At 44.8% G+C, this 144,179-nt stretch overlaps 1 protein-coding gene and 1 long non-coding RNA gene across 2 annotated transcripts; one reads left to right on the top strand and one right to left on the bottom strand.

Moving 5' to 3' along the window:
* Nucleotides 1-9,199: 9,199 nt before the first annotated feature.
* ptger4c (prostaglandin E receptor 4 (subtype EP4) c) lies at nucleotides 9,200-17,475 on the bottom strand. Its single transcript, XM_078560892.1, has 2 exons — nucleotides 16,424-17,475; nucleotides 9,200-10,620 (listed from the first exon to the last, which is right to left on the bottom strand). Exons 1-2 carry the CDS (start codon nucleotides 17,264-17,266, stop codon nucleotides 9,997-9,999), a joined length of 1,467 nt encoding a protein of 488 aa, XP_078417018.1. The 5' UTR covers nucleotides 17,267-17,475; the 3' UTR covers nucleotides 9,200-9,996.
* LOC144692270 (uncharacterized) lies at nucleotides 17,321-78,771 on the top strand. The gene is made up of 5 exons (XR_013579294.1): nucleotides 17,321-17,369; nucleotides 17,498-17,758; nucleotides 18,108-18,171; nucleotides 57,112-57,265; nucleotides 76,860-78,771. It is a non-coding gene; the product is annotated as an uncharacterized LOC144692270 (long non-coding RNA).
* The last annotated feature ends 65,408 nt before the right edge of the window (nucleotides 78,772-144,179 follow it).

Below are 144,179 nucleotides of genomic sequence, written 5' to 3' on the forward strand. Positions count from 1 at the left end.
TGCCAGAGACTCGCATTACGCTGGGCGGGCCTTAATTGGCCCATTCGTGTAAAATAGCCGTGTTGACCCGATCGCAGGAGGGGGTTGGGTTCCTAACCGCCTCCGTCCGGTCCTGCCGAGCCCGCCCGACACTGGAAAAATTCAGGCCTTAGAATCAGACAGTACAATAAGAAGCCATTTGGCCCATCATAACTGTGCTGTTTTTTTGAAAGACTTAACCAATTAGTCATGCCCCCTACGGTTTCCCCATAGCCCTGCAGCTTTTCCCTCTTGGGGTTTTAATCTAAATTTTTTAGGAATAATACTATCGAACCTGCTTTCGCTACACTTTCGGATGGTGCAGTGCAGATCAAATAGCTCATTGCAGGAATCCTGTGATTCCCCAAAGCCTGTCCACCATCCACAAGGCACAAGTCAGGAGTATGTGGAATACTCGCCACTTGCCTGGATGAGTGCAGCTCCCACAACACTCAAGACGCTTGACACCAATCAGGACAAAGCAGCCCGCTTGATTGGCACCCCATCCACAAACATTCACTCCCTCCATCACCAACGCACAGTGGCAGGAGTGTGTGCCATTTACAAGGTACACTGCAGAAACTCACCAAGGATCCTTAGACTGCACTGTGCAAACCCATGACTGCTACCACCTAGAAGGACAAGGGCTGCAGATACATGGGAACACCACCACCTGGAAACTCCCCTCCAAGCCACTCACCATCCTAACTTGGAAATATATCACCGTTCCTTCACTGTTGCTGGATCAAAATCCTGGATCTCCCTCTCTAACAGCACTGTGGGTGAACCTACACCGCAGGGACTGCAGTGGTTCAAGAAGGCAGCTTGCCACCACCTTCTCAAGGGCAATTAGGGATGGGCAATAAATGCTGGCCTAGCCAGCAATGCCCTCATCCTGTAAACGAATTTTTAAAAATCCCTAGGTATCTCTGTTTCTGCTGTCATGAAGAGATATTGATGTTATAATGTTGTTGGAAATTATTTTTAAAATGGGGTTGTAGTGGGGTCTGTGTCTATGTGTTTGACTGTGTGTGTCTTAATTGGATTAAAACCAGTTAGTCTGGGTGCTTTGATGTATAGTAGTTTGAGATGTTAATTGGGTAAACAGTAAGGAAGTTAAAAGGTAGAATGTACATTTGCACTTGTTGAATAAAGCACTCAAGAGCGGGAGTAAAATATTGCACCTAGCTGGGAGATGCCAAGCAATGTGTTTATATTACTAATAAAATTAACGAGATGAAAATGTTATTGTTAAAAGATGTGCAGTTAAAAGCCTAGTGATACCTTGGAAAATTTACATTCAAAAGGGAAGCTAGGTATAAAGAGGGAAAAGAGATTGTGTGTAAGGTAGAGGCATTTAAGATCTAACCAGCCTGTAAGCCTCCAACTGTGTCTGCAAAGGAACTAAATTGCAAGGAAACTCATTTTGAATTTGTAAGTTCAAATGTGCTTTGCCTGGTGTCTGTTTAAAGTCTATGGGTTATTGTTGCCTTGGTGGAGATTTACCTGGGAGTAATTAATTTGGGGATTTGTTTAAAAGTTATTATGGTAGTAATTTATAGACATGTGTATGTGTTTAATTTGTTGTAAATTAATAAATATTTAATTTAGTTTTATGTAGAAAACCTCTTGAGGCTTGGTGGTCTTATTCCTGAATTCAGAGCTGCATCGCAAACGTACCAATTGAAAATATAGGTTATGACAGTTGTTTCAAGTTTCCCTCTGGGAATTAAACAGCTTCGCCTTTACCAACTGCTGTGTCATAACACAGTACTCCCTTTAAAATTGTACCATTTGGTTTCACATTGCCTCTCCTCATTCTTCCTACTAAAAGGCATCACTGTCTTCTGCCATTTTTTCCATTTCACCAGCTTATGTCCTTTAGAAGACTTCTATTATCCACATCACTATTTACTCCATTTCTGAGTTTTGTGTCATCTGCAAACTTTGAAATTACACCCTGCATATGCAAGTCCAGGTCATCAGTATATATCGAAAGAACAGTGGTCCTAACACTGACTTCTGAGGGACACCCCTGTATACTTCCCATCAATCTGATAAACAACTATTCATCACTACTCTCTGCTTTCTGTCTCACCCAATTTCGTATCCACACTGTCACTACCCTTTTAATCCCATGGCTTCCATTCTGGAAATGTCCTAAGTACCAATTTTAAGTTGCCTTGTTTTATGTTGTTCCGCTTTAATTTTGTGCAGTTAATAGGTCAGCATTCGCATTTAGCATTGGGAGTCTTGTTTTAATGCTGTTTTATGCCTGGTCTGCCATAGAATCGCAGCACCTGATTGGCACCATTTTGGAGTGGCCTCTCCTCCTCCCCAACTGTCCCTCTTGTTGAAACTCCCGCCTGCCACCCATCGTGCTCCCTGAGAATCTCACTTGTCCACCCTTCCCCTCGCCAGCTCTCCAGCTTGTGGCTTACCTCCGGTACCCTGCAACTCGAAGCTGGCCTCACTCCAAAGCTGCTCATCCTACCTCTTGTCACCCATCTCCTGAGCCCTCGCCCACAGCAAGGGTTTGGGAGAGGGAAGTGGCAAGTAGGAAAGGTGGAGGTGGGAGGATCAGTGAGATGGAGGGTTGGCAGCAATCGGGAGCATCGACAAGAGGAAGGGTCAGGGAGCTAGATGTGTGGTGAGCAGTTTGGCAAGCTCAGTTGGTGAGAGAGGTGTGAGCTGGAGGGTCAGCGATGGGAGATGTGGCAAGCCGGAGGATCCTGTGAGCAGGAGAGGGAGCAAGCTGGAGGTTTGCTGAGCTGGAGGGTCAGTGAGATGTAGTGGCAGTAAGAAGGAGGGTTGGTGGGGCAGGAGAGGTGATGAGCTAGAGGGTTGGTGAGTGGGAGAAGCCATGAGCTGGAGGGTCGGTGAGCTGGAGGGTTGGCGAGCAGGAGAGATAGCGCAAGCGTGGGAGACGCAAGTGGGAGAGACAGCGAGCAGGAGAGGCGGCGAGTGGAAGAGACGCATGCGGGAGAGCCATGAGCGGGAGAGACGGCGAGCAGGAGAGGCGTCAGTGGGAGAGACATCAGTGGGAGAGAAGTGAGTGGGAGAGAAGTGAGCGGGAGAGACAGCAAACAGGTCAGATGCTGAGTGGCAGGTAAATAAAGAGTTAACAGATTTCTTTCCAATTTTTAAATTGATTTTGTTTTGAGGGTTATTTCATTTATGAATATAGGAATTTAGTAATGTAAAGTAATTCAACTTATAGTGTATAATGTTTCAATGTTTTTTTGACAGTAAAGGTCCTACAGAACCTAACTGCTGCTTTTATATTGGTTGTAATGGGAAAATGTGATTGGCTTAATATTTCATTGAAAGTTGCCTTTTCCAGGAATGCAGCACAACATTAAATGAGGACTTAATTTACTCCTCCAGACAACATCAACTGTACTACCTTTATCAATCCATTTATTAACTCACGGTTTTCCATGTACCAATTAATCTTGTCCTGGATTTTTGTCTTGAAATACATGACCCCCACCATCCACTGAGGTTAAGCTTACTGGCCTATAATTATTGGCTATTCACTGATTTGTTGCAATTTCAAGATTGATGTTGACATATTTTGATTAGTTATGTGTATCAAGGGATAACGATAAAATGCAAATAAATGGTGTTGAGGTATAGATCAATCATGATCTCACTGAACTGCAGACCAGGTTTGAAGGGTTGAATGCCCTCCTCCTGTTCCTATGCCACTAGGGGCAGAATTTTATGGCCCCCTGTTGGTGGATTTGCAGGCGAGGCCTGGGTGGCCTTCCTATCACCCTCCCGCCTGCTGCTGACCTGTCCTCAATTTTAAGTGAAGAGGCTGAGACCTAGAGCGGCCTCTCTATCTGTCACCTCTATCTGCGACATGAATGGCCCTGAGATAGCCTCAAATTGTGTAGGTGGCCGCCTAGTGCCAGTGGCTCTGAAGGTGACAGTAGCCCTGAATTTTTATGCCTCAGGGTCGTACCAGGGATCAGTGGGAGATCTCTGCAGAGTGTCACAATCTGCTGCGCACAGCTGCATCAAGGTTGCTCACAGAAGCACTGTTCCGAAGGGTTATCACCTTCATTCAGTTCGAGACAGATGATGCCAGCCAGGCAGAATGAGCCAGAGGTTTTGCAGCAATAACAGGATTTCCAAGAGTTCAGGGAGCCATTGACTGCACATGTGCCCATCAAGGCACCAGTGGGGGAGCCGGACACCTTTGTGAATAGAAAGGGTTTTCACTCTCTAAAAAGTGCAGATAGTGTGTGACCACAAGAGTGAGATACTGCAGGTTTGTGCCAGGTATCCAGGAAGTTGCCATAATGCCAACATCCTGCGTCACCCCCAGCTGCCAAGACTGTTCATTGCACTAGCAAGGTTGGATGGCTGGCTACTGGGGACCAAAGGCTATTCACTAAAAAGGTGGTTGGTGACACCGTTAAGACACCCAAGAACACCAGCTGAGGAGAGCTACAACCGCAGCCACACCTCCACGAGGGCAATCATTGAGAGGACACTAGCCCTCCTCAAAATGAGGTTTTGTTGCCTGGATTGCTCAGGGGGATCAGTGCAATATCCTTCAGAATGCGTCTCCCTTATTGTCGTAATCTGCTGTGCCTTACACAATCTGGTTCTCTCAAGGGGGGGCCCTTCGGAGGGCGAGGACAGCAATGCTGTTCCAGAGGCTGCAGAGGATGAATCCAGTGCTGAGTCTGAGGAGGAGCCTGATCGGCCCCAGGGTGAGGAGCAACATCCAGCATTGAGAATGCGTATGGGAGCCAGGGAGACCAGGGAGGCCTTGATTCAGAGGACTTTCCAGTAAGACTCCAAAGCCAGGCGTCCAAATGATTGCAAGGAGACTACCACCTTACTGATCTGTGTGGATGAGGCCCTCCTGTCACCCTTCACTCATGTCCCTCCTTCTGAAATAAGCTTTGCAGCCCAGTCGATGCATTACACATGAATCACAGGCCTCCTCCCGATTGCATGAAGCACACGAAGGCCATTGGACATGACCTCACATTTTAATAGTGAAGTGTGAGATGTACAAACACCATTACACAAGTGTCAATGAGAAATGATTCACCCGTGAAACCCCTTCTGTTATTGGATTTAAATTTCTGCTTACAAGTGCTGCGTCTGAGTGCTTCTCCTTCGCTGGCAGCTGGGTTGGAGGCAGGCTGCTGACTCTAATGCCCCATCGGACTTCATGGGCAGGATTTTACCCCTGTCGTGGAGGCGAAGTTGAATTGCGGGCGCACACAGGCGCGCTTCCGATCGGCACCCCCGATCCGGGGCATGGCCCCTTTTTACGTGGGTGGGCCAATTAAGGCCTGCCCAGCGTGACATCCGCATGGAAGTGCTATGCACTCCCTCTGCGGGCAGGGGGCAATCCCAAAATCGACAGTGCGCTCTTCAGCTATGAAGCTTGCCATTTTGTTGTTTAAAAACCCAATTTAGTATCCTAGCCTGGCCTACCTGTGACTTGAATCCTATACTGTTGCTGACTCTTACTGTCCCTGAAATGGACTGACCACCCGATCCTTTATAAAAACAATCACTAACTAGAACCTGGACAATAAATGAGGCCATACATGCTATCAATTAGCCTGTACAACTTAAATTGTCTACTACTTTTACAAAATAACATATCACAGATTCACCAAAATGATTCTGGGGCTAAATTATTGGAACAGGCTGCATATACGAGGGCCAGGATTTTCCGATCTCATCCTCTGCTGGACCCGAAATTCCTGGCCAAGGTTAATGGGCCTACGACTGGTCCGTCAAATTCTCCGTCCTGCCGTGAAGATTCCTGCCACTGGGGGGACTGGAAAATCCCGCCTAGTATTCCCTTGAAAATAGAAGACTAAAGAGGCATCTAATTGAGGTTTTTAAAATGAACAGAAGAGTTGATAGGCGCTTACGAAAAAACTATTTCCTTTGGTGGGGGAGCCCACAGGGGGGAATAACTTTAAAATTAAATCTAGGCTGTTCAGGGTGATGTCAGGAAGCCTCTTTTTTCACAATGGGTGGGGGAAAATCTGGAACACTCTCCCCAAATTCAGTTGAAATTGAAAATTTCAAAACTGAGATCGATAGTTTTTTGTTAAACATGGATGCTAAGGATTGCGGAATGAAAATGGATAGAGTTAAGATTCAGATCAGCCATGATCTAACTGAATGGCAGAATGGGTTCAAGGGGCTGAATGGGCTTCCCCTGTAGCTATATCCCCAACAAATCTAACAGACTTCACAGGTTCGCTTGAGGGGAACCAAAGGGAAGTTCTGCATGATGAAACGCCAATCAACACACAAATTGATTTCTTTATTTGTAAATCTTTTTATTGAACATAAAAATATTTTACATAATTGATTCATTTGAGAGAAAAGTCTTTTGACAAAGAAACCAATTCAGTGAAACATATGTTCTAAGTGACCCAGCATGCAATGCAGTTGTAAGCAGAAATTCAGAATATTTGACACAAGAATCGCCTTTACAATTGAATTGATTGATCATGGGGGAAATGACTGCAGTTTGTTCATAAATTACAGGTAAACAATAGACACTTAATTCACTATCAGAAATCAAGAATTGCAGTAGTTATGCTCACATTCTGCAATGCCCACACACTGTGTTAGAACTTGGACATGCTATGTCGGGCATGGCAGGCTCCACCAACAAATCCCCACAAGCCAACTTCCTGATCACAGTCCAGTCATCAGAAAAAGGAGGATTTTAGATCTTCCGACAAAGAAATGGAAGTTAAATTCCTGACCGCGCAGTGTCTGGATGGTACATACAAATTCAAATTTTCCAGATGGTGAGCTAGCTGAGCTTAGTAGGGATGTTACAACTGGCCACAGTGGCATCGAGTTAGACAGAGAATAATCTGCTGGTGTCCTGATTCATGATGGCTGTCCAGTAGTCCCTGCTGAACCTGCATTGCATGTGTGGCTGTATGATGAGGACAGAATTGAACTCAACTCTGTTGATCTCTGTGGCAAAATAGATTGCCAACCTACCTATTTGACTCTTTACGGGCAGGAAGAACCAGACAGCAACTGATGACTGCAGAACTACGCGAGCAGTCAACACTGTCAGGAGTGCTGGGGAGAAAATTTAGAGGGTTTTTAAAAAAGAATTCAGTTGAATATACACATTGGGCATGTCTGCTGCCTGTCTCTAAATTTTTTCTCTCAGTGTTGTGCGACTTTTGAACTCTCTGCCTCAGAAGGTGGTGGAGGCGGGGTCATTGAATATTTTTAAGCCAGAGGTAGATAGATTCTTGTTAGGCAAGGGAATCAAAGGTTATCAGGGGTAAATGGGAATGTGGAAATCGTAGCACAAGAAGGTCAGCCATGATCTTATTGAATGGCGGAGGAGTCTTGAAGGGCTGAATGGTCTACTCCTGTTCCTAATTCATATGTTCTTATGTCTCATTGATCATTTATAGAGAAACAGTGACAGAGGCTTGGTAGTGGGTCATTCTTCTGCCTTCTCAATTATAGGCTGCCTAGGCTGAAGTTGGGTTTTGAGGTGCAGTGGGTAGTGTCACTGCCTCTAAGCCAGAAGCTCTGGGTTGAGTTCCACCCCAGGACTTGATGGCCTTGGAAAGTACACTTTTAATGGGGCCAAGCAGGTTGATTATCAACATGTAAATCCTTCCAGCAGGCCAATGGCAGGTGGTAAGAGTCTACCTCCTGTGTCTCTAGGCTGAGCAAGAGAACCAAGAAGAAGTCCGGAGAGGGAAGGAAGCAAATTATTGCAAGTAGCTTCCACAAAAATAATTGGTTTTGATTCAGACTGCTGTGGGCCAGGATCTGCTAAATATTTTCTGCATTTCCATAATGACTACATCTTCACACTGGTCTTGTGCCAGTCTCTGGTATGGACTGGATAGTATTGACATAACAACAGTGATTACATTTCAGAAGTAATCAAGAAAAGTATAAATACTGGAGATGCTAGGAATCTGAAACAAAAATAGAAAATGCTAATAACACACAGCAGGTCAATCATGTGTGGAGAGAACAGGCATTGGGTACAGACCCTTAACTAGAATTTGTCATGTTAACATTTATGTTCTCCTGAGAGGTGCTAGATGACCTGGGGTGTGTTTTCAGCTTTCTGTTCTTATTCCAAAGATATTTTCTTAGTTGTCATTGCTTTGCAATGTCTTGATAATACAATAAGGTCTTTATTTACATACTGGCCCCCCCGGCCATTCTCCGGTAAATCCTGGATAGAATTTACAAATTGATGTCATTGCCAGTTTCTGATAAGGTCAGTCTCTGATGAGGCATTTATATTCCACTCTACTGCTAGTGATTGGTAAGGGCTGCTTAGTTAGAAATGCTAACTTCTAATGCTTAAGACCTGGATCGTTGTCAATCAAGGTGTATTTAAGTATCTCCATAACAAGGTTACAAAACAACCCCCTTCGACTTTGCTTTGTGTGTTGCATTTGTGATTTAATGTGTGGCTGGATATTAATGTTGATTAATTTTAAAAACTGGACCATTTTACTTTCACCTTTTCTAAGAGTGGAATTTAATGTAGGTGATGGGGTTCTCACCCACTGGCTGGACAGCTCCACGTTGCCTCTTTTTAGGAAGGACTGCCGCATTAAAGGCAATGATGGCCTTTCCTGGGATCAAGGATCCTGGGAGTTGGGGTCCCTCCCACAGAGAGCTGCTGGCCAGTCAGAGGTCCTCATTGCTTGGCAGCGCAATAGGAGGCGGTCACTGCTGCTGGTAATGCCTGAGACCCAGGATTGCTGAGGGGCCCAGGCCACAGGTGAGTGATGGCGGGAGGGAAATCACAGGGGCGTGGTGGGGGAGGCAGGGATCGGCAGCTAGGGCAGGGGGGGTGTCTCTCAGCGGGAACCTCTTCCCGATACTGGGTCCCTCAATCAGGCACTGGGTGCCTTCGAAGAAGGGAACCGCCCTGTGGAAACACGCAAACAACCCTGACAGGGTTTGCTTTCTGGGCTTCCCGCATGGCGAGTTCCCTACCTCAGCAGCAGCAGGTTGAAACTCTTAAGTGGGCATTAATTAGTGGACTTAATTGGGGCAGATGCAGGATGGCGTGAAGGCAGCCTGCCACCCTTCCACCCAATTAAATGCAACCTACCCCACCCCTCCCCCCCAACCATCAACACCACCCCCCCACCCCCACCCACAGGGGAGGACATTGAATTCTGCCCCTAAATTCTAAGTTTTCAAAACGGAAACATTATGGGGCCAGTTTTGAATTTTGGGTGGTCGCAAACCATGGACACATCACTGACTCAGAGCCTCATTAAGGCTGGGCTGGTGAACTGCATGGAAGTCAAGCAGGACCTACCAAAACTGGGTCTCCCAGCCGGCGAAAAGGTAAATGCTTGAGGGAGGGGAGGCACAACCACAGACTGGGAGTCTTAGAGCGACTGTAGCCCTTATTCTTGTGGAATCCAGGGGAGTCCTCCTGGCCCCACAAAAATAATATCAAACTTACTCTGGCTGGATCTCTTCTCCATTTTAGCCCATGGGAAATTACCCAAGCCTGCCATTTCCAAACCAAAGTGACTATCATAAGACCCCAATTAATATACCAAAACAGGTGGGCACTAGAAGTGTTCAATCGGTAGGTCTCTTACAAATCAGCAGCTTCTTTCTCAGGGCTAATGTGGAATTGAGGCTAGTAACCCCGTTTTGAGGCCATTATCACCCTGTTAATGTTAAGCAATACAAGTTAAAACCAATCACTATCAGTCTCAGTTATACACAACTAGTCACCTGAATGACTTGGTTGGATTGTGGAATAGAGCCTTAAAATTAATTCAGATGCCTTAACGTTGCTTATACATCCAGATAACTTTGCCTCGGTGTTCAACACTCCATTTAAAATTGTGACAATAGTTTATTTGCCATAAACGATATTGACGCTTGCTATTTTCAAAATGTATATAAGAATGTCCAATACTTTCTAAAAAAATAAATTTCCTTTTAAATACTTTTTTCTGAAACGCACGATGAAGGTGTACTTAAAGTGCAATTCAAAATGTCAAACGTTCTCCTCTCCTGGCTCAGGGCAGTGTTGTTTTGTGCGCTGACATCTGATATTGTAGTTTCCTGTAGCATTGTGCATAAGATGGCTTTAGTCTGTGGGGGAGTTTCGGAGTGAGTCTTAGTGAGGCCAATGTGACTCTTATGAGGGATACTGAAAGGGTGAGCTGCATCCTCCCACACTTGCTGATTTGTGAAGTCTGTGAACGAATGAGTCATGGCACCAGCTCTGTTACCGGCTGCCCCATGCAACACTTTGCCTTCGTCTTTTCCTTGTAGTGAGGCATAGCTGGTGGTAATACTGTTGGCATATGAGAGTGGCGTATGCTGGCCACTTGCCCAACCCACCCTGCGTGTCTGGCCATCCCTGGCAGCATCCACCGTTCGTTTCAGCCGCTCGCACCCCATTGTAAGAAGCTTTTTCCGGCAGAGGATATACACCCAGGGGTCCAGGATTGGATTGAATGAGGCAAAACGGATGGCCAGGAGGTCGCCACGGTAGTCCAGTTTCTCACCCACTTGGATCTGTGCAGGGCCATACAGCTGATTCACAAAAATGCGTATCTGATTTAAAAAAAAATTAATTTAATATACTAAATCTCACAATCTATTTGAGTATTACACAAATCAGTAAATGTGGTTTCCCTTCCAATTAACCAGGTTCTGTTCTTTTTAATTGCTGTTTATCTTCAGAATCTTTCCATCCTGATAGAAAGTCTCGGACCTCAAATGTTGACTGATTGACTTCTCCACAGATGCTGCTTAAGCTGCTGGGTATTTTCAATTGCTGGATCCCCCACTATCATTGATCAGAAACTGGACTGGACCAGCCATGTAAGTACTACATGGCTACAAGAGCAGGCCAGAGGCTGGGAATTCTGCAGCGAGCACCTCACCTTCTGTCTCCCCAAAGCCTGTCCACCATCTACAAGGCACAAGTCAGGAGTGTGATGGAATACTCTCCACTTGCCTGGATGAGTGCAGCTCCAACAACTCAACAAAATCAAAACCATTCAGGAGCAAGCAGCCTGCTTGGTCAACACTCTATCCACCACCATAAACATTTACTCACTCCACCACTCACGCAGAGTAGCAGCAGTGTGTACCATATACAAGATGCACTGTGGTAACTTGCCAAGTCTCCTTAGACAGCAGCTTTCAAACCCACAACCTCTACCACCTTTTTTTTTTCACCATGCTTGTCCCAATCTGTTGTCTCTAAAAGTTTCTCTACCACCGGCGTTAGGCTGACTGGCCTGTGGTTACCTGATTGATCCCTTTTCCTATTTTGAACAGGAGTCTAACATCTCTAGCACCACTCCCAAATCTAAGGACAAGGGCAGCATGGGGGCACCACCACCTGCAAGTTCCCCTCAAAGCCACACTCCACCCTGACTTGAAACTACATTGCCGTTCCTTCGCTGTCGCTGGATCAAAATCCTGGGCCAGAATTTTTCCCTCGTCGGGTGGGCTCGGCAGGGGCGGTCGGGAAGCCAACCGCGATTGGCTCTGCACCGTGTTTTCACGCGGACGGACCAATTAAGGCCCGCCCTGCGTGGATTGCGAGCGGCAGCGCTGAGCGCTACCTGTGCGGGCGCGCGCCTGCCGTGAAAGGTAAAATTCTGGCCCTGGAACTTCCTTCCTAATAGCACTGGTGTACCTGCACCAGATGGACTGCAGCAGTTCAAGAAGGCGGCTTACCATCACCAAGGGCAATTATGGTTGGGCAATAAATGTTGGCCTAGCCAGCGACGCCAACATCACATGAAAGAATTAAAAAAAAAATTTTTTTGGTGATTTTATTTTAAAGGACTAAATTGTTTAATTAAGATGCAATTCACAATTGCAGCATAAACCTGAAATGTTAATTTTGTTACTGATAATAGGGATAGAACTTTACATGAAAACAGAAAATGCTAAAAACATACAATAGTTTCACCATCACCTATAAAGAGAAAAAAAAATAATGTTTCAATGACCCTGTTAAGGTAAATTTTGCAAGCAGTTAGTATATATCAGAAAATTGTGACAGCACACACATTATTTCCCAATGTGCACTGGCTAAGCGCAAGGTCCTATTAGTAGCAAGCAGCCTTGCAAAATTTACTCTTTTGTCCGCTGCCAATTAACACTTCTTTGCAAATGCTGACAGATTGCTGTGCATTTACAGCATTTTCTGTTTTATTTCATTTGCAGTTTCCTTGCTTTTATTTGTGATGGAGCTTTTGGCATTTTGCAAGCAGTTCAAAGTGTGTTTAATACAAATAACTGCTTATTCATTTCGCAGTACCATTATTTTATAGTTATAATTTATTATTACAATAGGGCTTGAGTAGTTCCGGAAAAGGACAGGAAACAATCAAACATAAAAATACTCAACTGGAAGAGAGCTGATTTCAGTGAGTTGATAAGGAATTTGGTCCAGGTGGATTGGAATCAAAATTGCGCAGGTCAAAGGGTAAGTGGGCAGTGGGAGGCCTTCAGAGAGGTGATAGTTTGGGTACAAGTTGGATACATGAGGGGGAAAGGAACGGTATCCAAAAGCTAGAGGTTCCAAAATGACGAACGATATAGAAACAATGAAACTGATAAAGGAACTTATGATCAATGTCCGGTTCATCATACAGGAAAGAACCAAGCTTAATTTGAAAAGTGCCAGGAGAATGGAAAATGGAAATAAGATGAGCAAAGAGACTGTGTGATAATAGAATATTTTCTACTGGCAGAAAACCAGTAAACAGAGGACAAAGAATGATCATAATTTGCAAAGTAACCAGGGATGAGGAAACCAAGTTTATGCAGTGAGTTATTATGATCTAGAATGCACTGCCTTAAAGGGTGATGGAAGCAGATACAATGAAAAATTTCAAAAGGAAATTGGAGTGGAGAATGTTGCAGCTCTATGGGGAAAGCAAGAGACTGGGAGTAATTGGATAGCGCTTTCAAAGAGCTTGCACACGCATGATGGACTGAATGGCTTCCGTCTGTGCTGTATAATTCTATGATTCTCTGACTTGTGAGTAGCATAAAAAAGAACACAAAAGTCTTTTACAAAGGAAGAGTAAGGCTGATTAGGGACCAAAAAGAGATTTTCCTGTGGAGGCAGAGCGCATGGCTAAGATACCGAATGAATATTTTGCATTGGTCTTCAGAAAAAAAAGGATGCTACCAATGTCACAGTAAAGGAGAAGGTAGTAGACATGTTGGATAGGATAAAAATAAAGAGGAAGTACTTAAAAGGTTGGCAGCACTCATCCGGTCTGGACGGAATGCATCCTAGATTGCCGAGGGAACCAGGAGTAAAATAGCAGATCTCGCCACAATCTTCCACTCCTCCTTAGATTTGGAAGTGGTGCTAAGGGGTTGAAGGATTATAAATGTTAGACTCCTGTTCAAAATAGGGATAGGGATCAATCAGATAACCGCAGGCCAGTCAGCCTAACGCTGGTGGTAGAGAAACTTTTAGAGACAACAGATTGGGACAAGCATGGCAGTCCCTTGGAAAAATATGGGTTAATCAATGACAGCCAGCTTGGATTTGTTAAAGGCAAATTGTGTTAGTTACTTCATTAAAGGATGCAGTCAAGTTAGTCAGAGAGAGCTGATGAGGGTGCTGCAGTTGATAAAAGCAAAATACTGCGAATGCTGGAAATCTGAAATAAAAACAGAAAATGCTGGAAAAACTCAGCAGGTTTGGCAGCATATGTGGAGAAACAGAGTTAACATTTCGAGTCCGTATGACTCTTCTTCAGAGCAGTGATATGGTGCAGTTGATGTTGTGTACATGGATGGCCTTTGATAGAGTGCCTCATAGTAGACTCGTTAGCAAAATTGAAGCCCAAGGAGAGTGACAATGCAGACAAAAATGCTTAAGAGACAAAAGGCAGGGAGTAATGAACAGTTGTTAATCAGACTGATAGGAAGTACACAGGGGTGTCCCTGCTATTTTTAATATATATTAATGATATGGACTTGTGAATGCTGGGCATAATTTCAAAGTTTTCAGACCATGCACACCTTGGAAATGTAGTAAACAGTGAAGAAGGTAGGAGTAGGCTTCTGGAGGACATAGACAGGCTGGTGAAATGGAAAGGCAAGGGACAGATGAAATTCAACTTAGGGAACTGTGAAGTGATGCATTTTGCAAGGTAGAATGAGGAGACATATAAACTAAATGATACAATTGTGAAAAGGGTACATGGACAGAGAGACCTGGGAGTTTATGTCCAGAGATCATCAAAGGTGGCTGGACAAATTGATAAGGCTGTTTAAAAATACAAATCGTTGGCTTTATAAATAGACCACAGAAGCAAAGAAATTATACTATTCTAGATCATCGGTTTGGCCTTGGCTGGAGGATTGTGACAATTCTGGATGTGACGCTTCAGGAAAGATGTCTAGGCCTTTGGAGGGGGTGCGGAGAAGAATTACAAGAATGGTGTTAGGGATGAGGGACATTTCCATAAGCACAGTCAGAATCGGCTGTGCACTTCTACACAATCACTCAATCACAACTAGAACCGACTGTGACTTTCTACACAATCACAATCAGAACTGATTGTAACTTTGATATAATTGCAATCAGAATGTGGCGCTGTAAACAGCCTATAGACAACTGAAAAGTTTCCATTTTTGTCAGTGGCACATGTATAAGTCGTACCTGCACCATATAATTATATGAACTATAATTATAAGACTGTAAAAATGCTTTTCACCAATATGTTTTCCAAAATTTTCATCCTAAAATAGCTGCGACAGCTACTTTAATCTAATAGGTACATATGTAATATGATATAACTATTCATCCTGAAATGGCTGTGACATCTACTTTAAATCTAATAGATTTCATGCCAGAAATTCAGTTTCTACATGTGTTATAATCTGACAGCTGATGGTTCTATTTAAGCACAGATGTATTTCAGTAGTAATATCAAAATCATGTTTTGGCCTCTTTTTGGTTGGAATATTGTAAATTAAGCTATGCCCAGTGGTAGAGATGGATCTTTCACTTTTTACTTTTGAACATTCAAAATTGAGAATAACAGTTTTAAAAAAGAAACGCAAACTGGAGGAACAGCACCTCATCTTCCGACTAGGCACCTTACAGCCTTCCGGACTGAATATTGAGTTCAACAATTTTAGATCATGAACTCTCTCCTCCATCCCCATCCCCTTTCCGATCCCCCCCTTTTTTTTTCCAATAATTTATATAGATTTTTCTTTTCCCACCTATTTCCATTATTTTTAAATGTATTTCCATCCATTGTTTTATCTCTACCTTTTAGCCTTTTTCGATTCCTTCACCCCACCCCACCCCCACTAGGGCTATTTGTACTTTGCTTGTCCTGCTTTCTACCCTTAATTAGCACATTCTTTAGCTAATATCACCACCTTCAACATCTCTTTGTCCTTTTGTCTGTGACACTTTTTGGTTATCTCCACCTATCACTGGCCCTCTATCCAGCTCTACTTGTCCCACCCTCCCCTTAAACCAGCTTATATTTCACCTCTCTTCTATTTTTACTTAGTTCTGTTGAAGGGTCACTCGGACTTGAAACGTTAACTGTGTCCCTCTCCGCAGATGCTGCCAGACCTGCTGAGTTTTTCCAGGGATTTTTGTTTTTGTTTTAAAAAAGTTTATGTTAGCTGAAATGTGAGTTGGCATTCAAATGGTTAAAATATAAAACAGAGAATTTTAAGTCATGAAACTAAAAATACTCAATAAAAATTGGGGGAGTTGGTGATATAGTGGTAACGTTACTGGGCTAGTAATCCAGAAGCCCAGAATAATACTCTGGGGATATGAGTTCCAGTCCCACCATGGCAGCTGCTAGAATTTGAATTCCACTAATAAAATATGGAATTGAAAACTAATCTCAGTAATAGTGACCATGAAACTATCATCACTTGGTGTAAAAACCCGTCTGATTCACTAATGCCCTTAAGGGAAGAAAATCTACTGTCCTCACCTGGTCTGGCCTCCATGTGACTCCAGACCCACAGCAATGTGGTTGACTCTTAAGTGGCCTAGCAAGCCACTCAGCTCAAGGGCAGTTAGGGATGGGCACCATAGCTGGCCTTGCCAGTGGCATCTACATTCCATGAAAGAATGAATTTGTAAAAAAATGGAAACTTTAATTACATGTGGCTACTGTCTGTGTCCAGGGGGCGGAGCAAGGTTGCATTACTCATTGGCGTGGTAAATGAAATTATGGATCCTCTCCAGTATGTCTGGAAACAGCCCCATTTGTCAACTGCAAACATTTCCATTAAATTGCTGATTAATTGCAGTCAGATTGGTGACCAAAAATTCTCTTTTTTAAAAAAATAAAAATGTGTTTTACTTTCTTTCTCTCTTCTCACTTACCACCAGTGGGATTGAGCAGACCAGGAAGACAATGGTCATAAGGACCAACAGCCAGAACATCTGCATCTCAGCGGCGGAGGTTGTCAGGTTGGGGAAGCGGCGACCTCTGGAGCTCCCTGTGGCCGTAGCCTCCCCCCTCCCCACGGCCCGCTTCCTCATGCTGACCAGGGTGACACAGACGGACAGGTTGCAGAGGACGGTCACCAGGATCAGGAAAGCGCTGACGCCCCCGTAGATGTAGGTGTAGGAGGCGGACAGCGTGCTGTTGGCTCGCCAATCCAGGAAGCACCAGGTCCCGGGGAAATGCCGAACGTTGCTGCCCAACCCGAAGAAGGGCAGGATGCATAAGACCAGGTTGAGCAGGTAGGCGCCCATCAGGGTCAGTCTGGCCAGAGCCCTGTCGATGTACTGGCTGTAGAGGAAAGCGTGGTTGATGGCCAGGTAGCGCTCGATGGACATGGTGCACAGGATGGTCATGCCGGCCGAGCCGAAGAAGAGCATGGAGAAAGAGAAGAAGTGGCAGAGCGGCTGTCCCCCCGGCCACTGCTGGGTCAGGTAGGTGGCTATCACCACCGGGCTGGTGCAGCAGGTCCCCAACAGGTCAGTCACCGCCAGCCCGCACACCAGCGTGTAGAAGGTGGTCTCCTTCTGCTCTTTCTTGGAGACGCAGAGCACCACGATGGCAATGAGGTTGCCCACCACCCCCACGGCGAACATGCTGGCCGAAGTGACCACATGGCTGGACTTGATGTTTAAAGACACGGCCGAGCCGTTCGTCAGGGTGTCGTTAACTTCCTCCCAGCTGGATTGGTTCAGAGACTCAGCCATCATGCCGCTCAGCATCCTCCCCAGCAAGGTTTTAACAAGACCACCTTCATCAGGGATGCACAGGGAGGAAAAGTTAGTTGCTAGAGCGGGTCACTCGTCTGGGCGCAGACACTGAAGGGTAAACCTTTGCCTGCACTCGTCTTCCCCCCCACCCATCTCTCTCTCTCTCTCTCCTACATCGCTGTCTTGCTCTGCTCGCTGATGTTCTGACTCTCTCACAACGCGCTCTCTTTTTTAAATCCGAAGCTGCCTCCTGCAGGTGACACAAGTGGGGATCACAGACGTCACCGCCTCTCCATGAAGTCGTGAATGTTACAACAGCAGGATGACAGTGTTGCCCGGGCGGGGGTCTACTGGGACCTTCCTCCACCTGGAAAGATTGCATTTTCATGTTCCAGTGAGGAATTCCGGAGGAATTTCCTTATCCAGAGAGTGGTTAGAATGTGGAACCCGCACGACAAGGAGTGCCTGAGGCAAATAGCATCGACACATTTGAAGGGAGGCTTAGTAAGTACGCGAAAGAGAAAATAATCAAAGGTTTCGCCGATGAGGTTAAATGAAGATGGGTGGGAGGAGGCTGCAGGGATGTGCAGCACGGGCCAGTTTGGCTGAATGTCCAGTTTTGAGTTAAAAATCTATATAATTCTAGGACTTCGTATTTATAAATAACGTTGTCTATATTATTTTGTGTCGGTTAATGTGGTAAAATTATATTTTAATATTTCTTGCTTAAAGTAAATGACTTTTAATACTCAATTTTGATCACCTTCTCAATGTGTTTGTAAAGCCCATCAGGTATTGTTCTGAAATTCCTATTTCTTTCCTTTTAATGTTGGCCTCCTTTCTTTGGCTGCAGAACTGACTCCTTTCACCTTTTCAGTGACTGAAGAAAGGTTCAGGTAATTCGGAGCTGGAAGAATGTAAGTGTGCAGAGTACATTATTCAGTTTGTATCTAAAGGGGCAGAATTAGGAGTGGACACTAGTGCCTCTGAGCTGAAGTTAATATGCCAAGCTCAGTTTCGGAGATATCAGATTTATAATAAATTACAGTACATGTTCCTATTAACAGTCGAGAGTACAGTAAACATACATTGTTCCTCTCCCATTCTTCATCGTTTGCTGTTTAGATACTTTCTCGTTTTCTGATTCTGCCTGTAAATTCTGTTTTAATGCATCTTTCCCTTTGCCCTGCTTTTAAATATATTTTTCACAAATATGTGACCTCATTGATCTGTGACATCACTGTAATACACAAAGGAATATGCACCTGCTTGTGCACATTGAATCAAAGTGCTGTATGCAAGTTACCTTGTGCTCATTTCTATATATTATACTTCTTGATAGAAAGGGTTTTCTAGCATTAATCAGGGATTGCATCACTGCATACAACTTTAATAAAAACAAAAAGCTAAAAGCTACTGCGGATGCTGAAAATCCAAAACAAAAACAGAATTACCTGGAAAAACTCAGCAGGTCTGGCAGCATCGGCGGAGAAGAAATCAGTTAACGTTTCGAGCCTTCATGGCCCTTCGGCAGAACTGAAGCATAGTTAGAAGAAGGGAGAAATATAAATTGGTTTAAGGTGGGTGGGGGGGTGGGGGGGTGGTTGTGGGGGGAGAGAGAGACATTGAGGGTGTGGTGACCACACCCTCAATGTCTCTCTCTCCCCCCACCACTCCCCCACCCACCCACCTTAAACCAATTTATATTTCTCCCTTCTTCTAACTATGCTTCAGTTCTGCCGAAGGGCCATGAAGGCTCGAAACGTTAACTGATTTCTTCTCCGCCGATGCTGCCAGACCTGCTGAGTTTTTCCAGGTAATACTGCATACAACTTCCTTGCTAGCTGAGGAGGCCAACCATTGCTTGAGGCCCTTCCTGGGAAGCTCTGGGCTGTTGTTCAAGGGAAACGTCTGATTGGAAACAGCTTTCAGGAAGACAGCAAGCTATAATTTGCTGTCAAATTAACAGTGGGGCTGATGGTACTCACCATTATTTATGTGCAAATGCTGCAGCAAATCCATGGGCTATGCCCTTGGGGATAACCAAAAGTTGCTGTCCGAGATGTGCTGCTCCATCATTAGCTTCCCAAAAACAGCATCTTTCTTCTGGATCACCATTGAAATGTATTGAATAGCATGAAGTTGCTGTATTTGCATGGTAGATTACAACAGAGAGTTAAGTCTTATTCATTCAAGTCCAAGGACCCTTTTAATGACATGATAAGTGTTGAAGTGTCAATTACTGCCAACAACCCCTCTGCCACTGAAAAAATACTTATTGCAAGCATGGACTCTCCCTCCTTCAGCTTTGAATTGTTGGAGATATTAAAAATGTAATTTTTCTTCATTTATCTGCTCTATGCCTTTTTTCTCTCTCTTAATCCAATTTTTCCTTCCTTCTCTTCACTTTGCTTTCTGTACCTCATTCAACATTGAATTAATCTATTGTACTCAAATTTACACTTCCTTCTCAGTCCTTGCACCATTAATTTAACAATCCTTCAATCTGATTGTTTAAGAAGGTATACAGTTGCTTGCCATGTTCACTCAGGTCACAGATGCTCTGTTTCCCTCAATGTGACATTATTAACTCACGCTTTCAGCAACTTGTTGCACAAAAAAAATTAAAACCTAAACGTTCATGGGCAAATCTAATAAATGGCAGGTGCCATTAGGTGACCTGCTGCAGCAAATTATGGCCCAATGTCCCATGAATGCCTTAGCCAGAAGATTAAGGACAGTAAAAGAGCTGCCTTCTTATTAATGTGGTTCCTTGTATTTCCTAAAATTAAAAGAGTTATTCTGCTACAGACAAGCAAAACTGGCTGGAACACACTTGGCACAATCAGCAGCATTGCTGTGGTTTACTTAAGGTCAGGCTGACCAGTGAACCCTAACTGAGTTATCAGTGGTGGAGTAAGAAGCTGGGACTTCTTTGATACCCTTCCATTTACAATTTCCTTATTGGCAAACATTGCAGGTCAGATTGAAAGTGCTTCTCTGGCCACTGAGAGCTAAATGTTTTTCTCTTTGTGTTCTGTGAATGTGGACAGATTCTTCCAGACAGCTGAGTTTTTTTTTTGGAATGTCAGGCGAATACAATTGCTACTCTTCTGCAAATACTGGGACTGAAATTGAAAATGGGAGGTTATGGCCTTTCCTTCACCGTCGCTGGGTCAAAATCCTGGAACTTCCTCCCTAACAGCACTGTGGGTGTACCTACGCCACATGGACTGCAGCAGTTCAAGAAGGCAGCTCACCACCACTGCCTTCTCTAGGGCAATTAGGGGATGGGCAATAAATACTGGCCTGGCCAGCAATGCCCACATCCCATGAATGAAATGAACAAATTTAAAAGAAACTTGAGGTTCATCACTGTCCTTCTCACATTTCACAACACTTCCACGTTTTGTGTGATCTTCAAATTTTGAAACTGTATACCCAAGTCTAGGTCATTAATATAAATCAAGAAAAGCAGTGGTCCTAATACCAATCCCTGGGAACACGAGAGTATACCTCCCTCCAGTCCAGGAGAAAAATGTTCACCACTACTCTCTGTTTCCTGTCAATCAGCCAGTTTACTGTCGTTTTTGTTCCATCGACTTCAACTTGCTGACAAGTCTGTTGTGTGGCATTTTATTAAGTGCCTCTTGAAAGTCCATGTAGACCACATCAACTGCATTACCCTTTCTGTTACCGCATTGAAAAACTCCATCAGATTAGTTAAACACGATTCTCAGTCAAATTAGTTAAACATGATTTGCCTTTAACAAACTCGTGCTGGCTTTACTTAATTAATCCACATTTGTCCTGGTGACTTAATTTTGCCCCAGATTATCATTTTGAAAAGTTTTCCCACCACTGAGGTTAAACTGACTGGCCTGTAGTTGCTGGGCTATTAGTACATCCTTTTTTGAACAAGGGTGTAACATTTGCAATTCTCCAGTCCTCTGGCACCACCAGGGTATCAAGGAGGATTGGAGGATTACAGGTAGTGCCACTGCAATTTCCACCCTTACTTCCTTCAGTATCCTTGGATACATCTAATCTGGTCCTGGTGACTTACCAACTTTAAGTACAGCCAGCCCCTCTAATACCTCCCTTTGTTAATTTTTTGCACTGTTTCAACTGCCTTCTATTCCACTACAATGTTGGCAGCAACTTTTTCCTTGGTAAGGACTGATTCAAAGTAGTCATTTAGTACCTCAGCTATGTCGCCTGTCTCCTTGAGTAAATCCCCATTTTCGTCGCTAATTGGCCCTACTCCCCCTTTTACTACCGTTTTACTATTTATATGCTTATAGAAAACTTTGGATTCCCTTTAATTTCGGCTGTCAACATTCTAACTACTCTGGGTAAAGAACTTTCTCCTGAATTCTCTATTGAATTCATTAAATCAGAGGCTAAGGAGACCAAAACATGTAAATGGAGACTTTGTAGGAATTTGATTTTGTTTTAGTGGCTGTATATTCCCATCAGTTTGTTCTAAGTATTGCAGTCACAAGGTTTATTTTACTATTTATAATGTTTATTAAAAAGTAAAGCACTCCCAGGCTGATAGTACGCTAGATTGTATTGATTTGTATCTCAATAGTACAAATTTCATCAAGGTCTGTTTATCTTTTAATTGTGTAGAGAAGCGTGCAAACAGGGAAAATTGATTGTGCTTTGTCTTGCAAGGAATGTTTCATAGTGGCAAGAAACCTTAAGCTCAAAAGTAGAATTCAAGGAGAAGCAGAGAATATCAAACAATCTCTGAACCATGATCTCCAACACCCCTGTGCCCTGGTGTAGTATAAGGGTATTGCAAGCGTTAATGTGGGACTGGGAAACAGTACCGCCCACAGTGTGATGTAAAGGGACACATGACCTGAGACAAGGTCAGTTGTGGACAGGACAGAGACCTGTGTAGAAGCAAGCATGGAGTTATCTCATAGCTTGGGCTATACTCTGTATATATGTACGTAGTTATGCATTATCAATAAACACTTAGGCCTGAATTTTACCTTTGGTGGGTGCACCCGATCGGCGGGCCTGGGAGGGGTTGGGGAGCGGACCGCTGACCGCGATCAGCTCCCGACTGTGATTTCATGCTGGCTGGCCAATTAATGGCCAGTCAGTGTGAAACACGTGCTGAAATGCTCAGTGTTGCCGGGATGGGGGTGGGAAGAAGGCGGGCAATGACATCACTGTGGACATGGCTGAGGGCTGCGAGAAAGCTCCCTGAAGACAGACAGCTGCCTCCGGGAGCTGCAGACCTGAAAATCATCACATAAAGGTTTTAAAAGCTGAAAAAAATGTCCATGCATCACAATCAATCAGCTGAAAATATAGCTGATAAAAATGCTGCCCGCATATTTACTTTTATTTTATTTCATAACAGAAATTTCATCCCGCCCTTGGATGAGGTTTGATTAAAAACGCAAAGCCCGCCTGGCTGATTCACCCATCCGCCAACCTAAGGCTGGACGAGCAATGAAAAATCGGAGACAATTGTGCCGTTAATGGGCTTAATTGTCCTCTTAATTGTCGGCGGGCGCGCTTCCTACTCTTGCACGTGCCCGCCAAGCAAAATATCGTGCGAGTGCTTGGTGACATTGGGATGCTCGCCCGACATTTTCTCACGTGATTTAATGCCCCATTAGGTCAGGCATGCGCCTGCCCATGGGAAGTAAAATTCAGCCCTTAATGTTTAACCATGCAAGACTCAGAACCTCTCTGTGAGACCTATTGAACATACAACATGCAACATGGTGGCAGCGAATGGAAGAACCCTCTGGGAAGCTGGAGCAGAAATTCAAAGCTAGAAAACTAAAGGAGCAGCATTCTGACCTGACTGAAAGCACCTGAAGTGAAGACACAGAGGTAGATCGCCTGAAAGAAGCTCCATTGCAGAATTGGAAGTAGAAAGGCAGAAGAAAAAAAACTGTGCAGCGGAGGACTCCACAAGATCTTGCGGAGGTCCATTGTGAATGCTCACAGAGTGCAGAGTCTAAGGACTTAGCAGGGGTGAGCAAAAAAAAAAACTCGGCTTTAAACCAGGCCTAGTTTAAAAAGCTTCAGTGCCGTAAAAACGCCAGAGCAGCCCATTTCTGAAAGTACCGTGGTTAGTCCGGGTTCAGAATCGACGCCTTACCACATGGTGGCCAACCTCGTGGTAGAAAAAATGAAAATGAATTGGAAGGTTTAAAAACCTTAGCCAAAGCCGAGCATCTATTGTAAGATGCCCAAAAATTCTCTGACCTCACAGGGAAGGCCCCAAATCACCGATTTAACAAATCACTGCATAAAACAAAACCCCAAGGAGGTTGAGACCACCATTGCTGCGGGAGCCCACCAAAACGCAACAAGTGCAAGAAGACTCTTTCAAAAAAATGGTTACTATGGCACCATATTTAAAACCCGCACAGCATTTAAAGCAGTACTCACTTGAACTTTAAAGCAACCATGGACAACAAATCAACATTGCCAGACCAAACACAAAACTGGGGACTTTGGAGGAAAGTATTCTTAGATACATGATAGCTTCAGGATTAAATAAAAAGACAAGCTGAACAAGTGAACACACTACTTTGTTCAGTAAATTAGATGGCCCATGATATTATTGTGAGGCAAGGAATACATGAACCTTCAGATAAATTTGATGAAGCTCTAAAATCAATTGATACATATTTTAATCTAAGAAGGAACAAAATTTTAGAGAGTGAAATTCAATATATGTGCCTAACAGCCTGGAGAACCGGTTGACTCTTTTATAAATGAATTATACAGATTGGCTGAAGGCAGTGGTTATGGTGACCTCAAGTCAGAATTCATAAGGGATAGAATTGTTGTCGGAGTGGCTGACGATGCCCTTTGAGAAATAGTACAGACCATGGACGATCTGACTCTAGAAAAGGCCACCCAAATAGTCAGACAATCTGAAATCCACCAACAGCTCTGATCCATTTTACCTGGTGAAAGCAAGCCATGGTACAAAGCGATGCCGACTGTCCAGCTAGTAAAACAACAAAGTGGCAGAGAGACTCCAGGCCAACGAAGGCATTACCTAAACAGACCACAAGAGAGTGGGTGACCATGTCAGAGTTGTGGAGCCAAATGGTCCCACAGACAAGAGCTGTGTCCAGCAATCTCTGCACAGTGGTCCGACTGCAGCCAGCTGGGACACTTTGGAAAGCTATGCAAAATTAAGATACCCAGACAGAGGATCTCAAGAGAATTCATGAGATTGAGGTACCACACCAGGAAGGGACCCAACCGTGCTTCTTCGGTGATGTCAAGGATCCTGGATTCTCTTTTTGAAATGTGGACATCTCAGTAAATGGTCACCTCACAAACTTCAAATTGGACTTGGGAGCCATTTTTAAGGTCATCTCAGATAAGAACCACAGCTGAGAGACCTTTGGCTACTCTACGGGCCTGCAGAAATCCGGCTTCTGGTCATAGGCATGATCCTCGAGCCACTAAGGTATGGCAAGAAGCGATTATTCAAAGTTGTGTGCGGTATCCAAAATCAATCTTTTTCTCTCTTGAACAGAGATGCTTGTGTTGCCTTTAACCTTCTTAAAATGGCAGAAGATGTCGACCTAGGCACCGGAAATGACAATGGCAATCACAGCCCTATCGGCCCTGCAAAGTCCTCCTTACTAACAGCTGGGGGCTAGTGCCAAAATTGGGAGAGCTGTCTCACAGACTAGTTAAGCAACAGTCTGACATAGTCAGGGGAGAGAGAGAGTGTGTGGAAAGGAGAGATAGCGTCTCTGAGAGGGGAGAGAGAGTGTCTGAGAGGGGGGAGAGAGAGTGTGTCTGAGAGAGGAGAGAGAGAGGGAGTGTGTGAAAGGGGAGAGAGAAAGCGAGAGAGTGTGTGAAAGGGGAGAGAGTGCAAGGGGAGAGAGAGTGTGAAAAGGGAGAGAGAGAGTGTGTGAAAGGGGAGAGAGAGTGTGTGAAAGGAGATAGAGAGAGAGTGTGTGAAAGGAGAGAGAGTGTGTGAGAGGGGAGAGAGAGAGTGTGTGAGAGGGGAGGGAGAGAGTGTGTGAGAGGGAATCATACCTTACAGATAATGTCCCAGACACCACCATCATCATCCCTGGGTATGTCCTGTCCCACCGGCAGGACAGACCCTGCAGAAGTGGTGGCACAGTCAGGAGGGAGTTGCCCTGGGGGTCCTCAGCATCGACTCCGGACCCCGCGAAGTCGCATGGCATCAGGTCAAACATGGGCAAGGAAATCTCATGCTGATTATCACGTACTGCCCTCCCTCAGCTGATGAATCAATGCTCCTCCATGTTGAACACCACTTGGAGGAAGCACTGAGGGTGGCAAGAGTGCAGAATGTACTCTGGGTGGGGGACTTCAATGTCCACCACCAAGAGTGGCTTGCTAGCATCACTACTGACCGAGCTGGCTGAGTCCTGAATGACAGCTGCTAGACTGGGTCTGCGGCAGGTAGTGAGGGAACCAACAAGAGGGAAAAGCATACTTGACCTCATCTTCACCAACCTGCTTGAAGCAGATGCATCTGTTCATGACAATATCGGTAGGAGTGACTACCGCACAATTGTCGTGGAGATGAAGTCCTGCCTTCACATTGAGGATACCCTCCATTGTGTTGTGTGGACTACCAGCGTGCTAAATGGGATAGATTTCGGGCAGACCTAGCAACTCAAGACTGGGCATCCATGAGGCACTGTGGGTCATCAGTAGCAGCAGAATTGTACTAGAATATTAATCTGTAACCTCATAGCCTGGCATATCCCCGACTCTATCATTACCATCAAGCCAAGGGATCAACCCTGGTTCAATGAAAAGTCCAGGAGTGCATGCCAGGAGCAGCACCAGGCATACCAAAAAATGAGGTGTCAACCTGGTGGAGCTATAACACAGGATTACATGTGCGCCAAACAGTATAAGTAGAAAGTGATAGGCAGAGCTAAGCAATCCCACAATCAACGGATCCGATCTAAGCTCTCAAGTCCTGCCACATCCAATCGTGAATGGTGGTGGACAATTAAACAACTCACTGGAGGAGGAACCTCCACAAATATCCCCATCCTGAATGATGGGGGAGCCGAGCACATCAGTGCAAATGATAAGGCTGAAGCATTCACGACAATCTTCAGCCAGAAACGCCGAGTGGATGATCCATTTCGGCTTCCTCTGGAGGTCCCCAGCATCACAGATGCCAGTCTTCAGCCAATTTGATTCACTCTATGTGATATCAAGAAATGGTAGAAGGCACAGGATAGTGCAAAGGCTATGGGCCCTGAAAATATTCCAGCAATAATACTGAAGACTTGTGCTCTAGAACTTGCCGTACACCTAGCCAAGCTGTTCCAGTACAGCTACAACACTGGCATCTACCCGGCCATGTGGAAATTTGCCCAGGTATGTCCTGTACACAAAAAGCAGGACAAATCCAACTCAGCCATTTACAGCCCCTACAAGTTGCACTACAGAAATTCACCAAGGCTTCTTTGACAGCGCCTTCTAAACCAGTCTACTCTCGATCATCAGTAAAGTAATGGAAGGGGTCATCAACAGTGCTGTCAAGCGGCAGTTGAATATCAATAACCTGCTCACTGAGGCCCAGTTTGGGTTCTGCCAGGGCCACTCTGCTCCTGACCTCATTACAACCCTGGTTCAAACATGGACAAAAGAGCTGAACTCTCGAGGTGAGGTGAGAGTGACTGCCCTTGACATCAAGGCAGCATTCGACCAAGTGTGGCATCAAGGAGCCCTAGCAAAACTGGAATCAATGGGAATCAGAGGGAAATCTCTCTGCTGGTTGGAGTGAAACACAAAGGAAGATGGTTGTGGTGGAGGTCAGTCATCTCAGCTCCTGGACATCACTGCAGGAGTTCCTCGGGGTAGCGTCCTTGGCCCAACCACCTTCAGCTGCTTCATCAATGACCTTCCTTCCATCGTAAGGTCAGAAGTGGGGATGTTCGCTGACGATTGCACAATGTTCAGCACCATTTGTGACTCCTCAGGTTCTGAAGCAGTCCATGTCCAAATGCAGCAAGACCTGGACAATATCCAGGCTTGGGCTGACAAGTGGCAAGTAACATTCGTGCCACACAAGTGTCAGGCAATGACCATCTCCAATGAGAGAATCCAACCATCGCCCCTGATGTTCGATGGCATTACCATCACTGAATTCCCCCACTATCAACGTTGACCAGAAACTGAACTGGACTAGCCATATAAATACTGTGGCTACAAGAGCAGGTCAGAGGCTAGAAATCATGTGATGAGTAACTCACCTCCTGACTCCCCAAAGCCTGTCCATCATCTACAAGGTACAAGTCAGGAGTGTGATGGAACATACCCCACTTGCCTGGCTGAGTGCAGCTCCCACAGCACTCAAGAAGCTTGATACTGTCCAGGTCAAAGCAGCCCACTTGATTGGCACCACATCCACAAACATTCACTCCCTCTACCACTGATGCACAGCAGCAGCAGTGTGTACCACCTACAAGTTGCACTACAGAAATTCACCAAGGCTTCTTTGACAGCGCCTTCTAAACCCGCGACCACTACCATTTGGAAGGGCAAGGGCAGCAGGTAGATGGGAACACCACCACCTGGAAGTTCCCTTCTAAGTTACTCACTATCCTGATTGGAAATATATTGCTGTTCCTTCACTGTCGCAAGGTCAAAATCCCGGAACTCCCTTCCTAATAGCACAGTGGGTGTACCTACACCACAGGTTCTGCAGCGGTTCAAGAAGGCACTCACCACCACATTCTTAAGGGCAACTAAAGATGGGCAAAAATGCTGCGAAGCCCACATCCCATGAATGAATAAAAAAAAATCATCTGTTAAATACACGGAACTGCAAGTTCCCGAGGGGCCCATCAGTCCAGAGACTTTCGACTGGGACTTCAGTTTTGAATTGTCTTCGCTCCAATTTGTCCAGTATGTTTGCAGGTGGCAGAAGCTTCTCTTTGGTTGGGCCAGCCAAACTTTCAGGTAATTAGAAAATGCACAAGAAAAATGACCAGAAGAATGAGACCCACTCCAGGCTCCAGTGGTTGCTGTCACACTACCTGTAAACACCATGGCACAGACACTGCAACCTCTAGCCGATGCACAAAGCTGCAAGACGATGCTGGAGCAAGGAACGAGCGACCATAAACTTGCCAGTGCACATCTCAGTGAGGCATGGAGACACATAGAAGAACACAGTGTTGCAATAAAAGCCAAGCTGCAAGGTGAGCCCACTGATGAGGAACATCCAAACGACAGGGAGCGACACCTTCAACTCCCACAAAGGTCACAGTGGGCCACACGGAAAAAGAAAAACTGGGTTCGCACCATGAATGAACAGAGTGAACACTCTCCGGAAAGAATGGGACAAGCCGGTGGTCCCTGAGCAGAGCAGATGGGGAGTTGACAAAGGGAAGTTCAACTCCAAGGAATGGAAAAAGTGTATCAGAAGACAACCTAGTGCCAGAAACACAGACTATAACTCAAACTCCGAATCAACAAAGATTATGCAAATCAACAGAGCCTACCACTCCTCCAAATGTGACCAGAATGAGATCTGGAAGAATCATCAAGCCTCCAGGGCACTGAATTTATAAAGTCAGAGACTTGAGGGGTGGAGAAAGGGTAGCATGATTGTAATGTAAATACATTGGGTAAAGACTTGGAGGGAGGTGTAGTATAAGGGTATCTGACATAGCAAGGGTTAATGTGGGACTGGGAAACAGTACAGCCCACAATGTGATGTAGAGAGACACATGACCTAAGACTAGGGCCAGTTGTGGACTTGTGTAGAAGCAAGCATGGAGTTAGCTCATAGCTTGGACTATACCCTATAGTTTATGTGTTATCTATAAACAGTTAATGTTCAACTATACAAGACTCAGAACCTCTCTGTGAACATGCAACATACAACACTTGGGGTGGAATTTAGTGTTGGGATGGGATCCCACTCACCAGTTGGACAACCAGTGGGAACCCCATGTCCTTACTGTCTGAGAAGCCTGATGCAATTATAAGGTAAGCAGGCACATACCTGGACAGTGTTGGGCCTCCTGAAGGATTAAGCCTCCAGTAGGATGGAAATCCTGCCCTTGAGAGTTGCCAGCCAGTCAGAGAACAGTACCTCTCTATTACCGCAGTGCTATTGGGAGGACTGGCCACTGCCTGTAACACACTGGGCCTTCAGGAATCTGTGGTAGAGCCCTGGAGAGAGGTAAGTGGAGGGGGATGTGGGTTGTGGGGAGGGGGCCGCTAGTGAGCGGGAGTTGGGAGTTTTGGATGCAAGGGCTGGAGTGTGGCTCTCAGTGGGCTCCCCCTTTTCCGATGCAGGCTCCCTTGATTTTGCAACGAGTGCCTGTGAACGAGAGACCCTCTGGTAGGCTGCTGACAAACCTGACAGGATTTGCTAGGAAGCTTTCTGGAAGGATGGGAGATCTGTGCAAATCTCATGTGGTTCCTGAGCCACCATTAAATCCTGGGGTTTGGTTTTAAGTGGCTCATTAGTGAACATAATTGCCTTCCTGCCACTGGCTAAATGCCCAACAGTTTACTGCTGCTGGGAGTCAGGTATGCTTCCCATACCTGCTCCAGTGGACTGCACTTAATTCTGACTTTGATCTCTTTCTGTATCCCGCTGACTTTATTTGTTCAGCTGCCTTGTTTAGCAGTGATGAAATATGCATCAGCAGAAAGGTGTTTGCGTTCAATTGAACCTAAAATTATGTTTTGGCATCTGGATTTGAATTTTTCTGTTGTCACCTTTAAATCTACGGATAGACTGATAGATTGGAGTGCTAATGAATGGCATGGTAGAGGCATGATTTATACTCATGAATCTATCAAATAGGAGTTTTCTAATCTGATCTGGGGCTATCTGAAGCAGGTGTAGGGTGGATCGGGCCTTAACTTCTGAGCTCCAGGGTGTCATATTGGGGGGGTACCCCAAAGATGCACTGGGGAATCCCATTTGGAAGCTCACCGGTAAGATTTGCACGGCAATTGCTCAGAAATACAAACTTCCCCTGGGCAATTGCCTTGCACTTGAAACCATCGGAAAATGCGATTTAAACCGCAAACTTCGGATGGTTCAATGAGATTACACCAATAGTGACCCAGAAAAGGTTAGAAGAATTAAAACCCCTTCTAACTTCTGGGTAACTATTGTACAGTCCCACTCCAACCATCACCCCCACGCCATGGGACTCCCCCCAACACCCCCGAACTCCCAGGGAACTCCTCCCAACACCGCCCAGCCCCTGCCAATGACCTAGCTTATACATTTACCTTCTCCCTGGCCTGTCACGGACGTTTAAACTTGGCTGGATCTTTAATTTACCTGCTTTACGGCAGCTGGTGCCATTAAAAAGGGGGTGTGGCCTCCTTCACTTCAACTGAGTGCCCTTTGACGCTAGTCCCCGGGGATGCGTTGCAATGCCCAGATCTTGCCCAGCCTGAGTTGGAAGGCCAGGCGAGATAGGATCCAAAAAATTTCATGTAAACAACTAGAAGCAGAGTGGCAATCCAACTCTGGCACTCTAGGGAGTTCAGGTTCAATAATTCTTTAGACTTGCCCTCCAGCATTGTATGGAAGATGTGTTGCACGGTTGGAGATACTGTCTTTCTGGATGAGACAGTAGACCACGTAGGTGGATGTAAAAGATCCTCTTGCCTATTTCTAGGATGTGCAGAGGAGTTCTCCCCTGTGCCTTGTCCATTATTTATACTTCAACCAACATTGTTAAAATAAATGATCTGTTCATTATCACATTGCTGTTTGTAGGACCTTGCTGTGTGTAAATTAACTGCGTGTCCTATACTTTGTACGTTTCATTGTTTCACACACTGATCACAATTCAAAAGTACCTCATTGGCCGTGCAACGCTTTGCAATGTCCTGAGGTCATGGACAGCACATAATAAATATAATTTCTTTCTTTTGTTTTTACATTGCAACATTTCCCTTCCAGGTTGCTGTTGCATCCTTTGCTAAATAGTTTAATGGATGCCTTCAAAAAATCCTGGGAGTAAATTGGCTGAGGAACGATGGAAAGGATAGAGAGTCCAAAAAAAGGGGAGAAGTACATTAAAATCAGGGAAAATACTTGTTCAAAACTTTGTTGATCATTCTTTGTGTGGAGATCTTTCTGGTATCAAATTTAAATTTTCCTTCAGCTTGTTTGAGCCAGCGCACCCTCATTTTAGTGTCATGGATGAATTGAAGTAATATTTAGGATATACCTTTTCCGTTTGTCTACCATACCCCTCTGCCCTCCCATCTGAGTCCCCTCACTTCAAATTGAAGGGACCAAATTTTCCCTCTTTTTTGCCATAAAACAGTCCCACAATACATGATGCATACAATGTGCTCCCACAATCAGTCACATGACTCTTTCCTGCACTGCTTCCCAGCTGGAATGTCTCCTTCTGCCTTCGCGATCAAAACGTGACATAGTCAAGGTGGGCTCTGACTGCAGCATTGTACATTTTTTGTATAACATCTTCAGGCATCTGTTGTACAGATATATTTAAAAATATGACTGAACATTCCTGTTTGCTTTATTGATTACTGTTGCAGCAACTGAACATGTTAATTGCAAAGTTTAGTAACATCCTAAGATCTTTTAAATTCCCCCAGTTATTTTGGCATCATTCATAGAATACACATGTTCACCATATGACAGTGTGCAATATCTTATATTAATCTATATTGAACTCCATCTGCCTCTGTTCCACCCACTTACAGATTTTATGTAAGTCACTTTAACAGCTCTTGGATGCTTCATCAGGTTTGATTCCTCCTCCTCTTTGCCACCCTTAAGTTCAGTACCAAGTATAATCAATTTGTATTGAGTTGTTGAGTCAAAGTTGTTCCTATAAATTAGAAATAATAATGGGTCCCAACATAAGCCCCTGGGCAATGTACTCATAACTTTTCCACTCCCAACAAATAACTTTGTGTTTCCTATCATTCCTATTCCATTAATTCCTCACATGTTTTCTGTGGCACATTTCCTATTCTTTCTGAGGGTAAATCTATAGGGCTTATACTATTAGTTGAGCTCTTTCAGTTCCATTATAGATGGTATGATTGCCCTGTTACCTTCACTGCTCAATCTCTGCAAAGTGGCTGTTATCGATCCAGAGGAAGAAGGAAAAGTGCTTTAAATGGCATTTTTAAGGCTAAGCAGAACAACATGCAGAAAGAAATAGAAAATAAAAGTAAGGGTTCAGTGCAAAATAATTTGTGAAACCAGCAGCCTAACCATGAATAAGCATCAGAACCTGAATCTGTGTAAGAAACCTCCACAGGATAATCCTCAGACCAAAGTGACACATCAGCCACAGTGATGAAAATCAGAAAACCAAAATGATCACATCCTGACTTGATATTTAGATTTAGTGAGTCCAGGCTAACAGTTGTCACCTAGGTATCACAACAAGGAACATTTTAGATGTCAACCACAGTGAAGGGTGTCATCTCAATCCTGTAAAGTGGGACATCACAGGATTCAGACAAGCAATACCTTGGCAGTTAGTTGTAAACCAGTAAAGCAAGCAGACTGACTTTGGCTGCTTTGGGTCATCTGATTCCTGACTGTTGCATCATTGTCTAGCTGTTTTGAGGAACATTCTGAGTCCTTGGTTATTCCCTGTCCACTTGTATCTGCTGTAGGGAAGTCCATGTTTAACAATTATTTTTTGTTAAGTTATGTGTATATTAACCAATTAACCTAATATTATATACTGCTTAATTGTTATCAATATAGGACACTAGTATCACATGACTAGCTCTTTGTTTGCAGTCACACCCTCACTTGACAAGTGAGAAACACCACATGGCTCAAAGCCATGTGAAGTTATACTTTCATGGTTTACAGGACAAACGCTGTGAAACACACTGCTTTATCTTTACGGTTGTATCACAGAGCAAGTGTTGTGTAGTCAATCAAGGATGAGCACTCCAAGTCTGGAACCATCATACTCCCTGGCAATTAAAACTTATCAGTAGTACTCATGCTTATGACTCAGGGGTGAGTTAGAAAGGCCTATTGTAAGGAAAACAATGGTGAAATGTTAAACATTCAATCTTATGTCCTAAATCAGTGGTTTTTTTTAAACTTGAATTGCTTTGAAAGAGCAGTTACTTTCCTTCACAATATGTAGCGATCTTTGCTGCTCTAAGCTTAGAATTAAGTTCTGTAATCAGCTTTTGTAACTATTTAGTTTCCTTGACTTTTATTACTTGGGAATATGTATTAATTGAATATGTCATGCTATATATTATAAGCATATCTTGCTACCTCAACTTTAACACACCAATCAACTCTATGCACTGATTTTATTTGTACTTTATATACATCTTATGTATGTAGTAACTTTGTAATTTCTGTATTGGTTGAGGCTGTGTGCCATTTGTGCTCTTTTACTATTTTTAATTAACTTGTCCCAAGCACTGGCAGATGCTACAAAAACATATAATAGAAAAGCCATTCCTGTAACCAAAACATAGCGTTAGGCGCTTGCCCTAATGAGAATTCTACAGGATATCTATACATCAATTTGGAACGATGAGTCCAGATGTTACATTACTAGAGCTTGACATTACATGCTGTCTTACCTCAAATAGGCAGACAAAGGAAATAACTTAAGGCACCCACTATCTCAGTAGAAAGCCACAGAACTTTAATTAAATAACAGAAAAGCTATAATGAGGGGGATGGTCCCACAAATAACTGGCACATTAGAGGGCCAGTCAGGTGACAACAGAAAGGACATCAATACATGTCACCCTCAATTGACCGTTACCCTCGAGAAACCAATCAGAAACTAATCATGCACAACCTAAACCAATCAGAGACCGATTATGTGCTGCCTGAACCAAATAGAGTCCAGGGACATCACTGATCATACACATGGGTTGTGGCTTGGAAAGAGTTAAATGAGCTGCCAGGATTTGAAAACTGAAGAGAAGAGACTGCTTTCCAGCTGGGAGCAGAAGACCAGGGAACTGAAAGATGATCAAGGGTGAGAGAGAAGACCACACGTTGCCTCCTGCCTTAGTCTGAATCGGGAAACAAGAACCACGTTGGGCCAGTAAAGCTGCTTAGCTTGTTAAGTATTAATTTTGTTACTTAATAAACGTTTCCTGAGTTACATCACTGAATTGTTTCCTATTGCCTAAATTGCTAAAATCTCAAAAGAACAAATTAATATTGAGTGATGCAGACTTGTGGATTTGGAGGTTAAACGCCCCCAAAAAGCTAACACTGGAAATGGAGAGAATGGATGTTAAGGGAAAATCACAGAATCACACAGTGCAGAAGAGGCCCTTCAGCCCATTGAGTCTGCACCGACACGTGAGAAACACCTGACCTACCTACCTAATCCCATTTACCAGCACTTGACCCATAGCCTTGAATGTTATGACGTGCCAAGTGCTCATCCAGGTACTTTTTAAAGGATGTGAGGCAACCCACCTCCACCACCCTCCCAGGCAGCGCATTCCAGATCGTCACCACCCTCTGAGTAAAAAGTTTTCCCTCACATCCCCCTAAACCTCCTGCCCCTCACCTTGAAGCTATGCCCCCTTGTGACTGACCCTTCAACTGAGGGGAACAGCTGCTCCCTATCCACCCTGTCCATGCCCCTCATAATCTTGTACACCTCGATCAGGTCGCCCCTCAGTCTTCTCTGCTCCAACGAAAACAACCCAAGTCTATCCAACCTCTCTTCATAACTTAAATGTTTCATCCCAGGCAACATTCTGGTGAATCTCCTCTGCACCCCCTCCAGTGCAACCACATCCTTCCTATAATGTGGTGACCAGAACTACACACAGTACTCCAGCTGTGGCCTCACCAAGGTTCTATACAACTCCAACATGATCTCCCTACCTTTGTAATCTATGCCTCGATTGATAAAGGTAAGTGTCCCATATGCCTTTTTCACCACCCCATTAACATGCCTCTCCGCCTTCAGAGATCAGTGAAAATGTCTTGAGTTTCAATGCTGATAAGTCCATTGATGCAGGTGAAGTAGCTCCTTGACTGTCCTTGTCTTTTAATGATATGACCCTGTGCAGAATACTTGCATGATGTTGATATCCTCCCTGCGTTTCTTTCTGGGATGTTCTCACTTGAGAAGAAACGGTAAAGAGGTGATATGATTTCTGTTTTTACGATTCTAAAAGGACCATATAATGTAGGACATGACAAGCTATTTCACCTTGTCCAGAACATTAGCACCAGAGAATAGACTGCACTCGAACAGGGGCAAATTTAACACTCGTCTGTGGAAATATTTCAGTGAGTGAGTAGTAATTCTATGGAGCAAGCTCCTAGGTATGGAAGCAGATTGCTTGGATTTATTCAAAGGAAAATTATATAGGTTTCTTTCAACGAATAATATTTTGAGATACAGAATATTTTGGAATGAACAACTTGAGACATGCCATATGGTAAGCGAAACATGCTTGAAAGGAACAGGCGACTTTGGACCTATGGTTTGCAAAGCTTTTCACCACTGGGAGATAAAGATTGATTGACATGATTAGTCAACAATTTCAATATTATATAATGTGACTATGAGGATAGTGGAAGATGATCTAAATAGATCTTGTTTTCCTTCATTTAAAAATTCCTATGTTGCACTCATTTATGCTTCTCTTTGCTGATCCTGATAGATCTGCTTGTCTTTCAATATGAGGGGCCCTCAGGAGAAAGGTGCTTGAATTAGTGCAGCCTGAGTCTCCTGTCCATCCTGTTCAATGTTTTGAGGCCTCAGTCAGATCCTTGGAAGCCTGGAAAAGGCTGGTTCACCCTATTCCACTTCTTCCTCCTCCTCATCCTCTGAGGAAGTGTCATTCTACCGGTTTTCCTTCATTGAGGTCCACACGTCTCTGGAGCACCAAATTATGAAGAGTGCAGCACACCATTACAATTCAAAAAAACCTTAAGAGAGTACTGTAGGGTGCTCCCCCCCTCCCCCCACCTCACCTCCCTACATTGAGGAGCCCAATGGCCCGCTCTAAGGTAGCCACAAGCCGTTGTGCTGAGATACAGTGGTTGTAGTGCCTTTGTGCGTCTGGGAAAGGCTTGTGTATAGGTGTAAGCAGCCATCTCACATTGGATAGTTTATGTCCCTAGCATCCATCCACATATCCTCTCCAGTGACGTGATCAACAGCAGCACCCGTGATTGCCTAAGGGTGGAGGAATCATGGCAGCTGCCAGGATACCAAGCACAGACTTGCAGGAAACATAGTCACAGACCAGTTGAATGTTAAGAGAATGGAATCCCTTCCTGTTTATCAATGCACCTGGCTGCTCAGCTGGTGCCTTAATGGTCACATGGGTGCAGTCCATGGAGGCAAATCCCATTGTCCTCTGTGCCTGTGTGGATCAGTGGTGAACTCAATGTAATCAAAGCCCTCTCAAACAGGGCATCTGTGTGGTGGGCAGCAGATTGTGAGATGCCAGTCAGGTCAGCTGCCGCCCCTTTAAGGGATCCAGAGGCTAAGAAGTTCAATGCCACTGCCAATAACAGCTACTGGCAGGAAGTGTCAATGCGCCTGCTGAGGAGTAAGGTGGCTACCATCCGCATTGACAGGGGTATTCTTCAGCGACACTGATACTCTGTTAGATTCAGGAAGCCACATGTGTTGTTGTTTTTATACCCTATGTGGTGGGTAGCATCTTCGTTCCCTCCTTGCTCCTTGTGCAACACCTCTGCATTCCTCAGGCAGGACCAGTAGGCTATATTTGCTGTGGGAATGGCTGTTCCTGATTGCTGCTCATCTCCAACTCTGAGTAGCTCTACTCCATGCCCAAAAATGGCCTTCCTTGTCTATAGAAGTACTATCAGATATCATGATGTGGTCCACTAACCCCTGTTGGTTTTAAAAAAAACATTCATGGGATGTGGGCATCGCTGGCTAGGCCAGCATTTATTGCCACTCCCTAATTGCCCTTGGGAAATGGTGGTGAGCCACCTTCTTGAACTGCTGTAGTCCATGCTGTGTAGGTACACCCACAGTGCTGTTAGGAAGGGAGTTCTAGGATTTTGACCTAGCGACAGTGAAGGAACGGCGATATATTTCCAAGTCAGAATGGTAAGTGGCTTGCAGGGGAACTTGCAGGTGGTGGTGTTCCCATGCATCTGCTGCCCTTGTCCTTGTAGGTGGTAAAGGTCACAGTTTGGAAGATGCAGTCGAAGGAGTCTTGGTGAGTTTCTGCAGTGCATCTTGTAGATGGCACAGATTGCTGCTACTGTGTGACGGTAGTGGAGGGAGTGAATGTTTAAGGTGGTGGATGAAGTGCCAATCAAGCCGGTTGCTTTGTCCTGAATGGTGTCAAGCTTCTTGAGTGTTGTTGGAGCTGCATGCATCCAGGCAAGTGGAGAGTATTCCATCACACTCCTAACTTGTGGCTTGTAGGTGGTGGACAGGCTTTGGGGAGTCATGAGGTGAGTTACTCGCCACAAAATTCCCAGCCTCTGACTTGCATTTGTCGCCGCAGTATTTACATGCTGGTCCAATTCAGTTTCTGGTAAGACTCAGGTTGGTGATAGTGGGGGATTCAGCGATAGTAATGCCATTGAATGTCATGGGGAGGTGGTTAATTTCTTGCATGTTGGAGATGATCATTGCCTGGCGCTTGTGTGGCGCAACTGTTATTTGCCATTTATCAGCCCAAGCCTGAATATTGTCCAAGCCTTGCTGCATTTGGACATGGACTGCTTAAGTATCTGAGGAGTTGCAAATGGTGCTGAACATTGTGCAATCATCAGCAAACATCCCTACTTCTGACCTTATGATGGAGGGAAGGTCAATGATGAAGCAGCTGAAGACGGTTGGGCCTAGGACACTACCCTGAGGAATTCCTGCAGTGATGTCCTGAGACTGAGATGATTGACCTCCAACAACCACAACCATCTTCCTTTGTGCTAGGTATGAATCCAACCAATGAAGAGCTTTCCCGCGATTCCCATTGACTCCAGTTTTGCTATGGCTCCTTGATGCCACACTCGGTCAAATGCTGCCTTGATGTCAAGGGCAGTGACTCTCAACTCATGCCTTGAGTTCAGCTCTTTTGTCCATGTTTGGATCAAAGCTGTAACAAGGTCAGGATCTGAATGGCCCTGGTGGAACCCAAACTGAGTGTTAGTGAGCAGGTTATTGCTGAATAAGTGCTGCTTGATAACAATGTCGATGACGCCTTCCATCACTTTGCTGATTATTGAAAGTAGACTGGTGGTGTGGTAATTAGCCAGGAAACTTGTCCTGCTTTTTGTTTACAGGACATACCTGGGCAATTTTCCACATTGCTGGGTAGATGCCAACAAGTGGCCCTGTTAGTATTCAGCCCCAGTCACCATTAACTAGTTGTAAGTGAGATTCATTTTGTAGCATTTTTGATTAAATATTTACGTTATTATAATTAAAAGAACATTGGAACAAATAAAACTAAAGCATTAGGATGCCTCAGTGCCTCACCGAAATCACCAGGTTTTGTTTATCTTGTTAGAAACCTGAACAGCGTTGCTTGGAATTCTATATCTATAGCTCTCCCGTGTTGCAAAATGAGAAAACAAAGGTGCGTTTGAAATTCAGCCAAAATTAAACCACAGTTTCTCAAGTTAAATTGAGCTTTGTTATAAAGAAGGAAAGTGAATACAATTTTAACAGAAGCTTTGCTTGACAATGCAATGGTTGATATGAAGGAAGCTCATGGAGCTAGAATAGTTGAACAGAAGTTCCTGGTTAATGTGTGGAAATTAGTCACCAGTCAAAATACAGGGAGGATTTTTCTCAGTAATAAAGCCATTCAATATGTCACATAACTGCAATGTTTACAAAAGTGATTAGCTTTTATTGTACATTCAGTCTTTAGAACAGTTCTTAATCATTCCTCTGCTGGCAAGTCCAGAGAATCTGTAGTGTCCTTGGACCAAACACAATTTTTTAAGCTTTAAGCTCACCCAGTGTGTTGCTGTGTCTACCAGCTTTCTGTACTCTGTACTGTAGTCTGACAAGAAGCCTACAACAAATAAAAGGATTACAGCAATTAAAGCAGCTGAAATCTCAGGAGTATCTTTCATTGATGTACTATTATCTACCTAAATGTTTAAAAACATGTAGAATTTTTTGTAAGCATTTCAGTGCTGCCCACCTAAATTTCTCCTTTTTATTATCAACTCTGACATTTTTTCGAAAATAAAATAAGCTATGGATCTTATTTATGTGTTTTTCTCTGCTTCCTGGGCAGTTATCCTTTCTGATAGCCCAAAAATCAGTCAATACCAGGAGAAGTCACCAGTTAGGGCTCTGAAAAGGGAAAAGGGAAACAGGTTAAAAAAAAATTAACCAGGATTTACCTGAAACTACCCTGTCGCATGACCGCAACTTGAGCTGTTTGAATTACTTTAATTGTACAGCTTTTGGACTCTGTTTTCAGTTACAGTTTAACCTCAGAAGAGAAAACCGGATGCCAGGTTAGCAGCCTGCCTCTGTCTGCCACCTTCCATCAACCAAACAGCAGCAAAACCAGAGCTCTGTCCAGGTTTACATTGCCTGGCCCTCACCTGCACTGTTTCTAATGAAATGTCTGAACTTCTGTACCAGTGCCTACTATAAGACTGATTCATCGCCACGTGCTTCTCTCATCGTGGACGTCAGCGCTATTGGAAAAGTGGATTATCCAGAATGAGCTTCAGCCTGCTGACCCCTCCAAAGGAATTCACCATTGGATTTTTGATTCTAGACTCTGGACTCACATGAAACAATAATTCTTATTTTGTCTGTGGTTCTTGCCTTATACCTCTTTCTTTCCCTTATCCCTCTATTATTGTGTGAATGTACAGGAGGGTTACATTAAGATAACCCCTCCCCGCATTTTGAGTGTGTGTAAAATAAACTAACCCTCTGATTTTACCCTATCTCGAGTTTGCTGTGGGGTTATTAATAGAGGATTGGATCACTTCAAAACTGAGGCATTGGAGAAAATACACCACCACTTATAAAGGGGGAAATCAAAACACTTTTCTGTTTATGGACGGGTGGTGAGAGGAGAAATCAGGGCTGTTTAAATTAAATCCCTCCTGTCCATAACAGTATTCAAATGCTTCTTTCCTTTTGCAGTCCTGAAAATTATGACAAGATCTTCCCCATTGCTAATTCCTTGACTTTCTGTCCTAATAGCAACCTCATCTCTCAATTTGTTCACAGGATATGGGTGACACTAGCAAGAGTACATATATTGCCCATTTCTAATTGCGTGGAGAAGGTGGTGGTGCATCTTCTCTTTGACCTGTTGCAGTCCTTGTGTTGATTGTGTTTGTATGTTGGCATTAGGTAGGGAATTCTAGGATATAGATTCAAAGGCAGTGATACATATCCAATGTCCGAGTGAGGATGGGTTTGTGACTTGGAGAGGAACTTGCAGGAATTGATGTTCCCATGATATTGCTGCTTTTGTTATTCTCATGAGACTGGGAGATTCTATCTCAGTATTGAGCCTTTATGGGTTTTTCTTGGGTTAGTCCCTGTTGAGATTCTGGCTATAATTCATCTTGTCGCTATGATAGCTTGGCATTACCATTGATTTGTTTAAGGTTTTTTTTTAGGTATCTGATTATTGCAAACGAGTATCCTATCTACAGTACAATATCTGTTCTGAATTCTTTTTCTTATTAATTTATGTTTTTGTTTTTTTTTGCACTCTACTCATTTGGAAAGAGTGTAGGCTAATATTAGAAATAAAAACAGAAAATGCTGGAAAAACTCAGCAGATGTGGCAGCATCTGTGGAGAGAGAAACCGAGTTAATGTTTCGAGTCCGAATGAGTCTGGTTGAAAAGTCATATGGACTCGAAACGTTGACTCGGTTTCTCTCTCCACAGATGTTACCTCACCTGCTGAGTTTTTCCAACATTTTCTGTTTTTATTTCAGATTTCCAGCATCCACAGTGTTTTGCTTTTACCCTTGGCTAATATTAGGGTGGCTTTTGGAAGTGGAGTGCCTGCCTCACCAATTTGGTTGAAGTTTTTGAAAGGCTTGCAAAGCCCTATAAATGTTTATGGTCCTGGATGTTCAAAAAAAACTCAGTAAAGTGCCACATAGAAATGGTAAAGTAAGGTGACAGCCTGTGAGTCTGGTGGGCAGATTTTGTTGGGTAGCGAATTGATGGAATTCATATAAGCGAAGGGTATTTATTCAGGATGACAGCTCTACTTGGGGTCCAGTGACAAGCGGAATCCCACATGAATTGGTCTGTTCCTCTTCACCATCTTCACTAATAATTTTGATCAATACATCCATCGGGAACATTTTTTAAGTTTGTTGATGAGGCAATAGTGTGTTTGGGACTTCGGACTTTAGGTGAATTAACTAGGCTGCAGGCTGACCTAGATGCATTGGGAGCAGTAGGTCCAAGTATGACAGAGCTGGATAAATGCAATACAATGCATTTGGGACCAATTGCAGTCATGTGCATTCCATGCAAGTCTACTCACTTAAGGTAACAAAGTGGAAGGGATCCCTGGGAGTTCTGGTTCATGAACACTGAAGGGCCATGATCATTACCGTGAGGCCAGAGGCAAAGCAAATACCTTTGATGTAGATGTATAAGTTTACCTTTGAAGCCTCGAAAAATCCCTCCAAAAACAGGGGTTCACTTTTACGCTGAGTATAAAAGTGAATTGACAGCATGGGCCTGAGGGGTTTGACATTTTTAAATGTCATCTGCTTCAATTGGAAAGAGTGGCCATAAACTTAAACTCGCATGCACCTTCGCAACACAGCCTGCTTGATCCTTTGTGCCCAGTCATAAGGTACCAGTCAGTAAAACATGCCTTTGTTGGGGAGAAAAATCGAGGCTGACTACTAATACAAGTACAACATGTCATGGCTGAAAAGGGGAGTTAACGTATACACCGAGCATATGCAAAGCCATGATTTTTGGGGCTGGAAACAGGGCCATCTTATGTGCTGGGTCCACTTATATGCCATGATTCACAGTCGGCTGTTACAAGGATAGTTAAATATAAAAATAGAAATACCATATTTACTTATTCAAGGCTTTGTTACAGCTGCACTTAGGACTCCACCTACTTTGGATCCCCTCCCATGTGGGGAGAATATTCATCGAAGGGGCACTAGAATGATACCCAAGTATTAGATCTTTTAATTACCAGGATAAGCATGGGAAACTAGGACCTCTTTAATTGGAGGGCAGTAGAATTTGAAGGGATAAGATTGAGTGCTTTTAAAAAATGAATACATTCTGTTCAATTGAATGCAAAAGAACTCCTAGTATTCAAAGCAGAACAGAGGAGTTTTCCCATTGATAGGATCAAGATTTATTCCTCAAACATCCCTAAAACAGATGAGCTCATTGCTGTTTGTTTGACCTTGCTGTGTACAAATTCGATGCTGTATTTGTTAACGTAATAACAGTGGCTACAGCTCAGTACTAAATCTTTGGCTGTGAAATCCTTTGGGATATCCAGAGAATGGTAAAGGTGTAGTTTCTCCTCTCAAATTTTCTATAGATAGATAGTTGGTTAATTCCCAGGAAGTACTTCCTTTTGCTGCGAGTTTACAACTGCTGGAATAGATTGCCAGGATTGCGTTAGGTATGAAATCACTACAGGCCTTCAAAAAGCACCCGTATGAGCTCTTCCAAAGCAAACATTTGCGTTATAAATGTTAGATGCATTAGCTGTGATTAGCGGTGATATTAGTTACGACAGTCTCCTGGAACTTGTTTCAGTCATGGTTCCTTTGGGTTCCTGCCTCTGAGTTATGTGTTCAAGTCCCATTCCAGAGACTTGAGTGCAAAAATCTAAGCTGACACCCTAGTGCTGTACTGTTGGAAATGCCTTTCAGATGAGATGTTTAACTGAGGCCCTGTTTGCTGGCTTCCATTTTGAAAAAGAGCAGGGGAGCTACCCCTGGCACTCTGGCCAATATTTACCCCTCAGTCAACATCATTTAAAAAAAAAACTGATTATCTGCTCATTATCACGTTACTGTTTGTGGGAGCACGTTGTGCACAAACTGGCTGCTGTGTTTCCTACAGTACAACAGGGGCTACAATTCAAAAGGAGTTAATTGGCTGGAAAGCACTTTGGGACATCTTGAGGTTGTCAAAGATGCTACATAATAAATCGAGTCTTTCTTTTTATACTGCATTACCTTTGGGGGTTAAGGGTCAGAGAGGAATTTCTAAGTTTCATATGGTCACACTACAATGACCTAAAGCTACACAAAATTCATCGTTTGTGACAGCATCATTCAGGGAAAGGATGGCTGATGTGGGAAATTGGGACGACAGGAGCATACAGTAGGAGATGCTGTTCTGAAGTCAGATCTTGCTGCAGCAGAGGTGCTTAGTGGAACAATGCTATCCAACAATATGACTGGCAGTTAAAATATTGTCAGCACGTAATGTGGCTTGCTGTAAAGTACATTAATCAATTGCTGTTTACTAAAGAGAGGAAAACATAAGGTGCTCAACATGATTTATTAATGGTGCGCAGGGCAAGTAACTAAGCAACAGCCAATTTTTGTATTTTGTAGGGATATTACAATATACACGTACGTGCACACAAACACACACACACACACAACACACAGCAATAACTTTGACTAACTACTCTGGTAGCTAGCTGTAACAGATTAAGTTTGGTGATGACCAAACACGGTCATACTTTACATTTTGATATGCTTTGGCAATTTATCTTCTCATTCCACACAGGGAACACTCAGTAACTGTATGTAAAACAGAGAAAAAAGGGGGCACAGAATCATTGGGCGGGACTTTATGGTCCCATCAGCAGTGGGCATCATGGTGTGTGGGATGGGAAAATGTGGAGAACGGCCAAAAGTTGGTTTCGTGCCGGCTTAAAAAAAGATCACAACTGCCCGCTCCCAACTTTTATGGTGGGTCGAGCATCTCGCCATGCCATCTCGAGAACTGCATTTGCATTCATTTTAATATCATGAATACTCATTAAAAAGGCAACTCACCAGAATCATGTCCCCATTCCAGATCAAAAGGCCAGGCTGGATATAAGTGACGTGCACTTGGTGACCACCAATTCACTCGTGACCTCGAGGTATGTTCGCCTACCTTTCATAGCGCTGCGCTCATGGCTGCTCTGACCCCGTGCCAAGGCTGCACAGGAAAGACCAGCGGGAGCTCAAGGCGGGGTGGGGGGTGGATCCTGAGCCAAGCTTACCATGTGAGAGCAGCAGGAAGGGGTGGGTGGGGGGGTTTTAGAGGGCAAAGGTGTGATTGGTAGAATGGGTGCTGAGACAATACAGAGGCAAAGGAAAGGGCTGGAGGACAAAGGCTTGACTTTGGGAAGGGAGGAAGATTATGGAAGAGTGCACAGAGACACATGATTTGGGGGCAAGTCTGGGGAAGGTTTGCACAAAGACACATGACTGGTGGGGATGACTGGGGAAGAGAGCACAGAGACACATAGAGACACATGGTGCGGGGGGTGGTAAATTTGTTGGGACAAGAAAGCATAGCCAGTCCTGGGCAAAAGCGCCACACTTTAGAGGGCTGTGCTAGGCATGCCTATCCTGGTCCCAGTCAGGGAGGGGAAGGGCCTGTCATTTCTGTGTGAGTCATGCCCAGCATGGTGCGCAGGGCATAGTTAGTCCCTCAGACATGTCAATCCTGGGGGTTGGTGGCTTGATACTAGACCGCGGATGGCACAGTCACAGTCAGGGGAGGCATCTGCAGTAATGTAGGGGGTGGCACTCAGTGGTCTCATGGTGGGTGATGTCCCTGTAAGTCACAGTAAAATGGGCCTCAAGGTGAGGAAGGGTCAGGCCTACATGGAGCATCAGGATATCAACATCAAACGGGTCACAGAGGAGAACAGGGATATCAATGACTATAACAATGGGATCAAGGATTAATGGGGGAGGAACAAGAGTGATTGGAAGGAAGGAAACCTGCACATGATGCTCCTCCAGTACAATGGATTTAGATAGTCACGGTGGGGGGGGTTGGGGGGCGGTGGGGGTCAAAGCTGGTCTCGCAGTAAAACCTTAGCACCACCACTTTTCAAGCTGATCCAATGACGCAGTTGATAAATAAGCAATGAAAATAATCGCGAGGTGGGGGCTCTGGGCTTGTAGGAGGGGACTACTGCACTTTTGGGCCGATTGAATGGATACCCTAATAATTTCTGCTTTGCCAAATGGAGGGCACGGCACAGCTGAGACGTGTTATGAACAGTCAAATGGCAATTGAGACATTGGGGCACCTTAACTCATGTTGCACATTCTTGCGAGAAACTATTCTGAATTGTGGCCAATTTTTGTTTGGTTTCCAAAGACCCTTTGCCCTTCTCATATGAAAATGCGAGGACCAGAAGGATCCAACTGTAGAGAAGCAATGGGCAAAGTGTATATGCCTAATGCCCCAAAGACCTCAACACCTTGCTGGCATGTTAAGACTTCTCCCTGACCCCACCCCCACCCCACCCACCCCGATTACTGTCATTAGATTAGTGCAAGCTTGGGCTGCAATCTAAAACAAAGGATTCAATCTGACAGTACCCTCACTGAGGCTGCTATTGCCTGGCAGCACTCAGACAGATCCAACCCCAAGTGTGAAAGCTCTGTCATGTCTGGGGCGTTTGTGGGTGGGGCAGGGGGGAAGGAGCTGGGGGCTGGGGGCCCTACTGGTGATCCTTAAGGCAGTGCTACTGCTGCAAGGGAAGATCTGGCGATGGAATGGCTGGGATGATTGCAACCCTAGGGCTTCACAATGACTCTCTCGCTTATGAATGCAAGATGAACGTCTCAGCTGATGTTCATTCATGTTGCTGTTCAATGTTTCCGCATAGACGAGCAGGAGTGGAGAAAGGAGGGAGGAGACAACATTGCCTTTTTCCTAGCAATCAGGCAACTGAGGAGAAGAAAGGCCTGTCACCGTCAGGCTAGGAAAAGGGAAAAGACTCACCCTGATGAACAAGGGCCAGCTGGTCCCCCTCAAGACCCTGAAGCTGAGGCTGACAGACCCATTCCATGGAGGCGTTTGACACGACCAAGAGTATACCGAAGACGCTTCTCATTTCTCCAGATGAGTGAGAGACTGTGCCATAGATGCTTTTGCTTGTCTAGGGATGTGTTGGCTCACATCTGCCTCATTCTCTGGGAGGAGCTGATGCCGCAGGGACTCGGAGGCCATCTATCGCCAGTGGCTCTAAAAGTGACTGCTGCTCTGAACTTTTTTGAGAGTGATCGTTCCAGGGATCCACTGGGGACCTCTTGTGGGGTTTCTTAAGCATCTGCAAACGATGGATACTCTATTTATCAAGGTGCACAATTACATCCAGCTCTCCCTAGATGAAGCCAGCCAGGCTGCCAGAGCAGTGGGCTTTGCAGTGATCTTTGGATGCACACAGGGGCAGGGTGCCATCCGTTGCACTCATGTGGCTTTAAGAGTGGCAGCAGCCACTACAATTCATCAAAAGGAAAAGTGGTGGTACAGTGGCATTGTCATTAGACCTGTATTCCAGGGGACCTGGGTTTGAATCTCAGATGGCGAAATTTGAATTTAGTTAAAAATCTGGAATTAAAAATCTAACGATGACCACGATGATTGTTATAAAAACTCTTTTGGTTCAGTAATGCTCTTTAGAGAAGGAAATCTGCTGTCCTTACCTGGGCTGACCTACATGTGACTCCAGATCCACAGCAAAGTGGTTGACTCTTAAGTGCCCTCTGAACAAGGGCAATAAATGCCACATCCAATGAGCAAATAAAAAAACTGTGCACCTGGTCTAATCAGAAGCAGATTATGCAGGTATGTGCGAGGTACCCTGGAAGCCTCCACATCTTCCACATCTCGATTCACTCGTGGTTGCCACAGATCTTTGAGGGCCTTCAGCACGTTCAGGGTTGGCTCCTTGGTGACAAAGGGTAAGCCATGGCTGATGACGCCCGTCTGGCGGGCACAACGTGCTTCAGAGGAGAGGTACAATGTGGCTCATTCTGCAACATGATTTTTGATTGAACAGGCCATTGGCACATTGAAGATGTGTTCCTGATGTCTGGACCGCTCAGGTGGCGCTCTCCAGTACTCTCCCGCATCATTGTGGCTTACTGCGCTCTACACAACCTGGCGTTCCAAAGTAGGGATGACTTGGCAGAACAAGAGATGGATGAGCTGCATGTCTCTTCTGATGAGAAGGAATGAGTGCAATGAGGGCAAGGAAGCTAAGGCTCTAGAGGAGAAGGCAATAGCACGGGCCAGAGGTGGCGGGCATGCACATGACAGCCTTATAGCCACCAGGTCCCTGGAAAATGATGACAATTAGCTCATACAAGCCTCTTTCACCAGTGTCCTCCATGCTGTGTCCACCTTAACACCTTTGTCATGACCCTCATCATCTCAACGAAGCACATCAATCGCTGATTGGTGATGAATTTTTAAAAAGAAGCAGCTGTCAGCAGAAAGAGTTGGCTCTGCTGCTTGTTTTTTGGAGTGGGTGAGAAAACTTAGTACGCAATTGCGTCACTTTATATAATTTCTAAAAAAAACTTCCCCAATTGCAAAAAGAACCAAACCCCATTTCAAACTTGCTTTATTAAATTCTTTTATTATCTTTACTTCAACTTTGCCAAAATTTTGTATTAAATTCCAATTGTTCCAAAACCTTTAAGTGTTTTGTAAGATGGTTCTCACCCAATATCTCTTGTGTTTTCCTTTTTCTCCTTTAAGACAATTTTCAAGTTCCAATGTTTGCTACTGAACCAAATTTGAAAGAAATAGTCAGTAAACTGTGCCTTTAGTTTGAATTTTAGCAGTTCTTCTTTAACTCTGGTACAAATCTTCTGAAAAGCTCAAATTGGATTACCGCCAAACTTCTTCAAGACTTTGGGCTTATCTTTATACTTTGGGAACAAATTGGCCTTTTCACAGCTGTACAAGTACATTTTAAACTCTTTTTTTTGAAAAAAATAATTTCTCAGAATAGAAACTCATAGCATTTTAAATTAATATCAATTGTTACCTCTCAGTTTCCTCTCCAAACTGAATTTTTTGAATCATTGATGTTTGCGAACAACACACTGCTTTAACAATGACTTGACTCGAATATAAGGTATACTCTAGGTAAAGGTACTCCTTCATAATGTTAGGGTATGGACCATGGATGACAATGGTGGAGGAGTCAGATCTCTCTGTGAATGCACTTGGACTTTCGGTGGGGACCTATGTTAACTAGGACCTCATGAAAATCAATGTTCTCTTCCCTTAGGAACTAACCTCACCAGGGGAAAGGCACAATGTTGTGCCCATGGTGCCTTCCCTGCCCATGGTGGGTGGCTCTTCACCATTCCCCTCTGCCTGCGACCTTGCCCTGGCTTGGGTAACCTCACACACCGGTATTCCCTTATCACATAGGAAAGGCGGAGCAGAGGGGGAAGTGCTTTCAACTGTATTATTCTAGCAAAGCTCTGAATCACCTGCCTGGTTTTGGAGACAGCAGCTACAACTGCTCACTGTTGACCGATCAGTGTTTGGAGTTGTTTAATTTGAGCTAAACATGAGGGTGGTCTGCGTCAGGGATGGTGATACTTTGTGGCCAAATTAACTTCCTCATAGCACCCCCCCCCCGCATCATCTAACTCCTCATTTAGTCTGGTATTTTCTGTCTGTAAATCAATATTTTGAACCAGTGTTTGGTCTAGTGGCAGATGTTTTCTTTGTATACTGCACTCTATCATGTGCCTCCTGTTCTCAGCCTAACTGATTATTTAGGACAGCGGTACTCTTCCATCAGTTATCACTTCCCTTTTGCAACTTATCTACCAGTACCCTTAACTCCTTGTAGTTCATATTTCAGCTGTAAGACACACACATGTGCACTGGAGGCCAACTTTATCTGGACTTTCTCCACTGTTTCCTTTATTAGCCTCTTTAGAAAGCCTATCAGGGATACACTGATAATCTCCGTCACACTCTTCTACAACTCCCAGGACATCATTTGCTCCTGTTGCTCCTGTCACCTTTGTCAAACCATCTATTAGTTGCACATACCAATGCCATTGTAACTCCTGGCTTCACTTAATTGCTGCTCCACACGTTTAACTACAACCTAAGACTGTTGCTTCTATAATTTTAATGAAGTCTCGGCTACTGTGCATCCTGCTGCTGACACCAATCTTGAAGATTTTTGGATTTGGTGGGGGGGCACAGATACCTAAGTTGGGCAGTTGACTATTGATAAGTAATTTTAATATAGTTGATTAAGTTTATTAAGAAACAACAGTTTAGATATGATGCATTAACTAATTAGGCAGGAAAAGTATACAAACCAAGACAGTTGAGAGCGGTTTACTGATACCAGAGGATGAACAGACGGTCGGCACAGAGGGTGTTGATCTCAGCAGCTTGTGATAGCAGCATTCCGCACTCTAGTCAAAGTGTTAGGAAACTCTTCCCTCGGTCTTCCTCCTCCTCTTCTGATGCACCTTCCATTTGAAGAAGATGGCTGCTTGACGAGAACTGCCACCTCACCAGGACTGCCCCCTGTTCCTGAGCACTTGTTAATATACCCTTTCCTGGGGGCTGGTAGCTTATCCAGTGTCAATCATCTATTCAAACCCTTCTGACCAATGGATGCAGGACAGGTATCCAGAATGTCAGGGTGGTTACCTTCTCCCTTGTTTGTCACCCTGCTTGAGGTCAGATTTTTAGTTTATATCATGCTGAGGGCAATTTCCTGGCCCTTTCTAAACGCTTGCATAGATAAGGGGGTACACAAGATGACATCCCACCAACTTAGGAATGTCAACATGGAAGTCTGAACCAAATGACCCTGACATTTCCAGGGACTGTTTAGAATTGTTGCCCATTTAAAAATTGCCTTTTCAGAGAGAGAATCAATGCTATTTCGCTAATCTCATAAGAGTTCTATACTATGCAGAAGATACCAGTTTATTAAAGACTCCAATTTCTTACAGAAACACAGGAGAGGTTGCAGAGAAAATTTGCAAGGATGATACCAGAAGTGCGTGGCTATACATATCAGGAAAGGATTGACAGGCTGGGTCTCTTCTTTGGAAAAAGAAGCCTGAGGGGTGACCTGAAATTATGAACGGTTTTTGATAAAGTGGATACAGAGAGAATGTTTCCTCTTGTGGGAAAACAAATAACTCGAGGCTATCATTATAGGATAGTTACCAAGAAATCCAAGTGGGAATTCAGAAGAAACTTCTTCGCCCAAAGATTGGTGGAGAATGTGGAACTCGCTACCAAATGGAGTGGTTGAAGTTGATAGTATAGATGTATTTAAGATGAAACTAGTTAAGCATATGTAGGGGAAGGGAATAGATGGTTACAATAGTAGATATAGATGAGAAACAATGAAAAGAGTGGAGCATAAATGCCAACATGGACTGACTGAACCAGTTGGCCTGTTTCTGTGTCGTATACCCTATGTAATCATATATCATTTCACATGCAGTTTGAGGGTGAGAAACTTGGGTTTTAAACTTAAATAAAGGCAACTATAAAGGTATGAAGATGGTGTTGGTGAAAGTGAACTAAGGAACAGATTAAAACATAAAACAGTAGATAAGCAGTGGCAGATATTTAACGAGATACTTCATAATTCCCATCAAAGATTTATTCTATTGAGAAAAAAAGACCCCATGAGAAGAATTAACCTTTTAACTACCTAAGGAGGTTAAAGATGGTATTTAATTGAAAGAAAAGGCTTACAATATTGCAAAGATTAGTGGTAGGTCAGAACACTGGGAACATTTTAGAAACCAGCAAAGGGTTTTTTAGGTTGGCAAACTGCAACTAGTGGACTGCCACAGGGATCAGTGCTGGGGCCTCATATATTTACAATATATATTAATGACTGATGAAGGGACTGAGTGTATTGCAGCCAAACCTGCTGAGGAAACAAAGATAGGTGTGAAAACAAGTTGTGAGGAGGGCACAAAGGGCAGGATTTTCCTAGCCCCTGGCTGGCAGGAGTGGAGGCAGGGTGGGAGTGGGGGCAATTAAATATCAGGGAGCCCTGTTGGGGTGGCTCCAAAGATGTTTCCATGGATGGGCAGGAATGCAAGATGGCAGGCAACTAATCAGCATATTTAAGGCCCCAATTTAGAGCACTTGCTGGCATTTTGCCAGTGGTGGAGTTTTTCCTGCCACGTGCAGAGGCTGTCAGATTAATGGAGGTGTCCTTCCTAGAGAAGTTCTGGGATATCGGAGCTGGAGGCTGTACCCCCAAAGATATCAGCATGTCTGCCACCCTCAACCAATAACAACCATGGAGCCAGAAGGCCACCTAGGTCAGATTGCCCTGCTGAAGTGCTATAGTTTACAGCTGGTCCTCCTCAGGCACAAGCCTTACTGAGCAGTTCTGATAATTGTCGAACCACCAAAAGCCAGTCTAGAATGATTAGTGGAGGTTACCCTACAGAGGGAAATAATATTAAAGATGTTACTCAAAATTAAAGTGGAAAATCACTGTAACCTGATGTTTAATGTCTGAGGCGTGGGGGTTGGGCGTGGGGGTTGGGGATGGGCACGGGGGTCGGGGGTGAGGGGCTGTGCAGGGGGAAGGTAAGAAATAGTAATGGTTTGTCTGAATTTGTGTTGAATGGCAAGTTGTGCTTTGTAGTCACTTTTATTGGAAGCATCTGAGTTATGGTGCTGCAGGCATTTGTTGAAGATCAGTTGGACAACAAGAATAATCATGGGAGAGTCCTTGAACTAACCTCCACTAATTGTTCTATACTGACCTTTGGTGGTTCTACAATTCCAACATCAGCCTCCTCTGTAAAAACTGAGGTAAAGTACTTATTTAGTATCTCTCTCTCTTAATCTCACTGCAAGTTTGTTAAGGAATTTGCTTCATATTCTTAAAATGGCCTGTCCAACAGTCAGTGACAACCAAGCATAAACCCTGATATTCCATGTTTCTAGTGCACACCTTAGATACTCTTTTAAGGTAAAAAGTAAAACTTTTCCCTACTTGGGCCTCTTCCTGGAAGGTCCCAACTCTCCTCAATCTGACAGGTAAACCTGAGTTAAGATTGAAGGTAGGGTCTGATGTTGTCATCAAACTCCGACCTGCATATTTACAGAAGGACCCAGACAGCCTTGGGCCAATTGCTTAGCCACCTGCTCTGAAGCCTGAGTAAAAATCCCAGTCATTAGGATCCCAGGAGGCTTTCTGGCAGGTAAGTAACCAAGCTTAATTAAATGTGATGTTTTGTGAGGTTAACAGCATTGCGCAGATATGAAATCTGGGCCTTGACTGTTAAATCTGAAGAATTACGACAGACATTTGCTGAAAATGAGTTGGACAACAGGAATAATTCATAATTCCTTGAACTAGCACTAACAAAAAATGAAGCTGATTATGATGCGAATAATGATATCCTGTGGGCACTTTTTTTGGGAACCACTAGGAAAGTTGTCGAGCTGTCACTATCTGGAATGGTTGATGATAACGGATCAAGAGAAAGGTGTCTAGATGATGTGTTGGAATGGGCAAGTGTAAGATCAGAGGTTGATATAATGCATCTATTAAATCCAGGGCCAGGGAGAGAAATCATGGACCCTGCTGCTGCTCCTCCTTTCGAACCCCATAAGGACTCCAGTACTTTAACCCTCCCGCTCAATCATTCATGATATTTTACCCCTTTCAAGATTCACCAATCAATTCATGAAACAATCACAGACAGGTCCTAGTAAAATGATAATGCTCATTGTTGGAATCTGGTTACAAATATCATCCGATTGGGTCATTAATATTTATAGCAGCAATGATATAATGCACTGTTAGTCTGTGTGCATCCCGTAGGTGATCCCACCACAACTATTAAACAAACCAGAGAGTACAAATTTTACTTTAACAGCATCGTGCAATATTGTTAATTTGACAGGAAAATGTCCCATTAATTAATTATAACACTGGTCAGAATTTTTCTGTCAGCGAGCTGGGGGGCGGGGCCTGCTCGCCGACACGAAAATGACATGGGATGACATCGGGAGGAACCCCCGACGTCATCCTGCCCCATTTAAATATTCAGGAAGGCGGGCGGACAGTGAAGTCAGCTGTCCGCCCGCCGACCTGTCAATGGCCAATTGAGGCCATTGACAGGATAATTAAGCTCATTAAATGCCCTGTCCGTCCAACCTTAAGGTTGGTGGGCAGGCCAGGAACCCCAGCGGGGAATAGAAAAAATATGAAACCTCATCCACTGGCGGGATGAGATTTCATGTCTGTTTTAAAAATGTTTTTATGTCCTTTTTATTAACATGTCCCATCTCGCTTGACATCGTCACATGAAGGGAACATGTTAATAAATTTTTTATTTGTCTATTCTTGATGTTTAAAAAACTTTTACCGATCTCCCTGGGACAGCACTTAGTCTCAGAGAGCTGTGCGCTCTTTCACGCGCATGTGCGAAAGAGCGCACTTTGACAGTTGGGGAATCCCTTCCCCCCCGCACAGGAAACGCATAGCACTTCCTGTCGGGTGGCCCGCCCACTTAAAATGGTGTCGGGGGTCGGCTGCCCGCCCGCCCACCAAGGACAAAATTCTGCCCACTGTGTAGATGATGACACTGATTTCAGTGATTGCCTCAGCCCTCATTAACATATCCTACACATTGCACCATGTGGACATGGTGACAGTAAATCCATATTTGGGAGAAAGATTCAATACTTGTAACCCAAATAAACTGCACAAGATCCTTTCCATTCCATAGAAGTAAAAGAAGACTTCCTTTTGCCTGGGCGCATGATATCATTCAATATAATTATTTCATACAAGGGGTGTAATTGGATTCTATGTTATCAGTAATCTCACAGGGTAGAAAGATTAAATGACTAAGCAAACAAAGTAGAATAATTGAACAACGTCGGTCCTCACTATTAGTGAGAAGTGTTGGAGCCCTCAGGTGCCTCTGTGCGGCACAACTTTTAAGAAGCCAGAGCGTAAAGACTGAATGGTTCACAATTGTATCTGTGTTTTCTTGGTCAGAAAGCCTGAAGAATCTGCTGATTGCTGTTTCCCACTACAATATATTTTCAATATCTACTATGCAACACTACTTTATCATGATACTTCAATGCCTCACAAAACTCATTAAAAGCACCAAAATAGAGTGGGATAATAAGTAAGCAGACAAAAGTGAAGTCAATAGAAAAGATGCTTCAGAATCATGTACAGTGTAAAACAGATTTCTGATTCACTATGAGCCCATTATGCACTCCTGTCAATCTCACTCTGCAAAGCCCGCTCACAGTAAACTTTCATTAGCAACAAAATAAAGAGAACTTCAGCCATGATTCCACCCTCTGTTTGCAAGATAATTATGGATGACAAAGGCCATCTAACCCAGCTCACTTCACCCATCCAGAATGACATATGAACGTATGTATTAGGAACAGGAGCCTGCTCCACCATTTGATAACATTGCCTACATTATACCAGATTACAACTCAGAAGTACTTAATTGGCTGTAGAGCGATTTGGGACAACGTGAAAGGTGCTGTATAAATGTAGGTTTTGTCTTTCTTTTGTTACCCCTGCATGCAGTAGGCAGTGTGACTGCAGCAATGGTGGAATTGGAGACCCAATGCTGATTCTCTAAGGATAATTAATCACAGAGCAATCAACTGATGTTAAGATAGTGGCAACAAAGAAATCACTACATTTACAAAACAATTCAACTCCGCAGCCTCACTCCAACTCCCTTCCAACACCCCCACCCCCTACAGCCCCCCTCTAACCTCTCCAACCCCTCTCTAACTTCCCCTTGACCCCCCTTCAACCCACCCAAACCCCCTCTAACCGTTCCTCTAATCTCCCCTTAACCCCCCTCCAACATCCCCTCCCAACCCCCCAAACTCCCTTCCAACCTCCCCTCAACCCCCCCTCCAACCTTCCCCAACCCCCTCTTTAACGTTCCCTCTATCCTCCCCCCAAATCCCCTCTAACCTCCCCTCAATCCCCCCTAACCTCTGCCCCATACCCTCTAACCTCCCTCCAAAGCCCCCTTCTAACCTGCCCTCCAAACCCCCTCTCTAATATCCCCTCTAATCCCCCTCTAACCTCCCTTCCAACCCAATCGCCCCCCGCAACCTCACCACCTCCCCCCCATACACACACACACATGTGTACACCATTCAATTTGCTCTAAAGTTACAGGGATCTGACACCATTTATCAGCACTCTCAATTGCTGGGTTGCTGCTGCTGACCTTTGGCAGCTTTGTGGTTTTGTGGCCGGCGTTTCAAAATAAACCGGAATCACGGAGCTGCCTGACGGTCAGGAGCAGCGCAGCAGCTAGTGAAACTGACCTGACGCTGACAGACTGGCTTTAAAAAACCAGGAACTCTCAGACTGGCAGATCCCTTTTGTTTAAGCCGGTCTTTCAGACCTGCTGCTTTGGCTGCTCATTGTCGACGATGAGAAACTCTGTTTAAAATACCGAGCCCGGGCCCACCCCAACTAGCTCCCGGGACCCAGTGTTTGGCACCATCTGCAACCCTGCCCCCTTCCAGGTATTGGTGAACTGTTGTCTAACCTCCAAAACAGAAGGCATGTGGGGTGATTCTCATTGTGTAGGGAAGCTACAGGCCAGAATTTTTCGCTCATTGGGCGGGCCCGCGCCCGACCTGAACGAGCATAAAATGATGCGTGATATTTCGTGGGAGCAGGTGGGAGTCGACAGCGCACCCACCTTACGGTTGGCGGGCAGGCAAAAAGGCCTTTGGATTTTTTTTAGGAAACCTCATCCACAGGCGGGCTGAGGTTTCCAACAGCTATTAAAAATTAAATTAAAATCTTAACGTTTCATTGATAACATGTCCCTGCACGTGTGCCAGAGTCACATGAGGGGACATGTTTTTTTTAACATTTTACAATTATTTATTTTTAATTTTCAAAACTCTTCATCTCCCTGTGGCAGCTCTGTGCATGCGTGAAGTTCCCTGCTCGCCCTCCTCCCTCCCCCACACAGGCAGTGCTGAGGGCTGCAGCACATGTTTCACGCCGTGCGGGCCTTAATTGGCCTGCCAGCATGAAATCGCAGCTGGGCCCCGGTCACTGGTGGTGGTCAGCTTCCCGACTGCTCCCGCTCGCCCCCGCCAAGCCCGCCCAACGAGGGCAAAATCCTGGCCATAAACTTCAAAAGCAGGTTTATGTTCTTTTTGCCCAAGATGCGCAGAGAAAGCCTTCCCTTATAAAGAAGGATCGTTGCTGCTAACTTGACATGACATTATTTCACTTAATTATTGCCCTCCAGGAACTCACCAAATACTTTTTAATTGCCTTCAATGGAATAGTCAGCTTTCGTAGATAAGTATTCTCTTCCTATGAACCATAACTTGGCCTTGTGCACAAAGTATCCAAGGAACCAAGGGCATTCCTATCCTCCCTATCCAGACCCTTCATAATTTTATACACTTCAATTAGATCTCCTTTACATAGGATTAGGAACAAGAGTAGGCCATTTGGCCCCTTGAGCCTGCTCCCTTCAGCCTCCACTGTTTGAAATAAAATAATCCTAGCCAATCCAATCTTTCCTCTTAGCTAAAAATAAGTGAAGTATTACCTTCTCCATGGATATCAGGCAAGTCCAGTGAAATTATTGGAACTGAATCTGTGCAAGAAGAATCAAATGATTTATTGAAAGCGGTGACAATGTGTACGCTGACTGTGGAAATTACTGTGCCAACTAAAGATGCATCCAAAGAGGCAAAGGGTCAGATTGCTGAGGTCAAGGAGACAGTGGAACATCAGACTTACAAGGAAGAGTTAATAGCAGCTGGAAATGAATTCAAACTGTCTGAATTAAACCCTGCAGGCAGATCCTAAGCCGGAGGTGTCAAAGCAGATGACAGCAGCAGCACTCGAGGCTGATGGTGGAACAAAGGAAGTCAGTGCTTCAAAACTAAATGACTCTGTTGTAACTAATGCTGATACTGTGGGGCTACGAGGAAGGATACATGTTCTTGAAGGTAAATTCGAACTTCAAAATGATAAAGCTGTTGTTCTTGTGAGGGAGGAATTGAACAAAGTTCATGCTGAGTAGGAAAAAGAATTTAAAAGAATTTATGAACTGACTAGAAAAGAGTATCAGGATATTTTGACTGATCATTTACATAACCTTAATGAGGTTCTTAAAGCAGTGAAGGGAGACAGTGTTAAATCTAATTCTTGTGGAGAAGAACACAAGGTTTAAATTATGAGAATGAACTTAAAGGTAAAAGTAATCCTGCATTTGAACAGGAGGAGGACTACTGAGCTGTTTGGCCAACTGAGACTCCCTTTAAAGACTTGGACATTAAAAACATATACAGCCATGAAAGAGAACGGGGATCCCGAGGTGAAATCTGAACTGCGCAGTTCAAAGACTGTGTTAAAAAGTCAACACCCTGATGACAGTTTAATGTCTGGTTTTAAAGGAAAAAATGAATTACTGAATCCAAAGGTTAAGAAGCAGTATGATAGAGAATTTCTCCTGGGTTTACAATACGCACCTGCTGGTACCAAAGTTAACCAGATCAAACCAAATATACAACTTTCTGAAATACAAACAGAAAAACTCAGCAGGTCTGGCAGAATCTCTGGAGAGAGTTAACATTGCGAGTCCATGGCCCTTCTTTGGAATTTTCCAGGACATGTAAAACCTACCCCAAATGAGAAAAGAGATTTGCAATGAAGAATGACTGAAGGTGAAGACACCAGTAGTAAAATGAACTCTCATTTGGAAGTGAGCTGGAGTTCTAATAATTCACGTAAAATGAACTTTAAATCCTAATAGCCACACGAGATTAAATGTGATGGCTTAAACTTTATAACACTGCCGTGGCAGACTGATTAATAGTGAAATGCGACAATAAGGAAGAGAATATTACTTGTACTGTATATAGTAAGTTAGCTGATAAGGTGTTTATAATGTTATATTTTGATAGTGCTAATGAAAAGTCATTGCTTTGGTAGTAATTTTTCATCTATTGGGGGAAGGTGTTACAAATGTAAAAGCAAGTGCAGCTGTGCTGACTTTACAAAGGAAGAACTTGCTACCCAGGTTGAGGTGAGAGAGGAGGTAACTGGTACACTAGAAGAACTTACAATCGAGAGGAAGGAGGTGTTGGAAAGGCTATCTTTACTTAAAATAGATAACGTACCAGGACCGGTTGAGATGCATCCAAGGGTACTGAGGGAAGTGAGAGTGTAAATTGCAGACACTAGTGATAATCTTCCAGCCTTCCTTAGACACAGGGGAAGTGCCAGAGGACTGGAGAACTGCGAATGTTACACCCTAGTTCAAAAAGGGGTGCAAGGATAAAGCTGGCAATTGCAGGCCAGTTAATTTAACCTCAATGGTAGGGAAACTTCTGGAAGCTATGGCACCGGATAAAATCAATAATCACTTAGGCAAGTGCAGGGTAATTAAGGAAAGTCAACATGGATTCATCAAGGGAAAATCATGTTTAACCAACTTGCTGCAGTTTGTTGAGGAAGTAACAGAGAAGGTTGATAAAGGAAATGCTGTTAATGTATATATGGATTTTCAAAAGGCATTTGATACAGTACCACACAACAGACTTGTGAGCAAAATTCTAGGTCATGGAATAAAGGGAAGGTAGGCACTTGGTTAAGAAATTGGCTGAGTGACAGGAAACAGAGAGTAGTGTTAAATGATTGTTTTTCATGTTGGAAGAAGGTTTGTAGTGGAGTTCTCCAGGGGTCAGTGTTGGGACCCTTGCTTTTCCTGATGTATATTAATGACCTAGACTGTGGTGTACAGGGCATGATTTCAAAACATGCAGATGATATGAAGATTGGAAATGTTATCAGCTGTGATGGGTATAGTCTTGAACTTCAAAACGACATAGACATGTTGGTGGATTGGGCAGACAAGTGGCAGATGAAGTTCAATGCAGAGAAGTGTGAGGTGATTTGTTTTAGCAGGAAAGATATGGTGAGACAGTGGATGCAATTTTCTGTGCCCACTGGTGGTGGGCGTGATAGATGGCATGAGTGGATAATATGGCACTATTGGTTTCACGATGGCGGGAAGGCAGGTCGCAATTGTCCGCTCAGCCTGCCAACTGCGGGCTGTGTTTCTCGCCATCTGTCATTAGAACCCTGATTGTAATACATCAGCATATGATTATCAATCCATCCCGCCAGGCTGTTGCACCTCCGCTGGATCGTCCATCCACGTCGGCGGGAAAACACACCAACGTGTTTCACAACAGCACAGAGTCGACGTGCACTTGGTGGCCTGCACTTTGAGTGAGCTGGAGGTGAGTGCACAGCAACTTTCTGCAGAGCTCAGCAGGGTCGCCTGTTGTTTTGCAGGCTTCAGGGGTGGGGGGGTGCGGGGTTAAGTGCTGCCTGCCTCAGAGGTGACTTTTGAGGGTGAGTGGGGCAAGTGCAGCCTTGCCGTTGAGGTGACTGGTGGCGGGGGTGGGGTGGTGGAGGTTAACGGCAGCCCTACCTCTGGGGTGACTGGTGATGGGGGTGGGGCTGCGCAAGGGCAGCCCTGCTGTTGAATATAGCGCACAAGTATAAGGAGTGGGCGGGGGTAGGGTGGGCGAGGGAAGTGCAACGCATTCGGTAAACATGTAGAAAGTGACCATTCCTCTGCAACTGAGATAGTTCAGGCAGAGCCACATTGATATTATGGGGGTCGGGCTCCTAACTTACCTGCCCACTCAAGCAACACAAAGGCATCAAAATGCCACCAAGCTCTGCAGAGCTCCCCCTACCCACCCACCAAGAGATCAACTGAGGCTTCTGGCTGCGCAGAGGCAGGAGCAGCAACTACAGGAAGAAGGGGCGGCTGGGGCTCCTGCACACACCGCCGAAGAGCCACAGCGAGCCATCACTGGTCAGCACCTAGTGACACCCAGGGTCTATAGATACAGCCTTTCACTCCTGCAGATGACCAAGAACCAGTGTTGCTGAAGACTACGCATGTCTGGGGAACTGGTTGCTCACATTTGCCACTTACTGCAGGATTTGGCACCACGGGGACATGGAGGGCATCTACTGCCAGTGGCTGTGAAAATTACCAGAGCACTCAATTTCTGTGCCAGTGGCTCCTTTCAGGGCTCCACAGGTGACCTCTGTGGGACCTCTCAAGCCTCCACTCGCAAATGCATCCATGAGGTCACGGATGCCATCTTCACAGGGCACACAACTTTGTGCATTTCGCCAAGGGACCAGGAGAGCCAGGATGCAAGAATGTTTGGATTTGCCCAGATCTCGTGTTTCCCACAAGTGCAGGGTGCAATAGACTGCACTCATATGGCGCTCAGATCTCTGTCGCAACACACAATGAACCACATCAACTGCAAGGGCTCCATTTGCTGAATGTGCAGCTGGTATGCGACCACCAGAACCGCATCCTGCAGATCTGCACACTGTTTCCAGGGAGTGTGCACGATGCCTACATCCTCAGTCGGTCACAGATCTCAGAGTCTTCCAGGATCTACAGAGGCTGAAGCGATGGCTCCTCGGGGATGAGGCAGAGGCCGTGGCTGATGACACCCGTGCAGCAGCCTCAGACTACAGCAGAGCAACGGTATAATGAGGCTCATGCTGCAACTCGTAACTTGGTGGAGCAGACCATTGGGATGCTGAAGATGAGGTTCCGGTGCCTGGACCGGTCTGGTGTCACAGGGTGTCACGCATCATTGTCATCTGCTTCCCCCTTTTAAAACTGGCACTGCAAGGGGGAGAGGAGCTGGCTGAGGAGGAGAGGAAGAGCTGCATGTCTCCTCCGATGAGGAGGATGCCGATGGGGATGAGGCTGAGGGGGCCCTTGGAGGCGATGATGATGGGGATGAGGCCCTCGCACTGGTTAGACAAGGCAGGCACACTTGGGAGGCCCTCATAGCTGCTAGATTTGTGGAGGATGATGGCGACATGCAGTGAGGTGACTCCATAGATCCTCACCTCACATTCGTGAACGTTTGATTCCAGTCTGGCTTATGGCAGCGCGACTACCCTTTGTGAGAATGCTCCTGTTGTGCAGATGCAATGGAGGCCCTAATAGTCGCTCGATTGCAGGAAGATGATGATGACCTGCAGTGAGGACACTCCATAAATCTTCACACAGCCTCTGAGAATGTCTGACTCCTGTCTGGCAGCTTGCTTGCGCTCCATGGCCAGGGTGATATCATAGAGATGCAGCCATGAAACTTTAGAAGCATCTTATGCTTTGTCCTGTGGAACAGGACACATCACTCACAGCATGGTTGTCTGATGGATGTTGCACTGCTGGATCCTCACTTGGTAGAGCAGCGCCAACCTCACCGCCAGCACAGGACTGGTCCAGATCCTCGGAGCCAGCTGGATGGCTCTGTTTTCAAATTCCGTGAGGACCTTGATTTCGGGCATTCTGCCACCGGTCTGCGACCTCTCCGTCTAGTTGTGTGTCAACTTGTCCTGCATGGATAGAGTTGGAGAAATTGTAAACAGGACATCTGCCAGGCCAGATGACAAGTATGCCTGGCCTCTGTGGGTGCTGAGTGGTCCCATGGATGGGATGAGGACAATGATGGTGAGTGTGAGAGAATGAATGGTGATGCCCTTTGAACCGGCAGTGAGTGCGGGCCCTGTGGGTGTGTGGTGGGTTTGCGAGTGTCTGAGTTGAGTGATTAGATGAGTGACTTAACCTGGCGGAATAGAGGAGATCATTCATCCTCTTGTGGCACTGGGTGGCTGCCCTCTTTTGCAGGGCATTGGCACTGACCACTGCTGCCACCGCCTCCCAAGCCGAATTGGTGCTCTTGCTGTCCATCCTGCAGCCAGAGTGGGGGTAGAGGACATCCGGGTGGGCCTCCACGGCATCCAAAAGTCCTTGAGAGACGAGTCGCTGAACCTGGGGCCTGCAGTCTTCTTCAGTTTCAGGGCCGTGTCTTCCGTGCAGCAGTGGTGAACTGGAAGCACTGAGATGTGTGCTTGTGACTGGACTTTAAAGATGGCAGCCGGCATGATGCAGCGGCGGGATGATGATGGGCATGCGAATGAGAGCCCGCCCACCATGGAAACGGCTTGTTTCCTGGGAGCGCATAAATAATGAGGCTGGTTCAGGATGACACGGCGTGAAAACTCGCCATTGCGGCCGGCAGGCAAAATGTCGTTTCACCCGCCAGCTACCGTGCTTAGTGCAAATTTGGGAAAATTCTGCTCAGTATTAAATAAAGGGAGAGCCTCTCAAGGAAGTGCAGGAACAGAGGGACCTTGGTGTATATATACATAGGTCATTGAAGATGGCAGAGCATATTGAGCAGTTAATAAAGCATATAATAGGGGCATTAAGTACAGAGTAAAGAGGTCATGTTGAACTTGTATAAGACACTAGTTAGGCCTCATCTGGAGAACTGTATCCAATTCTGGTCACCATACTTGAGAAAGAACATTGAAGAGAACATAGAGAAGATTCACAAGAACGATTCCAGTGATGAAGAACTGTAGCTATGAGGGTAGATTGGAGAGATTGGGACTGTTTTCCTTGGAGAAAAGAAGGCTGAGAGGAGACTTGATAAAGGTATTCAAGATCCTGAGGGCTATGGGCAGAGTCAGTAGTGAGAAACTTTTCCCACTCAAGAGAACATCAAGAACTAGAGGGCACAGATTCAAAATAATTGGCAAAAGGAGTAAATGTGATGTGAGGAAAAAGTTTTTACCCAGAGGGTGGTTGGAGTCTGGAACAAACTTCCTGAGAGGGTGGTGGAGGCAGGTTCGATCGAGGTAGTCAAAAGGGAATTGGATTGCTACCTGAAAAGAGAGAATGTGCAAGGTTAAGTTAGGGTAGGGGAATGGGTGGAATGCTCTTTCAGAGAGCCAGTACAGACTCGATGGGCTGAATGGTTTCATTCTGCACTGTAAAGATATGGTGATACTGTGATGTGAAGTTTATAAGATTCTAATGGTTTAAATCATCTCTTTAATTCAAGGTAAAATGGAGGAATGAAGAGGGTCATGTGATTTGTTTTGAGTTCTGCCTGACAATAAGCCTGGGTGGTTTGGTTACTATGGGGATATGGAGGCCTAGGGTGAGACTTACTAGGAGCAAGGTAAAAAATGTTCACTCCTGAAAAGGAAAGCAAATGTAGCTGTGCTGACTGTGGATAGACTTGCAGTCTCCAAGTTTTGGGCAGAAAGTGAGAGGGAGTTCTCACAGAGAGACAAAGGAAGTTTGCAGCTAGTGTGGTCAGCAGAGAGAAGAAGTGAGTTCTCTGTGAGCTACCAAAAAGAAATGTGTGAGGAGAGATGGTGTCTGGTCAAAGAGATGTATCCTGTGGCAAGCTAAGGAATCCAGAAGATTCATCCTGGCTTGGCTGGGGTAATGGCGGGGTGGGGGAGAATCACTGGAGTGGTCCTTATGCTAGCATTTGGTTCAGGACTTCTCCGAAAACTGAGAGATGCGCCTTTGATCACTCGACATCACTTGACATTATGGCGAAATAGGGAGAAGCTGGAAGTGATGTTGGGCAGGCTCTTGTGAAGACTGTTATTCTGCAGAGAGTGAGATGTAAAGTATAACCATGGCATGGGGTTTTTGGTTGTGTTAAAAGTTAAAGAAGGGATATATTTTCTGTAGGTTAGGTATTAGTTGCCCACTAAATAGTATTTAATCCATGTTACTTTTAGTTTGTTACAGTAAAAGACTTAAAATTTGAAATCTTATGTAATTCTTTTAACTTGGTAACTTGAGATAAGTATGATGGAGAAAGGATCTGCGTGCGTGGGAGAGTGTTTGCTCGAGGCTCCAAAAGACCCTGCCACACACACGCTGCTCCCTCCAGAATCACTCCTGAGCTGGCTGCTGCAGCTGAACTACTTGTGGTGGGGGGTGGAGGTGATGGATGCAGAGGGAAGACTTGTCAAGCCTGTAAATGAAGCTGAAGGACACCATTACACATTATTCAGTGAAAGTGAATATATTTTCAGATTATAAAGTGATATAATGCGTTCACCCATGCAACCACTCGTGATCAGGAATTCTTAACTTTCCTAGGCCTAATACTTCCAGGCGCTGCCCTGACATGCGCAGATGCAGTGGATACAGCCTGTGCAATGGTTGGCCTTGTTGCCTCTGATGACTTCGGCGTGGGTCCTCTGGAGGGCCGAGGCTTTGAGGACCCTGGATTGCTTTGGCTGTCCTTCTCTGGGCCGGCTGCTCCCTCTGCAGTGACAGAGGACACGCTTGAGGGGGTGACAGACAAGGGGACTCAAAGTGAAAGGACAGCCTCTGAGATTCCTGAGTGGATGACCCAGGGCTGTACAGCTGCCACTTCTCCTCCCATCGGGTGCCCGAGGGCCCCAGATGGACTCTTTGAGAGGAAGGAGCACCTAGAGGGAAGTCGAGGTGCCCCGTTCTCCTCTCGCGTTGCCACTGCAGGAACTCACCCATGGTTACCCATGGTGATGGAGTGCAGGTCTGCACGCATCTCCGCATTCTGCTGGAGTAGGGTCTCCATGACATCCACCAATCTTCATGTCTCCATGGAGATATCCATACGTGCACATGTGGGCACCATTTTGTCAGAGACTAGGCGGACGCACTCCTCTGACTCGTGTGCCACTCTGTTGATGGCTTCCAACAACTCTGCGTGATGGTTCCCTGCCTTCTGCTGAATCTCCACGATGAGTTGCAAGGCCGAATCCAGAGGTTCGTCATCTGACTCAGATCTCACAGATGCCTCTTCCCTAGCAGTCCTCCAAGTGCTGGGAAGCTTGGCTAAACCTGCCTCCTCCTTCTGTGGACACGTGTTCGTGCGGTGATTGCCAGACTGTGAACCTGATCTTGCTCTAGATCTGGGTCCCACCGAGGTGTGTGTCTCTGCGCTGTTGGAGGGTGTGGGGAAGCGCTGATGGGTCTTCCAGGCTGTTTATTTCCAGCCATTTAATGGAGGAGGTGTCCTCTTGTCTGGAGGTGAGGGCCTGGATGAAGCTGAAGGGCTGGCTGGCTGGGGGCGTCAGTCGCTTGGCAGAGCTCCCTGTGAACCAAAGTAGAGATAAGTAGTGCATGGCAGCAGAGTCAAAAGCAGGAGAGAGAGCGCTCACAATTGCGTTGAGAGAGGGATGATGTGGTTCAGGAACCTCACATGGGTGTTCGCCGTCAACCTCACCATCGCTGCAGGCAGGGTCCACGTCCTCAGCAGTCAGTGCAACTTCTCAAAGTGAGTGAGCGGCCTAATGTGGGCCACTCCACCCCCAGGCTGGGACCTCTCTGTGTTAATGTAAGCAGGCTTCACCTGCATGAAAACAGATGGAGAGAGTGTGAGCAGGACACATGGCACTGCGTGGAATTTGTGTGTGGTGAGCGGAGCCATGGACGGGATGAGGACATGAGCTCTAGAGGACATGAGCCTGTTGTAGATATGAGGGAGTGTGTGAGAGTTAGCGGTGTTGTTCCTTGAGGTATGAGATCCCTGTAGATGTGTGATGCGGTTTGTGAATGTGTGAGTTGAGAGTGCAGAGAAAAGAGTGCTGAGAATCCTGGCGGAATGGATGAGACCATTCATCCTCTTTCTGCACTGGGTGGTTGTCCTCTTTTGCAGGGCATTGGCGCTGACCACCACTGCTACAACCTCCTGTGCAGGATTGGTGACCCTGCTTGCTGGATTTCACCCAGTAGAGGACATCATGGCAGATCTCCACAGCATTCAAAAGGTGTTCCAGGGACACATCACTGCATCGGGGGGTGGCTGCAGTCTTCTTGCCTTTCGGGGTCATGTCTTCTGTGCAGCCGCCCTGGGCTGGAAGCACTGAGAGGTGTGCGTGCGGCTGCACTTTACATATGGCACCCAGCATGAGGAAGCAGCGAGCGACGATGTGGCGGCTGAATCAGAGGCCACCCGCCAGTGAAACAGCGTGTTTCCCGGGAATGTTTGATTAATGAGGTGGGATTGGGACGATACAGTGTGAAAACCCGGCACTGCGGACAGGAGGTAAAATATCCTTATTCCCGCCCCGCTACCGCACTTATTGCAAATCTGGGGTGATTCCACCCTAAGATACAATATTGCTTTATTAACTGCTCTCTCAACATGCCCTGCCATCTTCAATGGCTTATATACATATACACTGAGGTCCTTCTGTCCCTGCACCTTCTTTAGATATTCTCCCTTTAGTTTATACTGTCTCTCCATATTCTTCCTGCCAAAATGAGTCATCTCACACTTCTCTGTATTGAACCCCACTCCCCCTCACCCTCAAAAGTTGCTTCCGAGGCAGGGTGCCACTTAACCCCGACCCCCTGGCGCCCCTGAATCCCTGCAAAGCAACAGGCGACCCTGGCGAGCTGTGCAAAACGTTGCTGTGCACTCACCTCCAGATTACCCAAAGTGCAGGCCTCCAAGTGCACATCGTCTCTGTGCTGGTGTGAAACACGTTGGCGTGCTTTCCCGCTGACGTGGACGGGCGATCCAGTGGGGGTGTAAGAGCCTGGCAGGATGGCCTGGTAATGATATGCTGATGTATTACAGTGAGGTGCCTGATGACCGGTGGCGGGAAACGTGGCCTGGCGTCAGGGGCTAAGCGGACGATCGCGACCTGCCTTCCCGCTGTTGTGAAACCGATCGTGCCATATTGTCCGCTCATGCCATCTATCACACCCGCCACCAGTGGGCATAGAAAATTCCGTCCACTGTCTCACCATATCTTTCCTGCCAAAACGGATCACCTCACACTTCTCTACATTGAACTTCATCTGCCACTTGTCTGCCCAATCCACCGACATGCCTCTGTCCTTTTGAAGTTCGCGACTATCCTCATCACAGTATCATCTGCAAATTTTGAAATCATGCCCTGACCACCACAGGGTGGAATCATCCCAGATTTGCACTAAGCAAGGTGGCGAGTGGGTAAAACATCATTATACCCACTGGCTGCGATAGTGGCTTTTCACGCCGTGTTGTCCCAAACCCGCTACATTATTTATGCCTTCCCGGGAAACACGCTGTTTCCATGGTGGGTGGGCTCTCATTCACTCGCCTGCCATCATCTCGCTGCTTCATCATGCCGGGTGCCATGTTTAAAGTCCAGCCACGCGCACTCATCTCAGCGCTTTCAGCCCACGGCTGCTGCAGGTAAGATGTTCACGAAAGGCAAGAAGACTGCAGCCTCCAGGTTTAGCGCCGCGTCACTTGAATGCCTTTTGGACGCCATGGAGGCACGCTGTGATGTCCTCTACCCTTGCAATGGTCACAGGATGGGTAGTGGCATCACCAATCCAGCATGGTAGGCAGTGATAGCTGTGGTCAGGGCCAATGTTGCACAAGGGGTTGGCCATCCAATGCATATAGTGAATGAATGACCTCATCTATGCAGCCAGGGTATGGCAACCATCTCATCACTCTAAACTCACATGCTCAAGCCCATCACACATTCACTGGCATCTCACTCACTGACAGATCAAGGGACATCACCACCCATTCTCGCACACATACCCTCACATGTCCATCTTGCCTCAACTTCTCTGGAGACTGCCACCTCAGCCCTCACCATCTTGAGGTCACTTGCAAAGATCAACATTGCCATCACACACACCCTGGAACACCCTCCTTCCCCAGTAGAGACCTCGCCCTGCATCCTCTTCCCTTGCCTGAGGCCACTTCTCCCCCTTCCCCAAGCAAGCCCTAGCCCTGCAGCCATTGAAAAGCCACCCACATACGGTTGATCTGGTAGATAGAGACCTACCCGTGGCCCCCCCCAAAAGTGATGTGGTGCTGTCTGTGAAGCCTGGCGCTGATGCCTGTGAGTGCTGACCTAAGCAAGGTAGGCAAACAAACCTCGAAGTTCCGAGTGAAGTGCAGCTCACCAGGTGCACTTAGCTCATTTGCTGTTGTGAAACATGTTGGCGTGCTTTCCTGCCAACGTGGGCGGACAATCCAACGGGGAGGGATGAGTCCGGTGGGCTGGCCTTATAATGATATGCTGATGTTTTACAATGATGTCCCCAACATCCGATAGTGGGAAACGTGGCCCACCATTGGCGGGCTGAGTGGACGATCGCAAACTGGTTTCATGCCGTCGTGAAACAGATCGCACCATATTGCCCGCTCATGCCACCGAACATGCCCAACGCCAGTGGACACGGAAAATTCCGGCCACAGTCTAGGCCATTAATATATATCAGGAAGAACAAGGGTTCCAACACTGACCCCTGGGGGACTCCACTACAAATCTTCCTCCAAACTGAAAAACAACCACTTATTGCTACTCTCTGTTTCCTGTCACTCAGCCAATTTCTTATCCAACTGCCTGCCTTCCCTTTTATTCCATGAGCTAAAATTTTGCTCACAAGTCTGTTTCCTGGCACTGTATCAAATCCCTTTTGAAAATCCATTATCACAGCATCAATAGCGTTGCCCTTATCAACATTCTCTGTTACTTCCTCAAAAAACTCCAGCAAGTTAGTTAAACATGATTTTCCCTTAATGAATTCATACTGGCTTTGCTTAATTATCCTGCACTTGTCCAAGTAACTATTGATTTTGTCCCTACCTATAGTTTTCTGAAGTTCCCTTACCGCTGAAGTCAAACTGACTGATCTGTAGTTGCAGCCTTTATCCTTGCACCCTTTTTTGAACAAGGGTGAAACATTCCCAATTCTTCAGTCCTCTGGCACAACCCCTGTGTCTAAGTAAGACTGGAAGATTATAACAAGTGCCTCTGCAATTTCCACTCTCTTCCTTCAGTACCCTTGGATGCATCTCATCCGGTTCTGGTACCTTATCTATTTTAAGTAAAAATAGCCTTTCTAACACCTCCTCCTTCTCAATTGTGAGTTCTTCTCGTGTACCAGTTACCTACTCTCTCACCTCGGTTAGCACCTTCTTCCTTTGTAAAGACAAATGCAAAGTAACCATTTAATACCTCCGCTATTTCTCCTGCCTCCACATGCAAGTCCCCTTTTTAATCCCTAATCAGCCCTACCCTTTTTTTAACCACCTTTTTATTATTTATATGCTTATTGAAGACCTTGGGATTCCCTTTTATGTTAGCTGCCAGTCTCTTTTCATGCCCTCTCCTTGCTTTTCTCATTTGTTTTTTCACTTCTGCTCTAGTACTTATGTATTCAGCCTGATTCTCCATTGTATTTTCTACCTGACATCTGCCGTACATGCACTTCTTCCTTTTCATCTTCACCTCTGTCTCTCTCTCTTAATCCAGGGTGCTATGGATTTATTTGTCCTATTTCCCTTTCAAGGGAATATACCTTGACTTTGTCTGCAATGCTGTTTCTTTGAAGGTAGCCCATTGTTCAGCCACCGTCTTTTCTGCCAAAATTAGATTCCAACTTACTCAACTCGGATGCATTCTCATCCCACTGAAGTTGGCTTTCCCGCAATTAATTATCCATGCCCTGGATTGTTTCTTGTCCTTTTCCATGGGCCAACCTAAACCTTATGATACAATGGTCAATGTCCTCAAAATGCTCTCCCACTGATGTTTGATCCACTTGAGCCAACTCATTCCCCAAAACCAAGTTCCAACAGTGCCTGACATCTTGCTGGACCTGGAAATGTACTGCTGCAGAAAATTACCTTGAATGCATTCCGAGAACTCTCGCCCATCTTGTCCCTTTGCAATATTCCTATCCCAGCCTATATTTGGATAATCGAAGTCCCCCATTGTAATTACTCTATAATTCTTGCACCTCCCTGTAATTTCTTTGCAAATTTGTTTGTACATCCCTTCCACTAGTTGGTTGTCTATATACTACACCGATCAATGTTATTGCACCTTTTTCATTCCTTACTTCTAGCCAGAGAAATTCCGTCCTTGACTCCTCTGGAAATCCCTCTCTCCAGTGCTGTAATTCCATCTTTAATCAATACTGCCATTCCCCCAAGGTTTTATGTGGTGCTACCACTGTGCTAAATGGGATTGATTCAGGACAGATTTAGCAGCTCAAAACTGGGCATCTATGAGGTGCTGTTGGCCATCAGGTCCAATAGAATTGTATTCCATCACCATCTAACTTTGTGGGCCAGCATATTCTTCACTCTATCATTACCTTCAAACCAAGGGACCAACCCTGGTTTAGTGAGGAATGTAGGAAAAAAATGACAGGAGCACCAGCTGTACCCAAAAATGAGGTGCCAACCAAGTGAAGTTACAACACAGGGCTACATGCCTGCTAAACAATGGAAGCTGCATGTTATAGATAGAGCTAAGTGATCCATGATCAACAGACCAGATCAAAGTTCTCCAATCCTGCCACTTCTTGTTTAGGATAGTGGTGGGGAATTTAAACAACTAACCAGACAGGAGGCTCCACAAACATCCTCATCCTCAATGAAGACAGGGTCCAGAACAATTGCATAAGATAAAGCTGAAATATTTGCAACCATATTCAGCCAGAAGTGCAGAGTGGATGATCCATTTCAGCTTCCTCTTGAGGTCTCCACAATCACAGGAATCAGTCTTCAACCAACTTGATCCATTCCATGTGCTATTAGTGGGGACCAATTAGTTCAATTGGCTAAACTGTGATGCAGAATGACACCTACAGCATGGGTTCAATCCCTTTACTGGCTGTGATAGTTCATGGAAGCCTGCCTCCTTGCCTTACCCCAAGCTTGGTGTGAAGTGATGCTCCTCAACCTATGTAACCACTTGTCTCTCTCATGGGTTATGGCTCATTACCTTGCCACGTGATATCAAGAAATAACTGAGTGCACTGGATATGGCAAAGGCTATGGGCCCCAACAATATCTCAGTTGTAGTAGTACTGAGGACTTGTGCTCCAACTATCACTCATGCAGTATTGAAACATAAGCCTAAAGAATGGGGCTTGAACTCACAACCTTTTAAACTGAGGTTGACATCCCTGCAATGTCCTGCTTTCTTTGTATATTTATACAACAAAAGGGTTCAATAAAGAGCTTTGTGTTAGACTGGAAATATGAATTTATGGTGGAGAGCCTTAAGAACCACTTTCTTTATAAAACTAGTCCTTAAGGGCTGTGTTTTATGAGTTTAATGTAGTTTAGGAGTTTCTCTGGCAGTGAATCACCAGTGATTCAGTTTGGTGCTATGAAGTTATCCTCATTCTTTAGGGCATCAAAATTGTAACCAGTTTTTGCAGAACAGAGTTAAAAAAGGCATGTGCTCAGTTATCAGCTCAGATTAGTCTGTCAGAAGAATAACAATGTCAGTGCCAACACTTTCCTCCTCCTCACATGAGTTACCCACACTCAGGGGTTTAAAGCAGTAGTTACTCCGATTACATTACTGGCAATCTATCAATTACATTCAGGCAGTTTAAAAGAAAAACAAAAGGATATTGGTGAACAATGAATTGGATTTTTCCCGTCTTATTACTTCATGAGAAATTGCGGTACAATACCATCACTTCCACGGAAAAATCATAATGCATTAATAATTTGTGTATCAAGTTCCCTGTCAAACCTGTCACTCCATAAGTAACAAGGGAGGGAAAAACCAAATGAGTGAGGGATGTCTACATTACGTCCTTCTGTCTAGTGCAAACATACCAATCGTACACCAACGATTAATAGAACAATAATGTGGGTTCTTTATTTGAAGATAAGACTAAAAACATATAATGGTAACTGGGAGGCTTTGTAAAACACGCCTGGTCTGTAGGACTGTGGCTCTGTTCTGTCTGCAGCAGGCTTGTCCAACCTTTTCGCTTGAGGGGGGTGGGGCCACATTTCCATTTTTTACTCACTCAAGGGGCCGATGAACCAATTTCGGAAAGATAAGGTTTGGCACAACATTAAACTGAATTTCAAAAAGAAGTTGAGGTATTAATAAAATGAAAAAATTGCTAAGCAACAATCAAGCAATACCATATAGCAACAAGTTGTTAAAAAAAGAGTAATTAATAAAAATGACCAGAGTGTGAGAGGATCAGAATGTGTGTGCCAGGCTTGCTCCCAGTCTGAGGGTGCTCACCCACTCACCCTTACCCACTGTGGGTATGTGTTGGTGGTGAGAGTGAGTGAGAAACCTGAGACTGGGAGTAAGGTAGGTACACACTCACTCAATCCCTCACTCTGTCACTCCCTCACGCACGCACACACACACACACACACACACACACTCACTCTCTCACTCCCACACACACTCATACTCAAACACACACACATATTCAATCTCCCACATACACACACAAACACACTCAATCTCTCACACACACACCAGTTAGCCTCTTCCCCACCCCACCTCTTTCGAAGCCTGACTCCGTGGCGTTGCAGCCCCAGGCCTCGTAGGCAGTCTTTCCTCCCCTGTGCCCTGAACTCTCATTCCCTCAGGTCCTCAGAACTCAGGCCTTGGAGGTCTGGTTCCCCACCCCTCACCCCACCCCAGGCCCTGGCACTATGTTCCCACCTGGGCCCTGGTGTTCTTGTTTCCCCCTCCCTGGGCCCCGGCACTCTTGTACCCCCCCAGAGCCCAGGCCCAGGCACTCTGCCCCCACCGAACCTTGGCACTCTTGTCTCTCTCCCCCCCCCCCCCCCCCCCCCCCCCCGGGCCCTAGCCTCTTGTTCTGCCCTCGCGCTCCCCCCCAGATCTGGCACTCTCGTCCCTCATCCACCCCCCTCCCCCCCCACCAACTTCCTGAATTCTCGTCCTTCCTCTGGGCCTCGGCACTCTGGCCACCATCCCCCTTGGGCTTTGGCAGTCTCATCCCCCCAGTGCCCCAGGACTCTGGATCCCCCTGTATGAAAACATCTTTTGCCCCAGCAAACCACCGCTGGTGTTCGCTGCTCCTCCAACCACAGAGTCTTTCTCTTCCACTTTTGCTGCTGATAGGCTCTCTGGTGATTGGAGCAGCAGCTCCTTGCAAAATCTTCCATTCTACTTACATACTGGCATTTTGAAAACTGGCACCAGGAGCCACATCGAATGGCTTCGGGGGCTACAATCTGGTCCAGGGCTGCTGATTGGACAAGCCTGGTCTACAGTGTACATGGATTTATACATTACATCCTGTCTTATGCTGGATAGTGGTGGACAGCAGTTTCAGATACACCCCTTAAAGATACACCACAACATCTTAGACCTACTAGTGTATGTAGAGTAAAGGGTAAACATCAGAAGCACATGATACTGATGTATTGATGATGTAACTTGACATGATTGAGTAACAAAGATTCAGAGGGAGAAGTTCCAACCTTGTGTAGCGTTCCCAACCGGTAAGTAATTGCTGTAAATAGAGAGTAATAGTTTTAACAAACTTTCTTTGGGAGAATAGAGAAGCCCCCAAACACATGACAAAAGAATGTAAAAATATTCAAAATTTCCTCATCAACAGGGGGATGTGGAAGCTTTGTGGCTCAATTTATTTGCCGTTTTCAGTGCATCATGGAACACCATTGTTATGAGTAGGTTTATGAGCAATGAAAATTGGGTGCAAGTTGCTTCTGCTTGTTGAGGGTCATTAAAATCCTCCCCCTGTGCTTGCCCACACGAGTTGCCCACCAAGTCTCCATTGACCTAATTTGCAAATGTCAATGAAGGTCAATGACGTAGGAGCTGTACGTTTCCTGGGTTTGTACTGCTAATGCACTCTGGGTCAGTTTGAATGAGATTTATGAGGGACAGCATTGGTCAGGATCACCTGATCAAGGTAAAAGTGAGAGGTTTGTGAACATTAAGGCTCTGATGTCAACTGAAACGAGTTTTGGTGAGCAGGGCGGGCAGTGGGAGAAGTTTTGGCCAAGGAAATCTGAAAGCCTGTCCTTCCCTGTGTGCTATGGAGCCCGACACCTCAGTATGCGCCATTTCATCAAGCAGGCTTTGCACCCAGAAACCAGGCTGGTTGACAGGCTTGGCTCCCTAACATGGGGGGAATGCTCTGGAGGAGGCCACAGCCCAGCAGTAGGTAAGGAGCCTGAAACTGGGTTAGTCAAAGCATGAGAAGGTGGGTCCAAATCTTTGGTCGCCAGTCCCTGGTTGGCGGGGGTGGGGGAGGCGGTGTTCTGATTCAGGAAGTGGGTCTGATGGGTAGAATGGGGGAGAGGGGGTCTGATTGCAGGTGGGAATGCCCATCTTACTGGGGTGTTTATTTAGGTCCAGTGGGATGAGCTCCAATGGTGAGCAGGGAAGAAGGTAATTTAGTGGGCTGCTGGGAAGCACCCCTCCTCCTCTTGACCCACAAACCGTGCCGGAAAGGCGTTTACCTTTTTAATAAGCTGTCCTTGCCTCCTTTTTAGGTCCAGTTACCCCAGTCAGGATTGAACCTGAAAGATATGTTAAACATGAGGCACACAGCCTCATTATAATATTCAAATAGTCAACTCACCTCCTGGGAGCAGTTTGGTTGGCTGCCCCTGTTCCGCTTCCATTAAAACCAGAGATGAGTGGGTTAGAGGCAGGTTTGGGTCAGCTTTGAGATTTGTTTTCACAATTTTAACATTCTGGATAATTTAAACACTGAATTCTGCAGCTTAGAAATGTGCCTTGAACCTTTTTTGCTTTTTGGATCTTCCTCTACAAATACATATACTTGCTTCACGGGATCAGTCCACCAGAAGATTTTCTGCCATCTGACACCTCTCCCTCTCAACTGATGGTCGGGGCATCTTAGGAACAGGTTTGGCTTTTTCATATGGGATCTTTGTCACTTCAGTCAGCGGGCATCCATTCATCAGGTCACTGATACCCTTCACATGTGATGAGACCAATTGGAATTGCTGCAAGGCAGCAGAAAAATAGGGTCAGTTTGATGGGATTTTTGGCTTGCCCAATGTTCCAGAGTGCAACTGGGGCACCCAATGTGCACTGAGGGCTGTCACTGACTCACCGATGTGAACAGAGAGGAATTCCACTTACTTGATGTCAGAAATCGGATGATCTTGCCTGCCAGTACATGAGTGCAGGAAATTGGCATAAAGCCTTCATCATTCAGTCTCCATTGACTACTTCAAGGAAGAAAATCAAACAAATGGATGGCAGGCATACAACCCATATCCCCTTGCTAGTGACTCCAATCAAAGCAGCCAAACAGCAGCTGAAGAGAGGTACAATGGGTTACATGCGGCTACTAGATGTTTTTTGTTCTGTGGACAGGTTGGAGGGGATCTGCAGTCTGTTCCACTTTTGGTGTCCAGTGTAGTTATAACCTGCTTTTAAAACTTTTGAGGATGGGCTGCACTTTGACATGAATGACAAGGAAGGCTTTCTCTGGTGTGGATCCAGATGGATAAGTCCATCAAGATAGCCTACACTCTGAGTTTCTTGAGCCCATAAACTTCTGAATCAGAGGTGAGTTCTTCCCCTGAGACAATATGGTGGATTAATACAGCTATCAGGTCCTGAAAGCCTGGAGACACAACACTTGCTATGGTCTGGAAGCAGGAATACATGCTACACTCCACTCTGTTGCCTATTGCCTGCAGAGCTGCAGTCCATGGAGGTGGAGAAATTGACAACTCCTACTCATCACCATCTTCATTTTTCTCCTCCTGTGATCCCTATTGCTGTGGTGGATCTGCAGAAAGGAGGAGCAAAGAATGGGTGAGCATTACCCATTTTGGGTTAAGGAGAGGTAGAAAGAGGGTGGAAGGTCATGGCTGCATGGTGCTTCACAGGGATGCCTGCCTGGCAGTGTGGATGTGCATTCACTAACCCGGTTAGATGCTGGGGCCTCACCGTTTCACAATCAGTGCCTAGTCGTGTCCACTAACTTCATGGCTGTCACTTTGAAGGAGGTGAGGAATTTAAAGGTGGGGTGTATCCACTGGTGGGCTGTCTTTGATGAGCCTCACGTCTCAGATTTTCGCAAAAGAATATAGAGTAAATGAGAGCGAGGCTAGTGGTGAGGAGTCTGCACAAGTGTCTTGGGAGAGCTAAAGTAAGAGATACGGGGTATAAGGTTCTTCAAGTAGATGAAGGGGATTTTGAAATGTACGTTTTAGTGATTGCTATTAGAAAGAAAGGAAAACTTGCATTTTCACAGCACATTTCACAACTGCATGATGTCCCAAAGCACTTAACAAGCAATGAAATGCTTTTAAAATATAGGAGGAATTTTAACCAAAGGAAATTGGGTGGTTTGGGTTGAATGGGGAGAGTTAAAATCTTAAAAATCAGAATCCTGACCCAAATCCACTGCCAACTGACCAACTTCCACTTTTACTAAGGCAAGAAGGTGGGAAGGTGACAAACCTGTTCAAAGAAGGCAGGTTGGCACTTTAAATGTGACAATGAGACTGTGAGCCTCATCATTATTCTATTTTTCAACTTTAATTGCAGTCAGCCAGGTTTCCTGAGCCTCAGAAAACATGCTACATCCAGGCAACAAGGGCTTGTGGGATCCAGGAGGTGAACGCCTTTAAACCTACCTGCTAGATCTAGTATGCCTGCCTGGGCAACTCCCAGGATCAGGCAACTCCTGGGATCAGGCAACCCCCACCACACCTCACCCCACCCCATCCCACCCCACCCCACCCCACCCCACCCCACAACCTTCCCCATAAGGTCTGTGAGGAACCTATTTTTTGGAAAATTGGAAGGGCACTGAATTTTGGACGCTTTCCCTCTGGAGTTGTTTTTAAAAGTCTATGAGTTTAATTTTGGGCTGTGAATATGCCATTTTTTTTCCAGAAGCCACAGGTCAAAGGCTAGATGTCCAGCAGGGGCACCTGGTGAGAGAAGAGTTACTTTGTTTACCTGAGTTATAGAAGAACTGCTGTTGCTGGGATAGAGACTCTTGCTGATTGCTTGAAAACACCTGGCCTGGGAGAAGTATTCTGTGAACATTTTATTCTTTTTGATCTCAGAGTCAGAGAGTTTGTGTGTTTGTGTTTGCCTTGAAAGCAGGCTGCAGAAGGACGACTCTCTCTCTCGCTCACTCTCCCCCCTCTTCTCCCCCCTTTATGTTACCTGAAGTCCAGAGTGAATTAACCTTCTGTCAGAAACTTCTCATCAGAATAACTCATCTATATTTTTGAAAGGCTGCAAAGTTGTGATAAGCGAGAGTCATCAAAACAGTGTTTTACCAAAGATCCATCTGAAAGGACTTCCAGATCTACTGTGACCAGAATTTTGTTAGATCAACAGTTTCAAGACCTTTTTGAACTTTATCCTTTTTAAAAACATTCCCATACTCCAACCTCTGCAGAGACCGTGTTTGTTTTGTCCTGTTTTATGTTTGGGTGTGAGTGTAAGGGTGTTGGAATATCTGTTTTGTAAAACAAGGGGAAAATCGTTACACTTACAAATTACAAATTGTGTGTTAACTAGTTTTGCAACTTGTTTTGAAAAAGAAGTTTGTTTTATTATAAATCAATTGTTTTGTGTTTTTGAAAGAAACCTGGTTAAAGTCTTTTTAGGCTGGGTATAGTAGTATTAAAGGTAAACAAATGGCCATTTTGGTGAGTGAATTAAATATTTAAACTATTGTTGCGACCTCTGGAGAAGTGAGGCTAGAATTAATTGTGCACTCCTCCCTTCACGGTCCTTAACAGGTCTCTGGACTTACCCATCCTTTCAGGCCTCCAGTCTCTCCAACCATACCTCTCCAACCCCACTAATGTTGCCATTCCCCTTCCTCCTGCAGGCCTCTGATCTCCTTCCAGATCTCTGACCTCCCCACAGTTCTCTGATCTTCTCCAAGATCTCTGACCTCCCTCTAGATCTCTGGTCTCTTCCTAAGACTAATGACCTACCCCTGCCTCACCCAGCCTTTGACCTATTACCCCCACCACCTCCACCCCACCCTGACATCCCACTTCAAGACCCCCCCACCTCCTCACCCCTTCAGGACCCCAGATTGGCAGCTCACCTGAGACACCCCGACCTGCTGAGATTGCCTCCCCCCACCTGATAGTGTTCTTTATCCCTGCTCCCGATTGACCTCCACTGGCAAAACTTCCCTCTCTCTGCATCATGGGCCTACCCTCTATTCTTTACTGAACTGTTGCACATCTGATTGGAGACCAGGCCTGTCAGTCATACTGGCTTCAGGCTGGGAAACCGATTGCTGGCGTCAGGTTCATGCTATTCCTCAGCTTGAGGGGGAATCCTGACTTGCGAGTTTCCTGTGCTTTACCTACATTCCTGCTCCCTACAGGTCAGGTGTGTTAAAATCCAGGCTAGAGTAACTGTCATAATGCTGGGAAGTTGTACATGGCTCAACATGCTGTGTGACAAAGCTGTTTTTTAACACCACAGAGATATTAAATAACCTTAAATTCAAAGTGATTCGCTCTGAAATTCTGCACCTCAAAGGGCTGTGGATGCTCAGTCGAAGAGTAGATTGAAGAATGAGATGGATAGATTTTTGGGGACAAAGAGATTCAGAGGACATGGAGATAGGGCAGGAAAGTAGAGTTGATGTAGAGGGTCAGCTACGATCTTATTGAATGACGAAGCAGGATTGAGGGGTCTTATGGCCTAATCCTGTTTCTATTTCTTATGTCTTTTATGTTCTTAAGTATTCTTATTCTCAGCCTGCAGGCCATTCTAACATTGTCAGAAACCCCCCGGGGTCAGCAGGCAGGCAGGCTGTTCTGTCCTGCCCCAATTTCCCAGCATAGGGCTCAGCCTAATCATGGTCTGACCGATCAATAGACGGCACAGCTCAGCTTGGAAATGTGCAGTCCACTTTATGTGGGGAAGATAGGCCAGGAAATTCACCTCAATAACACCCTGCCTTTGTCTTTTGTTTAATATGCATGACCTTTGTATTTTTCATAAGTTTTAAAGATCTTCTTTATGCAATTGAAATTACAAGTGACTCAATGAATTCTTCAACAATTGTATTATTCAATGTTCTAATGTGGAATGCTCAAAAATAAATTTGTTCTCAAAAGTGTTTTGTTCTCTGTTGAATACTGTATAGAACAATAGTGAGGAGAGTGCTGCACTTAATTATTTGCATACGTTGGCAGACATTGGTTGCAATGAGAAAACTGGGTATTGAAAAGATGCTTTTGGCAATTGTCAGAGAGAGATGAAAATAAGAGCAATTCACTATCCAAGATGTGGGTGTCAGTGCAGTGGGAAACAAAGAGTATAAAAAGTAATTTTTCTGAATTGCCTGTTTGCCTTGTCTCTCACTGCCTCTGCTAAAGGACATTTTAGTGCAAATTGGACCTGGAAAAGCCAATCTCTGAGCTGCATGCAAGCCAAGACCTTGAGAATGTACATCAATAATAAGGTAAGCCATGGCTAGTGGATGTATTGCTTGCAGGTTATAATTATTTATTGTGTTTGTAGAATTAATGATCCACAGAATTGTTGCTTACCTTGAATTTCACTGGAACTGAGGTCTTGCTTTTCATTGTAAGGGTAATTGTGACATAAACTCATCTAAATAGCATGTAAGTAAGTGTACATATTTGATTTTCAAATTTTGATCTACTTAGTTTGATAAACTGATGAAACGATCCTAACAAAGCTTCGATGCTGCAATCTCAATTTTTTTAATTTGTCCTTGGAAAGTGAGCATTACTGGCAAGGCAAACATTTATTGCCCATTCCTAATTGTTCTTGAGAAGGGCAAAAAAAAATCAATATTTACCATAATGACAATGAAAACATTGAGGAGGGTGTCACTGTTACTTTTACTGTTACTTTTCAACCTGTCATTGGAAACTGATTAAGGAAAATGGGCTCAGGCACCTATAACCAATCACCTATAGAAGAAGCTAAAGGATCATCACTGGCTTTCAAACCAATTTAAATAGCAGTGGATAAATAGAGCCCAAAATCAATACTGACAGCAAAACTACAGCTCAAGCTTAACCATAAAACAAATATATGGAAAATAGGCCAAATTATTCAGTGCTATATGATTACCTGTGTCAGCAGCCATAAAGTAAAAGCTCAATATTAATATTAATAAAACAATATAGTCATTTCAACATCTGTTCGACTATTTATTGTGCTGACTTCACTTCATTTTGTGAGTTCAACTTCATTTACCTCCTAGGATGAGAAGAAGCCCAATGGGAAAGGAACTCTGGGAGAGAGAGACGTTATTTAAAAACCTCTCAGTCCATATTGGACCTGACATTGGGAGCTCACCAGAGAGAAGTGTAGAATTACATTTAAACTGCCTGCTTACAAAGGTTACGGTTAGATGATGCTACCACTTGGAAATAAGTGGCCAAGTATGAGTTTAGAAATGCTGTCAGTGATTATAAAATATACATTTTGGCTTTCACAAAGGCTGTTTGGGTAACGCAATGCGTGGCAAAACGCAGCTGTTAGCACAATAAGTTTCAATGCAGGAAATTAAGTTTGCAACTGAGTGACAAAATGGTGCCATGCTCCAATCCTTTGTAATGGCTGGTGAAGTGGCAGTGCTGCTGAATAGGATGTTAGTGAGGAGGACTGCCTGCTTGCTATATCAGGCTACCCTGTAAAGATATCACAGTGGCATATGGGAGCAAGGGGACTTGAGGACACGGATGACTTCACTGCCATTGACAGTGACACCCTTATAGTGCATGTTAGTTGGAGATGTGTGGGTCTTGTTCTCATTCATCTTGCCACTTTAAATACCAGAGATACATGCAGTTAAAACAATGCAAGGTCTTATCTTTTTTGGAACATCACATTTTACGATTCTGGTATGAATGCTGCTGAACAGTGATTTGCTCACATTTAAATACTATTTTTCTCCTTGAACATTACATTTCATGCATATTATCAATAAATCATGGTGAAACAATGATAAATGCAAGTGACAGCATAGTTAATTAATTGTAGTGAAGCTAAAATAAGTAAAACAAAGACCCATAGAGTTTAAACAAATACATAGTGAAACCAAGTGACATAGTGCAAGCAATAATTTGTGGTAAAACCAGAATGGGTGAAACCTAGATACGTTACATAGTACAACCACTGAATTGTAGAAAACAAACACAGCTAAAACACATCTATCCTTCTCAATCCCTTTCAATCATCCCAATAACTTTCAGTCATCCCAATACCTTTCAATCATTCCAATACCATGGCCACATTACCTTAAATATCATTCATTATCAGATCAGATAAGCCTATTTTTAAAACATTAAATGCATAGCTGAGTACCCACTTTCAGACATTCCATTACCCTCTTATTTGTGGCGGTATCGTTTTCATGTTCGCTCTTGTGCCGTTCATAGTTTGTAATCCACATTCAACCTCACTGAGATAAAAGCAAAAAACTGCGGATACTGGAAATCTAAAACAAAAACAGAAACAGAAATACCTGGAAAAACTCAGCAGGTCTGGCAGCATCGGCGGAGACGAGCACAGTTGACGTTTCGAGTCCTCATGACCCTTCAACAGAACTAAGTAAAAATAGGAAAGGGGTGAAATATAAGCTGGTTTAAGGGGTTGGAGGGTGGTGGGGAGGGGGAGTTGTTAGGACAAGCAGTCAGTAATAGGTGGAGATAACCAAAAGATGTCACAGACAAAAGCAAACACCAGGAGAGAAATGGAAAGCAATGAAGGTGAACAATGCAAAAGAGAGATACGAAAATCCTGACAGAGAGTAGAACAACCTTCAAGGTAGGCATTTCTTGAAGAGTAGTGGCAGTCAATTAAACACAGAGATAAAAGCAAAAAACTGCGGATGTTGGATTTCCAATTCAACTTCGTCCCCAATGGGGGGAAAATCCTACTCTTTGAAACCTAAGGGCACCAGTGAGACTCCCAAAGGAATTCCCTACTTGGACATTTTGGTTGATTTCAGTGAAATAACAGGAACCAAAGTGCATGTAAGAAGTGGATTTGGAAAGTACCTTCCAATGAAAAGTCTTAAACAGCAGAAAAAAATTGCAACAATAAACCTGAATTTTACCTTTGGAGTGCAAGGTACAAGGGAAGCAAATCAGCGGAGGCACTAGTAGAGTACAGAAAGTGCAGGGTGGGGCTTAAGAAAGCAATTAGGAGAGCAAAGAGGGGATATGAGAAAGCTCTGGCTGGTAAAATTAGGAAAAATCCCAAGATATTCTATAAGTATATCAATGGGGAGAGGATAACCAGGGAAAGAGTTGGGCCCATAAGGGACCAAGGGGGCAATCTATGGGTGGAGCCAGAGGACATCGCTAGAGTTTTGAATGAATACTTCACATCCGTCTTCACCCAAGAGAATGAGGGTATTGAACTCGGGGAGAAAGACTGCAAGTTTCTTAAGCAAATTGATATAGGGAGTGACAAGGTATTGGAGGTGTTGGCAGGCTTAAAAGTGGACAGATCTCCAGGTCCGGATGATTTGTGTTCCAGACTGCTGAGGTAGCCAAGGGAGGAGATCGCAGGGGCTCTGACCCAAATTTTTAATTCCTCTCTGGCCACGGGGGAGGTGCCAGATGACTGGAGAATAGCTAATGTGGTTCCGCTATTTAAGAAAGGTTGTAGAGATAAGCCATGGAACGACAGACCAGTGGCAGGACAATTACATTGAAATGAAATGACTGATCAGCAATGGTATAAGGGTTAAGAGTTTAAAAAATCTATAACATGCCACTTATTTCAAAAAGGCATTGGGGAAGGAAATCTATCTGAAAAAGATTTATGTTGTTCTGTATCATTTCTTTGAAGTGGAATCAACATCATAAAAAATTATTAAGCAGATTGTGGAGAAATCGGTGCTCGCCGATACAGCGAAATTGGACAATAGTGAATTGGCAGCCCATTTAACATTGCATCCAAACTTCTTTCTCAGTGTCTTTGGGTTTAATGTAAAATCAGCTGCTGATACTTTATTGCCAGCTTTTATGCTACTGGCGAGGACCAATTTCAAACTCCAATTTCTTTTATCTGCAGAGGCATAACTAACAGAAAACTTCACTTTTATCTGATGCAATAAACTGACACAAATGCGTACTTCAAGTGGCTTAATATCATTGAATTATGTCTTTGCACGATGGCAGTTTCTGTTTTTAATTAGGAGTTCATCTGGATTTGAAGGGGTTTAACCTTGAGTGTTGATAAACACAACAAAATTGCTAAAATTAAGGGCTTTTTGAGAACTTAGTTTAGTTCAACATGCAGCTGCATCATTGTCTCACTAAATAATATTTTCTCATGGCAGCAACATCTCATCTGAAAACAAATTTTCCAGAATTCTAATCAAGCATACCCACCCCAGGAAGCTTCACAGAAAGAGGCAAGGAAGAACATTTGTGAGGCATTGCTTTTAATCAGGGAATGAATCATCAAACACTGGTAAATTTTGCAGCTTACATGTAGGCAAACACACTTAAAAAGGGTAAAAGTTCAGCCAAGCCAACTATCAGCCTAATGGATATGCATCAATAATAGATGTTACAACATTAAATGCATTGTAAGGAGCAGCAATAACAAATGTAAGGAAATAACTTTGTTAAAATGAGCAGTATTGATTTAGAAGGGACAAATCCTTCCTAACAAACCTTCTTGACTTTTTTGATGATGTAATTGATGATATCACTCTTTATGATTGAGACTTTCACAAAGCTTTTGATGAAGTTCCACAGGATAGACTTTTAATTAAACCGAATCCCATGGAATACTATGATAGAATGTGGAATCCAGGAAAATAAGTTAGTTAAAGAAATAAACATAGCACTTAATAAGATGGAAGGACACATTTTCTGAGGAGCTGCTAATGACGTAGAATTTCATTGACTGAAAGCATGGGTGACAAATTTGCTGTTGCATGCATTTCATAGTGAAAAAGAAAATGCCAACTGGAAGCTGCAGTGATGATCAGCACAAACCATGCATGTGTCAGACTTTTGAACATGGGTGCTTGCTGTTTTCGTGATTGATAAACAGCAGTTTGTGGATAGCTGGGCTTGTAGAAAAGGCAGTTTAAATTTATCCAGTTAGCCAGTAAATTAAAATAGCCATGGGGGATGGGAATGGAAACTGAGCAGGGCAGGAAGCCATCCTATTAGCTCTGTGCCATCCAATGCTATCTCCAGGATTTTCCACCATGAGTGATAATTGGTGTGTGATATGACCACAAATATACGTTGGCATCATTACAAATGGGACATAAAAGTCAGGATTATAGTGTATGATATATTTTCCATCAATTGCATCCCTAGCAGTGCTTGGCATAAATAATGCTTTTGTGTGTTCTTATCAACCAGCATTGATAAGGACCACAGGCAGTAAGGTTTAAAATTTAAATGACTAGTTTGTAAAGCTCAAAGGGCTCAATTCAAAACATTTTAGCTTCCTTAAAGTTTAAAAAGACTTCATCCAGTACAATCTGCCAACTTGCATAGTGATGAGCTACTGCGGCAATCAATTGAGTTGGGTGCTTCAGTGTGTTCTTGACCCCAGGAAGTTCATCTGGAGTGGTGTATGAACCTTGCACTGTGGTAATGAGAACATTTAAGGCTACTGTTTTCAAAGGTGAGTATAATATTTTTACTTTTAGTTTTGAAAGCTTTTTTTTAATGACCTGAATTTTTCCCGTGTTGGGCGGGCTAGGCGGGAGTGGGTGGGGGTGGTCGGGGACCCTACCGCTGCCCGCAATCGGCTCTGCACCGCAATTTCACACGGGCGGGCCAACTAAGGCTCCTACTGTGTGGATTGCGAGCGGTAGCATCAGCACTACCTGTGCGGGCGGGGGGGAGAGGGACAGGCGGGTCTAGTGTGCAGTTCACGGAGCTGCCTCAGGGAGGTTGAAGTGCTTTTTAAAAAAATTAATACAGTAAAAATTGAATGAAACATGTCCCTTCATGTGTCACATGAGATGGGATATGTTTTTAATGTCAAAATAAAGGTTTTTATTTCATTAGTATTAGCTTTAGGAAACCTCATCCCGCTTGTGAATGAGGTTTCCGAAAAAATGCAAAGGCCGCTTGGCCTTTTCACCTGCCCGCCAACCATTAGGTTGGACGGGCAGCGTAAATTCAAGTTAATAAGGGCATTTCAATTATCGGGGGACGCGCAGCCGACTCCGGCGCGCACCCACTGAATGAAATATCGCGTAAGTGCGCGATGACATTGGGATGCACACCCGACGCCATCATGCGTCATATTATGTTCCGGCGTGTCGGGTGCGCGCCCGCACAGAATCACAGAATCACAGAGTGCAGAAGAGGCCCTTCGGCCCATCAAGTCTGCACCGACACGTGAGAAACACCTGACCTACCTACCTAATCCCATTTACTAGCACTTGGCCCATAGCCTTGAATGTTATGACGTGCCAAGTGCTCATCCAGGTACTTTTTAAAGGATGTGAGGCAACCCGCCTCCACCATCCTCCCAGGCAGTGCATTCCAGACCGTCACCACCCTCTGGGTAAAAAAGTTTTTCCACATGTCCCCCCTAAACCTCCTGCCTCTCACCTTGAACTTATGTCCCCTTGTGACTGACCCTTCAACTAAGGGGAACAGCTGCTCCCTATCCACCCTGTCCATGCCCCTCATAATTTTGTACACCTCGATCAGGTCACCCCTCAGTCTTCTCTGCTCCAACAAAAACAACTCAAGTCTATCCAACCTCTCTTCATAACTTAAATGTTTCATGCCAGGCAACATCCTGGTGAATCTCCACTGCACCCCCTCCAGTGCAATCACATCCTTCCTATAATGTGGCGACCAGAACTGCACACAGTACTCCAGCTGTGGCCTCATCAAGGTTCTATACAACTCCAACATGACCTCCCTACTTTTGTAATCTATGCCTCGATTGATAAAGGCAAGTGTCCCATATGCCTTTTTCACCACCCCACTAACATGCCCCTCCGCCTTCAGAGACCTATGGACACACATGCCAAGGCCCCTTTGTTCCTCAGAACTTCTGAGTGTCATGCTGTTGAATACTTCCTTGTCAAGTTACTCCTTCCAAAGTGTATCACCTCACACTTTTCAGGGTTAAATTCCATCTGCCACTTATCTGCCCATTTGACCATCTTCCTGTAGCCCAAGACACTCAACCTCACTGTTAACCACCCGGCCAATCTTTGTGTCATCTGCAAACTTACTAATCCTACCCCCTACATTGTCATCTATGTTGTTTATATAAATGACAAATAATAGGGGACCCAGTACAGATCCCTGTGGTACACCACTGGACACTGGCTTCCAATCACTAAAGCATTCTTCTGTCATCACCCTCTGTCTCCTACAACTAAGCCAATTTTGAATCCACCTTATCAAATTACCCTGTATCCTATGTGTATTTGCCTTCTTTATAAGTCTCCCATGTAGGACCTTGTCAAAGGCTTTGCTGTAATTCATATAAACTACATCAACTGCACTACCCTCATCTACACATCTGGTCACCTCCTCAAAAAATTCAATCAAATTTGGTAGGCATGACCTCCCTCTGACAAAGCCATGCTGACAATCCCTGATCAAACCTTGCCTTTCCAAGTGGAGATAGATTCTCTCCTTCAGAATTTTCTCCAATAGTTTCCTTACCACTGACGTGAGACTCACTGGTCTGTAGTTCCATGGCTTATCTCTACAACCCTTCTTAAATAGCTGAACCACATTAGCTATTCTCCAGTCCTCTGGCACCTCCCCCATGGCCAGAGAGGAATTAAAAATTTGGGTCAGAGCCCCTGCGATCTTCTCCCTTGCCTCCCTCAGCAGTCTGGGACACAAATCATCCGGACCTGGAGATCTGTCCACTTTTAAGCCTGCCAACACCTCCAATACCTTGTCACTCCCTATATCAATTTGCTTAAGAAACTTGCAGTCTCTCTCCCCGAGTTCAATACCCTCATTCTCTTGGGTGAAGACGGATGTGAAGTATTCATTCAAAACTCTAGCGATGTCCTCTGGCTCCACCCATAGATTGCCCCCTTGGTCCCTTATGGGTCCAATTCTTTCCCTGGTTATCCTCTTCCCATTGATATACTTATAGAATATCTTGGGATTTTCCCTACTTTTACCAGCCAGAGCTTTCTCATATTCCCTCTTTGCTCTCCTAATTGCTTTCTTAAGCTCCACCCTGCACTTTCTGTACTCCACTAATGCCTCCGCTGATTTGCTTCCCTTGTACCTTTCACTCCAAAGGTAAAATTCAGGTCAATGTACATTTTTATTGTTGCAATTTTTTTCTGCTGTTTAAGACTTTTCATTGGAAGGTACTTTCCAAATCCACTTCTTACATGCACTTTGGTTCCTGTTATTTCACTGAAATCAACCAAAATGTCCAAGTAGGGAATTCCTTTGGGAGTCTCACTGGTGTCCTTAGGTTTCAAAGGGTAGGATTTTCCCCCCATTGGGGACGAAGTTGAATTGCCGGCGCGCACAAGCGCACCTCTGATCAATTAAGGCCCGCCCAGCGTGGCGTCTGCACGGAAGCGCCATGTGCTCCCTGTGCGGGTGGGGGGGAATCCCTAAACCTGAGAGTGCACTCTTCCGCGCATGCACACGAAAGAGCACACTCATCTCCCTGAGGCTAAGTGCTGCCTCAGGGAGATCGGCTCTACAGTAAAAAATATTAAAAATAGAGAAAAGAAAAGTTCCTGACATGTCCCCTCATATGTCACATGAGTTGGGACATGTCCATAATTTTAAAAAAAAATTAATAAAATTTTTAAAAAACCTGCATGAAACCTCATCCTGCCCACAGATGAGGTTTCATGCTTTTTCTAATTCCCACCAGGGCTCCTGGCCTGCCCGCCAACCTTAAGGTTGGATTGGCAGGTCCATTAATTAGTTTAATGACTCTGTCAATGGCCTCAATTGGCCATTGACAGGTTGGCGGGTGCACAGCTGATTTTGCTGTGCCCCCGCCTACCTGAAAATTTAAATGGGGCGGGGTGATGTCACTGCACGTCATCTTACGTGTCGGCGAGCGGGCCCCGCCCCCTGCTTGCCGACGGGAAAATCCTGCCCTTAAGGTTCAAGAAATAAACAAAAAAGCTCATCGTGTAGGGGGGTAACATATTGGCATGGATAGAAGATTGACTAGCTATCAGTAAGCAGAATTGGCATCAATGGGTCTTTTTCTGGTTGGAAGGATGTGATGAATGGTGTGCCACAGGGATCAGTGATGGGCCCTCAGCTTTTTACAATTTATGCAACTGACTTGAATGAAGAGACCGAAGGTATGGTTGCTAAATTTGCTGACGACATGCAGGTAAGCAGGAAAGTAAATTGTGAAGAGGACGTAAGGAGGTTACAAAGTGACATAAATAGGTTAAGTGAGTGGGCAAAGATCTGGCAAACAGGGTATAATGTGGGCAAATGTGAAATCGTTCATTTTGGTAGGAAGAATAAAAAAGAAGCTTATTATCTAAATGGTGAGAGATTGCAGAGCTCTGAGATTCAGAGGGATCTGGGTGTCCTAGTGCATGAATCACAAAAGGCTAGTATGCAGGTACAGCAGGTAATTAGGAAAGCTAATAGAATGTTATCATTCATCGTGAGGGGAATTGAATACAAAAGCAGGGAGGTTATGCTTCAGTTGTACAGAGTATTGGTGAGATCACATCTGGAGTATTGTGCACTGTACTGGTCTCCTTATTTAAAGAAGGATGTAAATACATTAGAAGCAGTTCAGAGAAGGTTTATTCAGCAAATACCAGGGATGGGCTCTCCTCTTATGAGGAAAGGCTGGACAGGTTAGGCTTGTATCCACTGGAATTTAGAAGAGTAAAAGGCAACTTAATTGAAACCTTCAAGATCCTGAGGGGTCTTGACAAAGTGGAGGTGGAGAGGATGCTTCCACTTGTGGGAGAATCCAGAACTATTAAAAATACGGGGTTGATCATTTAAGACAGAGATGAGGAGAAATGTTCTCTCTCAGAGGGTAGCGAGTCTTTGGAACTCTCTTCATCAAAAGGTAGTGGAAGCAGATCTTTGAATATTTTTAAGGCAGAGCTAGATAGATTTTTGATTAACAAGGGGATGAAAGATTATCGGGGGTAGGCAGGAATGTGGGGTTGAGGTTACATTCAGATCAGCCACGATCTTATGAATGGCAGAGCAGGCTTGAGGGTTCAAATGCCCTACTCCTGTTCCTAGTTTGTATGTTTGTATGTTGGAATGTTCAAGTATTACTAACTCAACACTATATTTCGTAAACCCTTGTTATTTTAAACTCAAAAATCTCATCAGACCACTTCATGTTCTGTTCTTAATTCCACCCAAGAATTCTCCTACACTTTCCAAGATCTTGAGAGTTCTTTCACTTCTCCTGGGACCAAATCAAGGTTTGCCACACCTCTTAGGAATTCACGTTGATTCTACTAAGTGTTCCTGCTATTCTCCGAGGTATGAGTTTCGTTGGGAACCTTCCCCTAGCACTCAGTCAACTCTCTTTAGGACCTTATGATTGTGGACACTGCAGCTCCAACATGGGCTTCACTGCCTTCTTGCTTAGTGCTCTCCAGCTCCTGGCAAGTTTCTCTCTGTGCTTGTCTCAAAGCTGCTTCCAGGCTCCAACTAACTGCTTCTGTGAAAAAACACAAGGATAAACACAAAACCAAAGAAATCTCCCTGAAATCTATCCCCACGGCAATGTGACACCTGGGATGTCCCAGATACAGATTTCAATTAATTATCTTTTACGTACAAAACAATCCCGTGATTCTGGAACCCACATAAATAATTTATATCTTTAATGGAGATAACAGCCCTTTCACTAGACTTACTGGTTCCATCAAGAAACTCAGGGCTTGATTTTATGGCCCCCTGATGGGTGTGATTTTGAGGGGATGGGGGGTCACGTAATATATGATAGGTGGCTAACCCACCACTTCCCTGGCCACCCTCCATCCAGTCCCCATAATATGGTAAGAAAGAAGGTGCCAAAATCAGTAGCCGACACACAATTTTTGAAATAAATCATTAACGGCAATTGACCCAATATTACATGACTCACACCATAATACAGTTGGCTGGGGCAGGCAGGTGAGAGTTAGTAAGCCCTTTTTTAAATAACCTTGCTGAAAAGGCGGGAAGGAAGGGGGGGCACATTGTATCATTTGCAGGGGTGTGCCCTGTGCGTATTCCCTCCCAAGATGATGCCCCCACTTTGTTCCTCCCCACCTGGCCTCCAAACCCATCCCTACCAACATCCCCCGCCCCCAATCCCCCGTACGCCCCCTCCCTATGCTCCCAGATCCCTTCCTGCCCTGAAGGCCCAGGGCTTACCTTAGTCCGCGATCCATTGCTCTTCTTCCCAGGGATTGTTTGGAGTCCCAGAAATGCCTGCTACTGAGCGATGGCACTGCTGGGGCTGCTAGAGCTGCCGGCCAATGTGATTGTCCAGGAGCTCTTGAGGGTGGGTGTTCCTCTCACTGAGGTGTGGAAGTCCCACTCTGTGCTTGTTTAGGCCACTGGCAGTGTGTTATCGCTGCATGGTGGACTTTATTTTAACGTTGGTCAGTTCGGAACTGACTTCTATAACAGGGATGCAACATTAGGCACCGCTGCCCCCCCCAACACCCCGTAAAATTCAACTCCAACTGTTTACAAATTGCTTTTAGCTCTTTTGAGTTGGGGCATCTATATTACAAATTGAAACCACCCCGGTTTACATTCCAGCTTCAAAGCATCTTCTGAGATGTCTTGTGACAAACTGGTTCCTTCAGGTAGACCCAAAGGAGCCAATCTAATCCCGGCAATGCGACAAAAACTTGCCCTTTGAATTGGAATTACCCCAGGTCTGTTTGAATTGCACTTACCAGTTTCTCCATCAGATTTCCCATTAATCTATATTTAAAATTCAATTTTATTTTTATTCTTTCATCAGATGTGGGCATCACTGGCAAGGCTAACAACAGTTGCCCATCCCTAATTGCCCTTGAACTGAGTGGCTTGCTAGGCCATTTCAGAGGGCAACAACATTGCTGTGGGTCACATGTAGGCCAAACCAGGTAAGGATGGCAGATTTCCTTTCCTAAAGGGCATTTGTGAACCTGATGGTTTTTACCGGTGATAGCTAGTATTGAGACTAGCTGTTTTATAATTCCAGATTTTTATTATTTGATTTCAAATTTGACCAGCTGCCGTGGTGGGATTTGAACGCATGGCCAGAAATTTCCCCCCATTGGAGGGGTTGTGTGGGGGCGGGTGGGGGTGGGCGCGAACCTGATGACGAGCTGCCATTTTACATGGGCGGGTCAATTAAGGCCTGCCCAGCATGACGCTTGCCTGGAAGCGCTGAGCGCTCCCTGTGCAGGCCGGCGGGGGGGGATTCCCTGAGTTATTCCCTGCGCTCTTTCGGAGGTGCCTTAGGGAGATTGGTTTGACATGTGTAAATTTAAATAAAGGTAAATAAAAACTTTTAAAATATGTCCCCTCATGTGACACTGTCACATGAGTTGGGACATGTGAAAGAATTATTTTTAAAATTTTTATTGACTTTTAAAACACTTCATGAAACCTCATCCCGCCTGTGGATGAGGTTTCAGGAAAATGCGAAGGCCGCCTGGGCCTTTCATCTACCTGCCAACCATAAGGCTGGACGGGCAGCTCAGCTAATTGAATTAATTACTATTTAAATGGCCTTTGACAGTTCGGCGGGTGTGTAGCCAGCTGTGCACCCGCCCGAATGGAAAATCTAAACGACGCGCGCTGACAACGGGACGCCCGCCCAACATCACCACGTGTCATTTTACATGTCGGCGGGTGGGCCCAGCCCCCGCTCACTGACTGGAGAATTCTGCCCCATGTCCCCATGGCATTAGCCTGGGCCTCTGAGTTACTAGTACAGTGACACTGGGCGGAATCGTCCCTGATCTGCACTAAGTGTGGTAATGGGCAGGTAAAACAATGTTTTACCCATCAGCTTCAATGGTGGCTTTTCAAACCCGCCGCATTAATTATGCATTCCCGGGATAAATGCCGTTTCGAAGGCCGGTGGGCTCTGCTTCACCTGCCACACCGTCACCTCGCCGTTTCATCACGCCAGGCACCACATTTAAAGTACAGCCGTGCTCAGTGCTTCCAGCCCAGGTCTGCAGCAAAGAAGACATGGCACCGAAAGGCAAGAAGTCTGCAGTCCTCAAGCGCCTTTTGGATGCCGTGGAGGCCCGCTGTGATGTCCTCTACCTCCGCTCTGGCCGCAGGATGGGCAGCCACATTACTACTTCAGCTTGGTAGATGATGGCAGTGGTGATCAGTGCCAATACTCACAGAAGATGTTGGCCATCCAATGCAGTTTGAAGATGAATGATCTCATCCGTGCAGCCAGGGTGTGGCAACCATCTCATCACTCTAAACTCACACACTCAAGCCATCACACATTCACTGGCATCTCACTCACTGCCAGCTCAAGGGACATCACCACCCATCCTCACACACTTACCCTCACATGTCCATCTGGCCTGATCTCCTCTGGAGACTGCCTCCTCAGCCCCCACCATCTTCAGGCCACTTGCACAGATCAACATGTGCCCCCACATACACCCTGGGTTACCCTCCTTCCCCAGTACAACTCTCATCCTGCAGCCTCTTCCCTTGCCTGAGGCCACTTCGCTCCCTTCCCCAAGCAAGACCTAGCTCTGCAGCTGTTGAAAAGCCACCCACATATGACTGATATGATAGGTAGACACTTTCCCGTGGGCTCCCCTAAAAGTGATGTGGTGCTGTTTATGAAGCTTGGCATTGATGACTGCCTGGAGAAAGGTAGGCAAACAAATCTTGAAGTCCCGAGTGAAGTGCAGCCCGCCAAGTGCACGCCTTATATATGCTGTTGTGAAACATGTGGACGTGTTTTGCGGGCGGACGATCCAGCGGGGGGATGACTCTGGCGGGCTGACCTTATAATGATATGCTGATGTATTACAATGAGGCTCCTGACGTCCGATTGCAGGAAGCATGGCCTGCCATTGGCGCGCTGAGCAGACGATCACAAACTGGTTTCATGACGTTGCGATCCCGATTTTTGGCCTTCTTGCCATATTGCCTGCTCATTCCACTGAACACGCCCGATATCGGCGGGCACGGAAAACCCCAGCCATTACCGCTACACCACCATCTCCCCTAAAATGTGTACCTATAAATCACATGAAATGTGAAATTAAACATATTCATAATGCTGATGGAAAAGAGACATCAGCTTGAAAGGGCATAGATTGTTTTTCAGATACCAGACTTGCCAAGTGTACAACGTGCAGTAAGGGGCCCCCATGTGTTGTACAGGCCATTGAACCGTCCTGTCACTTCCTGACACGTGTACTTTGTTGACTGTGAGTTACTTTGGGATGTCTTGATGTAAAACTCTTGATGCAAAGTTCTTCATGGTTAATAGAATCCAAGCCAGTTGGTGAAGGCGAAACCAAGACACAGCGATTTTCTTTATTGTGACAGTTTATTGACTTATTCATTTTCACAGCTCTCCTCCCACATAACCCAGTGTCCCAGCTATCCCCTATTTATATGTATTCAAAGAGAATGAATACTGCCCTGCAGTGCCAAACAGGGTAATTTTACCCACACCCATCAGAGGCATAGTATGTCTGCTTCATCAGTCTTCACAAATGGTTTCACTCCATCATGCTGTCTCTTGATAACAGATTTTTTATTGCACCTTTACATTGGGTTTCCTTTCACTTACACCACATGGACTGCAGCGGTTTAAGAAGGCAGCTCACCACCACCTTCTCAAGGGCAACTAGTGATGGGTAATAAATGCTGGCCCAGCCAGCGAAGCCCACATCCCATAGATAAATAAAAAAAAACTTTGTTTTTGCCTGGCAGCTCCCACCCTATCCTAAGCTTTGGTAAAAGCTGATAAGGATTTGATACCTAATTTGAAGCTTCATAAAGGCTGAAACAGAATTTGCCCTGTGTGCAGCCACTTAAATTTAAATGTACAGATCTCTTTAAATTTGAGCTGCTGACCACATATTGTGTATTGCCCATTAGGCTTACTGCCAGTGCAAGGACAAATCTATACTCATAATTTATGATAGGTAATGGAAAGAGTTCACACCAGAAAAGTGGACAATATCACTTTAGCGCACTGTGGGCTACCATGATTTAGTCAGCCAGTCCATTCCCAGCATGGATTTCACCAGATTCACAAAATTAACCCCAATGTCAGATTGAGAGAAATGTTGAGTGGAGTCTTGCAGAGCTTGATGCCTGGGGCCTTCTTTCTTCTATTTTGGAAACGTGGCCTTAATACTGAAATCAATGTAAGCTTGTCAAATTTGTTCAGAAAGTCAAAACTTAGGTGAACTATAAAAACAGAAAGTAAAGCTAAAGACTTGCAAAGGTATTTAGATTATGCAAATAGGCAGACCCCAGGTAAATTAAAGTTAGCACTAACAAATCCAGGTTAAAATATGTGAGATGTCTGCAATCAATGGAATTTTAAAACTAGGGAGAAAAGACAGAACCTGTATTTATAAATGTCAATGCCTTATCAATTACATTGTTAAGGTTTGCTCATGTCAATTACATTGTTAAGGTTTGCTCATGTCAATTACATTGTTAAGGTTAAGAGAAATTGATGGGTATTAATTGTCTTTGAACACATATAAATAGAGGATAGCTGGGACACTGGGTTATGTGGGAGGAGAGCTGTGATACTGAACAAGTCAATAAACTCTCACAATAAAGAAAATTGCTGTTGGTTTCAGCTTCACCAACAGGCTTGGATCCTATTAACAATAAAGAACTTTACATCAAGAGTTTTACATCAAGAGATCCCAAAGTAATTCACAGTCAACAAAGTAGTTGTGAATTGTTACTGTTGCAATGAATTAGCTACCACCTTATTTTATTAATCAACTCATGAGATAGTGACAAAAGTAAGAATTCTAACTTAAGTAATATATAGAGAATAAATAATTTGCAATAATAGGATTAAGTTTACAAATACAAATGATTCTTATATACTTGAAGTCTTCTTGGTGAAGCCCTTACTTCATTTGAGATCCAGAGATTTAGTTGCAAAATTTTGCACCCTGTTTTCTTACCCTGTCCACTCTGCTGTGTTGAGTTCTGCTCCTTTTTTCCATCCTTTTGCGCACCAGTTCCTGTACCTTTACTATGTTCTTATGGCCGCAATGCAACAGGAAACCTCGACTTCCCTCAAAGTTCAGTTAATTTAAATTTTAAAATTCCAAACCAGTTCCTCCACAACATTTCCCACCCGATTGCTCCCGGCTCCCTTCCTGCTGTGCTCCTCTCCCTGGCCTCACTCTGTGCCTTTCTGTGCTATGAAATGGGCATATGCTAAACATCACATGTTTCAGGCACCCAAAGCAAGACCATGAGAGATCAGCCAGTTTTAAAAAAAGCTTTACTTAAAGATGATAAAGGCATGGAAAAATCTACTGAGCACCAGAATTGATGCAACAACATCAGGGAAAAGTGGTATGCAATTTAATGCTGTGATCAAAAAGTCATTTTAATTTTGGCAGAGGCTTTTGTGGACCAATGACCTTTTCTCATCCCTGACTTTTCTTATATCCTTTTGCATCTCCAACAGGACATTTATTGCCTTGGTACACATCAATGGACAATAACAGGTTTCCATCACTTTGCTCTGATGACACTAATCTGCCCCCCTCATCTTTCACCCACCGCAAAATTATACAGCTAAGAACACTCGGTGACTGACTATATTTGTTATGGTTTGGTTATAGTAAATTTGATATCTTTTATTTTATTGCATGACAATGTTTTCATAAGCTTTCAGAAAAATGAATGCTTTCAATGAAAGGAAACTTATGACCTTAATGCTTGTAAAACCAAAATATTAATCAAATTGTCACTCTAACAAAAATAAATTACATTAAGGCTTGTATAGTAAAGTGAGCAGATGCAACCCGAGGACAGGAAGAAGCAAAATGCAAATCCACATTTATTTTCTATAAATACATACACACACCGTTTAAGCTACAACACCATCATGATAAGAAAAAAGGATTGCCTCATGTTGTCTGGAGAGGGTTTTTTAAATTGCAAAATGGGTAGCAAAATAGTTGCTTGCTGCATTTTGGGTCAATGTTAAAGATCATGACAGATATGCTTTGTCTCATTAATAACATTCTATGGAGATGTTACAAGGTGAGCTGATAAAAGTAAACAGGACAGCATATGTCCACTTTCTCTGGGGAGCTAACCAGGGACAACAATTTTCTTTGCATGGGGCCTTTTCCAGATTGCAGATGGAATGATACTTCAAGTTGATTTTCAACCATTTTAGAAGGAAAAAGCAACCTAACATTCTCTGCTGGATTATTGGATACAATACAACAAAAAACTACCAGTCATGGAACAATTTACTCCAACAGTAGACAACTAGGATACCCAATCAGCTGCTATCATTAGAAATCATTACTTTACTACTAAGTCAGCTATTTTACTTCATTCATTCTATTCCATTTTGAACACCATTAAATATCATTAAATAATATCCAACAACTTACATATATTGCACCTTTAACATAATAAAACAACCAAAGATACTTTACAGAGAAGTAAGGAGAAGAAAGGGACAATTAAGTCAAAGAAGTAAGATTTAAGAAAGGGGATAAGGGAGTTGGAGAGATGGAGGGATTTATAGAGGGAAGTGACATTTAAGAAAGGAGATAAGGGAGTTGGTGAGGTGGAGGGATTTAGGGAGAGAAACATAGAACCATAGAAAAGTTACGGTGCAGAAAGAGGCCATTCAGCCCATCATGTCTAGGCCAGCCACAAAAAAATGATAAAGAAACAAGTCACTCATTTTAATCCCACTTTCCAGCACCTGGTTCGTAGTCTTGCAGGTTACAGTGCTTCAGATGCAGATCCAATTACCTTTTAAATGAACTGAGTGTTTCAGCCTCAACCACTGAATTAGGCAGTGAATTCCAGATGCCCACCACCCGCTGCATGAAAAAGTTTTTCCTCACGTCCCCTCTAATCCTTCTACTAATCACCTTAAATCTATGCCCCCTGGCAATTGACCCCTCGGCTAGGGAAAACAAGTCTTTACTATCTACCCTACCTAGGCCCCTCATCATTTTGTACACCTCAATTAGGTCACCCCTCAGCCTCCTCTGTTCTAAGGGAAACAACCCTAGCCTATCCAATCTTTCCTCATAGCTGCAAGTTTCAAGCCCTGGCAACATTCTTGTAAATACCCTCTGTACTCGCCCCACAGCAATTATGACCCTTCCTTTAATGTGGTGACCAGAACTGTACACAAAATTCCAGCTGTGGCTTAACCAGCATTCTATACAGTTCCATCATCATATCCCTACTTTCGTATTCAATATCTCATCCAATAAAGGAAAGCATTCCATATGCTTTCTTTACCACCTGTCCCGCCACCTTCAGGGACCTGTGGACTTATACTCCAAGGTCTCTTACTTCCTCAACCCTTCTCAATATCCTCCAGTTTATTGAGTATTCCCTTGCTTTGTTTGCCCTCCCTGAATGCATTACCTCACACTTATCCAGATTGAATTTCATTTGCCACTTTTCTACCCACTCAACCAAGCCATTGATATCATTCTGGAGACAACAGCTATCCTCTTCACTATCAACTACATGGCCAATTTTTGTGTCATCTGCAAATCTCCCAATCCTACCTCCCACATTTAAGTCCGAATCATTAATATATACAACAAACAGCGAAGGCCCCAAAAATGAGCCATGAGGAACACCACTGGAAGCCGCTTCCCATTCGCAAAAACATCCATCGGCCATTACCCTTTGTTTCCTGTCACTGAGCCAATTTTGGATCCAAGTTGCCATCTTCCCCTGTATCCCATGGGATTTCACTTTTCTGACCAATGTGCCATGTGGGACCTTGTCAAATGCCTTACTAGGATCCACGTAGACAACATCCTCTGCACTACCCTCATCAATCCTCCTTGTTACTTCCTCAAGGAATTTTATTAAGTTAGTAAGGCACGATCTTCCCCTAACAAAACCATGCTGCAATTATAATGTATGAAGCGTGGCCATTAAAGGTATAGTTGCTCAGGATATGGGACAGGATATGCATAAGATGCTGGAGCCAAAGGAAAAGTTCAGCTGCGGCTGAAAAGCTGGAGGAAGGTCAGTGTAATGCAACAAGGGCAGCAAAGATTGGTCAGTGTGACATGATGAGGGATAGGATATGGGTAAGAGTTTTGGAAGAGCTGAATTTTCACAAGGCAGGAGGCTGGGAGACTGGCCAGGGCAACATTGGAGTAATGGGTGGGAATTTTAACCCCCAGGATGGGTTGGAGAGGAGGGAGGATTGTTCAAATTCTTAAAAATGGGAACCTGATCTCAACCTGCTGCAAAGGCACCTACTGATAATTTCATTGTTGTGGGTTGCAGGCCGATTGAGTAACCTGCTCTTGAGAGGCAGGTCAGTAATTTTAATAAGTTAATGAGGTTGTGTGCTTCAGACATGATGACCATATGGAGTTATTGGCTGCAGGCAAGGTTTTGCACGACTCGGGAAAGCCGACAGATGAAGGGAAGCAAGAAATATTGGCTATCTCAGTTAATTACTTTTCCAGCATTGCTTGTGGGCCAGGAGGGGCAGGGTTGCTTCTGCCTGGTTCTCCCAACCTAATCTGCCAACTTCTGCGCAATTCAGTGCCAACTTCCAACATTCCTTGCCCCATAGCAGTGAACCGATCCTGCCCTATGATTTCTTGCCCACACACACCCATAATCCCTCTCTCGCCTTTCATCTCTCCTTCCCATTTACCAGCTTTGACCTTCTCGCCCAACAGGTCCAAGTCACACGCCATCCTGACATGGAACTACCTTGTTGTTCTTTCACTGTTGCTGGGTCAAAATCCTGGAACAGCACTGTTGGTGTTCCTATAATACATGGACTGCCGTGGTTCAAGAAGGCAGCTCACCACCACCTTCTCAAGGGCAACTAGGGATGGGTAATAAATGCTGGCCTAGCCAGCAAAGCCCACATCCCATGGACGAATAAAAAAAAGTTGGCCAGCCAGATACTGGGCAGAAAACAGAGAAAAGCAAGAAAGATTTGGCATCTTTCACAACCTTAGGATGTCCCAAAGTGCTTTACAGCCAATGAAATACTTTTGAAGTACAGTGTTAGGAACAATGCATAGCTTTAAGTTTAATTCATATTTTGTATTTGGGTGTGAAGAAAGACGAAGCCTGGTTTTAGTTTCACTTAGAGGCTCTTGTGAGCTGGGTGCCAGGAAGCCTGGGGACCCTGTTTGTAAACATGCATTTTTAATGAGATTTTACAGCACTTGAAGTGAAGAGATCGGTTACCAAGTGGTTAGTAATTTAGTGGTTAAAAAGCACATAAAGTAGAAAAAACTGTGCCGTTGCCTAGCGACAGGGGTCCAGAGAGACACAGATAGACAGGGAAACACAGAAGGGTGGTCAGTTAGCTTGTGTATACCAGAGTGTGCAGTCAGAAGGTCTAATCTCTCTAATAAAAAATCCTGCAAGCCTGCTGAGGTATAAGTTTAGGGAACTCATGTGTTTGCTCTGAAGTTGAAGCAAAAGTGAGTTTAGATTGTGGTTTTTGGGCGTCTCAGAGAGATACCAGCTGAAGAACAGCATCTAGTGTATGTTCAGCAGTCCGCTGGAAGAAAACTGTTTGAAACTGAGCTAACCTAAGCAAGAAACCTTGGTATTGAGACAGTGGTAAATCTTCACTGGGGTTTTGTGTCTGTAATGGTTGCTGGGACAAAAGGAATAGTGTGAGTTTGAATCATATTTTGGTATCTGTGTTGAAATTTTTCCGATCTTTTTGTCTGGTGTAATATAATTCATTTTTTCTTGTTTAATAGACATTTTATTCTTTGTGTTAACAGTACATTAGCAGACTCTTGTGAATGTGTTCAGTAACTGACCTCCATGGCTTCTAAAAAAAAAGAAAGTTAGGATCTACCAAACCAGGTTTCACTCTGGGATCTGACTTGTCCAGTACTAACATCAGTTGGGATCATACAATGGTCGCTGTTGAAATACAAGGAATATGGCAGGCAATTTATACATAGCAAGCTCCCACAAACAATAATGCAAAAAAGTCAAATGAAGTCCTTATGTGAACTTCAGCAGAATTTCCACATTCCTAATATTTCAGGGTTTCATAGCAACTAAAAGTCATCCTTGTTTCCCTGAAAATATTGAGGCCATAGAGTCTGGAGGTGAGGAGGGTATGATGAGGTTTCAGTGTAGAATAGGCTGAGGGAGAGGTAGATGTAGGAATTATGAAAATGGAAATAAGTGGCCTTTTTGATGGTAAAGTTTATGGAATCAGAATCCTAGCCTGAGATCAAAAAATATGCTGAGGAAGCAAACTGAGGCTAGCCAGATGCCGGTATAAGGAAGTACAGAGTTTGTGGCAATGGCTAAAACTGAGGGATGCAATCATCCCAGATTTGCACTGAGTGAGGTAGTGGGCAGGAAAAAGAACATTTTATCTACTGGCTGCAATGGCAGCTTTTCACGCCGCATTGTCCTAATCCTGCCTCATTAAGCATGCATTCCCAGGAAACAAGCTGTTTCACTGGTGGGCGGCCTCGATTCACCCGCCATGCTGTCACCTCACTGATTCTTCACATCAAGCGCCAGATTTAGAATGCTGCCGCGCGCACACCTCTCAGTGCTTCCTGCCCAGGACTGCTGCGCAGAAACATGGCCCTGAAAGGCAAGAAGACTGCATAGAAACATAGGCCAGGATTTTCCCGTCGGCAATTTGGGGGCGGGGCCCGCTTGCCGACGGGAAAATGATACGGGATGACGTAGGGAGGAACACCCAACGTCATCCCTGTCCCTTTAAATTTTCAGGGAGGCGGGCGGACAGCGAAATCAGCTGTCCGCCTGCCGACCTGTCAATGGCTAATTAAGGTTATTGACAGGCTAATTAAGATCATTAAAGACCCTGCCAGTCCAACCTTAAGGCTGACGGGCAGGCCAGGAGCCCCAGCGGGCTCCTGATTATTCATGAAACTTCATCCACTGGCGGGATGAGGTTTCATGTCCGTTTTAAAAAAGTCTCATAAAGTTTATGTGTTTCTTATTAACATGTCCCATCTCGTGTGACATTGTCTTTCGTGGACTCTTTCGTGCGCATGTGCGGAAGAGGGCACTTTGACAGATGTGGAATCCCTCCCCCCCCCCACCCCGCCCCACGCAGGAAGCGTATTGTACTTCCTATTGGGCAGGCCGCTGAGCGGGCCTTAACTTGCCCGCCCACTCAAAATGGTGGCGGGCCCCATTTCGGCGGTGGAGTTTGGCTGCCCACCCGCCGCTGAGCCGGTGGGACCCACCTGCCCACCAAGCGCAAAATTCTGCCCATAGAAACTAGGAGCAGGAGGAGGCCATTCAGCCCGTCGAGCCTGCTCAACTATTCAATATGATCATGGCTGATCATCTACCTCAACACCATATTCCCGCTTTCTCTCCATACCCCTTGATGCTCCTAATATCCAAAAATATATCAATTTTTTTCTTGAATATACTCAGTGACCCGGTCTCCACAGCCTTCTGTGGTAGAGAATTCCACATGTTGACCACCCTCTGAGTGAAGAAATTTTTCCTCATCTCAGTCCTAAATGGCCTTCCCCATATTGGAGACTGTGGCCCTTGGTTCTAGACTCCCCAAACAGGGGAAACATCCTCCCTGCGTCGTCTATCTAGCCCTGTTAGAATTTTATACGTTTCAATCAGATCTCCTCTCATTCTTCTAAACTCTAGTGAATACAGGCCGAGTTGAACCAATCTCTCCTCATATGACAGTCCTGCCATCCCCAATATCAGCCTAGCGAACGTTCGCTGTGCTCTCTCTATGGCAAGTATATCCTTTCTTAGGTAGGGAGACCAAAACTGCATGCAATACCCCAGGTGTGGTCTCTCCAAGGCCTTGTATAACTGCAGTAAGACATCCCTACTTCTGAACTCAAATCCTCATGCAATGAAGCCCAACACACCATTTGTCTTCCTAATTGCTTGCTGCAGCTGCCTATTTAGTTTCATTCACTGGTATTCGAAGACACCCAGGTCCCTTTGTACATCCACATTTCCCAACATATTACAATTTAAATAATAATCTGCTTTTCTGTTTTTCACACCGCGAAAACTTCACATTTATCCACGTTATACTGCATCTGCCATGTATTTGCCCACACACACAACTTGCACCCTCCTCACAATTCACAACCCCGCCCAATTTTGTGTCGTCAGCAAACTTGGAAATTTTGCATTTGGTTCCCTCACCCAAGTCATTTATATATACCATGAATAGCTGGGCACCGAACACTGATCCCTGCGGTACACCACTAGACACTTGCTGCCACTCGGATTGTTAATCGCACAACAAGATTGTTAATTAATGCTTTCTCATTGCACAATACCCATTCTAGGAAAGCCTGTTGTCTAGTTGGTTCCTCAAAGTATTGGTCTAAAAAACCATCATGTACACACTCCAGAAAATCCTCCTCCACAGCATTATTGCTAGTTTGGTTTGTCCAATCTATATGTAGATTAAAGTCACCCATGATTACAGTTGTACCCTTATTGCATGCATCTCTAATTTCCAGCTTAATGCCTTCCCTTACATCTCCATTACTGTTTGGGGGCCTATAGACAACCTCCACCAACGTTTTCTGCCCCTCGGTGTTTATTATCTCCGCCTAAACAGATTCAACATCGTGATTTTCCGAGGCAATATCCTTCCTCACTATTTCTTTACTAACAATGCTACCCCATCTCCTTTCCCTATTTGTCTGTCCTTCCTAAATATTGAATGTCCCTGGATGCTCAGTTCCCATCCTTGGTCATTCTTGTAGCCATGTCTCTGTAATTGCTACTGTATCAGAACCGTTTATATCCATTTGCGCTGTTAATTCATATACCTTATTGCGAATGCTTCGCGCATTAAGATACAATGCCTTTAGACTTGTCTTTTTAACTTTGTTAGTCATCTTAGCTTTATTTTGCACTATGACCCCATTTGTTTATCGCCCTTGTTTTTTCTGCTTTCCGCTTTTGTTTCTTACTTTTCTGTCTTTTGTTTCTATCCTTGTTTCCCCCTCCTCTCTCTCCCTGTTCAGGTTCCCATCCCTCTGCCATTCTAGTTTAAACCCTCTCCGACTGCACTAGCATACACCTGGGATTACTACCTTTGAGGTCCTACTTTTTAATTTACATCCTAACCCCCTATATTCAGCTTGTAGGACCTCATCCCTTTTTTTACCTATGTTGTTGGTACCAATATGTACCACGACCACTGGCTGTTCACCCTCCCCCTTCTAAATGCCCTGCAGCCTCTCCAACACATCCTTAACCCTGACACCAGGGAGGCAACATACCATCCTAGACTCTGTTTTGCAGCCGCAGAAATGCTTGTCTGTTCCCCTTAGTATTGAATCCCCTATCACTATAATCCTGCCACTCTTTTTCCTCCCCTCTTGTGCAGTAGAGCCACCCGTGGTGCCATGGACTTAGCTCCTGCTGCTTTCCCCTAAGAAGTCGTCTCCACGAACAGTATTCAAAACGGTATATATGTTAGAGAGGGAGAGGGCCACAGGGGACTCCTGTACTACCTGCCTTCCTCCACTCTGCCTGATAGTCACCCATCCCTTTATGTTGCTTGGTCTTTACCTGTGTTGTGACCACCTCAGTGAACGTGCTGTCCATGATAACCTCAGCATTGCGGATGCTCCACAGTGAATCCACCGGAGCTCCAGCTCCAAAGTGTGGTTAGCCAGTATCTGCAGCTAAAAGCATACTTCCTGCACACATGGTCACCAGGGACACTGGAAATGTCCATGACTTCCCACATAGCGCAGGAGGAGCATATCACAGATGCGACCTCTGTTGCCATGACTTCCCTTTAGATTAAGCTCATTAGTTATATACCACTCTCGCTGGCCTCTCCTCTCCGGTCAGCCCAGAGTCTCCCTGGAACCCTCGCTCTATCCTCGAGCAGCTTTCAGCCCCGAGTCTCCTCCGAAGTCTCACTCTGTCCTCAGGCTGTTTTTAGCCCTGAGTCTTCCTGAAATCCTCTCTATGTCCTGGCGTCACTTTCAGCCCCGAGTCTCCCCAGAACTCTCGCTCTGTCCTCGCGCCGCTTTCAGCCCTGAGTCTCCCTGGAACTCTCGCTCTGTCCTCACACCGCTTTCAGCCCCGAGTCTCCCTGGAACTCTCGCTCTGTCCTCGCACCGCTTTCAGCCCCGAGTCCAGCTCCCACTCTTTTTAAATCCCTGCCCCCCGATTCAGTGACGCATCCCTGGGATGCCAACTGGACACCATTGGAACCCATCACAACGTCCTCTAACCCCGCTCTGGCTGCAGGAGGCCCATCAGTGTCACCACCCTGGCTTGGGAGGCGGTGGCAGAGGTGGCCAATGCCAATGCTGCACAGAAGATGTTAACCATCCAGTGCAGAAAGAGGATAAATGATCTCGTCTGTGCCACCAGGGTAAGGCAACCATTTCATCACCCTATCATACAATCAAGCCCATCACACATTCACTGGCATCTCACTCACTGCCAGCTCAAGGGACATCACCATTCACACACACCTTATCTTCTCTGGAGACTGCCTCCTCAGCCCTCACCACCTTGAGGCCACTTGCACAGATCAACATGCGTCCCCACACACACCCTGGATACCCACCTTCCCCAGTAATGCCCTCACCCTGCAGCTTCTTCCCTTGCCTGAGGCCACTTATCTGCTTTCCTAAAGCAAGCCCTAGCCCTGCGGCCATTGGAAAGCCTCAAGGCTGGTCTCATAGTAGAGTCCTGCTTGTGAGCACCACTAAAAGAGATGTGGTGCTGCCTGCAAAGCCTGGTGCTGATGACCGCGAGTGCTGCTTGAAACAAGGTAGGCAAACAAGCTTCAAAGTCCCGAGTGAAGTGCAGCTCACCAAGTGCACATTGCTTATGTTCAGTTGGGAAACATGTCAGTGTGCAATCATGCCAACGTTCCTGGATGATCCAGCGTAGGGGTGGGGGATGATTCCGGTGGTTTAAAATGATATGCAGATGTATTAAAATGAAGTTCCTGCCATGCGGCGGACCGACATTGACGGGCGGAGCAGACGATTGCAAACTGGTTTCACGACGTCGTGAAACTGATTTTTGGCTTTCCTGCCATATTGTCTGCTGATGCCCGCCATGGTGTCCGATGCCAATGGGCATGGAGAATTTCGCCCGATGGCACTGGTCTTTCCAATGGATAACTGGAGGAAATTGCTATTCATTCAAGTCCGCAGATTGGGCAAGCCGTCAGACTGGACAGAGATAGTATGTGGAGGAAAGGTGGAGGTGGTTGTCATTGGTGTACTGTGGATGCTAACCCTGTGTCCTACGATGATGTTGCCAAGGTTCAGCAAATATTAGAGGGAGGCAAAGGTGGGTCCTTTGGTGGACTTCAGAGGTGATGGTGCAGGGTGAGAATTGAATTCATTGCTGGAAATATTCAGCTAAGAGTGGAATCAAATGATTGCAGTCACTTTGAGAGTGAGGCATTGGAGGAGGACAGTATACCTGATTATATCAAAACTTGAAAGAAGTTGAAGAGGATGAGCAGGGATAATGTGCCATGGCTGTAGTCATAGAGAATGCAATTCATGACTATGGTTAGCATGATTCTAATGCCATTGGAGGGATGGAAACCTGATTGGACACATTCAACAGGAAGTTACATTAGCTATTTCCATTAAAGTTAGAGTGGAAATTGCTGAATCCAGAGGGCAAGAAGACTCGGAATTTCTCCTTGGGTTCCAGTTCATAGCAGCCAGTACCCAGAAACCAGAGGGACTGCCAACAACCTTGTTCTTGACAAGATTAATGAGACCAAAAAAAATTGTAAAACCTTTGCTATCCTGGGGCGCAGGCTTCATACCCTCCAATGCAGATTTTAAAAAGGCACCATGAGGAATATAAAACTGAAGTACAACATCTTAAAGAAGAATTATGAAAAAAACTATAAAGGTAGTGCAAAATGAAAAGGGAGATTATTTGCGAAGACTGAAACAGCATCAACCAGCAGTAAAGTGCATTCCAGTTTGCAGGAAGATTGGGCCTCCGAGAATTTATTGAAGTTGAACTCTCAATCCTAATTCTCACATTTGCTTGGTTTTCTTATTAGTTAAACCCTTATAATTTTGTAAATATGATGAGTATGATTGTGAATTTTTTTTATTCATTCAAGGCATGTAGGCTTCGCTGGCTAGGCCAACATTTATTGCCCATCGCTAATTGCCCTTGAGAAGGTAGTGGTGAGCTGCCTTCTTGAACTGCTGCCTTCCATGTGGTGTATGTACACCCAGATGTAGTTGTTAGGGAGGGAGTTCCAGGATTTTGACCCAGTGACAGTGAAGGAACGGCGATATATTTCCAAGTCAGGATTGTAAGTGGCTTGGAGGGGAACTTCCAGGTGGCGGTGTTCCCATGTATCTGCTGCCCTTGTCCTTCTAGATGGTAGTGGTTGTGTGTTTGGAAGGTGCTGCCTAATGAGCCTTCATGAGTTTCTACAGTACATCTCATAGATGGTATACATTGCTGCCCTGTTCATTGGTGGTGGAGGAAGTGAATGTTTGTGGAAGAGGTGCCAATCAAGTGGGCTGCTTTGCCCTGGATGGTGTCAAGCTTCTTGAGTGTTGTTGGAGGTGCATTCATCCAGGCAAGTGGGGAATATTCCATCACACTCCCTGACTTGTGCCTTGTAGATGGTGGACAGGCTTTGGGGAGTCAGGGCGCCAGTTACTCGCCATAGGATTTCTAGCCTCTGACCTGCTCTTGTAGCCACAATATTCATATGGCTAGTCCAGTTTAGATTCTGGTCAATGGTAACCCCTAGGATGTTGATAGTAGGGGAACTCAGCGATGGTAATGCGATTGAATGTCAAGGGGTGATGGTTAGATTCCCTCTTGTTGGAGATGGTCATTGCCTGGCACTTGTGTGGCGTGAATATTACTTGCCACTTGTCAGCCCAATCTTGGATATTGTCCAGGTCTTGCTGCATTTGGACATGAACTGCTTCAGTATCTGAGGAGTTGCAAATAGTGCAGAACTTTGTGCAATCATCAGTGAACATCCCCACTTCTAACTTTAGGATGGAAGGAAGGTCATTGATGAAGCAGCTGAAGATGGTTGGGCCTAGGGCAGTACCCTGAGGAACTCCTGCAGTGATGTCCTGGAACCTCCAACAACCACAACCATCTTCCCTTGTACCAGGTGTGACTCCAACCAGCGGAGAGTTTTCCCCTGGTTCCCATTGGCTCCAGTCTTGCTAGGGCTCCTTGATGCCACACCTGGTCAAATACTGCCTTGATGTCAAGGGCAGTCACTCTCACCTCATCTCTGGAGTTCAGCTTTTTTGACCATTTTTGAACCAAGGCTGTAACGAGGTCAGAAACTGAGTCACTCTGGCGGAACCCAAACTGAGCATCAGTGAGCAGGTTATCGGTAAGCAAGTCACAGAATTTTAACGGCATAGAAGGAGGCCATTCGGCCCATCATGTCTGCACCGGCTCTCCAGATGAGCATTATGATCTAGTGCTATTGTCCTGCCATTCCCACTACCCCTGCACATTGTTTCTATTCAAATAATCATCTAATGTCCTCTTGAATGCTTCGATTGAACCTGCATCCGCCACACTTCCAGGCAGTGCATTCCAGACTCAAACCACTCACTGGGCGGAGTTTTTGAGCCCGCTGACAACGGGCGTGATAGGTGGAATGCCGGAAAATATGGCGGGACCCACTTCACGATGGTGTGAAGGCAGGACGCGATCTTCCGCTCAGCCTGCTGATGGCGGGCCGCATTTCCTGGCATCGGTTGGTGGGGAGATAATTATAATACATTAGCATATAATTAAAAGGCCATCCCACCAGGCTCTTGGATCCCCACCGTATCATCCACTCATGTTGGCGAGAAAGCACACCGACGTGTTTCACAACAGCCCGCAGGCGATGTGCACTTGGCGGCCTTCACTTTGGGGGAACTGAGGTGAGTGAACAGCAGCGTTCTCCACAGCTCACCTGTTGTTTCTGGATCTCCGAGGCGCAGGGGCAGTGGGTGAGGGGCGGGGGAAACGGATGCCTGACCCCGGAGGCGACTGCTGAGGCGGGTGGCGGGGGGGGTGTGTTAAGTGCTGCTCTGGCACTGCATCCTGTGCACAGGAAATCGAGGTGGGGAACAGGGTAAGCGAGGGAAATGGCCATGCATTAGGGACACCTGTATAAACTGACCATGTCTCTGTAACTGAGACCAATCAGGTGCAGCCACAGTGATATGATTAGTGTCAGGCTCCTAGCCTGCCCGTCCATGCAAGCAACGCGGAGACACCAAAAAGCCACCAAGCGCTCCATACTTTATCACTCCCACCACCTCCAGACCTTAGCAACCCCCCACCCCCAGCCTCCCTCCATGCCCCCGGCACAGGCTTCGAGTCCGCCACCACTTTATTGGGCCGTGGGGCAGTTGGACTGCACATGTTGTACAATCTCCTCACCAACGCTGGCCGTGTAGCAGTCACTGCTGGAGGTGCTCACAGCCCCTTGCAATCTCAGCATCCCGGTTTGCAGCAGTCTCCCCCATGTCACAGGTTGACAGGGCAGCCATGCAGCACACTCACCTCTGGTCATCCGAGGGGTGGCCAGCACTCCCGGGAAGCATTAAGGGGTGGTTACACAGGGCCAGGAAAGGTGCTAAGTGCAGCCTGATAACCACGTCTCTCTCTCTCTTTCGTGCTGCAGGAGGACAATGTCAGGGCCATGGATCCTGGTGATCTAGCTGAATGCCTGATGGCCTACAGAGACTGTAGAAGACGGAGGAGAGAGCAATTGAGGCACCCGGCCATGCAAAGGCAGGAGCAGCAACCTCAGGAAGAAGGGGCGGCAGGGGCTCCCGCACACGCTGCCCAGGAGCGATAGCGAGCTGTGGCTGGTAGGTGCCTAGCGACACCCAAGGTCTATAGATGTCGCCTGCCATTCCTGCACTGCAGAGGTGCAGGTATCAGTAATGTTTCTAGGGGCTGTGAGGCTGGACCATCACTTTGGTCTGAAAATTGCACAGAGCACAGGGAAGAGGCCCTGGACTGAGACACCTGCCTTTATCTTGTGCAGAAAGGTTTCACATCTGAGTGACAAGAACACTGCTCATCAGAACAAGGAGCCATAGGCAAGGAGACATACTTGGGAGTTTATTGACAATAGTGAACATTATGTACAAGTGATTAACAACCATGCCCAGGCTGTGTAACTAATTCTCCTTAACTCCCCTAACCTTGCCGCTACGTCTTGGTGCTCCCCGGACATCCACAGCGGAGGTGGAGGCAGCCTGCTGATTGCGACACCCTGTCTGTGATGACTTTGGCGGGCGTCCTCTGGAGGGCTGAGACTTGGAGGGCTCCGGCCTGCTTTCGGGGTCCTGCTCTGAGCAGTGGCACCCTCCTTGGCCTGTTAAACTGGATCTGTAGAGGTTAAAGGAAGAGGGGATTCAGATGGGCCGGTCACTCCCAGAGTCACCTGGGTGGATGGCCCCGAGGCGTGCACCTGCTGATCCTCCTCCCTATGGGTGCCCGAGGGCCCCTGGCTGACTCCGTGAGCAGAAGGGGTAGCTGGAGTGAGATTGAGCTGCCCAGCACCCCTCTCGCGTACACACTGTTGGAGGCCAACTATGACATCAGCGATGGAGTTAAGCCTGGGCAGCAGTGCAGGAGTGATGTCCTGGACCAAAGTCTTCATGGCAGCTGCCATCCTGCCGGTGTTGACCTCGGTGCATTGCAATGCCGGCGCTATTACCTCAGCCTGAAGACGGACGGACTCCTCCATCATGCCTTGCAATCTGAGGAGTGCAGCGGACATCCCTTCCTGTTGTTCCCGAGCTTGCCTTTGCAGCCCCAGCAACTGTGACATGACTGAGTTCAGAGACTCATCATCTGACTCGGACTCAGCAATGTTCTGGCCTCCAGCAGCCCTCTGAGTGCCGGGGACCTGGGAAGTCCCTGCCTCCGCCTGCTGTGGATCAGAGAGTGTAATGTGTTCACCAGATTGTGATCCCGAGGCTACTCTAAAGCTAGGTCCCACCGAGGTGTGTGTCTCTGCGCTGGTGGAGGGTGTGGGCGAGCGCTGTGATAGGACTTCAGGGAGGGTGCCTTCAGATTCCTCTTCAGAGGTTTCTTCAGGGCTTGATTGGAGGCTTGGTCCATGGGATCCGTCTGCTGCGAAAGCAAGGGGAGATAATTAGTGCATGAGTGGCCTGTGAAGGCGGACACATCACTCACATCACTTCAATTTTGAAGGGGGTGCAGGAGCAGAAAGGCCTGGGTATATATGTGCATAGATCATTGAAGGTGGCAGGACAGGTGGAGAGAGCAATTAATAAAGCATATAGAATCCTGGGCTTTAATAATAGGGACATAGAGTACAAGAGCAAAGAGGTTATGCTGAATTCATATAAGACATTCATTAGACTACAGCTGGAGTATTGTGTACAGTTCTGGATGCCACATTACAGGAAGAATGTGAACACATTGGACAGACTGCAGTAGAGGTTTACAAGAATTGTTTCTGTTCAGTTACAAAGATAGATTGGAGAGGTTAGGACTGTTCTCCTTGGAGAGAAGAAGGCTAAGAGGAGGTTTGATAGAGATGTTCAAAATCATGAGGGGGCTCGACAGAGTGGATAGGGAGAATATCTTTGGATGTATCTCATCGGTCCCGGTGCCTTGTCAACTTTAAGTACTGACAGTCTATTCAACACTTCCTCCTTGTCAATTTGGAACCCTTCTAGTGACTGAATTTCTACGTCTGTCACCATGGCCTGGGTAGCATCTACCACCTTGGTAAAGACAGATGCAAAGTATTCATTTAGTACCTTAGCCACGGCCCCTTCGTCCATGTGTAAATTCCCTTTTAGGTCCCCAATTGGCCCTACTCCTCCTTTTACCACGTTTTACTATTTATATGCCTGTAGAAGACTCTGGGATTCCCCTTTATGTTGGCTGCCAGTCTTTTCTCATAATCCCTCTTCGCTTCTCTAATATAATTTTTCAGCTCCCCTTTGATCCTTCTGTATTCCTCTTGGTTCTCAATTGTATTTTCTACCTGACACCTGTCATAAGCACACTTTTTCTTCTTTATCTTAATTTCTGTCTCCTTCTTCATCTAGGGAGCTCTGGATTTGTTTGCCCTACCTTTCCCTTTCGATGGAATGTACCTTGACTGTGCCCGAACCAATTCTTTTTTGAAGGTAGCCCATTGTTCAGTTAGTTTTTGTCTGCCAATCTTTCATTCCAGTCTATCTGGCTCAGTTCCGTTCTTGCCCCATCAAAGTTGGCTTTCGTCCAGGTAATTATTATTACCCTGGATTGCCTTATCATCCTTTTCTATCAGATTCCTAAAACGTACATTACATTGATCGCTGTCTCCTAAATGTTCCCCCACTGACACTTGGGACAGGATTTTAAGTCCCGCGGTTGGCTGCACGCCTGACCCGATCGGGCGTAAAATAATGCTCGATGATGTCAGGCGAGCATCGCCACGTCATCGCCCACTTGCATGATATTGCACCCGGCGGGGGTGCGCAAGAGTCGGCAGTGCGCTGCTGATAATTAAGAGGCTTATAAAGGCCCTTATTCAATTAATTAAAGCCTATTTTTTGCTGCCTGTCCAACCTCACAGTTGGCGGACGGCCTTTTGATTTTTTAGCATTTTTATTAGGTTAGCGTTATTGTGAGTGAGTCCCGTGTCAGGACATTTTTTTCAGATTTTAAAGCTCTTTGCTTTTGAGTTGAGTTCAGCTCCCTGGTGCTGTTCCCTGCTTCCCCGTGAATGCACAGACTTCTGTGCCCGCACTCCCCCCGCCCCCACCTGAGCAGCGCCGAGGTTCTCAGCTTGCGTTTCACGTTGACTGTTGATGGCCCCTTCCATCGCTTTACTGATGATTGAGAGTAAACTGTTGGGCCGGTAATTGGCTTGGTTGGATTTGTCCTGCTTTTTGTGTACAGGACATACCTGGGCAATTTCCCACATTGTCCAGTTGCTGCCAGTGTTGTAGCTGTACTGGAACAGCTTGGTAGGGGTGCGGCAAGTTTTGGAACACAAGTCTTCAGTACTATTGCCAGAATATTGTCAGGGCCCCTGGTCTTTGCTGTATCTAGTGCCTTCAGCCATTTCTTGATATCATATGGAGTAAATGGAATTGGCTGAAGACTGGCATCTGTGATGCTGGGGACCTCTGGAGGAGGCCGAAATGGACCAACTCCCTTGGCACTTCTGGCTGAAGATTGTTGCGAATGCTTCAGCCTTATCTTTTGTACTGATGTGCTGGGCTCCTCCATCATTGAGAATGGGGCTATTTGTAGAGCCTCCTCCTCTACTGATTTTTTAAATTGTCAACAACCATTCATGACTGAATGTGGCAGGGCTGCAGAGCTTAGATCTGATCCGTTGGTTGTGGAGTCACTTAGCTCTCTCTATCACTTGCTGCTTGTGTTGTTTGGAACCTAAGTAATCCTGTGTTGTAGCTTCACCAGGTTGACACGTCATTTTGGGGTATGCCTGGTGCTGCTCCTGGCATTGCTCCCCTGCATTCTTCATTGAACTAGGGTTGATCCCCTGGCTTGGTGGCAATGGTAGAGTGGGGAATATGCTGGGCTTCTCCAGTAGTCTGAGCCATTGAGGTTAGCAACTAAATGCTCAGCTCTGCAGCAGAATTGGGTTTAATATAGATGAATGTAATGTTACTCACATGGGAAGTGCTAATGTCAACCATATGGATAGAATACAGTGTTCCAAACTAAAGTCCATTGAATGGGAAAGAGATCTACGTGTTGTTGCACATGAAGGTTCACGACCAGTGCTGTGAAGCTATGGCAAAGCAAATAGAATACTAGAAAGTATTGCCAGAATGATCCAATATGAAACAAAAAAAAGCAGTAGAACATTCTTGTATAAGACCATGATCATGCCTTATCTAGTAAATGTCCTGTTTTGGTCCCCCACAAGATGAGTGAAAAGATTCAGAAGAAGGCCATTAGATTAATACCTCGCTTAAGAGCCGTTAGTTACGATGTTAGGCTTGTAAAGCTGGTCATTTTATTCAAAGCAAAGTATAGACTTCAGTTAAGATTTGATTTAGGTTGTTAAAATAACATGTGGACTAGATTATTCCCATGGGGATTAGTTAGGAAGAACTAGGGTTCACGAGGATAAGTTTCACAAGTCATTGTATGTCAGCATGTTCTTTAAAGCTGTCAGACATGGGCATATGGCCATAGTTCTCAAAATGATGCATTCATAATCTCATCCATTTAGTGTCTTACCAGAAGAATGAGTCCCTTAAAGTGGGGAATCTCTTATAAAGTAGCATCCATGTTAGCTGCGGCTCAGTGGTAACACTCTTGCCTCTAATTCAGAAAGTCATAAGGTCAAGCCTTTAAAGACTTGAACTCCTAATTCAGCCTGGCACTGAAGTTGGTTCCTTTAAATTTTGAAATAAATCGCTGTACAATGTGTGCACTTTTCTAACATCCACAATACAGAGAACTCCCATACAAAAGCTACGGATGGCTAGTTTCAGTTTACTCTTTCTTAAAGTAACCTGTTATTTTTGTAATATATGTGCATTTATTGCTTGATTACTTTTATTACTGCTTATCTCTTATATAAATAATCATGATGCTTTTAAATGTTCCCTATGGACTGTGAACTGATTTTAACCCTAAGGCAGGAAAACAAAACCACAGTTGAATGCCCAGGAACCCTTCCCTTTAGCATCATAAATAGCAATGGTGCAATTTTAGGGCCAAATGTATTTGTCTGTCAAATATAGCCCTTCATAACAACCCTTTTATGTGTGAATGTCGAGCAGAGTATGCCATTTAAGTAAAGCATGCCATGCAGCCTAAGGTCAGTCAGGGTCATGTCCACTATTGATTTGTATACTTCTTGCTATGTTAGCATATTAAAAGTGTAATAGAGTGTATCAGATGAATGTGTCATTGGATTTATTTCATACAAGGAAAAGATCCACAAAGATCAACCACCTTCTTTCTTATTATGAAGGAAATTCAGTGGTGTGTTAATGTTGACACACTTGAATCACATTTCCCACTATCTAAAGCCAATAAAATATCTATACATTAAAGTATTATTAACTTTGAAGTGTAACATTATTTTTAGCTTGCGGGCTCCTGGAGCTGTTCGTTTAAGCAGGAGTTGGATACCTCCATCCTACCAACCACATGTTGGAGGCTTTAAGACCATTCTTCCAAACAGTAAGAGATCCTTCTGCTGTGCATCAGGTACATCCACAGCAGCATTTTCTTTTATTTGTTGCAGCTAGCCTTGATTTGCCAGCATCTAAGTAGCGGAGACCCAGTTAGGATCCGTCCTGCAATGAAAGCTCCAGGGACCATTGCCAGTGATATCATGTGGCCAGGCAGAAAGCTCACCAGTCATTTGTCCATCAATCGCAGCCAAGTTCAGCCCAATGTTCATTTGAAATTTTAGGACTGATCATCCTTTTCTGTTGTTCATGTCTTAATATTGCTAAATTGAAGTATGTCAAACTTTTTAGATTCTGCATTAATTTTCTTGTCATGGGCTGCTTATGAAAGATTCAGGAAAAAAACCAATTCATTACTCCAATACACAAACGCAAAAAGTTAAATCAACACCATCAAGTTACCCTAACAGTGCCACTTGCCAAATATATTCTAACAGTGTCATGTGTACAATGCTGACATTTCCCTTCTCTGTCTAAAGATATATCAAGTATTTGAGAATTGCCCCAGGACCAGTATAATTTATAGTTTTAATGACAATATGCACTTAGATCAAGGGAGCATTGCTAAATGATGTTGCTAAGGAGATAACCTGAATAAAATTAAACTAGTAATAGCATGATGATACTTTTTCCTGGGTTTATTAGCATGATGTTTCCCTTCACAGTTGAAGTGCCCTTTCTTGATCCTCTCCCACACATTGCGCTCAGTGAATGCTTCACCTTTTTATTCATTCATGGGATGTGGGCGCCCCTGGCTGGGCCAGCATTTATCGCCCATCCCTAATTGCCCTTGAGAAGGTGGTAGTGAGCTGCCTTCTTGACCCACTGCAGTCTGTGTGGTGAAGCTACTCCCACTGTCTTGTCAGGTAGTGAGTTTCTGAATTTTGAGCCAGCGATAATGAAGGAATGGTGATATATTTCATAGCCTGCAAGATTTTAATGAAAAAAATACAGTTACTAATATTTGCGCACCTCCACTTGGCAGTCTGAAATACTCAATTATTTTTCCCAATAAATGGAGCTCCCTAAATTCCTTAAATATGCACAAACAAAATAACTCCCACTCCTTTTATGCAATTATTACTGTTCCAGGCACCAGTTGTTGCTTTTATAAGTCTCAGTTACCATAAAGTCCCAATTGGCTGCATCAAAATTGTTTTTCTCAGTTGTAGCTGTTGTAATACAGTATAATATTTGTACTTATGTTAATTGCCCAAATGTTAGCTTTTCTCCTAGACAGTGCCAGATTTAAGTGTGTTATTATACTAAATGGAATTGTGAGTGAGCTAAATGTTAGTCGCAAAGCAGTTTTTCTGATTACATTGTTAAAGGCACACTTCTTAAATGCACAAGGATCCTCAGAAACATTTAAATAAATTAATTCTGATACAATTAGTGATAGTGTTTGAGCTTCACAGCAACAACCAGCAAAGAAAAGTAGAATTGTTGATATATTTATGCATTTTCTAATTTAAAAAAATTAGACTGAAATTCTCTGTACTACAAGAATAAAGACTACAGGGATAGACTGGGAGCATCAGTTATGTGCATCAATAGTTTTAACATTGGCCTCCTTAATTGTGTATTGGTCTGGATGCTGGGCTCTATTTTCTGATATGTTTAAAATGCGTCAACACTTTTCCATTGTTAGTTCAAAAGCATCAATTAAAACCTTTACTCTGGCAGCTTTTAGATCCATGGGGTGGAATTTAATGGGGCCGCTGGGAGTGGGAAATGAGGAGGGCAGGGGGGTGCCTAATTAGTTGGGAGCCAAAGTGTCAGTTTCCCAGCATCGCATGAGTTTTTGTAATTAAGTTGGCAGTGACTTAGTGCCAGATCGAACCTCTCGCAATCTGGTGGTGCGTACCTCTTTCCCATGAATATGAATTAAAGCCAAATTTTGAAAATTAAGTTCTATCTTCGAGATTAAGTCGGTGGTGCATGGAAAACTCATGCCTTCTGTTTCACAACAGCTTAAAGCTGGCACGCACTAGGCAAGGTGTCTGGTTTTAAGTGAACTGTTGTGAAACCGATGAGGCTATCCAAGGAGGCAGTCACTGACCAGTGTGCGTTTCTTCAACAAGACCTGCAGTCCCGTGGAGTGGGATGGACCTGATGACACTTGCCATCAAGGTGACCACAGCGCTGAATTTCTATGCTGCCCAATTATTTTGAGGTCCATGGGGGGCATGTGTGGCATATCCCAGGCTGCAACACACAGATGCATCAGGGAGGTGACAAATGCCCTGTTCAGAAGGGTCAACGATTTCAACAGGTTCACCGCCTGATAGATACTAAGGAGGCCTCAAGAGCAGTGAGCTTCAAGGTCATTGTATGGTTCCCACACTGCAGGGGGTCTTGACTGCACTCATGTATTCATTAGCGCTCCCTGAGAAATGCCAGCAGCATATGTGAATCACAAGGGGTTTTACTCCCTTAGCTTTCAAATAGTCTGTGAGCACAGAAAACATATCATTCAGGTGTGTGCTCATTTCCCAGGAAGCTCTCATGACTCCTACCTCTTACGTCACTCCCAGCTCCCTATGCCATTGACCCCTGCCCAAGTGCAAGGTTGGACCCTGACAGGGATATCCCTGGAGGACGTGTTTTATGACCCCTGTGTGTCATCCCCACAGACCCACGGAGGAGCAGTACAATGAAGCTTACGGTTTGACCAAGGCTATCAATGAGCAGGCTATTGGCTTGCTCAAATTGTCCTTCTGTTACCTGTACAGGTCTGGAGGAGCACTACAGTACACACCACAGAGAGAATCCAGGATTATTGTGGTCTACCGTACATTGAACAACGTTGCCTTGCAACAAGGATAGGATTTTGGCAAGCAAAGAGACAAAGGAGATGCATTCCTCAACAGGTGAGGATGAAGACGATGAATCTGAGGACGAGGACAGAAATATTGCAGCATCATTCTAGGAAACCAGGGATATGGAGAGATGTGCCAGGGCTGCCAGAGATAACTCATTTTTAATCGATCTGAGCAGGATTGAGGGATCTACCTGACCAGAATTAAATCACATGCAGACCATTGCCAGATCGGGGTGTCCACCCACCTTTGCTAGCCTCTCTTGCAACTAACTCCTAACCTGCGTCCTCTACAACCTAAAAGGCTAAGAGGAGTGGGCCAGTGACACACAAGTGCATAGCACAAGTGAAGAGCGCCCGTGGGGTCACAGGCATTCATTCCTTCAATTAGAACTGGCTTTAAGTTGAAAAGGAAAGAAGTTATTGATATCATTCCCAAGTCAAAACTGCTTCATTTTTTGTTCCAGGAAGAGCCAATTAATTGTAGTCACACTGTACTTTCCAAAAGTTTTACTTCTGTACATGTGCAATATTAAAAATAACTTGCATCAATCTAGCAAAAGAAGCATTGAGCAATTACTCCACTGCAAGCTGTATGCAGGAAATATGATGCCACTGCTTTATTTACAGTCAATATATTTTTAGTCTTCATTCATATATTTCCAAGATTGTCACGGTGACATTTTAATATCATGCTATCTAACCAATCTCCCAGTTCCTCTTCAGGGTCAAGATTCTTAGCTGTTTCTACTGATTGTGAATTTGTATTGCTTTCACTTTGGCACCAGATAAGTCAACTGAAGTATTAACTGTTTCAGGATCACAGAGAACTTCTGCACCCTGAGCTCCCGTTAAGAAAATACCATTACTTTTTCTGTCAGGCATTCCTGATTAAAGTGAAAAAAGCAAACCAGCTCCTTGTCTAATTTGTCTGCTGGTTGCTGAAATGAAGGAGGTGCTTCACCGGTGAAAAACGGGTGATAGGCCAAGAAAGGAGAGACTGTAAAGGGTAACTGAAAGCTTAGTTGTAGAGATAGGCTTTGAGGAGGTTTCTAAAGAAGAAGAGACAAACAGAGAGGTATAAATGATTAGGGAGGGGATTCCTGTTGGTTGAAACCTCTGCCATCGATGGTGAGGTAAAAGACCAGCATCAGAGCACTAGAGTGTTGGGAGGGGTCTGAGACAGACGCAATTGTAGCATTTGTGTTGAATGAGGCCCAGGTAGAGATTTAAAGATGAAAATAAGAATTTTTAATTTGCCCTTGAGGGATGGAGAGTCAAAGTAGGTGAGTGAGGACAGGAGTGATGGGCCGGTTGGACTCAATGCAGAACAGGGTTTACCCAGATGATCCATAAATCAAACTCAGAACATGACTGCATGGCATGGGCCAGGGTGGATAGTCATGCCAGTTTCCAGACACATGGAGTAGGTGGACACCAAAGGAATGCCCAAATGGAATTTCTTCCTGCAAATGCAAATGAGGTGCTTTCCCACTATATCTGCACATTTTGGCAGGGGTTGGTGCTGGAGCCATTGGCGGATGTGATCCTGGCAAAACTCCTGAGGTTGTCATCCATGGAATTTTGGCCCTGTTGCTTCCAGCAGTCTCACTTTGAAAATAGACCAACAGATTAACATATCTAAAATCTCTTTGCTAGATCTAGGATGTTCGAGGTCTCTTATTACCCACTCCAAGGCACTGTCATCTAGTGAAGGTGCTCTGCACTCAGTGAGTTCCCGAGTTATGGTCATTACAAGCTTGTAAAGGTGCCAGCGGCTTCAGCGCTTTGAACAGTTATGCTGGATGTTTGCGCGGATTTGTGGTTCAATGGCCCTTTGCAGTTCAGTTGGTAAAATTTATTCTGTGGAGAAAAAATGTATGTTACTATCATAGAATGGCTACAGCACAGAAGGAGGCTATTTGGCCTGTTGAGTCCATGCCAGCTCTCTGCAAGAGCAATTTAACTAGCTCCACTCCCCCACCCTATCCGTAGTGACCCGCAAGCAACATCTAAAACAGGGATAGATAGCTCTTCCGGTAGAAGTGGAGTTTGTCATAGCATGGAACTATCATGCCACTGGATCCTTCTGAACCACCTATATAAACCAAGCAGTGAACACTGAGTTTGGAAAAATGCAACACCTTCATTCCTTCCCTGTGGGAAAAAAAAAACCATCAGTGGGATAAAATGCAGAACTTTCACTGAGTGATAAATTCTCCTAAAGTGCATGGTGGCACAGATGGCACCATAAAGGCATAAGGAGTCCTTATTTCAGGCATATGATGTACAACAGAGGAGATACAGCTTTATTGACCCTACTTGCTCAATCTGTCAGCCACAGAATTTTGCACCAAAATAAAAGCAATGTACTGCGGAAATCTGAAATAAAAACAGAAAGATTTGTAAAAAACGCAGCAGGTCTGGCAGCACCTGTGTAGAGAGAAGCAGAGTTAACGTTTCAAGTCCAATATGACTCAGTTCCGAAGAAGAATCTCATTGGACTCAAAACATTAACCCTGTTTCTCTCCCCACAGATGCTGCCAGACCCGCCGAGTTTTTTTTCAGCACTTTCTGTTTTTACTACACAGGCTGGCACCAATTGCTCCTGAATGACCTGCAGATAACAACAGGAACAGGAATATCTCTTGAATTGAATTGAAGTTTATTATCTAACTCATTGTTTGCGCCTGTATCAAGTTAGTGACAGATGTTCATGAAAAATATTGACATCTTCCATGCCTAATTTCATTAGAACAATTTCAGGGACAAAACAGAGCCAATGTCATTGTCAATGTCATTTCCATTGTATAATTGGGTCAGGATCACCTCTCTACTTTGGACAGAATTTTATCTAAACAGGTCCACAGGTAGTGGGGAGGCTGGTAGCAGTTTGGGAATCCATTTGTTCTGTCAGTGAGCTTTGTAGTGCCTCTTAAACTCAGCAATGGCATAAGCACCCCACATCTGGGTATCCCAACCAATCAGAGAGGGCGGGCAGGATGACATGCTAAATTTGTTGAAGGAAGGATTTCTAGTTAGTGGGACCCCAGTGGCTGAACTGTATATTGATTCCTGTGGCTTCAGCTACAACAGAAATGGAAAGATCAGGGAAGGCTGCCCCTCTGGGTCTCAGACTCTTACATGGAGGACCTGCAGCAGGATCTGAGGGACGGAAGTGAGGTGATGATTGCCAAGAACGGGAGGAAGAGACCAGCTTCTCCAATTAAACAGGTATAATGGAGGTGGCCGAGGAAGTGAGCAGCAAGAGTGGACCTGGAAAAAAGTGCATCAAGAGATTTAAGGATCTCAGGAGGGCAGGAATGTTGAGAGTGGCATTGCAATTTCACGTGCCAAGCCCCATACTCTGACTTTTCCAACATTCATCTGCACAAAACTCCTCAGACAAACATACCTTGCAGCTCCACTCATTCCTTTCTGTCCAGGCACATCGTCACATGCATGGACAACCAACACACCCATTCACCCTCAACTTTTTGACATCTCACACCTATGCTTTGCATTCGTCCTCCACAAATGTTGTCCATCCCTCCTCTCCACACAAACCATTTCTCACACTCATAACTCTCTGTTTTCTTTCCTTGCGGGAGAAAAGAGCACAGAACTGCAGGGAAAGACAGAGAACTGGGACTGGGGGATGCGGGGAGGAGGTGTCCTTCCAGTGATAGTCACTGATAGTGAGTGCCCACCTGGTCCAGTGGGAAGGAAGCCTTGGTCCATCAGGCTGCAGATTCCGAGAGAAACCTGGCTTGAATGCTCGCATCCTCTCTGTTGAGAGAATTAATCTTCTGTCTGTAGACCCATCTCTGTGCCCACCCCTTCTGTCCTGTGGAGTGGCATGCGGCTGAGGAGAAGACAATTGATGGTAGTGCTGGTGTTGCTCCTCATGTTCCTGGTGTTGTTGGTCTTTCTGGTGCTGCTCACCTTGTTCCTCACCAGAGGGCCAAGGTACAATTACATCAGCTTCTCCCATCCTGTGGTGAAGGCTGACAGCAGGGAAGTGCAGACGAAGGTCAGTGAAGTCCAAGGCAGGTGAACTGACTTCCAAGAAGTTGGAAATGACCTGACAAGCAGTAAGAGAGCACTCTCCAAAGAAGTGCCGTGAGCAGCAACATCTCACCTAAACATGGCTGCAGTTATTCAGTTCATTCTTTGAGGTTTCCCAGCCTGTCAGTTTCACCGAAGGAGCACGTCTCACTATAACACTCACCTGGCTGATCCTGGCTGTTAAAGCCTGAGTGCTTGGTTAAATCCTGAGTTAATTGCCTCTTTGAATATTTTAATTACTTAGCTGACAGCTCCACAGGAGTTCTTCGGTTGCCTGTAAACCTGCCCGTGTTAAACCCAGAAGTGGGTAGGATCATGTCGGGTTCCTGACCCGATATCATTTCTCGAGGCTTTAAGACCCCCGCCCACACCTGAAAAGGCCTCCTCTTGGCAGTGAAAATTCTGCTCTTTGCATTTGTCTTCACGGTAGAAGACAAAAACATTCTGGAAGTAGTGGGAATCAAGGACCTGATGAAAATGAAGAACTTAAGGAAATTAGTATTAAGGCAAGTGTACTGGAGGAATTAATGGGACTAAAAGCCAGCAAATCCTCTAGAGCTATTGGCCTACACTCAGGGTTTTAAAAGAAGTGGCTATAGAGAAAGTGGATGTATTGGTTTTGATCTTCCAGAATTCCCTAGATTGGAAAAGGAATATGTCCAACCATTGTGGTTTTTTTGAATTAAACAAATGCATGGGGGGGTGGCAATAGCTCCCTGTGTATTCTCCATAGCATTCACATGATTTCCATCAGCCATCTTAACAGCATGTTTGTGTCCAGTTTTTAAAAGTATTGACTTATGCCTGTACTGGGCATGACTATCTCCCTATGACAGATGCCAGCCTAAGTGGCCTATAGTTTGCTGTTTTACATCTCCTTCTGTTCTTGAATAATGCCAGTGTGATGCCAGTTTGTGGTCTGTACGTTCCAATGACTGGTGGATTGTACCAAACAGCATGTTCCTTTGGCTGTCCGCAACAGGCAGAGTACTGACCGTACTCAACCAGCCGGTGCTTGCAAAACTCAGGAAATAATGTCTAATGTTAGATGTGATTCTGCCATTGAGCAGCACTTGCTGAACAATCCTGAGTCTGCTATGAATTGCACTAACAACCAATTTAAGTTATCAGTCGGGCTTGCAATGTAGCTGACTTATGTTTACTAAAAGCTAGATATATTCCTATGCAGGGACCTGTCCTCAGCAGCAAAAAGAATATGTCCTGGCATTGCACCTTTTTTGAATTAAACAAAAGCATGGGGACCAATAGTGCCCTGATGCATTCTCCATGGCAATGCCTTGACCAATCAGAGTCAACAGGCCAACCAATCAGCATCCTTTTCTCATGCAGTATAAGTTTTTGCTCACTTTGAATTGGTGTTCTTGCATTTAGCCTGATAAGTACAAGACAAAAATCTCTGATGGCATATCTCTCTTTTCAGCAATACTTTAGTGCTGGAAATGTTGGAATCTATTATTAGGGATGTGATAACAGGGCTAGAAAACTATAATATGATTGGGCAGAGCCAACATGGATTTATGAAAGAGAAATTATGTTCGACTAATCTGTTAGTGTTTTAGAAAGGTGCAAATTGTAGGGTGGAAAAGGCAGGACCAGTGGATGTTGTATATTTAAATTCTCAAAATATATTCAATAAGGTGCCACACAAGAGGTTTTTACACAAAACTGGGGTTTGTGGGATTAGGGGTAATATATTAGCATGGATTGAGGATTATTTAATGGAAAAATAGCAGACAGTAAGAATAAACAGTGTATTTTTGGGTTGGCAAGCTGTAACTAATGGAATACCACAAGGATCAGTGCTTGTTCCTCAACTATTTACAATCTGTATCAATGACTTACGTGAGGGAACCAAATGTAATGCATCCAAGTTTGCTGACAATACATGTTAGGTGAGAAAGTAAGCTGTGAGAAAATTGCAAAGAAACTGCAAAGGATTTAAACAGGTAAAGTGAGTGGGCAAGGATGGAATACAATATGGAGAAATGTGAAGATATCCACTTTAGTTGAAAAATTTTTTAAAAAGTATATTCTTTTAAGTGGGGAAAGTTTGGGAAATATGGCATTCAAAGGGACCTGGCTGTCTTTGTACACAAACCACAGAAGGCTAACATGCAGTACAGCAAACAATTAGGAAAGCGCATGCTATATAAACCTTTATTACAAAAGGGTTAGAGTTTAAGAGCAAAGAAGTCTACTGGAATTGTATTGGGCCTTGTTCAGGCCACACTTGAATTACTGAGTGTTGTTTTGGTCTCCTGCAAAAGCATCCTTTTGTGGCCATTTGTGTATGTATAAGCAAACTGGAATAAACCAGTTCAACTGGGTACTTGACTTCCATGTGCCACAAGGATTGTGGATTTCTCTACTGCAGATAGCTATGGATGTCCAAGTCAGAAATACATAGGCATTTAAATACTAAGGAAATCAAGAAATATGGGGATAGTGCAGAAAGGTGTAGCTGAGGCAGAAGACCAGGTTCAAGGGCTAAAAGGCCTACTCCTGCTCCTATTTCTTATGTTTTTATGCATGTGCATTGGGCCAGCTCAACTATATTTCTACCATGATCAAAAATCAGAGCTTTAATTGCTATGGCCTTGTTGGCCTTGTTTGGAAACATTAATTCTTGTTCATTTCTTGAAATTGTTGAATCATTATTGTGCCTCCTGCTAAGTCCTATGTTGGTAGAGATGGCAATAAGTTAACTTTATTGTTTAGGGTAATGCAAAAAAGGGAATAATTTATAATAATATGTCAATAAATCCATGAAGTTTAATAAATCAAAAGCTTTTTGGGTGCAATCTCTGTTGCCTTTGTTTTTGTACAATTGGATGATATTTCTGTCACTCATGTCCTGTAGAATGGATCCTACATTCCAACAGAGAAGGAGGAGGTCATGAAGGTGTGGCAGTAAATGGCATTTGCTGTGCGGGAGCAGTTCAGTTGGAATTCCATCCTTGTCAGGTGCCTTTCTGCTTGCTAAGCAATCAATGACCTTTTTGAGTTAAAGGGTTGGGCATTCTTCACTTAACTCAAACATGATGGGAAGGAGATGTCTATGTCCCAGGAGTATAGGTCACAGGAGTATTCAACCCAGTGGGACATCTGTTTACTTCTGTTGGTGAGTATTTCACAATCTGCTGATTGCAGGGGCGGCAACAAGGTAGCATTTGACTTAATATGGTATCAAGCAAACCTAGCAAAACTAGAGTCAATGGGAATCAGAGGGAAAGCTCTCCACTGCTTGGAGTCATACCTAGCACAAAGGAAGATGATTGTGATTGTTGGAGGTCAATCATCTCAGTTCCAGGACATCACTGCAACAGTTCCTCAGGCTAGTGTCCTAGGCCCAACTATCTTCAGCTGCTTCATCAATGGCCTTCCTTCCATCATGAGGTCAGAAGTGGGGATGTTTGCTGATGATTGCACAATGTTCAGCACCGTTCACAACTCCTCAGATACTGAAGCAATCCATGTCCAAATGCAGCAAGACCGGGACAATATCCAGGCTTGGACTGAAAAGTGGCAAATAACACTCCTGCCAGACAAGTGCCAGGCAGTGACCATCTCCAACAAGAGAGAACCTAACCAGCGCCCCATGACATTCAATGGCATTACCATTATTGAATCTCCCACTATCAACATCCTGGGGGGTTACCATTGACCAGAAACTGAACTGGACTAGCCATATAAATACTATGGCTACAAAGTAGGTCAGAGGCTAGGAAACCTGCGACAAATAACTCACCTCCTGACTCCCAGAGCCTATTCATTATAAACAAGGCACAAGTCAGGTGTGTGGTGGAATACTCTCCACTTGCCTGGATGAGTGCAGCTCCAACAGCACTCAAGAAGCTTGACATCATCCAAGACAAAGCAGCCCACTTGATTGGCACCACATCCACAAACATTCACGCCCTCCATCACCGATGCACAAATGTGTACCAGCTACAAGATGTACTGCAGAAATTCACCAAGTCTCCTCACACAGCACCTTCCAAACCCACGACCACTACCATCTAGAAGGACGAGGGCAGCAGATACATGGGATCCCCACCATCTGGAAGTTCCCCTCCAAGCCACGCACAATCCTGACTTGAAAATATATCGCCATTCCTTCACTATTGCTGGGTCAAAGTCCTGGAACACCCTCCCTAACAGCATTATGGATGTACCTACATCAAATGGACTGCAGCAGTTCAAGAAAGCATCATCACCACTTTCTCAAGGGCAATTAGGGATGGGCAGCAAATGCTGGCCTAGCCAGTGACATCCACATCCCATGAATGAATAAAAAAAATGTTGGTGATGGTAGAAAGCACCCACTTGTTCCCATCATACAAATATCACATAGATTTCCATTATTACAGGCAGGTTGGATTTCTTGAGATAGTTTGAGCCAATGTTTTGTGTAGTATTCTTCTTGTTTGCATGTCTCTCTTGGCTACTTTCAAATCATGCAGTATTGTATTTCTGTTATGCATCAGATACGCTTTGCTTTTGTTTCAATGACAGATGTCATCTCTACTGATTAGGTCTCAAAACAGTCTTTATAGAGGGTTCTGCCTTTATGAAATGTTGCTGCTGCTGTGTCTCCCATGCCTGTAACTTGTTGTCCCTTAAGATAAGCAGCAAGAAAACTAGTTATGGGACAGGATACCACATCTTTGCCCTTGCTCACTCTAAATAACACCCCAGTGGAAGTGGTTCACAAATTCTGCTACCATGGGTTCATGGTGATGGACAATCTGTCTCCTGATGCAGAACTCAATACGTGCACAGGGAAAGCAGCTCCCCTTTGTCTCACTCATGAATTGTGCATGTAATAACATTAAGCTGACTCTTAGGACCCAGATGTTGGTTTATGAGGCCTGTGATCTCAGCACTTTGCAGTTCGGCTGTGAAACATGGATGACTTTTAAGCTTTCAAGAAAGGAAGCTGAATAACTTTCATCTTCACTATTTATGGTGCACTATGGGCATATCATTGTGAATCCTGAATTTTCTAGTTTAGATAAGTAATAAAATTCACCAAATATCAAGTAAGTATTCAGTTAAATGTTTAGAACTTGAAATTTTCCTTTTAAACCTGGTATCCATGGTTACAGTTTACACATACAAGTAGCATTGGCTTCTAGGGATGTATTAAGTGCTGTCTATTTTAGCTGAGACAGAAATTTTGTTTGTTTAATATCCCATTGCAAACTCAATGGCTAATCTCAACACATCAACTTGGCTGAAACAATACATGTCATGTCCCTGATAGTTAATTAGCCAAAAGCTTTACAATAAAACTAACAGGGCATTTTCAACCCTTTGCTGCCAACAAGTACTTAAACCAAAGAATAATACAGCACAGAAGAACCCCTACGATAGCTCTGTGAAATAATCCAATCAATGCACCCCCTCCCAATCTTTCCTTAAAGTTCTGCAAATTTTTAGATTTAGAAGCTTCCTGCATCTAGCGACACATAAGGCAGACAAAGCATGTGCTTATGTCTGTTTCCGTAGCTGGTTTTTCCTGGAACATGTCACCAGAGGCTATAGTTTGAGGGTGCCACTCTGCATCAAACATGGCTGACCAGGAGATACTCCCACTTTTATAGCCATATTGGTAGGATTTATAGGTTGATAATCAACCTGTTTGGCCACGTTATGAACACACCTTCTATGGCCCTCAAGCCCTGGGCAGAAAATTATGGGGTGCGGTGGGCATGGTGGTGGGGTGCGGATAGTTCACCCCTATCATGTTTTTATAATGATATAAAGACACCAATCTTTCTTACTGTATTGGGTAAACATGTTGTAGGTTCATTTATTCAGACAGGGCACTAGTGAGACCACATTTGGAGTACTGTGTAGAGTATTGGTCACCTTATTTAAGGAAGGATATAAATGTGTTGGAAGCAGTTCAGAGAAGGTTTACTAGACTAATATCTGGAATGGGTGGGTTGTCTTATGAGAAAAGGTTGGACAGACTAGTACCTGCTGGAGTTTAGAAGAGTAAGAGGTATCTTGATTGAAACATATAAGATCCTGAGGGATTTGACAGTGTGGATGTGGAGAGGATGTTTCTTTTTGTGGAAAAATCTGGAACTAGGGTCGCTGTTTAGAAATAAGGGGTCGCCCATTTAAAACAGAGATGAGGTGAAATTTTTTCACTCAGAGGGTCATGAGTCTTTGGAACTCTCTTCCTGAAAAGGTGATGGAAGCAGAGTCTTTGAACTAAGGCAGAGGTGGATAGATTCTTGGTAAGCAAGGGGGTGATAGGTTATCGGGGGTAGGTGGGCTACAGACTTCAGGTTACTATCGGATCAGCCATGATCTTATTACATGGCGAAGCAGGCTCGAAGGGCTGAATGGCCTACTGCTGCTCCTTGTTTGTACTAGGCACATAAGAACATTTATACAACGGTAGAAGGCTTGAAGACATCAGCAGCAGGGCTGTGTGTGTTGTGTTTTGCTCAGAGGCTGAAGTGAAACAGAGATTGGGTCACATGACACACTTCGCTTCTAGTGATGGCATGATGCTATCTCGTAAAGGCATATTACGACAATCCCCCAGAAGCAGAGTTGGCGTGGAGACTCCATGCCAGTCTGCCCGGCAGCTATAGCTCGCTGCAGGTGATCTAAACAGGGGGAGTGCGGGACTTCTACCCCTCACTGGGGAGGAAGCCCTGTACATGGGAGCTGCTGGCCGATCTGATTGGCTGGCAGCTCCAGCAGTGCCAAGAGCAAGGAAGAAGAAGAAGGTTCACTGGATCCCAGACACAGGTAAGTCTGGGCTCTTGGGCAGGTAAGGCTCGGGCAGGTTAGGGAGGATGGTAGGGGGTGGGTGTGGTGGGTTTAATGCAGCCGGTAGATAGGAAGAACGGGGATTTCTATCTTTGGGAGGGGGGGGCACACCTCCTGATTCACAAAGGGCAGCCCCCGAAGATAGAACCCACTTGTTTGTTCCCACCCTTTGGAGAACTTAAACAAAAAAATCAGGCTCACTCCCGCCTGACTGCCCACACTAACTGTTTTATGGTATTCTTGAGGTCAATTTGCTAATTGGTAGCAAGCCCAATTGATTCCTGATTGTCTATTTAAGTCTGGCAGGCAGGCTGCTGTTTTCGCACCCGCCCACCTCTCTGTATTATGGGGATGTGCTCGGGGGTGGGTGGAAAGATGGCAGGATGGTCAGCCACTCTATTTTATGTGCTTCCTCCCCACCTACTGCTGAAAACATGCCTGGCAGGGGCATGTAAAATGCAGCCCCTGGGGTGGGATGCAAACCTGGAGCTTCTAGCTCAGAGGCAGGGATGCTACCCACTGCTCCACAAGACTGCCTTTGCAAATGTTTTCCCTCTAAGTATTTACCAATTACCTTTTGAAAGTTATTATTAAATTTGTTTCCAACAGTCTTAGGGGCAATGCATTTCAGATTATAACAATTCACAATGTATTTTTTTCTCTCATGTTGCCTTGGATTCTTTTGCCCACCTTAAATTTGTGTCCTCTGGTTTCTGATCCTCTACCAATGGAAACAGTTTTTCTTTATCTATTCTACCAAAGCGCTTCACGATTTTGTAACACCTTTATCATGTCTTCTTAATCTTCTCTGCCCTAAGGAGAATGACCCCAGTTTCTCTAGAGTCCCACGTAACTGAAGTCTTTCATCCCTGGTACAACTCGAGTACCACTACTCTGCACCTTCTCTAAGGCCTTGGTCTCCTTACTAAAGTATGGTTGGTGCCTGATATTGGCCACAATGCTCCAGCTGGGGCCTAACCAGTGTTTTCTTTAAAGGTTTAGCATAATGTCCTAGTTTGTATACTCTATGCCTCTATTTATAAAACCAAGGATCCCACACACCTTTTTAATAATTCTCTCAACCTGCCATCAAAGACTTGTGTACATATCCCCCCAGGTCTCTCTCTATTCTTGAACCTCCTTTAACATTGCATCATTTAGTTTATATTTCCTGCATTAAATTTAACCAGTCTGTCCAGATCCTCCTGATAATATCCTCCTCATTGTTTCCTAATTTCCAAATTTTGTGCCTTTTGCAAAGTTGGAAATTATGCCCTGTTTAGCCAGGTTCAGGTCATTAATACACATCAAAAAGAGCAGTTTTCCCAATACTGACCCTGAATGACACAACTCTGAAAAACAACCGTTCCTGTCCCTTAACCAATTTTGTATCCATGCAGCCACTCCCCCTTTGATTCCCGGGATCTCAATTTTGCTAAAACCTCTATTTATGGGAGTGTATCAAATACCTTTTGAAAGTCTATGCACACAGCATCAACCACATTACCCTCATCCACCATCTTTGTCACTTCATCAAAGAACTCAATTAAGTTGGTTAAGCATTATTTCTCTTTAAGAAATCTATGCTGGCTTTCATTGATTAATTTTTAAGTTTAATAACTTTTCTAAGCGCCAATTAATTTTGACCCAGATTGATGTCTTTAAAAGTTACCATTGATGTTAGTCTGACTGGCCTGTAATTGCCAGGTTTATCCCTCTTTCTTTTTTAAACAGATTTGTAATATTTGCAGTCGTCCAGTCATCTGGCATTGCTCCCATATCTAAAATGATTTGTCAGAATGTGACTAAAGCCTTTGCAATTTTCACTCTTAATTCTCTCAGCAGTCTGGGACCACCCCATTAGGACAAGGTGGCTTGAGCATTGTCTTTGACAACTTTGAGCATTGTCAACTTCTTACGTTCCTCCTCTTCAACTATTTTTAACCTATTTAATTTCTCTACTACCTACTCCTTCACTGTGACATTGGCAGCATCACCTTCTTTAGTGAAGACAAAGTACTAGTTTAGTACCTCAACCATATCAAGAAATGGCTGAAGGCACTGGATACTGCAAAGACTATAGGCCCTGACAACATTCCGGCATTAATACTGAAGACTTGTGCTCCAGAACTAGCTGCGCCCTTAGCCAAGCTGTTCCAGTACAGCAACAACAGTGGCTTCTGCCGGCAATGTGGAAAATTACCCAGGTATGTCCTGTCCACACAAATCAGGCCAAATCCAATCTGGCCAATTACTGCCCTATCAGTCTTCTTGAAAGGTGTTGTCAACAGTGCTATCAAGCGGCAATTACTCAGCAACAACCTGTTCAAGGGCGCACAGTTTGGATATCACCAGGGCCACTCAGCTTGACTTCATTAAAGCCTTTGTTCAAACATGGGCAAAAGAGCTGAACTCAAGCGGTGAGGTGAAAGTGATTGCCCTTGACATCAAGGCAACATTTGATCAAGTGTGGCATCAAGGAGCATCAAAGGGTCAATGGGAATCAGGGGAAAAATCACCACTGGAGTCATACCTAGTACAAAGGATGATGGTTGTGATTGTTGTAGGTCACTCATCACAGTTCCAAGACATCACTGCTAAGAGTTCCTTAGGGTAATGTCCTAGGCCCAACCATCTTCAGCTGCTTCTTCAATGACCTTCCCTCCATCATAAGGCCAGAACTGGGGATGTTTGGAGATGATTGTACAATGTTCAGCACCATTTGTGACTCCTCAGATACTGAATCAGTCCATGTCCACATGCAGCAAGACCCGGAGCTTGGGCTGATAAGTGGCAAGTAACATTCGTGCTACACAAGTGCCAGGCTATGATCATCTCCAACAAGAGTGAATCTAACCATCTCCCCTTGACATTCATTGGAAATATCATCACTGAATCCCCCACTATCAACATCCTGGGGGTTACCATTAATCAGAAATTGAACTGGACCAGCCATATAAACACTGTGGCTACAAGAGCAGGTCAGCCGCTGGGAATTTTGCTGAGACTAACTCACCTCTTGACTCACCAAAGCCCACCCACTATCTATAAGGCACAAGTCAGGAGTGTGATGGAATACTCTCCACTTGCCTGGATGAGTGCAGCTCCAACAAAACTCAAGAAGTTTAACACCATCCAGGACAAAGCAGCCTGCTTGATTGGCACCTTAAACATTTACTCCCTCCACCACTGATGCACAGTGGCAGCAGTGTGTACCATCTACAAGATGCACTGCACCAAGGCTCCTGCGACAGCACCTTCCAAACCCACGACCACTACCGCCTAGAACGACAAGGGCGGCAGATGCATGGGAACACGACCAACTTCAAGTTCCCCTCCAAGCCACAAACCATCCTGACTTGGAACCATATCACCGTTCCTTCAATGTCACTGGGTCAAAATCCTGGACTCTCTTCCTAGTAACACTGTGGATGCTCCCACAACACATGGACTGCAGCGGTTTAAGAAGGCAACACACCACCACCTTCTCAAGGGCAGTTAGGGATCAGCCATAAATGCTGACCTAGCCAACGATGTCCATATCCCATGAACGAATAAATTTTTAAAAAATGCCCTCTGCACTTAACAAGAAGATCTCCTTTATGGTCTCTAATCTGTTCCACCATTCCTTTGATCACCCTTTTGCTATTTATATGTTTCTACAAGATTTTTGGGTTCCTTTCCACACTGCACACTAATTTCTCTTTTTCCTTGTTATTTCCCTTATCGACTCTCTCCTGTATTTTTTGTATTCAGCTTGGTTCTCTACTGAATGATGAACCCATTATTCTGATAAACCTCCCTGTTACACCAGATATTTTTCATCAGATGGTTTACTGACACACTCTCACTGCGCCTCAATGGAAGTTGCATCAGTTTGAGAGCTGGCATGAGTTTCACTGAGCCCTTTAAAAACCTTCACCAGGGAAAGATAGACAATGGGATGGAATACATTCCCCAATAGGCTGAAGTGGAGCAGAAGACTAGGACAGGCCACGGCTTTTAGGGACCTCTGTCATTATCAGAGGGCCATGATACAGCTCCTACATTCTGTCATCTGTCAGTGTGGGCTGAATACCTTTGATGCTTCATTGTTTTACAGGCTGCCCTGCCTCAACCCTGTGAATGTTCCCAGCCCTAGGATTTGAGACTGGCACTGGATGATCAATGAATAGTTGGGAACTGGAAATGATGGTAGCTCTGGGTTCCAACCGCACATGGTGTGCCTTAGACACACCTACTAGGATTTTGAAAGCTTAAATTAAAGGTCAGGGAGCAGGCTTGCCATCCAATCAAGGACAATGATCAACCCCCAGTGCTGGAGGGTCATTGGGAGGCCAATCTACCAAAGATCAGCTTCAACTACAGGCCAGGGCTGGTGCCTCCATCCCGGATGTCTGAAAGGACCCTTTCATTTGAACCCAAAGAACACTTAGAAATTGGCAGTCCCACTGGCCGTGGTGGAAGCTGCTGATCTGAAGGTGAAGGCTGCAGGGGACAAAGGCAGGTAAGTTTTCTTCAATGTTTAGTTCCACGACTCCCTGCCCTGACCTGTGGGGCTGCCCACACTGCCAACTGAAAATCCCAATCCATGTGGGATAAGGGCTTTAATAGGCCCATTAACTGAAAATAATTAGCCTGAATTGGCTGCCTTCTGGGAAATGGCAGGAAGCCGATCCAACCCTGAACTGCCCTCATTGAAAATGGCTCAGGGTTGGGATCGTGGCGGTGAACTGGCTTGGTGTCCAGTGGCAGTTGTGTGCCTGTTCACCTCTGATCTGGACCCCTTACTGATTTAAAAATCTGCCCCATGTCCCTAACTTGGGGCCAAAGCAGACAGGAGCTCCATTTCTGTTCCATGTGGTGGGTAAAATTTCTTCTGCCCAAAGCCTTTGCTTCAGCCAAGGTGACCTCAGAGGTGCACAAAGGCATTTCTCCAAACATTCCTCTTGCCTTAAAAAGGAAAAAAACATATTGCATGCATTATCATTTGCATTTGCAAGTTACCCACATACATGACCTATAAAGAAAGTCATCACAGCGAACAGAAAACTGTTCATTCTAGTCTGTCTCACTTTTGTCTGTCTCTACACTCACATTGCGCACATAATCTTTGAAGCCTTCAGTTCCTCTTATGGTATGTGTGTGGGTTGTTGTTGGGTGCTTTTCTGGTCACTGCTGGCTCCGGGGTGGTGTTGCCTCTCGGGTGAATGTCATTGCCATGGAGCGTGTTGCTGTTGATCTGTTGCATTTGTTGAGGAGCAGTTGGCCTCTGGGACTGATGGTCTTTCCATTTCTTGTTCAGCTGGTGAAATCAACTCTTCCTCATCAGCTGTCAGCTTTCTAGAAGGAGCAGCTTCTCCGGTTACATGTATGTATCTGCAGTTCTGATGGTATATCTTTTCACTTTCACCGATTGAGGTACGGTTGAAGTGACAACCGCTGTACACAGGTTCCAAGTGGGGTGACTTCTGTTGAATGTTTGCACTCTAACCGACTCTCCAACTTTCAACTCTGGCAACGATTTGGCTGCTTTATCAAAGTGCAATTTAGTAAAGCAGCCAAAGGGGAGGTGGTGGCATAGTGGTATTGTCACTGGACTAGTATTCCAGAGATCCAGGGTAATGCCCTGGGGACCTGGGTTTGAATCCCACCACGGTAGGGGTGAAATTTGAATTCAGTAAAAAAAAAAAATCTGGAATTAAGTCTGATGATGACCATGAAACCATTGGTGATTGTTGTAAAAACACATCTGGTTCACTAATGTCCTTTAGGCCTACATGTGACTCCACTCCAATATGGTTTGCTCTTAAATGTCCTCTGAACAAGGGCATTAGGGATGGGCAATAAATGCTGGCCTAAGCAGTGATGCCCAAATCCCATGAATGAATAAGAAAAAAAAAATTGGCTCTCTGTTGTTTCACTTTGATTTTGTCACTCACTCCTGTTACTATTTCTGGCTTCAGTAGCTTTTTAGCTATTGGAAGAGTGGTTTGGGTGCGGCATGACATTAGTCGCTGGACTGGACTACTTTTGATGCCTTCAGTAGGTATGTTTCTCCTCACGTAGCATTTGGAACAAAACAGGTGAACTGATAGTGGAAATAGAAATAAATAAGTACGATCTGGGAGCTAATACAGAGATATGGCTGCAGGATGACCTAAACAGGGACCAGAATATTGAAGGGTACACGATGATTAGGAAGGACAGGAAGCTAGGAAAAGGTGGAGGGGTGGCTTTGTTAATTAATGATGGTATTACACAATAGAGAGGAATGGCCTAAGCTCAGGAAACCAGGATGTAGAAGCAGTTTGGGTAGAGGTGAGACAATGGGGAGATTTTTCCTGTCAGCATGTGGGGGTGGGCCCCGTATGTCGACGCATATAATGACACGTGGTGATGTCGGGCGTGCATTCCAACATCACCACATGTCATTCCGATCTTTCGTTCGGCGGGCACATGCTGGAGGCGGGCAGGTTGGCGGGCAGGCGAAGAGCCCAAGCAGCCTTTGCGTTTTTCATGAAGCCTCATCCACGGGCAGGATGAGGTTTCATGAAGGTTTTGTTAAATAAATTTTGCTCACTTCATAAATATGCGCCAGCTCATGTGACACTGTCACATGAGAGGACATGTCTGAATAATTTTTATCTCTCTTTATTTCAAAATTTAAATATGAACCTAATCTCCCTGAGTCTGCTCTGTGCGAAAGAGTGCAGGCCCTGACTCTCCCTCCTTCCCCTGCCCACACAGATAGCGCTGAGCGCTACCAGGCGTGCGTCATGCTGGGCAGGCCTCAATTGGCCCGCCCATGTAAGATGGTGGCACGCAGCCGATTGCGGGCAGCAATCGGCTCCGCGCCCGCTCCTGACTGGCCCGCCCGATAGGAAGAAAATTCCCCCCATGATAAAGGCAAGAATTCACTTGTGGGAGTGGTGTACAGGCCCCCCAACAGTAGCCATACGTTAGGACAGGATATAAAGGAGGAAATAATGGGAGGCTGTCAGAAAGGTATGGCAATAATCATGGGAGATTTTAATTTACATTTAGACTGGAAAAATCAGATGGGCAAAGATAGCCTAGTTGAAGAATTCATAGAATGTTTTTGGATTGCTTCTGAGAGCAGCTAGTTCTGGCACCAACCAGAGAGCTGGCTGTACCAGGCATGATATTGTGGAATGAGATATAATTAATTAATGACCTCATAGAGAAGGCACTGCTAGGTAGCAGCAATCATAAAATGATTGAATTTTCCATTCAGTTTGTGGGACAGAAGAGTGGGCCTAAGGCTAGTATTTTAAACTTAAATAAAGGCAATTATGAGGGCATGAAAGCAGAGTTAGCTAAAATGAACTGGCAAATGAGGTTAAGGGATAGGTCAATAGAGATGCAGTGACAGACATTTAAGGGGATATTTCAGAATACACAGAATAGATACATCCCAACGAGAAAGAAAAATTCCAAGGGAAGGACCCACCATCGGTGATTAATTTTAAAAAGTTAAAGATAGTATCAAACTTAAATAAAAAGCATATAACTGCGCTAAGATGGGTGGCAAGTCAGAAGCTTGACAGAATTTTTAAAACAGCAAAGAATGACTAAAATATTGATAAGGAAGGAAAAATTAGAGTACGAGAGTAAGCTAGCTAGCAATGTAAAGACAGATGGTAAGAGTTCCTATAGATATTTAAAAAACAAAAGAGTTAACAAAGTGAGCATTGGTCCTATAGAAAGTGAGTCTGGGCAATTATTAATGGATAATAAGGAGATGGCAGACAAATTGAACAGGTATTTTGCATCGGTCTTCACTATAGAGGATACAGGTAACATCCCAGAAATAGCTGTAAATTAGGAAATGGAAGGAAGAGAGGAATTTAAGGAAATTACAATCACCAGGGAAATGGTACTGAGCAAATTGTTGGAACTGCAGGCTGACAAGTCCCCAGGTCCTGATGAACTTAGAAACATAGAAAATAGGAGCAGGAGTAGGTCATTCAACCCTTCCAGCCCGCTCTGCCATTCAATATGATCATGGCTGATTCTCTATCTCAAGGCCATACTCCTGTTCTCTCCCCATACCCCTTGATGCCTTTAGGGTCTAGAAATCTATCTATTTCTTTCCTAAATATATTCAGTGACTTGGCCTCCACAGCCTTGTGGTAGAGAATTCCATAAGTTCACCACCCTCTGAGTGAAGAAGTTTCTCCTCATCTCAGTCCTAAATGGCCTACCCAGTATCCTGAGACTGTGACCCCTTGTTCTAGACCCCCCAGGCAGAGGAAATATCACCTCAGCATCCAGTCTGTCCTGCCCTGTCAGAATTCTGCATGTTTCAATGAGGTCCCCTCTCATCCTTCCAAACTCCAGTGAATACAGGCCTAGTTGACCCTATCCGTCCTCATACGACAATCTTGCCTTCCCAGGAATCAGTCTGGTGAACCTTCGCTCGACTACCTCTATGGCAAGAATATCTTTTCCTAGGTAAGGAGATCAAAACTGCACACAATACTCCAGGTGTGGTCTCACCAAGTCCCTGTACAGCTGCAGTAAGACATCCTTGCTCCTGTACTCAAATCCTCTTGCAATGAAGGCCAGCATGCCATTTGCCTTAACTCCTTGCTGCACCTGCACCAGTGTTTGGTGTACAAGGACACCCAGGTCCCTTTGTACATCAACATTTCCCAATGTATCACCATTTAAATATTAATCTGCCATTCTGTTTTTCCTACCAAAGTGGATAACTTCACGCTTATCCACATTATACTGCATCTGCTATGTATTTTCCCACTCACTCAAAATATCTAAATCACCTTGAAGCCTCTTAATATCCTCCTCACCACTCGCATTCCAACCAAGGGCAGAATCGTCCCAGATTTGCACTAAGTGCAGTAGCGGGTGGGTAAAACGTTGTTTTACCCGCTGGTTGCAATGGCAGGTTTTCAGGTCCTACCGTCCCAAACCCGCCATATTACTTATGCATTCCCGCGAAACACGCCATTTCCATGGCATGCGGGCTCTCATTCGCCCATCATGCCAACACCTTGCCGCTTCATCATGCAGGGTGCCATATTTAAAGTCCAGCTGTGCGCACACATCTCAGTGCTTCCAGCTCACGACTGATGCAGGGAAGATGCCCATGAAAGGCAAAAAGACTGCAGTCCCCAGATTCAGCGACACGTCACTGGAATGCCTTTTGGATGCGGTGGAGTCCTGCTGGGATGTCCTCTACTGCCACTCTGGCCGCAGGGTGGGCAGCTGCATGACCAACCAGGCTTGGAAGGTGGTGGCAGCGGTGGTCAGCGCCAATGCCCTTCAAAAGAGGATAACTACCCAGTGTCGCAATAGGATGAATGATCTCCTCTGTTCTGCCAGGGTAAGTCACTCTTCTCATCACTCTCAACTCACACACTCACAAACCCATCACACATCCAAAGGGCCCTCACTCACCGCTGGTTCAAGGGACATCACCATTCATTCTCTCTCACGCTCCATCATTGTCCTCAACCCGTCCATGGGACCACTCACCACCCACACATGCCAGGCATACTTATCATCTTGCTGACACTTTCTCCATCTCTATTCATGCAGGACAAACTGACACACAACAACAGGGAGAGACCGCAGACTGGTGGCGGAATGCCTGAAATCAAGGTCCTCATGGACTTTGAAAACAGAGCCATTCAGCTGGCCGGCGACAATCTGGACCGGTCGGTGCTTACGGTGAGGTTGGCGACGCTCTACCAAGTGAGGGTCCAGCAGTGCAACATCCATCAAACAACCATGCCATGAGTGATGTGTCCTGTTCCACAGGCCACTGCCATGCACTAATTATCTCCCCTTGCAGGCACATCTGGGAAACAGCCAATGGAGTCCATGACCCAGGGCCTTCAATCAAGACCCAAGGAAATCTTTGAAGAGGAATCTGGATGCATCCTCCTTGAAGTCCCAGCGCTCATCCACACCCTCCACAAGTGCAGAGACACACACTTCGGTGGGATCTAGCTTTAGAATAGCCTTGAATCACAATCTGGTGAGCACATCGCACTGCCTGATCCACAGCAGGCGGTGGCAGGGACTTCCCAGGTGTCCGGCACTCAGAGGACTGCTGGAGGCCAGAAATTTGCTGAGTCCGAGTAAAATGATGAGCCTCTGGACTCAGTCATGTCACAGTTGCTGGAGCTGCAGAGGCAAGCTCGGGAAGATCAGGAAGGGATGTCCACTGCACTCCTCAAATTGCAAGGCATGATGGAAGAGTTTGACTGCCTTCCTTCTAAGGTGATAATGCCAGCATGCCAATGCACTGAGGTCAACACTGGTAGGATGGCAGCCACCATGGAGACCTTTGTCGAGGACATTTGTCCTGCGATGTGTGGGCTCAACTCCGTCGTTGATGCCATTGTTGGCCTCCAACAGTGTGTAAGTGAGAGGGGTGCCAGGCAGCTCAATATCACGCCAGCTACCCCTTCTCCTCAAGGAGTCAGCCTGGGGCTCCTGGGCACCCATAGGGAGGAGGATCAGCAGATGCACACCCTGGGAGCCATCCATCCAGGTAAGGCTTGGAGTGTCCGGCCCACCCGAATCCCCTCTTCCTGTAACTTCAGCAGCTCCAACTCAACAGGCCAAGGAGGGTGCCACCGCCATACAGCAGGACCCTGAAAGCAGGCTGGGGCCCTCCAAGTCTCGGCCCTCCAGAGGATGCCTTCCAAAGTCATCACAGACAAGGCGTCACAGTCAGCAGGCTGCTTCCACCACCGCTGTGGATGTCCGGGAGCACCAAGACGTAGCGGCAGATTTAGGAAAGTTAAGAAGAATTAGTTGCACAGCCTGGGCAGAGGTGTTAATCACTTGTACATACTTTCATTATTGTCAATATCTCCCAAGAATGTCTCACTGCCTATGGCTCCTTGTTCTGATGAACAGCATTCTTGTCACTGTCATGAAGCTATTAATGTATATAATATTTTGGAAAATATTTTTCTTTCAAAATAGAGGTTTAATCTGCGGGTGTGTCTTCATTGGATTAAAGCCAGCTAGTCTGGGTGCTTTGATATGTACTAGTTTTGATATGGAAGAGAGATAGGGTGGATTTGCATTTTTTGAATAGAGCATTCAAGAAGTGGGGTGAAAACTTGATGCCTTTCTAGCAGCTACCAAGCAATATTACTAATAAAATTGGTACAATGAAAGGGGTTTCATTGTTTAAAGGTAAAGTTCAAAGAGACTGGTGAGACAATGAGAATTTGAATTCAATCAGTGGTGGTAGGTATAACTTCAGTAGTTTTCGAGTGTGCAGAGCAGAGGCAATGTAACATCAAAAGTAGCTGGCTCCACAGTGAAAAGAACCTCATTTTGAATTTGTAAGGTGAAAATGCATCGCCTGATGTTTGGTTAAGCCTATGGGTTGCTGTTGCCTTAATGGAGATTAGTTAGGGAATTTGTTAAAAGTTATGATAGTAGTAATTTGTAGCCATGTATATACATATTTTTAACCTGTGTAAATTAATAAAATGTTTCAATTAGTTTAATGTAAAACCTCAAGAACTGATGGTCTGATTCCTGAATTTAGAATCGCATCTTAAACATAACACTTAAAATGATAGGTTATGACAGTTGTTTCAAGTTTCCCTCTGGGATTTTTAAATAACTCCGCTTTACCAACTGCATTGGTCATAACAATTGGGGGCTGTGTCGGGATAAATTATATTTCTAATTCCTCGATTGGTTAGGAACTGGTGAATCTTAAGCTTACGAGTACAAGAGGCTCTTTCAATTCAGGAGTTGGTGAGGTATTTTAGAAGTGGTGAGACTTCAAGATGGCTTTGGCAATTGCTAAGACCTGTCTAGGAGTAGAAGAGATAACTCTAATTGGGTTGTAGAGAATAACCAAAAATAAGCTATCAGAGTTGGTGGATAAGTTACAATTGGGGTTACCTGCAGGAGCTAGAAAATCTGATATAGTTAAAAGTATAGCACAGCATCTACAGCTGGAAGTGGAACCTGACACTAGTGAGTCACAGCTGGAGGTAGTGAGACTTCAGTTACAAATGAAGACACTAGAATTTGAACAAGCAAAGGAATTAAAAAAGCTTGAATTTGAAGCAAAGGACAGAGAAATGGCTTTTGAAAGGGAATTAGATATTGTGAAGATAGAGAAGGAGGAAAGAGAAAAAGAAAGCAAGAGAGAATTCCAACTGCAAATGTTGGCAGTTAGAAAAGAGGTGTCAGTAGGAGAGGAAGGATTTATCTCTAGAGTAGAATCCAATGGGAATATGTTTAAATTTGTACAAGCTCTTCCAAAGTTTGAGGAAAAGGATATTGAAGCATTCTTTATTTCATTTGAGAAGCTAGCTAAATAGATGAAATGACCACAGGAAAACTGGACATTATTATTATAGTCTAAGTTATTAGGCAGGGGGCTTGAGTTATATGCTTCACTCTCAGAAGAAATGTCCGTGAATTATGACGTGGTGAAAAAAGCTATTTTGAGTGCATATGAGTTGGTTCCTGAAGCATACAGGCAGAAATTTAGGAATATGAGAAAACAGCCTGGGCAAACTTATATTGAGTTTGAAAGAGTAAAACAAGGTAATTTTGACTGGTGAATATGGGCGTTAAAAATAGAGACAACCTATGCAGCTCTTAGGGAAGTAATTCTTTTGGAAGAATTTAAAGATTCAATCCCTTTGGTAGTGAGAACTCATGTGGAGGAACAAAGGGTTGATTTTGTAAGACAAGCAGCAGAAATAGCTGATGATTATGAATTAGTTCATAGAGCTTTTTTCTGCCAGCCTTTCAACTTGGAAAAGGATAAAAAGTGGGAAGGTGAAAGGAAGGCAGGTAGTCAGGGAAGAGGAGTAGCTGGAAGTTCCCAGGAAGTTTTTTATCAGAATAAAAAGGAAGGTGCTGAAGGTAAAAGTGACATTCGAAAATTGAGGTGTTTTCATTATAATAAAGCGGGGCACATGAAGTCAGTGTGTTGGAGGTGGCAGGAAAAATCTGTAGGAATTATTGGAGTGCAGAAAAGCTCTGGAAATAAAAGTACTGTGGATTTTGCGGTTCAGGCACAGGAGAAACCAGTGGTTTGTGTACGGGTGAAAAAGGGAGAATCAGTGAAAGTTAAAGAAGTACGAATGCGTTCACAGTTTACTCAGGAGAATTCTGAGGAGCAGGTTGCAGAAATGTTTAAAGACTTTGTATGTGAAGGGAAAGTCTTTCCATGTGTACAGGGTGGAGTAGGTAAAGATCTTAAAATATTAAGAGACACAGGGGCTAGTCAATCCTTAATGTTGTGGGACAGTGATATTTGTTGTTCAGAGGGAGTTTTGCAGGAGAAGGTAATAATAAGTGGGGTTCATGGAGATGCTAAATCTATTCCGTTGTGAAAGGTAAATTTAAAGAACAGATGGAAGAATGATGAAGTTATAGTTGGAGTGGTGGAAAAATTGCCCATTGCAGGGGCTCAATTTATTCTGGGTAATGATATAGCTGGATCACAAACGTGGGTGATGCCTGTGGTAGTTGAGCAGCCTGTAGAAGTGTTTTCAACAGAAGTGCTACAGAAGGAACATCCTGGATTGTTTACTGATTGTGTTATAATGAGATCAAAAGCCCATAGGGAAGAACAAAATAAACAAGATAAGCAGGCATAAAAACAAAAAGCTAAAAGCTACTGCGGATGCTGGAAATCCAAAACAAAAACAGAATTACCTGGAAAAACTCAGCAGGTCTGGCAGCATCGGCGGAGAAGAAATCAGTTAACTGATTTCTTCTCCGCCGATGCTGCCAGACCTGCTGAGTTTTTTCAAGATAAGCAGGCAGTTCAAAGGCAAGAAGAAGGTGTTGAAACCCAATTAGCTGGCACTGTGTTTGATAACATTGTTCAGGAGGAAGGAATGCAGTTCAGTTCAGTTGAAGTGTTTAACTCAAAGAGGTTAGTGGAGTTACAGAAAAATGATTTGCAATTAAAACAGTTATATCAGAAAGCTTATTCAGAAACCGAAGCAATATGTTTTCTGGTATGTTATTATCTTTGAGGGAATATATTAATGAGAAAGTGGCGCTCGGATTATGTCTCAGCAAATGAAAGTTGGAGGGAGGTGCATCAGATTGTTATCCCATTAGGTTATAGAAATGAGATTCTGAGGATTGCTCATGAAACAATGGGGGGACATTTAGGAATTGGGAAAAACACAGATTTTTTTTTGGCCAGGATTGCATAGGGATATAGTCAAATTCTGTAGCACCTGCCATATATGCCAAGTAACAGGAAAAGCACAAGCAGTGATTAAGCTGGCGCCTTTAATTCCAATACCAGCATTTGAAGAACCTTCTACCAGGGTCATGATTGATTGTGTAGGACCTCTCCCTAAGAGAAAAAGTGGAAATCAGTATTTATTGACAATAATGGATGTGTCTACTAGGTTTCCTGAAGCAATACCTTTAAGAAATATTACAACTAAGGAGATTATAGAGGAGTTAATTAAAGTGTTCATAAGATATGGTTTACCTAAGGAAATACAATCAGATCAGGGGTCAAATTTCATGTCACCGCTGTTTGAGGAAGTAATGAACAGTTTGGTGATAAAACAGTTTAAGTCAGCAGCTTATCATCCAGAGTCACAAGGAGCTTTGGAAAATGGCATCAAACTTTAAAAACTATGATGAGAGTGTACTGTCAGAATTATGCACAGGATTGGGATACAGGAATTCCACTTTTGTTATTTGTTATTAGAGCTGCTTCTAATGCATCGACTGGTTTTAGCCCTTTTGGACGAGTTTATGGTCATTAGGTAAGGGGACCACTGAAATTGATTCATGAGAAATTGGTGGGTCAAAATTCAGAAACTACTCCCCTGGATTACGTATCAAATATCAGGGAAAGATTGAACAGAGCAAGTGAGTTGGCTAGGAAACATTTAAAGATATCACAGCAAGTCATGAAAGTGAAAGCAGATAAGAAAGCTAAAATTTGCAGTTTTGTTTCTGGAGAGAAAGTATTAGCTTTGTTACAAGTACTAGGGGATTCATTAAATGCAAGATTTAGTGGGCCTTATGTCTTGGTGCTCCCCGGACATCCACAGCGAAGGTGGAGGCAACACGTGGTGAACTACATCATCCTCAAGGGGTTTCACTTGCTGAATGTGCAGCTAGTGTGCGATCACCACAAACGCATTCTGCAGGCGTGCGCACAGTTTCCAGGGAGTGTGCACAACGCCTACATCCTCAGTTGGTCACAGATCCCTGCAGTCTTCCACGGTCAACAGAGGCTGCAGGGATGGCTCCTCGGGGACAAGGCCGCCCGCAGAAGCTGTGGCTGATGACACCCATGCGGCGGCCTCAGACTGCAGCAGAGCGAAGGAAGATGAGGCTCATGCTGCAGCTCGCAACTTGGTGGAACAGACCATCAAATGCCACATGAGTGCAGTCATCGCACCCTGGGGGCACCTGCAGGAAACCCGAGATCTGGGTGAATCCAGTTGCTTTTGCATCTTGGCTGTCCTGGTCCCGGGCGAAATGCACAAAGTTGTGTGCCCTCGTGAAGATGGCATCTATGACCTGATGGATGCATTTGTGGCTGAAGACTTGTGAGATCCCGCAGAGGTCACCTGTGGAGCCATGAAAGGAATCACTGGATAGAAATTGAGCGCCGTGGTCACTTTCATGGCCACTGGCAGTGGATGCCCTCCATGTCCCTATGGTGCCAAATCCTGCAGTAGCTGGCAGATGTGACTGACCAGTTTCCTAGACATGCACAGTCTTCAGCGACACTGGTTCTTGGTCATCTGCAGGAATGAAAGGCGGCGTCTATAGACCCTGGTGTTGCTCGGCGCCTATCAGTGACTGCTCGCTTGGCCCTTCAGCGGCATGTGAGAGATACCCAGCCTCCTCTTCTTCCTGAGGGTGCTACTCCACCTTCTGAGCAGCCAGGAGCTCTCCTCCATCGTCTTCACTCTCTTTAGGTCAACAGGCATACAGTTAGTTTACCAGGCTCCATAATCCTGATGTTATACTCCTGCAAGATGAAAGAGAGAGATGCATGTTAGCATGGGCGTACTAAGAACCTGTCCTGGTTAAGCATGATAGCCCCTTAATACTTCCCAGACAGTGCTGGCCACCACTTGGATGGCCAAAGATTAGT

The sequence above is a fragment of the Cetorhinus maximus genome, chromosome 17, assembly GCF_964194155.1.
Source record: "Cetorhinus maximus chromosome 17, sCetMax3.hap1.1, whole genome shotgun sequence".
Taxonomy (NCBI): domain Eukaryota; kingdom Metazoa; phylum Chordata; class Chondrichthyes; order Lamniformes; family Cetorhinidae; genus Cetorhinus; species Cetorhinus maximus.

What these genes read in the sequence shown, in the direction of transcription:
- ptger4c (XM_078560892.1), bottom strand. Translation starts at nt 17,266, where the DNA reads ATGCTGAGCGGCATGATGGCTGAGTCTCTGAACCAATCCAGCTGGGAG. An exon ending in TCTGCTCAATCCCACTGGTG is followed by an intron (nt 10,621 to 16,423) that starts GTAAGTGAGAAG and finishes TTTTTAAATCAG; the next exon opens with ATACGCATTTTTGTGAATCA.